Raw genomic sequence first — 144179 nt, forward strand, 5'->3', positions numbered from 1 at the left:
TTTTTAGGGATGAATATCTGACATCAGCAGGTAGATAGAAATACATATAAAAACTGCCTTTCTTCTAAAGGACTAATGTCTGATCATGGTCAAAGAGGAACAGCTACTTCATATCAATTACCCTGTCTCACCCATGCTTTTTCAATCTTTACTAACCTGCACTCTTCTCAACTTGCAAAGCTTCCGTAGTCCCAAACAAAACTCAACTCTGTACAGTTATCAAACAACTAAACAATCGCAAATGTCATACCTTTGTGAAATATAGTCAGCTAAAAAACACAAAATATTCTCCATCTCCCCAATATATTTCCTTACATCTCTCCACTGCAACAATGATATTTTGCAACAAGAACTATACAATGCTCAGAAAAATACCTTACCATCCTAAAGCCTTCTCATAATTTCCATGGGGACTCTATATGCTGACTACTTTGTCAAGATGTTGAATTCTCTGCCCACCACTCTGCAGCAAATCTCTAATCTCAGTCATTTTACACACAAGTTAAAATTACTTCTGCATGACTCTTGGTCCTGCTAATGTCACTTCCAAGTTAGACACCCCCTAACCCCTCTACTTACTCCTTCTCATGTTCCCTGACAAATAGGACCTCTCCATAATAACCACTGTCAGTATAGATTTTACCATCTGGCTCCACTCCCAGCAATTCCTCCTCTTTTGAACTTAATAACCTCTCTGTACCATTTCCATTCTTTTGTTCTCTTCTTTTATCCCTATTAATGTGCTCTATGTTAATCATCGCCCACCATCTACTCATCTTTTCTTACAAGAACTCTTAAATTGTATCCTTCCTTCATCAACTTCCAAACTGTATTTTTGCCAACATATATCAATATGTTGTTTATAATGACGGTGCTTAACATTACCTTACTCACTGTACTATCAAAGTAGTTTATTTTACTTAATATGGAGTTTTGTTTGATATTAGAAGCAAAGTTGTTAATTAGTTTACATTTATTATTTGCAAGTTACCTCATTTCTTTGTTCCTGTAAGATCAGAATTGATGAATTCTGCTGCAAGCTTGTATGTATCTTTTTGTGGAGCTTTTCTCTCCAGGCCACCACTGAAAATTGACTTTTTTACCCAGCTAGACTTTCTCAGTAAACAAATACAAATAAATAAATAGTTGTTAACTTCTGTATTTCTAATTATTAATTTCTTTATCTGTAATACAACTTCCTCAACTATAACAATTATCTTCCCTAGTTCTAATAATTATAACTTCTATAGCTTTAATTACTAACTTCCTTACCTCTATAATTTAACTTCCCTAGCACTGATTATGACCTTCACTAGCTATAATAATTTCTCCCTACCTCTAATTATTAACTTCCCTAAGTATAATTATTAACATCCTTAGCTGTAATTATGCAGTGATGTGCTACTCAAATAGCTCCAATATAAATCAGAACATATTCTAGGCATCTTGAGGAAGACATATCCCCTTCATTTAAACGTCAGGCACTGTCCCTATCTGATTTAAATTCATGATGTCAGTTACAGTTAGGATAAAATACTTTTCGATCTGCACGTGAGAAGCATACTCATAATGCTCACCATATTAGCCTTCCTTTCCTTAAGGTTTCATTATTTCTCACATATATAATTCTGCTCTAAAAAGTCTGTCAGATGTATTGTCTACTTTCAGTGTTATGAGTAAGTGAAGTATGGATTTATTTACACCCAGCAAGCAGCTAATTCTACTTCTTGTGGTGGTCTCTTCATGTTTACTGTTTTCTTCATGAAAGTACTTGCATGTTAAGACAATCATAAGCTTTACCTTCCTATTCCTCTCTTCCCAGTTTTTTTAATTAGGAGTAGCAATCAGCAGTAGTAGTGAAGGGAGGCATTGTAATATACACAATGCTCTGATTATGTGCAAAAAATGAGAGAAAAAAATAACCTTATTGTAGTCAGGTTCATAAGAACCCAGCTATAAAAAGACATATTATTGGTGGGTTCTCATGTATGTGCCAAGTTGTTATAAAAATAGAGCCAACCTCTTGTTACCACAGAGAGAGTAGTCACTTCATGTTGGCACACACAAGTGAAAGTCACAACTCATAAGAGAACACCACTCTTTGGTTTATTTCCCATGTGACTTCCACCTGTAGATATGATGAGGTTCTTTGAGATTTTGCCACATGTTTGCTGTGTACCCATGATTGAAGAATCCCACTTCTTTGTTTCTGACAAAGTTTTTTTCCTGCACTTTTGATATTTTTCAAGTGAAAATATTTTGAACTGACTCCACTGAAACCACCCATAACCTTTCCACAACCCAGATGTGACTTTCCATGTCCCTCCCTATTCCAGTCTTTCTTTTCTTCTCCACTAAAAATACAATTTTTACTTTGTTCTCTGCATCTTTTTATTATTATTTGTATCTGTCATCTTATTGACTCACACAAAAGTATATCCCTGTGTTAGATGGTCTTCACTTGCCAGGCTAAATAATGCATAATATATTTTGTCATGTTTTACAGAAATCCTATCACATATTGAAAATAAAACTTCAAACTGCATGCCAGGTACCTCCTGAAAGTGTTCAAGTAGTAACTTTCCTCTAGCTGATTTAGTACACCTTTAACTATAGTCTCTCTTCTTGCAGAGTATTGAATTCTGCACCATGCCTCTGAAGGGTGCACACATAACTGCAGTACACATTATTGAAATAAATTGATTTCTAGTCAAGCGTCTTTGGTGTAGTGAATTGTGGACAGTGTTCCATTAGAAATCCAGCATTCAAACTTTTCACAAAAAGTGATGAATACTTTTGCTTAAAAATAGTCCATTCGGATTAGCATTCTACCCTGCTTAATAAATGAAAATAAATAAATATAGGTTATGTTACCACTTCTATACCATTATAAGTTGTTTAAGAATGTATGCCAATTTTAATAGTATTATTCCATAAAAGTTCATATTTTCAGGTTCATAGGTGTTTACTAGGGTAATGACAACAAGCACCTTTTTAAACCTAGCCATGCATTCCAAATTTCTGACAAGTTCTGATACCTTTGATAAGTGTAAGCTGGGGTTTGGGAGAAGAAACATTTCCAAGCAGGGGGCTGGGAGATGAACCATTTACAAGTTGCCTGTATCCATTAGAGACTTAGGTGCCAAACCAGGGATGAATGTCCTGTTCCCCATCTAATTGTCCAAGGTGCACGTGAATTAGGTCAGAGAGGAACTCAGCTTCATCTGGATGGGGAGCCTAGCCTGTTCCATAGATGGGGTAGTCTCTGGGGTACATATCTGTCTCTCCAGCATGTCCTGTTATATCACAGGCAAGGTTTAAGTCATTAGAATTGGTAATTCCGGTGCTGTTTGTTTTGTGGATATGCAAAAGGTCCATCAGAGTGGGGTCTGACAATGCCCTGTATGCCAGGCATAGATCTCCCCTCAAAAGACTGCAGGAGGCAGAATACAGGGATATGGCCTTGAGGTGGCCTGCACTGCACATTTTACTTACACCCTGTATTCTTCTAGTGAAGAACCTCCGTGGATGTTCCAGTTGTTGGATATGCCTGGTTAGGTATATACCAAAGGGGCATTGTACTCAATGATAGGTCTGAGGAATGGTGAATACAGTAGAACAATGACTTCCTTGGGCTTAGATGCCCTACCTTTGTTTATAAGTTGCACAATATAGAATGATTTCCTCACTACTGTATACGCGTGATGGTCAAAAGCTAGAGTACTATCTATGTGCATCCCTAAGTCCCTGACTACTTGGTGAGCTCTAAGGGTTGTGTTGTCAATATGATAGTCATCAGGGGTGGATGACTTCCCAAAGGATACTATTATGCATGTCTTGGCATTGAGCTTTAGCCATGGCTCTTACACCAGTTGTTTGTCTGTGTCAGCCCCTCCTGGAGAATATTTGTGTCAGTGTGGAATCCAATTCCTAATTTGCAATCATCTGCAAATTTAGTCAGCCAGAGACCATTGACATTGGCCTTGACTTCAGAGAAGTAAATGCCAAAAATGAGCGGTCCAAGGACTGATCCCTGAGGGAATCCACTTGTGAATGGCCTCTTTATAGAGGTAGACTCCCAATTCTAACTTCCTGGGTCTTGTCTGCGAACCAGTTGGCTATCCAGTGGGTGACATACAAGTTTATACCTAACCTCTTGAGTTTTTCAACAATACCTGAGTTGGGTATTGTATCAGATGCCTTGGTCAGGTCAAGATAGGCAGTGTGAATCACTTTTCCCTCATCCATTGCTTTGGTTACCTTCTTAAAGAAGTCCACTAGGTTCACTATACATGATCTGCCCTTGACAAAAACAAACTGGGTTTGGTCCAGTGTCTGGAGGTTTACTATATCTCTACTGATCTTTCCATGGCTTTACATATAAGACTAGTGAGACTTATGGGTCTGTAGTTTCCAGGGTCTGTAGATGTCCCACCTTTGTGCAGAGGGATGATGGTTGCTGTTTTCCATTCATGAGGCATGAAGCCTGTTTGGAGGCTACAGTTAAATAGTAATTCCAGAGGCCCTGATAGATCATGTTTCATGCTATTTAGAAGGCATCCTGGGATATTGTCTGGGCCCACTGATGCCATGTTCTTGGTCTTAGAGAGAGCATTAAGGACCTGTTCATTAGTGATCCCAGGGAGAGTTATATTTGATGGTATTTCCTGGGGGAAGGTTGAGGGGGAAAGAGGGGATAGTTGGAGCTGAATATGTCAGCCAGTAGGCTTGCTATATCTTCTGGCTCATTATAAGTGGCTCCATTTACAATGAGCTCTGTACAAAATTGTGTATTGCCTTTGAGGTTATGAACATAACTAAAGAATGCCTTGTGGTTTTCCTTCGCCTGGGAGGCCAAATTTACCTCAAATTTGGCTTTGGTAGACTTTATTTGTCCACTGATTTTTTTGTTTAGTTTGATGAGATACTTTTATCCTGTTGGGTGCTGCACCTCCTAATTTTTGCCATGGTTTTCTTCCTTCTGTTATGCAGCCTATTGATTTTGTGATTACACCAGGGTGGTTTGCTTTTTGAGTTAGTTCTGTACTTCTTCCTGGTGGGTACAGCTGCCTCTATGCAGCTAATAACAAGCTTGTACAGGGTTTCTGTGAATGGTTCTGCATAGGCAGCAGTGTTCTCAGGGTTTATGAGGGATTGAAATTTTGGCATGTTATCACTTAATAACAGGAGGTTAGCCTTACAGTAGTTCCTGAATATTCCAGGTTTTGCTGGGGGTCCAGGTTTTATTTTTACTTCAAAGGAGACCATTTTGTGGTCTGACCTTACCAGGGAAGGCATTACAGTAAGGGGTGTGCAGCACTCTCCCATATTAATGAGGACCAGATCCAGTATGGTTGCACCCCTGGTTGGTGGATTGACTATCTGGTCCAGGGAGTTTGTGTTTACAAAATCCAGAAATCTCTGTGCCTTTACGTTTGGTGTCATATAGGATTCCCAGTTAATAGTGGGGTAATTAAAGTCAGCCATGAATATGGTATTGGGTTGGATGGTTAGTATTTCTAATACGTTTAAATACATGGTATAGGTTTCCTGGGTCATAGATGGGGACCTATAGCTTGCAAGGAAGTGGTATTGGATCTATTTCTGACTACTAAGGTGCCAATAGTATGTATATGGGACTAATGAGATTCATACTAGACCTCTTTCAGTAATACAACACTGTAGTCCACTTATTCCTTACTACTGTTTAATAACACTAACCTTCTGCCCCTTTTCTGTCTCAACACAGATATTTCCACCTTCTGCACTAGCTGTCACACACTTTGCACTGCAGTACAACTATTTCTTGAAAGAAGTAGAAGCACATAGAAGAAATGAAAACTTCTTGTGCATTACAAGACATCATGACAAGGTGTTCAAGCATAACGGGTCTATATCAGATTGTCGAATGCTGACAACTTCGAAGCTTCAAACTTCAAACTTGAAAGTTCGAAGTCTAAAAACATTGAATGTCAAAAACCCCCCACTCAAAACCCAAAACAAAAAAAAATGCTCTATGCAGGGGGGCAAACCTCCCTGCACCACCCACACCCCCCCACTACTTAAATATACCAACTCCTAGATCGCACTACAGTGCAGTAAAGGGAAATCTTCCCTTCCCACACTCTATAGCAATCTCCATTATGCGTTTCAACGTTTTTACACTTCGAACTTTCAAGTTCGAAGTTTAGTGCTTTGAAATTGTCAGCATTCTACACTATGATATGGACCTCCAAGATTAACTGCTTATTTTCAAGTGTTTTTGAAAAGGATTCAACTTCACTCTCCAAGGAATTTATTGACATTCATTTCCCAAAAGCTGAATTTCTTGACATCCATTTTTCAAACACATAGCCTGACTATGAGAAGAAACAAAATCATGAACGTCTGTGTTTTAAATATACAAGCTACCTCAAGCAGAACAACAAATGTGCTACAGATTTTCCTCTAGCAATCTGACATAATTCTTTGTTCCCACATTGATGTTCTTATAACAAACACAACTACGCTGTTCTAAATGGAAATTTAACCTTAACAGTATTATATATTTAGTAATAATTACGGTTTATAAAAAAGTTTATAAAAATATTTACAGTTTATCATACACCTCTATTTTTAACTGTCTTTTAGCACCTTCTACAATTCAAACAGTATCACTTGCTAAATGACATTTTTCTTCTAAGCTTTCTTAGTGCATTTTTGCACTAAGTTCCCTGTTACTAATTGCATCTCTTTTTCTTGACTGTTTTCTTTCTATGTCCTTGACAGCTATTGTGTTTACATTTTAACCTTTTATTCCTAATATTTCCTACCATGCAATGCCTCCTGCTATTAATCATCAGTTGCTTTCTTTTCACAGCTTGCCAGCAATTATGCTTGTATTTTAACCTTGTACAATTAACTCCTCATCTTTTCATGTGTCTTCTTACTTTTGAAAGCCTTCTTGTTTCTGTCTCATTTGTTAAACCTGACAGTTCACTAAGTTAAGGTGCTGGCAAAAGCATTCAACTTTATGTCATACTGTTCTTCTCATTAGAGCTCTTTGGTGCTCAAATAAGTGTAGGCCTAGACTTTTTTTAACCCCTATCAATGTGTGAGGTACAACTGAGCTATATTTTCTATATAACTCTCTGTTATTCTTCCGCATTATAATTTACCACAGTGAATTTCTTACTTAATGATAACATGTATGTTCAATTGTTTGCACCTGCAATATGAAAATCTCCCATAAAACTCACGGTTGTTTTAAAACTAAAATAGCCGCACTGTAGTTAATAAAGAATTTTTGTAAATTTTACTACAACCTTGCTATGTTTTACAAAAATCTATTCTTGCTCTTGCCTTAGATCAATCAATTTAAATATCTGTTTAGTCTCTTAAGTGCTGCCAATCTACAATATAAAAAAGGGTGTTGTTGCTTATCATTCTAAAATTTAACCACACAGATATTTTACTAGTATAGCAGATATGTCTTTCTGGCACTGAACATGCAAAGCTAAGCAATGAAAGTTATACCATCCTTTTTTCATCAGTATATAAACTTGATAAAAGATGTGGGCTAATTTTATTATATAAATACAATTCGGTTTTCATCTAATTGATGACACTAAAAGCTACACAGGTTGCCTGTATGTGGCAAAGGGCTTGCATTTTGGACATATGATTAGTTCTGCATCCACTTCTTCAATATTTTATGAGTGGAACATAACAAGTGATTATAACTGCATCACCTACCCCCATATATTTTACCTTCCATCCTCTCATGCCTTTTCTAATAGCCAAATACTTTGAAATATTACTCACCAAATGTACCCTCAAATACCTGGGTATAATACCAAAGATTTATAGGACTAACAACACTTTGCAGTGCATTGGTGCTCCACCTATTTGGCAGAGGTCAGTCTGGCAGATGGAACCACAAAGCCCAAACACTAACCAGAAAACTTAAAAACATGTCTGGAAAGCAGGCAAACATGTGCATATTCCAAATAACAAGTGTATTCACTCAAACAAATGATAAACACTTTTGTTTCAGTTATAGAAACTTCCTCGGATAAAATATAGCCTCACAACATCCTCCATTTAAATAAATAAGATAATTAAAATACATATATCACTTCACTGTAAGATGAGACACCCCCAAATTTCAACAATCAGAAGACCTTAAAATGAACACAGAAAGGTAGAGAACATACTTAACAATACCAAAGTTATTATTCACAAAATTCAATATACCCATAAATAAATTTACATATAAAACAGATAAAATTAACTAATCAATTCAAAGCTTTCAATTTTAATACACTTATAATAGAGATGTTATCATTTAAGCCTGGCCAATGATGTGCATTTAAATGAGTCTTCCAAATAAGCTCCCTCTTTTCTAATTGTAATGGCAATGGTCCCCCTAATATTTACATCCAATGCTTCTAATATTATACATTTAGAAAAATGCCCTTGATTGTCCGCACAGTTTCTTTCATGAGTCTTATGTCCCTCAAGTGTTGCTTGCTCAAAGCTGCAGTGAGTTAGGCCTTCTTTTCTTGCTCTGCTGTTTTACAAAAACTGTTGTGAGACTACAAAAGATAAGTGCTTATTTTCAACTGTTTTCTGCACTTCTGATTAACTAAAACAATATTTGCTTCATATCTGTTTAAACTGTGCAACTGTTTTTAGGCTTAGTGAATTCAATCCTTACCTCTGTTCTGATTTTGCATCCCCACCCACCTAACTGTTGATGTGGTCTTAAAGCTTGGTGGCTTTTGAGTTGCCCGCCTCTACTATAAATTTGATATTGGACTCTCATCCCAGTCCCATTCCATCAGCTCATTCTACTGAGTACAGTGAGATCATATGTGAAGGCCCACCTCTTTAGCTTCTTATCCTTGAATTATCTCTGTCTCCTCACTTTCTACTTAACAAAAAAAAGATTGTGCCTCTTCCTACTTCATTTTGCTGCTTGTGCTTAGGTGTTCAACTGTATTTAGTCTGCTGCATTTGTTACTGCTTGCCGGCTGCCTTATTAAATTAATGACAGTATTCTACTGAACTGCTGCTTTATCTGAGCTGTTTTTTACTGTTGTGATTGTGAGCTAATTTATCACATTTGCACTGTTTTAAAGCAATTTACTGATTAACGGCATTGAATTACTGTTTAACTGTATTTCATTGCTATTTACTGCAATTCATTACTGTTTAACTGCATTTTACTGCATTTCATTACTGTTTAACTGTACTTTTCATACTGAGTTCTGTTTTTGTCAGTAAGTGGTTAATCTTTGCTTTTTTGTGAGTTTTACTGTTTTCTTAATCCTTAAATTGAATAGCATAGTCTGCATACAGGTTTGCTGCATCCAGAGCTTCTGGCAGCCATCTTGTGTTTGCCTTCTGTGTTTCTGGCAGCCATCTTGTGTTGGTAGGGGCCTATTTCCTCTGCTAGTGAGAGTAGCAAGGCTACCTGGACCTTATCTGTCACAGGCTGATTGGTGAAGAAAGCAGGGACTCGCAGAATTGGCTAGATTTCTGTGTTGCTAGAATCTTATATATATATATATATATATATATATATATATATATATATATATATATATATTTGGTATTTAAACCCTGCGTTGAGCTGGTTTGGGCTTGTTTGGATATCACACACTGCTTTTGTTTGGGATATACTTTTCTGAGGTGCAGGCCAAAACCAGTGGGCTATGGCTCACCAAGTTTGCAAATGACTGCAAGCTGATCATTGTCATCAATTCCCCTAGTGATGTGAACATCCTCCAAGAGGGTCTCACTCAAACAATTGACTGGTTACACAAACATGGCCTCAAACTGAATGTCAAAAAATGCATCATCATTCCCTTTGGGGAGAGTGATGTCCCCACAAATTATCACATTAATAACAAGCTCCTAAGCATGCAAACAGTCATGAGGGACTTGGGCACCCTGGTTGATAGCAAACTGACCTTTGACCACCATATTGCCTCCATTTACGGAAAGCTTTCTACATGGTCCACCTCATAAATAAGAGTATCTCATCCAAGGACAAAGAGGTCATAACATCCCTGTATTCTTCCCTTATAAGACCTATTATTGAGTACAATGCCTCCTTCTGCATGTACCTCACAAAGCACATGCAGCAGCTGGAAAGACCACAGAGGTTCTTCATCAGGAAAATCCAGGGCCTCAAATATCTACCCCGATGTAGGTGTGGTATGGTTTTGTGATTATTTGTATGGAAAGGGGTTATCCCAAACAACTATTAATACATTTGAGCAATTTTTGGATATAGTTTTGAAGCATACGTTTACTGTTTAAATGAGCTATATGTCCAAAGAGTGGGAGTAGCTATGCGGTCATCATGCTGTGGATTGTATGCAAATATTGTTATGCTGGAATAGGAGAAAATATTTTTATTTAATTCAGAATTTTTTCTTTTTGCTTTTTATGCACCCATTTTTGGATGATATTTTTATCCTATGGAGAGGTCCTAGAGATCAGATTGACCCATTTTTGGATTATATTAATGGGACGACCTCCTTTCTATACTTCACTCATACTATTAATGATAGGGAGATCTTATATTTGGACATCTTGTTAATGAAAGATCTTCCTAATAAGAAATGTGTTTCTGAGATCTTCCCTAAAGAAACTTATTCTAATTGTTTTTTACATTGTAATAGTGATCACCCCTATTGACAGAAATGAGTTATTGTAAAGGGCCAGTTTATATGGGCGGCTCATATGGTAACTCTAATGGAAGCATTTGAAAAAGAATGTGATAAGCTAAAGGAAACTTAAAGGAAAAAGTGGTTTATTTTGCCCTCTGTTCATATTGTCCTTGTTTCTATATTGGTAAAACAGAGGAGAGGAAATTAAGAAACAGGATGTATGAATACCTGAGGGACTTAAGACTCATAAAAGAGACTAATGCACTTTTTAAGCACTATGTGGACAATCAAGGACATTATTTTAAATTTATAATATTAGAAGCACTGGATTTAAATATTGGGGGGGGGGGGCTTGGCCATTACAATTAGAGAAGCAGGAGCTTATTTGGGAAACTCATTTAAAAGCAAATCATTGGCCAGGCTTAAATGATAATGTCGCTTTTACAAGTGTTTTAAAATTGAAAGGTTTGATTAAATATTTATTTATGAGTGTATTAAATTTTGTGAATAATAACTTTAGTATTGCTAAGTATGTTCTCTACTTTTCAGGGTATGTGTTTATTTCTGATTGATGGAATTTAGGCATGTGTCATCTTAAACTGGAGTGACATATGTATTTTAATTATCTTATTTATTTAAATGGAGGATGTTGTGAGGCTACATTTTATCTGAGGAAGTTTCTGTAAACGAAAAGAAAGCACTTATTATTTGTTTGAGTGAATAAACTTGTTATTTGGAATATACACATGTTGACCTGCTTTCCGGACATCTTTTTAAGTAACCTGTCAGATGAGAACTGACATCTCATTCCTTCTGTTAATCATCTGTGATGTTTTACAAGGCTCTCTCCATTACTATTTGTTATTTACAATATTTGGACATAAAGCAGTGGCTCACTTTTCTATATACAGATTAGTAGAACACACACATAACAGTGTAACATGTACAATATCTGTCAGGATGTTCACTAAAGACACAAATAGCTTTATTGTGGAATCAGCCTCCAAAATATCTTCCCTGTGACTTTTAGAAAGAGGTGTGCCATATGATATGAATTTCCTGCCTATAAGCTTTCTAATATTTAAAGGTATATCCCTAATATAATCCCCAAAGCAGAAGCTTTGCAAGGATTGCAGGTGCATAGGCTCAAACAGCAAAGTCAAAAACAACAAAAACAGCCAGCACTCAACTGAAGCAAATATTTGACTTTAATGTACAAAAACAGACCGGTTTCAGCCCGCAGGCCTTTTTCAATGTAAAACATCATCAGTACATTCCCCTTCATATATACCATCACATATTGAGATAATTATATCTCATTAAACAATTATTACAAATTTTCATTAAGACCAGATGGAAACAATCCCCCAGTTTTACTATCCAAGACTTCTCTTTTTCATTTAAAACATTATGCCAGCCACTTTTAATTGCTCTATGTCCCAACACCCTGCCAATAATAATATATTTAAACATTGCTGTTTTCTAATGCTACTCATATGTTCTGAAATACACAGTTTTAGTGGTCTAGAAGTTTTGCCAATATAAAAGGCTGTACAAGAGCATAAAGCCAGATAAATAGCCCAATCACTATTACAATTACCAAACATTCTGATAGAAAAAAAACCCTACATGTATTTATGCTTGAAAATTCTTTGGTTGAATATATAAATTTAACAAACAGAACAGTGGCCACAAGGATAACAACCCACCACTTATGGACCATCTATAGTAGTTTGTATAGAGTTTATCAAGGGTAAAAATGTTTATAATGACTAAAATAACAGTTTTCCCCTTTCTAAAAGAAAAAGAGCATCTCTGGCCTAACAACTCCCCTAACCTATCATCTGTTAATAGAATGACCCAGTGATGGTAGTGAATCTTATTTTGTTGCTAGAGCAAGGGCCCCTATCTCTGTATTTCAAAAGCTTCCTTCTAGAGTATGATTGTACTTCCCTACTTGTCTGCCTAACCTGCGTTGATGAATAACCACTTTCAACAAAATGACCTATAAGGTCATTATCAAAATGTATATATTCTTCTGTGTTGGAACAAATTCTATGTATTCTCATAAACTGTGGTTTAGGTATATTCACTATTATATGTTTAGGATGGCAACTGGATGCATGCAGTAGAGTATTAGAATGATGGGGTTTTCTATATAATGTACAAGACAAAGTACCATCAAATTGTTTGGACACTTTGACATCTAAAAATGAAATGGCTGTATTATCATAGTTTACTGTAAACCTAATACCCCATTTGTTTTCATTCAAATATTGAACAAATTCCTGTAAATATACCACATCTGACTTCCACACAATCCAGCAGTCATCCAAAAACCTATGCCAGATATCAATCTCTCCAAGAAAAATATTATGATTTATGCCATAAATTATTATCTGTTCCAAATACCCAATAAAGAGGTCAGCATATATGGGTGAAAATGATGTACCCATAGTTGTACCCCTCAGTTGCAGAAAACATTTGGCATTGAAGAAAACTAATTTTTGGATAATGCATGCTCCATTAGGCATAACAAGAAAGTATTGAAACCAGGGCTATATAAAGCCATTTTATTTAGCCAGTACTCTAAAGCACACAAACCAGCCCAGTGAGGAATATTGGTATATAAAGACGTAACTTCTAAACTACATAATAACAAAGTAGATTGTAGTTGGGCATCAGAAATAATATTCAAAACTTCAGTAGTGTCTTTTATCCTTCCTCTCACTCCTCCTAACAATGGCTTCAAATAAATAGTCAGATAAGCAGACAAAGGTTCAGTCAAGGAACCCTGACCGGATACAATTGGTCGACCCGGTGGTTGCTGCATGTCCTTGTGTATTTTGGGGAGAAGGTAAAAATGTTGGAAAGGTGGATTTTTGACCCTCAAATGAAACATTTCAGAAACAGATAATAATTGGGGTATTAGGTTTATAGTAAACTATGATAATACAGCCATTTCTTTTTTAGATGTCAAAGTGTCCAACCAATCTGATGGCACTTTGTCTAGTACATTATACAGAAAGCCCCATCATTCTAATACTCTACTGCACACATCCAGTTGTCATCCTAAACATATAATAGTGAATATACCTAAACCACAGTTTATGAGAATACATAGAATTTGTTCCAGTACTGAAGAATATATACATTTTGATAATGACCTTATAGGTCATTTTGTTAAACGTGGTTATTCATCAATGCAGGTTAGGCAGACAAGTAGGGAAGTAGAATCATATTCTAGAAGGGAGCTTTTGAAATATAAAGATTGGGGCCCTTGCTCTAGCAACAAAATCAGATTCACTACCACTTATGGTAGAAACACTCATAGATTTTTGGATATGATACAACAACATTGGGACATTCTATAAACAGATGACAGGTTAGGTGAGATGTTAGGCCAGAGATGCTCTTTTTCTTTTAGAAAGGGGAAAACTTTAAGTAGTTATTTTAGTCATTATAAACATTTTCACCCTTGATAAACTCTATACAAACTACCATAGACGGTACACAAGTGGTGGGTTGTTATCCTTGTGGCTACTGTTCTTTTTGTAAATGTATATGTTCAACCAAGGAATTTTCAAGCATAAATACATCTAGGGGGGTTTTATCAGAATGTTTGGTAATTGTAATAGTGATTGGGCTATTTATCTGGCTATCTGCTCTTGCACAGCCTTTTATATAGGTCAAACTTCTACACCACTAAAATTCTGTATTTCAGAATATATGAGTAGCATTAGAAATAAATATCTGGCTAATGCCTTGTATAAACATACCATTATACAAAAAACAGCGATGTTTAAATTTATTATTATTGACAGGGTGTTGGGACATAGATCAATAAAAAGTGGCTAGCATAATGTTTTAAATAAAAAAGAGAAATCTTGGATAGTAAAATTGGGGGGATTGTTTCCACCTGGTCTTAATGAACATTTGTAATAATTGTTTAATGAGATATAATTATCTCAATATGTGATGGTATATAAGAAGGGAAATGTACTGATGTGTTTTACATTGAAAAAGACCTGTGGGCCGAAACCGGTCTGTTTTTGTACATTAAAATCAGATATTTGCTCCAGTTGAGTGCTGGCTGTTTTTGTTGTTTTCTTTGATCCCTAATATACTCATGCTTTTTTTCTAGTAATAAAACATACATTTTAATACATATTCTATGGTATATCATGCATTACTGTAAACTGTTTTTTTTAATTATCTTTACTGCTATACTGAGCATGCTGTGGGCTTTTTGTACTAAATTAGATCTTTATACACATTTAGCAATAATTTCAAAAAGGCAAGTTTCAGTCTTTAGTATAATCAAATGTGCAACTCTCCACATATCTGGACATTTTTCTTTAATATTCTCTCATGTCTAGAATGTTTAATAGGACTGCTGTCTCTGGATTCTTCGTCTCTGTTTTAAGGCAGTTCTAGTTTTTCTAACACTGATGAAGACATTGTAGAGATACCTTCTTCATGTGAGACAATACTCCAAGATATCTATGGCACATTTTTGTGCTCCTGTGGTTTCTTATCTTGTATTTGACACTCTGGTCTCACATTCGTATGTCCAGGAGATGTCTTCATTTTCATTTTTGCAACTGCTCATCTTCTGCTTGAACCATGCAGGAGATTGATTAATTTGTCTGATAAGTTAGTATAGCTCAGGCTGCTGATACAGAACTTTTTTTTATTTTATTCTGTATTTTTTTGCCATCCTGCCTGCCAACAAATACCATTTTTATGTATCTTGGGACCATTAGTTCCCAAGATAGCAGCAGGCATCTACTGATGAAGTGAGTGCCAACTAGAGGGAAACCTCGCCCATGCAATTATGAAGGTTGTTTGCATATTAGCTTATCTTATAGTGTATGCTGCAGTAAAGAGAGAGGGAACACTGTTATCACAGTGGCCTAAAGGTTTGTCATTATCTCCTCCATTGCTGGGCTACTCACATGTAACAGTTAGACCCTAATTTTCATCAGACCAGAGAACTACCCAAGTCTGCTGCACCCATGGCTGTGTCATTAGTAAATTGAGGCTCAAGGGTATTTCTAAAGGCTTAGCCATAGCTCTCAGTAGTTAATATGTGCACATGTGTCACCACGGGATCTTGAAATACACCCTGAAAACTATGTGTACTTCCCCATACACACCATAAAGATTTCTATAACCAGTCTGGTGGTGTCAAGTGCATATCCCTGATCTTGTGCTGTGCACAGCACATCCCCCACCCAGCAGAATGCTAGTGTTAACAACAACAAACTGCCTGCCTCCTCACAAGGAAAGGCAAACAATCACCCTCCCACTGTGGCTCCTGCCTCAATTACTTACACCTGAACTGTGTTGCCTGTGACAGAGTCAGGGCTATATCCCTCCATTTCACAGAGCTGACTGCTAATACTGAACCTTGTAGCATATTGGATTCTCACTGTCTTTTCTCTGCAGTTCTGAGGGTTTTATAGAGTGCTTTTCACAGCAATATTTCTACTACTGTTGCATTCTTCCATCTATTTCACCTTCTATTTATTATTTGGCATTAGTAAATGTGCCATTAATTTACATTTTAAGCTACATATTTGTTACTGGGCTGGTGAGACATTGGAATTCTGCACTGGAGAATTACTATCTTCCAAAACTGGAATATGACAATTCCTATAACGACTACTAGTTCTTTTTCCCCCTAAAGTTATTTTTTGCTCGGATAGTTTTGTTCATCTGTTCATTAGACTATGGGTGTCTTTGGCCTATAGTCATATGCATCAATTCCCATCCATTTTAAGATCCTTTAAATTCTATATTCTTGAATTGTTTGCCATCTTTATACATGACTGCATTAGTTAAGACATGTCTTAATAAGATGTATATACAATTGTAAGAGGTAACACCACGATATAAAGTCTTCAGAATAACCAGGTTCCAACAAATATGCACGGTGAAAGTCCAAAACACTTTATTACACAAAGAAATGAGCGCTTTCGCGTAGTGCTAGCTACGCTTCTTCAGATACATTTGCAAAAATAACACCACACTTAAATACATGTATTTTTGGCGGGATGATTATTCAATAAACCTGTTGCTACACCAATCGAGTACAATAATTGTTCTGCATTACAATTAGTTGCAATTAATTCAGGAGTAGCCGAAATTTTAACAAGCCTTTCAAGATAAAAAGTGGAAAAGTTCTTATCTCACAATAAGGCAGCATCACTCACTACAAATATATGTGCATCGAGCGCCAAAATATTAATAGGACAATTTAGTATCCACACATTAAAAACAATACTTACTCAACCATAAAAGATAGAAATCCAGAAAATAGTCATTAAATGAATAATAAACGACCTCCTCAACTAGGCATATAAATACACACCATATAACATAAAATCCCTTTAACATACTGACCAAATAAATATTGTGAAGTCAGATGTAAAACAAAAACAACAAAATGATAGTCACTAGAGTGCAAGGCCAGGCATCAAGTCATAGGACATAAGTCTGGCCGCATCTCAATCCCCGAGACCGACAATCGTATCAATAACAAACATTACAGTAACCAATCATACTGTAACAAGGAACCTTATGAAATGGTAGAGTCAACTGACATAAAGCAATACCAAAATCCCATTAACATTCAGATAAAATAAAAGTCATGAAGCCTAAGTCTAAAACACAACACAACAAGAGCGATTGTCACTAGAGTGCAGAACCTGGCAACCAGTCCATAAACACAATTCTGGCCGCATCTCAATCCCCAGAAACCGACCATCGTAGCAATAACGAACATCACGATAAACAATCATATAATAGTAAAAAACCTTAGGGGACACTAGAGTCAACTGACATAAGGCAATACAAAATATGCCTAAGACTAAAAACAACTAAATAAATAAATCCATATGACAACAACATATTGTTGCCTACAGGTTAGATAATAAATAAAGAATAAATAGATCAAAAACGAGCCATGTACTCGTAATACTATGGCTCTACACTAAATTACGTACATCTAAAAATGTCCAAGCTGTAATGAACCATGGACTATAAATCACAACTATGTTAGCTACATAGAAGCATCTATATAGACTCACACTAAAGATGTGCCAAATCATTACAGTACTAAACATTAAAAATGTGTGTATACAGAATATATATTCACTTATAAAATACATAATATAAAAAGTATGTGTCTTAATAAGACTGACTTCAGCACATTTATGACATTTCTATTCACACTGCTTATTAATTAGACCACATCAGGTTACTTTGAGTAATGATCTATGTATATTGAGGGTATGGTTTCTAAGATCTAGTCCCAGGAATGTAGATCCTGTTTACCTTCCAGGAAGATCATGGAATCTGTTAGTTAAAGCCTCTTCTTCTGGATTGTTGTTATGGTGCATATTACACATCACAGTTATGTACCTCATTCTTCATCTGTATCGACATCCCTGGCCAATACATAATGGCTCTTGTCGTTTTCTTGTGGTACATCGTGCCACAATGTAAATCATGTATTCTCTCACGGAGCTTTCTCTTAACTGATTATATATATATAAATATATTGTCCACTCTGAACATTAAGCCTTTAATATAGCTTTTTCTTTTCCTAATGAGACTGGTTTCCATTATGACTTCTAAGTTTTCGTCTGGCAATCTCCTCATTCTCACTGATTTTATTAACTGCATCTCCAAATTTACTGATAGTACATATCTAAAACCCCTTTATTTTTTCTTTTGTTATTGATAACTGGTGAAACACCCAAATAATCTCTATTTCTTTTTAAAATAACTTTTCATTCTGATCTGGTAAATATGCTGCACTCAGCAAATGTAATAATATAGTTCCTTGCCTAGCTTGTATTTCACTTTCAGGTCATACCTCTGTAGGTTAATCAAGATCCTTTGTAATCTCTTATATGCTTTATACAAAGATTTTCTGAATATGCTTAGAAGCGTTTGTGATTTGTTTCAGGTGTACTTCTTTGCTACAAATATATGTGTGGAATTTCTTACTTCTAAACATCATTGTTAACAATTCTTTCTCCGAGATATCTTGTTTACATATATCTAAATGCTTTCAGTCCATAGAGCATTAGACAATTTTCCTCTGAGATCATGGTTCCCATATCATTCTGATGAGCATCCACTTCAACATAACTGCCTTATTTGTATCAAGGTATTCATTATTATCTGTCTAAGCATTTCATAACACTTTTCATATTCATAATGCCATTCCTTTGCCATGCTTTGTTCTAACAGTTTTCTAAAATGCATAGTTATCTCAGACTTATCAGCTATAACATTTGCAAGATGCTGCAGTATTTCCAAAATGTTCATTAATGCCTATTTGCCTTCTGGCTTCGGCATTTCTAGTATTGTTTTGGCTTTCCCTGAGTCCAGCTTCACTTCCTTTGATACTACAATATGACTCATATACTGCAGACTTATCACTTTTATTTTATACCTGTTTTTATTCATTTAAAATGATGTTGTTTCTGTCTGCTCAGTAGCTGTATTAATCTCTTATATGATTTTCTTGTATTTGATCCAACACTGAACTCACAGTAACAGGTCATCAGTTATGTTGAGTGCCCACTATATCTTTAATTACTTGTATACCTACTCTTGAAAAACATTTATGGTGAAAATGAGATATCAAGTAGTCTCAAGGATATCTATCTTCTAAATAACATTTAAATGTACACAATGTGGCATGTTCTTCATTTATCTTTATGTACCAGAACCACTGGTTTGCATTTAATACAGAAAAAAGCTTAACATTGGGAACAGTAGATAAACTTCATCAACAATAAGCATTGCTTTCTTCCAATCACTTTTATCAGATTATGCAGATCAGTACAAATATGAATCATGTTCTACTTCACAATAGTTAGTACAGTTTAATCATTCTTTTGTTTCTGTCTCTTTTAATGGCACCTCCATTTTCCACTTGCTTTAATTCTCAATCAGCTCTACACATGTATGTTACTGATAATTTCATTAGAGCATATTTGAAACACCTCCACAATGAACTGTTGAATTAAAATCTGGTTAGGAACCAACTCATTGAACATAACTAGATGGAATTCATCCAACTGAAAAAAAAAAACAAATGTAAGTATGTTTTACAAGTGGATGACCCCCTGTAGCCTCATGTGGGAGGCAACCCCCAAACTACACTAACTTAGTCACACCAACATGTGGAAAATGGAAATGTGAAAACAAATTAGTTACTGCTAGCATACTCTTAGACAACACACAGGCAGTGATTTCCCATGAAAAACAGCAACCTAGGAGTTCAGCATCAGTAAGTTAATTTTAACCAGGTGGATCTTCATCTAGTTTGTACTCAGTGAAGTACAGAGAAGTCATTTGATCATGATATTCTCTTGACAAGTTATACACACCTGTAAAATATCAGTACAGTCATACATGCATATTATATTTAAATGTCTCTGCAAATGTGGTATTGTTCCTGTGAATACTGTAATATGTTTCACCATGCCTGACTTCTTATACTAGCCAAACAGCCCAGATATTAGGTGACTTAAACTCTTGATCCAGTGCTAATATGTAAAATATAATGTTATGTTTTCTCATTTTCACATTAATAGTTTCTGACCCAATGGTTTCACTGGGTGCTCTAAATAACTTAGTAGTTTGTGTACTTCCTTACTTTCAATGCTTTTCAGTCCCACTGCTTTATTATCTTCTGCCAAAATATTATATAGTCAGTACATATGTTTAAATTAAATTCAATACTTAATTTATAAAGCTGAGCCTCTGTTTCTTGCAATCAAACTGATAGTCCTGATGCAATGTCTTTTTAATCTGTAGTTTAATGCATTGCATTTTTCCATTTTAATAGTGCTTAAAACAGCTTGCTTTTTATGCTTCACATCAATATCATGCACATTCTTTTTAATATTCTCACTGATTATTCCACACAGCCTTACAAAATTATTCTTTCTACCACAGATTCTGAAAAATTGATTAAATATTAGACAATTCATCCCCGTGTGATTATAACCACTCCCACTACACATGGGTTGAATTTGAACTGTCATACTCCTGTAACCTGTAACCCCTGTGGCTCTCTTTCTCCTCTCTATTATTGTTATTGCATATTTTCTTCTTAGTTTTTCTTTTTAAATTTCCAGTTTTGTTTTACCATTCATCTCAAATTTTCTCATAAATATTTCAACTTCTTCACTTAATTACTTTAACTATGTACTTGCAATTTCACTTATTTCGTACACAGTCATACCTTTAGATAAGGTCTTCTCCACTACTTATAAAAACCTACCCATTGCATGCTCATTTCTTTTACAACATACAATTTCTTATAAATAAATCATGCAACTGAATAAATTCACACTATGTGTTTCACTTTAACTTGAAAGCATAAGCATCTATCATTTCACTGAGCCTTCATTTCCTGTAAGGAATAAGTGATTAAGAAATGCAAGATTTTTGTCTAAGCTCCTATGAATTTACAATCAATTCCTTATTGGTGATATTTACCTTTTTTCCTTTATTTGAACTATATTAAACATTTCCAAGGCTTTTTTTCTGCTGTAACATGTAGAAATGTGGCATGCACTATTTTCAAGCTTCAAGGTCATTCGTCTTACAGTGAGGATCAAATAAATTTCTCTATCCATAACTTTCAAATTTCTGATAAATTGCCTTGCAGTGACATAATTCCTGATGCTTCCAGATGGGCCATATTTTCTTCAAAATAATTAAATACTCTGATGGTTTCTCATGAATCATGTGACTGAAGAGATTAATGTGATAAAAAAAATTAATAGCAGATTACTTAACAAATAATGAATTTGATACTACAGATTATAAAAGAAAACTCAATGCCTTGAAAGCAAACTTAATTCTATTCTAATACTTCTGAAATCATATTGTATTACTAATATCCATCAGTGTGCTTATTAAGGACACACATAACTTCAGAGGTTGACCAACCTCAATGAGATTTTTGCTCCAAATGATTTCCAGAAAGAGCTGAACCTTGATATGCATTTTCATGCATTTCCCAAACATAATACATATTATTTTCCTATTCTTTGTCCATTTACAACTTTCATCCAGGTCAAAACTGATTTGCAAAACATCACTAATGGCCTGCAACTTTACCTCCATAACTAGGGACTTTATTATGCCACCAAAATGGTTCTGTGTATGTAATTTGTGTCAAATGTCAGTTCATCAGATACCACCGTTGAAATCAAAATTATATTCAAGAATAAAGTCATAGATGTGGGTGTAGCAAAATTTTTGTCTATTCTATTCAATATGAACCTGAAATATGATTGAAAGTTTAGCAATGTCATTGTGAAAAACAATAAGAAGCTTTTTTTTTCTATGAAGCTAAGATCTTTATGAATGACTATATACACATTACCAAGCAGCAAGGACCTTCATTCTCACATTTCTGCCCTTCACAGCATATCTTTTTTATCATACCTTACTTATCCAAGTGTTTAATAAAAATATGTATCTGTTGTACTGACAAGGCATATATATTTTTTTATTTTCATCCTGTGCATAATATCAAGCATTTATCTATATTGTTTGCATGTCTATAGTCCTTTTAAAACATGAACCTGCTACATGTATTGTTCTCAGTAATCACTAAAGTAAAAGTTCCTACAGTGCGCATGCAAGCACTGAAATATACACCCCTGACATCCTTAATTTAGAATAAAAACTAAAATGAAACAAAAGAAGCTAGTAAACAAAAACAGCATTTGTCATTCATTTCAATGTAAAAAAGTAATTCCATACTTTGCAGAAAAAGACAGCATTACCAAAATAAATGAAACCCTAGAAGGTGAAATTGAGTTCCCTATCAGAACTGTTAGCCGTAATACTGCAAGTGCCAGCACTTTAAAAATTAAACTTTGATTCAGATACTTTTGCAGTAGAGTATCACCCCCAGCACAACTGACAACTGACATGGAGGGCTGCACCTGTCTGCACCACTTACTATTATAGTAGACCTCAGAGTGGAGGGGTATGCCAAGATACTGCAAACTTAGCAAATAGTGTGTGTGTGTGTGTGTGTGTGTGTGTGTGTGTGTGTGTGTGTGTGTGTGTGTGTGTGTGTGTGTGTGTGTGTGTGTGGGCATGTGGGCACTCATGTGCATGCATTTGCATAGTATAGTGCTGCAGACATCAGAAATATTTTGCAGTACCATTCTAAAAGGACTACTCAACAGGAACTGTAAGTTGTCTAGTAACTAGTCTGTTGGTCTATGCAGCCTATGATATGTAGTGATGCATTACATAATTAATCAGCAAAAATTGATATGTTAAAATATTAAATATAAGTTTGCACATACTCTAAAAAGAAATCCAATGGCTACAACAAACTGTAAATTCTGTTATCAGATAGTGTACCCTTTGGTTTACCGTAGTAGGCTTTAATTTTGGGAGAGTGCAAGTAAGAGTGAAGGAGATTTTTTTTCTACTTGTCTTCTCACTTTAGCTCTTTGCATTTATTAAAATGTCCTACTGAAAGGACAGATGTACCACCATAGTTAAATTGTCCAAGATGCATCCTGTGCCTAGTGATCTCAAGACTAAATGAATTCACGGTTTTCTCATTAACACCACTGTTTGTATGAAGTTACACACCAGCAAACTATAAAAGACTCAATGTACCAGTATACAAAATTGACTTATAGCTCACCAAATGCATATGTTAGCTATAATGCTGTACATGCCTTCATGTGTGCTCCTGACAGATTATATTGTCATGCAGAGATTGCTGTGTGTGTACAGTTTCTGTTCTTGTTATAAACAGACATACTCAGTGTTTAATAGAAGTCTTGCTTTGTATTCTACAGGCTTGAAGTCAAGTAGCTGTTTTCTGCTTTTGTTCGCAGCAATCATATGAAGCCCTTGCTCCGGCTGTAGGTTATCTTCTGTGAGTCCTGCTTATTAGCTTCTATGTGAATTCTAGAATGATTCTTCATATTGACCAGAATGATCCTTTGGAAAGTGGTAAGCAAGACTGTAATTTTAAAATGATCTTACATCCCTTTTCTTGCTGGATTGTTCAATTGTTGCAATTGAGTTGAGTAATAGTTGCAATGCACCTATTGCTGTGTTATTCCTTCTTTTCTCACTGGTTTATTTGTCTTCATAGTGCTCTATAGTGCTAGTAGAATATCAACATTCATGGACAGTCAACATAAGTACAAATTAATCAGTGTTATTCCTGGACCTATTACAATGCAGAGTCTGAGTTCAGTGAAAAGGCTATTTGATTCATCCATGAATCTAAAGAATGTTTAAAGGTGGCAAATGACTCGCTTTTATATATGTAAAAAGGTAATCTATTCCACAGGCAAACCACAGAATGAGAAGGAAGTTTAAATCTCAGTGCATTCTGCACTTGTTGATCGTACATGTATGCTTCCCGCCCCCACATGACAAAGTCAGTGGCAGGATACCTACATTTATAACTACGTGAAATTTCTCATCCTCTAATGCCTTGAAAGCCAGGCACAGTTTTCCACTTAAATGCCTGTGGCAAACTGATTATAAGTCAAAGTGCTGCAGTCTGACCTTATATGGGAGATTTCATACTTTCTTTGTATATTTGTCGAGGTCAGCATGTTATACTTGCTATAAATATGGAACAATGAGTTATACTTGATAACTGGTCTGATGTACACTGCATATAGTTTTATGAGAAAGGTAATATCACAGGAGTTTGGAGTTCTTAAAAACAAGTTCCATTACTCTCATAGACTGTGTCCAAATATGCATATGCCATACATGCATAAAGAGGCAGCAATCACACACATGCATAAGAATATTGTTGCAGTGTTGTGTAACTTCTTGGCATGTGCACATCCATGACAGCCATGCATGCCTAGTCAATAAAGCTGTGATATTTATGGGCTGATACAAATACATACATATTTAGTAAAGTGGTGCTATCTGTGGACAACTACATGTGAATATATATTTAGCAAAGCTGTACAATGCTATGCTGAGGAAAGCACGCAGTTATGCTTATTTCATGAAGCTATGTTCTTTTTCACTGCAACATGTACATATATACATTTAGTAAAGTTGTGGTGTTCATGGCCAGACAAAGATGTACACATATTTTTTTAATGCTGTGACATCCTACATTCACACTGGGATGTATGCTAAATATGTATGTGTATATATTTAGCAGTGTTGTGGCTTTGGCACATTGTCACATGCATACCTGTCAATTGTCCAGAATTGTGCAGAGTGACCCTGATTTTAGCTCATATTTGAGTGCTGACCCTTATAAATGTTGCCTACACAAACTGGGCATTTATGCAAACATTTGTGCAAACAAAATGAGCTTGTGATTCCGAGTTGAAAAATGACATCGCTACATTCCCATTTCCAAATCCTTGTGATGATATGTATGCAGGTACAGGTGGTCATATCACTCATCTTCTTTGCTTAAGAATTCTGTCCGAAGCCAAAAATAATGGGGGGGAGGTCAAAGGGAACACATTTTAAATATCACAAAGTTAATAAAACAGTTTTTGTTTCAACATGCATTTTCGAAACAATAAGTAAGAATGTCCAGTCTTTATAGGCAACATTTATATTGTGGGCTTAAAGTCCATTCAGTGGCACAGGTATGAGAAGGCACTCATCACCTGAAAGATAGACTGTAGTGTAACTTTATGTGTTTTGCAACGAAGCAAAGGAAACCAAGAATGTGAAATCACTGCAGAATTTGTGGTATTCAATTTGCAGATAGACAGGATCAGCCTCTTAAAACCTGAAAGATCTTTTGTCAGACATCCAAAGTAAACAGTGATGACAACTTACTAGGCTCTGAGAATGTAGTTATCAGCTTAATGGGCTAAACAAGCAACTGCAGGTTAGTAATAAAGGCATGCGGTGGTATTTCTGAACTGCTTCCAGATATTTTCTTGGTTGCTAGCTCCGGAAAAAGGGAATATATCAACCTTTGGGTCCTTCATATGTGGCCTCCGTTCAGCAATATTTTTGCAGAATACTTTCTTACCAAGGTAATTTGTCAGGAGCTGGAAAAAAATCAGTTTTAATTTGCTTTTACTGAAGAATTACTTTCATGTAGACTGATACCAGGTGATCTCTTTCAGTCTGCTTTTGTTGCATCAGGCTAACACAGGATGATTTAATAAGTATTGAATGTGCTTTGCTGATTGTTCTAAGTGGTAGCACACATGGAGTCATATCTTTAAATACACTTAATACATTTATGCATTTTTTTATTCAAACTCCATTATATATTAGTGTATGGGCCTCAAATTAATTCTTACTTTGTGAAAAGTGGTTCATTACTAAAAAAATATTTTCGTATACTCATAGGTTCATAGGTGTGTACTAGGCCAACAGCCCTGGAGCCTTTACAAGCCTAGCCCATAGAAGTGCCCTGGCATCATGCCGCTGTTAGTTCCCAGTGCTTCTATTAAGTAGAACCACTGGAGTGATGCCCGGGGTGAACTTTCCCATCCATTCATCAAGATTTCTCTTGAAAAGGGCCAGTGAGATGCACTGTTTGACATGTATGGGAAGTCTATTCCAGAGCATGGGCAGTCTCTGGGTTATGAACCTGTCCCTCCAGCATGTTCTGTTGATTGTGGTAACAAGGTTGAGGTCCATGGATCATGTGGTGCAGTAGGATTGGGATTTCTTTAGGTGTTGGATTTATTTCTTTAGGTGTAACATTTCTAACAGGGCTGGATCAGACATGGCTTTGTAAGTCAAGCAGAGATCACTTCTTAATAGATAATATGAAACAGAGAAAAGCTGGAGTTTTTTGAGTCTGTCCATGTAAGGCATGTGTTTAAGGCCTAGGATCCTCTTTGTGAGGTACTTTTGTGGCCTTTCCAGCTGTTGCAGGTGTTTAATGAGGTACATGCCAAATGGGGCATTATACTCGATGATTGGTCTAATGAGGGAAGAGTAGACAGAGATGATGACCTTTTTCTTTCTGGATGCAAAACCCTTAGTAATGAGATGTGCCACATAGAAGGACTTTCTGACCACAGTGGCAATGTGGTGGTCAAATGAGAGGTTGCTGTCAACCTGTGTCCCCAGATCTCTTATAACACCTTCAGTGTTCCGTGGGCTACCATCAGTGTGGTAATTAGTGGGAACTTGGTTTTTCCCAAAGGGAATGATGACACATTTTTTGGCATTAAGCTTAAGGCCATGGTATTGACACCAGTCATTGGTCTCAGTGAGGCCTTTCTGTAGGATGTCTACATCACTTGGGGAGTTAATAATGGCTCCCAGCTTGCAATCATTGGAGAACTTGGTCAACCAGAGTCCCTCCATGTTGGCCTGGACTTCTGAGAAGTAGTTGCCAAACAGGATAGAACCCAGGACTGATTCCTGTGGGACTTCAGTCGTGACTGGTCAGCAGTCTGACTTGGAATCTGCTACTTTCACACTGTGGGTTCTATCTGTGAGCCAGTTTGCAACCCACCTAGTGATATAGGGGTTGATGCCTAGTTTGGGGAGTCTATCAATAATTCCTGAGTGGGGAATGGTATCAAAGGCCTTGGCCAGATCGAGGGAGGCTGTATAAACTGCCTTGTTGTCATCCACAGCTCTGGTGACTGATTCAAAAAACTCAACCAGGTTGAGCAGGCATGATCTACCCTTCACAAAACCAAATTGCATGAGATCCAGAGTTTGGAGATTCCCTATCTTCTTCTTCTTTCGGCTTTTTCCCAGTTAGGGGTCACCACAGCGGATCATCTAACCACTCATGATTGGCAGTGGAGTTTTACGGTGTCGAGTTGCCAGCCCGGCACCCAACCTTCCACAGGAGGCACACACACGCACACACTCACACCTAGGGCCAATTTAGAGTGTCCAATCCGCCTACTGCATGTCTTTGTGATGTGAGAGGAAACCGGAGCACCCGGAGGAAACCCACGTGACCACAGGGAGGACATGCAGACTCCACACAGAAGGCACCCCAGCCGAGAATTGAACCGGAGAACGTCTTGCTGTGAGGCGGCAACGCTAACCGCTGCACCACCGTAGCTGCCCAGTTTGGGGATTCCCTATATCCTTGTTAATTAAGTCTATGATGATACATTCCATAGCCTTACATGTCAGACTCATCAGGCTAATGGGGCAATAATTCCCAGGGTCTGTAGTTGCTCCCCCTTTATGGACAGGGATGATTGTAGCAGTGCATCATTCTGTAAGGACAAAGCCTGATCTGAGGCTGTAATTGAACAGGGCACACAGGTGTGGTGCCAGTTCACTTTGTAGTTCATGTAGAACACAGCCAGGGATACTGTCAGGTCTCATGGAAGCTGTATTCTTGGCCTTGGACAATGAAACTTTAACCTGTGCTGCAGCAATGATGGGTGCCTGGCATTCTTCTGGTATTGTGATTGGTCCTTTGGGGGGGTAAAGTTGGCACTGAATCTGTCGGCCAGTATGTTGGCAATATCTGTTGGCTCAGTATAGGAGGCACCATTGTGCAGTAACTCAGAGCAAATCTGGGTATTGCCGTGGAGATTCTTGATATAACTGTAGAAGGCTTTGTGGTTGTTTTTAGTGTCTGCAGCAATTCTGCCTTCATAGCTAGCTTTAGAGGTTTTGATTAGGGATCTCAACTTTTTGTTGAGGCTAATAAGGGAGTTTTTCCAGTCTTGGGACTTCACCTTTTTCTGAAACAGTTTCTTCCTTCTGTTGTAGAGTTTGTTAATGGCAGGGGACCACCAGATTGGCTTCCTTTTTTTGGAGAAGATCATCTTGGTTCTGTTGGGTATGGCTAGTTCCATGCATTTATGTACGTGTTCGCATATTGCATTGGTGTATGATTTGGTGGTCATGCACCTATTTTCCATTTGCATGGGTGCCGTGAAGTTAGCCACCTCTGTTTTTAGGAGCCCAAAGTCAGTTTTGGAGAAGTTTTTCATGGTGGTTACCTTTGCTGGTGTTGTGGGTGAGATGTGGATTTCCATGGTAATTAGTTTGTGGTCAGATCTAACCAGGGAGGAATTAACTATTGGTGTTGAGCAACAGTTGCCCATGTTAGTAATAACCAGGTCAAGGATGTTGCTTCCTCTAGTGGGAGTAAGAATGAGCTGGTCCAGAGCATTGGAATTAATGAATTCCAGTAAGCGTTGGGCAAGTGTACTGGTGCATGAGTAGTTTTCCCAGTTTATGGAGAGGTAGTTGAAGTCACCCAGTATGAGAGTGTTGGGTTGGACCCAAATAGTTTCCAGGATGCTTAGGAATGTGGAATGAGAGTCTTGGGAAAAGGTTGGGGACCTATAGCAGGTTAAGACCTGAATTTCCACCTTACCCACTGTTAGTTGTACCTGAAGTATCTCCGATACATTATGCTGGGCTACTAGTCTGGAGGTGTGCATATTCTTTATGAATATGGAGAAGCCACCACCTTTGGAGCTTTGGTCCATTTTCTGGGGCCGAAAGATGTGGAATGAGTTATAGTATAGTCTGGTAGTGCAGGGGTGCTTTCTCCTGCTTTAAACCAGGTCTCCATTACAGCACAAATGTCAATGTTCTCCATTTTGAAGAGTGCTTCAAGCGAGTGCATCTTGGGATTTAGACTTCTAGCATTCAGCAGCATGACCTTCAAATTGCATTTATTTATAGCTGTTACAGCGGTAATTTGGTCTTTGGAACACCACCTAAAAAAGGCACTATAGGGGTGGCAAGAGCCTTTGCCAGTATCTGGAAACCTACAGCTGACAGATGCAGGCCATCTCTGGCAAAGCATCGAGGTCTGTCAGTCATGTCATAGCAAGCAGACAGATACTGGATCCCCTTAGAATGACATCAGAAACTTAGCCAGTTGTTGAAGTCAATCATTTTCTGCTTGTACTGTGATATAATTCTGGGCAACCATAGGATGCTGCTCAGGGCTAGGGTTATACCTGCCTGGGCCACATAATCCAAGAGCTAATCCATGTCTCTTTTCATGTAGTCCAGTACTTGTTGTGGAGTGACTTGAGTGCATATGTTATGTGTCGGATCCTGGCACCCGACAGACAGCTGACTGTTACATTCTCCTTATTCAGCCTAGTAAGTGGGACATCAGTGTACCTCACTATCGAGTCACCTATGATAAGTGTATTGGGCAAGCTGATTTGCCTTAGGGGCTTAAGTAGAGGGGCACACTGTGCAGGTGAGCTATCTGTCTTGTGATTTGTGCTGTGCTGTGGTGGTCGAGTGCATTTCTGATTTGGAGGTCTCTGCTGTTTGGGTAGATTTCTATTGAGAGCCACTGCAAAGGTGGGTGTGTGATTTATGTTTTTATGTGAGAGCTGTGATGGTGGGCGTTCTGGAGAGCATGTGTTCCATGTGGTGTGGTGCAGGTGTTGACCTTCTCCTCTTGACCAGCTATTCCAGTCTTGACTGCAGAGTACATGTCTTCAGTTTGGATATATAAGTGCATCTCTCACAAGTCTGAGTGTCGGAAGGTAAGAGGAGAGGGTTGTCTGTGTGCATGAGGTAGTTGCTACACTGCTTCAGAATGCCCATGTTCACCAGGTTAATAGGAGAAAGCACAGGGAAATGACCTTTACACATGCCAGGAGGGATGGTCATTACTAATAAGTACTGGAGCTGTTTCCTTATAGGACATTTAGTGCTGTTAGCACTTCTGTGTGCTACAATAATTGCTACAAGAAACCAAATGAAGTGCTAGGCGAATAAGCTAGTTAAATGCAAGAGAGAAGAGAACTAGCATGATATAAAGGAAAAACTGAAGAGCAGATTTTCTGGCACTAGTAATAGTTTACACTAACTTAATGGCACTGCATGGCATGCAAACCCGTGCAAACACTGGCTTTTAAAGCAGAAAGTTGAAAGGGAGCTAGAAACCACTCCTCTTGTGGTAGATAGGCTACCTAGTGCTTACCACTCCCACTGATAAGCTGAGAGGCTTCCCTGTAACACAAAAAGGTCTGTGGAACTCAAAAACTGCAATAGAGTCCTGAATACAGCAAATCTGTATCTGGACTACTCTAGTAACAGGAAAGGCAGAAAAACAAGCTAGAACATTAGTATATATATATATATATATATATATATATATATATATATATATATATATAAAACAGTATATACACACACATATATATATATATATATATATATATATATATAAAAACAGTATATACATATATATATATATATATATATAAAATATAACAGTGTGTGTGTGTGTGTGTGTATATATATATGTATATATATATATATATATATATATATATATATATATATATATATATATATATACTAGACCTTAGAAGTTATTTGTGAGTAATTTTCATGTGTGTTTACTGCAGTATTAAAGAGGCAGCTTTATCTTTACAGGGTAAATTAATCAGTTTGGTACTGAAAGAGGTCACCTAGGAAAAAAACACATTACTTAATTTGAGTATTGAGTTGGCAACGTGTTGCATACATTGTAAAGGGTGCTGCTTCTGTGATCTTAATAAATAAACTATTATATAGTATACATGGTGAAATGCATTGTCTGTATGTGTTTTATTGCAGAAACTCAGATTGCATTAAGCAGGTAAAAATGTTCATTCTTTGAATCTGAGGACTTCCTTCTTTACCTTCTTTCTGCTACATTGCCACAAAAGTAAAGCAGAACTTGTTTTTCCTTATTATTTCATATATCTTATTTGAACTCTTCTACATGTGCAGAATTTACACCTCTGTGTTCAAACCATGAATTTTAACACATGACTATAACCATCCAAAAGACTTGAAGAAGATGCTCACTGTCTTTATATTTCTCTGATACAAATTGTGAGAATGCTCTGTTGTCCATTTATAACTCTTCTCTTTTTTCATGTACTACTGTTTAATTTAGCGTTGTCGCCTTACAGCAAGACATTGTCCCATTCGATTCTCAGCTACAGCGTCTTCTGTGTGGAGACATACATGCGTGAATGGGCGTACCTTCATTGAAGGTTGTGCGTCAGGGATGGCAACACGGCACGTAAAAATCTACTCCAATCATTAGCGGACCGGAGTTCCACTGTGGCGACCCTTAACCGGGAAAAGCCGAAAGACACAACAACAACAACAGCAACTCTGTTCCAATATTACAAGCAATGAGTCTCATATAAAGAGGCTGTCAGGAAACTGTAGGCCTAAGCTTAAATTCTCTAGCAAAATGGTTTAATTTACATGTAACCCTCGATTTCTGTACTGCACTGTACATGGCCATTCCAGGCAGACCAGCACAACTGTTGGCTATGGATTGTTTAAGGTCATAGCCGGCCTTAGGCATAGGCCAACTAGGTGGGCAGCTGGGGCATCACTCTAGAAGGGACGCTTTTCCAGTAAACTAGATAGTGTAAAAGATCAGTATGGGGCCCAGGTGGTATGGGGGTATGCTGTGGAGCTATTTTCCTAGGGCACCACTTGACATAAGGCCGATCCTGTTAAAGGTACATCATATAACCAGACATGCCAGGATGCAACAATTATATGCTGGCTTTGTATAATATATTTTGCAGGGACATCGTTAGTGTGCTCAGCACCCCCAAAAATATGAGAGGAATCAGAGCCAGCTGAAATGCTAGTCAAGTGGCAGGTAAAAAATGATTCTAATATTCATTTTAGGTGAAACTAAAGGTGGTTCATCTTCCACAGCTTATAACTTGCATAAAGAATAAAAAAAGTAACTGACAATAGAAGTTTTAATTATTACTATTATTAATCTCCAGGAATAGCTATGCAGATCCTTGCCTAACACTGAAATATGGTAAAATAGCAAACTCCTAGAATACGCAAGACAAACTGGAAGAGTCTAAATCATGCCTTCCTGGGAACCATTTTCATGTACTACTTGCTGAAACATGTTTTTGTGGCAAGATACTATGTGAACCTTGTTCTTTTTAAGTTCATCAAAAAATTCTGAGAAGTGATATAATAACCCAAAAAGAGATTGCAGTAACCGCCTACACAGCTAGCAAAATTCAAATTACAGCTGTTTCATTGAAATGAAATTGCATTTTGACAGGCGACATCTGTTTTATTGAACTGCAATGTTGGTTTGAGCAATTATTTCATTTCTCTGTTGTTTTTTTAATAGCATAATGATTGCCAGTCAACATAAGCAGTAAGAATGCAAAACTACAAGTAAAGCTTATATTGTTATTGACTATACAGAGTACAAAAATGGAAAAAAAACATGATGGCATTGGTCATAATGTATCCTGCAGAATTCTGTTTGACTTTGTCATGATGTCTAACTGAAGGCTCACATTTTGCCAGAGTCAGACATTATTAACCACATTTGCTTATGCTTACAGTTGAACGTTTATCACAGTTGTATTAAATGATTTATATTTACACTTAGGTTATAGCTACTATCATTGAAATTGCAAGTTTAAAAGTTGTTTTGCTATTGTAATTATCTTCACTGCTTTTTCTGAATAGCTGCAATAAACTGTGTATGTATAATCTCAGAGCTGGAGGATGAGATCAGTTCTAGACTCATACCAAGTGAGTTAGGATTGTTGTTCAGCTTTTTTACTCGTGTATGAGAACTATGTACGGTTATAGGCTATGAAAGGTTTTCCATTTATTATGGGGGTGTTACAGAAGACTCGAAGAGATTAAAAATTATAAGGATTTTACCTGTTTGTTATGGCAATAACTGTGCCTAGAATTTTAATGTACAGCAGATTCTATATATTCTATCTGGCAGATGTGTTGGCTGCCTTCCATTAGCCTAGTTCAGTATTCATTTTAAGCCCCTTTCTGTATCCTAGACAACTTCTGGGTTACTTTTGCTGTTTTTGCTACTTGTTCTGTGTTGTTATGGCATGCTCTTAACAAGCTGCATGTGGATTTATAATTTTTTTAGATATGTGAAGATCATATCTTTCATCTTATGTTTGGTCTTAGATTAATTAACACTAATTATGCACTTGACTTTGACGTTTGTTTTAGGATTTTAGTTATATCTGCAGTAATAACTACACTAAGGCTAAAAATTCCTTAAAGGTTACACATTTAAAGTAAAATATCCACAGCTGGGTGACATCTAGGTGGTGCAATGAGTTGCACTGCCACTTTATGGCAAGAGGTTCTCCAGTTCAACTTTAGAATGAGGTGACAGTACTTACGTATTATCGCAACTAGATTTCAGCCTGGTGTAGCTGCTGATATGTTCGCAAAACAACTTTACATTACAGTGAAAAGGGGTCTGTGGACTGCAAATCATGGTTTCTGCAAGAGGAACAGGAATAACAGGCACATTGTTCTTTGTGGTTCATGCTGTAGCGCCATAACATAACGCAAAGGGGAAACAGCAAGGAAGAAGAAAGAATGAAGTGTTTATCAGATAAACCCACATTCTTCCACACTCACATGTAATTATCATACTAAAAAACTGTTTCTGAGGAGTCTTTTCAGAAAACCAATACCTGTCCCGTTTTCATTTTCTCCACAAATGTTTCCAATTGTAATGAAACGGTATGGACTTCTTACTGAACATAGTATTTTATAACAACACAAATGCAAATGAAATGATATGCTTTTCAACATTACGTTATGCGACTTTCGGCCATCACAGATGTAGGCATTATGTTAGGAAATTTGGACTTTACTCACCCCATTTCACTGTAACATGAAGTAGTTTCCCTATAAGTTTAGCAATGACAGTGAGCTCCAAATCTGGTTGTGATAATATGTAAGTACCAAGCAGCCTTCTATGAGGAATCTACATTCCCTGCCTGTGTTTGCCTGTATTTTTCAGTTACTAGTTTCCTACCACATCAGACACATTTTGTGTGTGTGTGTGTGTGTGTGTGTGTGTGTGTGTGTGTGTGTGTGTGTGTGTGTGTGTGTGTGTGTGTGTGTGTGTGTGTGTTAATCCGCCTACATTCCAAGCAGGGTTGTTACAGGAATTACATGTGAATGAACATTACTGGCTGGATGAATGGGAAGCCTCTTCATGTTATATTAGCACCTGACTTAGATTAAACTTTTGATATATTACCTAGAAATCTGATTTCCTCCCACAAGAGTTCATGGGATTCTGTTGCAGTATCCTGCATGCCCTAGTTGATCCTAGCATCACAAGACAAGTATTTACTAAGTTTCATCATTCAGGACATTTTAAATTGGATTTATGTGATCTGGGTGATTCCTGGTTAACTCAAACTTGTAATGGATTGGGTTATCTGCTTGATGCTTTACTCCTTCATTTGTGTATATGGTTTACCTATTTTTATATGATTTATATGATTTAATACTTTAGAAACATTTTAGTTGCTGTCTGCATTAGAGACATTAATAGTATCATGACTATTTCCTTAATCTAATTTTTTTTAACATCATCATATGTTTGTGCATACCAAGTAAAATTTTGACTTAAATCTTATACTAAAACTGGATTTAATGTTTACAATCTGAATTTACAATAGAAAAATACTTTTCTATTGCTTCCCCTTTGTGTCATGCCATATATTTAACATAGTTTTATTTGTTGGCGTTCTTTGGGTTTTCTTAAAACAGAGAGTGGGTGGGGGGCTAGACATAGTCTGTAATTCCTGTAAGGGTAAAACGGAACAATCCAAACCTAGTCCTTTCCTGAGAAACTGTTACATGTTGATTTTAATTATAAAATGGCAGGCATTTAAATGCAACAAAAATAAGTAAATATCTAAAACAAGGGTATAAGAAATTGTTGCTTTTTTCGAGATACCTAGTGTATCTGTTTGTAATAACAGGCCAGTAATCTGGACTTACAGTCTGGTGATCCCATGTACTGTGTTTTATGCTAATGCTATACCCATATGCAACAAAACGCGTGTCAATGCAAAGCAGTGACCGGATTTGGATTTTGTGTTGATAAGTGAGCCTGGTTTAGCCTCAGTTTTGTCTTTGTTTAGCTGTTGTGGTTCCCATTGTACTCTCTGTTATACAGCTTCATAGATATGACATGAGGGTATAGGGGATAGAGTTCATTTTTAATTTATCTTGCAAGTGGTCCAGGTTCTCAGGCATGATGCCAATAACTTCAAATATGTGAATGGTACAAGAATAAGCTCAAAGTTCCTGTGCATTTTTACCATCAGCCAGATAATGTGAAAGAATTCCTACAGGAGTTCATAAATTTACTCATCAACTCACTGTAGCCTGATGCAAACAGGTTAAATTTGGACTTCATCATCTGCATGAATGACTCATCTGTGAATCTTACTGAAGTATTCCTCATAATACTGAAAGGATTCAGGTTTGCTCTGGTAGTTATCCCAACAATGCATTTGTTGGATTTGATATTTCAACAGGGATGAGTAACTTTAAAGATCTGAAGTGGATCACGTCTCTTGGTCAGATCACAACCTGGTCCTTTAAGCTGGGTATTACCCTACATTTTCCTCCTGATTTTGAGCTGGCCACTTATAGGAACTTAAGTAACATGAGCGGTGAAACTCTGTTTCCTACATTTGACCAGTTCCACCTGATTCACTTACTACAACATATAACAAATGTGTGATCACAGTGTTTGATCAGTTTACCCCAGCCAATGAAACAAACTTCAGAGTGAAGTGCATAAGTAAGTATGTCAGACTCATGTTATGATCCTAAGGTCTGTACATTTATAAGGGAAGGACTAATGATAGAACATCAGTACAGATGCTCCTGCCTTCGGGAAGACAAACTGGGACTGGACCTGAACTACCCATATTTCAGTCAGATATCTACCATAAGAAAGTGCATTTCTATCAGAAAAAATAAAAATCTCTTCCGCATAAAAAAGGCCATCTCAGGTCTTCTGAGTGGTGGACAGGCTATATAATTCAGCCTCTGTTATCAGATGGAAGGCTTTTACCATATTTGACAGTTGCTCTTTTCTTTGCAGATAAGATGATGCCATTATGCATCACATTCCCCCTAACTCCTCCATGGAAGCTGTAGTCATCTTGATAAGAAGTCCACTTGATGAGTTATAGTGTGAGTGTTCATTATGTTGATTCTCAGAGTTCAAAGATCTGATTTTGAAACTGCAGTTCGCTGACTGTAGGCTTGACCCTGAACCTACCAAACTTATTCTGTCTTTTTTGGAGGTGCATTGCTCTGTTAGAGTCAGAATTCTTTGGTGCTCCATCAGTTGGGGGATATTTTCAGACATCTTAAATCAGAACTTGGCTTTTCTATTCTTTTGTCTCTAGGAATGTTTGAAAATTATACTATTTTTAGCCTTCCCGGTACTTATGTATTAACACAACCAGGTTGGCATACTTTGGACACGGAATTGCTAGGGCACTTCTACTGCACCGCTCTTAATCAGTTAACCTCTTACTGAAGATTATTGTTATTCCTGACTTTGTATACTAGGTAGTGTCCAAAGGCATGCCTTGAAATGCTAGTGTGTTTGTCACTTCATCTTTTCAGGAAAAAGTAAACAACAAAAACATTACAAAGGTTCAGGGACACTATGCTTTTTGGAACATGACAGTGAATAAACTAAACAGCCTTTGTGCACTTTAACAGTATACGAGGAAAGATTCCAACCTATGCAACCTTTTCACCTTTACACCAAAACAACTGTTATAACTCGAAAACATTTTCCATTATTACTGCAGCTGTCAGTTTAATCCAAAGGAACTGCCTTCCCTGACATTAAAACAGTCGTTTCAGCTGACACGTAATAACAAGTATTTACCCATATTGGATAAAACCAAATTTGTAGTCCCTCAGGAGCTCATGATGAGTCAATTTGTGACAATAAAAAGGTCAGTATTTTTTTCTCTTAGGATTTTGTTATTATAATTCAAATGAGGATAGTGGTGTCACAGTTGTCTAGCATAAGGATTACAATTGTTCCCAAGTGTATGATATAAGCGCATAATCAGAACTGTTCCCGAGTTTATCACTGAGTATGATATAAGCAGTAAGGCTGAAGTGTTATAGATTATACTTTTGTAAATGTCAGAGAAGGCAGTTTTTTTCTATTAAAGTGACAGCTGCAGTAATAACGGCAAAAGTTTTCCAGTTAAAACAGTTGTTTCAGTGTAAAAGTGAAAGAATTCAGTCCTGGTTGCATTAATACGTAAGTACAACTTTCCCTTTACTCATACAACTATAGGAAAAGCTGAGTAAACAACTTCAAATAACTTGTAGAACCTTAAATTCATTCTTCTGTTTTTTCAGTGATAGCACTGCAGTGACACAACACTTATGAAGGTAGTTAATGAACTCTTGATGGGCAGAAACAGTGAGAAGGAGCGAGAAATAGCAACATCTTCAGGCTTCAATAGCAAGTCTGTCAGCTGCATTCCCTTTAAAATAAAAAGTATGAGCTGCCCTAGTGGCATAGAGGGATAAAGCCCTAACTACTGTCCAGTCAACCAGATCAGTTAGTGGCTTGGTTGACTGATGGAGCAACAGGGAGGGAGATATGGGTGTACATGTCACAGGAAGAAGGGCATTCATCAATAATGCTGCCAAAGAGTAAGCATGATCCAAAGACGGGGGTTGCCCTCAGATGTAATTGATGAGCATATGAGGTTGGGAAGGCATATAAAGAAAAAAACAGGATAGATGCACAGAAAATGAGCCAGTGGGATGTCCTCAGGATCCATGATCAGCCCCAGCAAAAACTGGAATAAGTCCAGGGGGGGTAGAAGATGCGCTTGTAGACCTGGCATGGACACGGGCACTGGAGGCTGGTACAGTTGAATGATGTCCCAAGGGGGACCAATAAAAAAACAAAAGCAAGTATGACACTCTAATGGCAGGCACTGTTGACTGATCTTAATCCTCAGTGGTTTACCTGGAAATTGTTCATTGTATAACACAGAATAGCACTGTGTGGCAAATCAGGTACAGTAAAGAAGCATGGGGAGTGGGTAGGACAACAGGTGCTGCATTTTTTTGCATTTTATCAGAATAAAACATATGAGGTGCATTCACACAAAGTGGCTAAAGCTCCTGGGAGAGTGTGTGTGTGTATGTGTGTGCGTGTGTGTGTGTGTGTGTGTGTGTGTGTGTGTGTGTGTGTGTGTGTGTGTGTGTGTGTGTGTGTGTGCCTTTTGTGTGTATAGACATTAAATACTTACATAACTTATATTATGGATGTAAAATACTTCCTCGAATAAGAATTATATATGCAAGTTTAAATAGTTTGATGGAGTAACTATTTTACTTGAAAAAAACATAAAAAATGTATATGATAAAAAAAAATAAATAAAACAAATAAAAACAATTTAACAGATAACCCATTCTCTAAGCGCGATAATCCCCTCCAAAATGTGTATTATTTGGGGAAATAATGCCCTTCCAGGGGTGTAAAGCTCCTCCCCCTGTGGCAATAGGCATTACAACACCCCAAGTGAGTGCTAATTACCCACACCCCATCATGCAATATTGCTTGCATATAAACTTAAAAGTTCAACTTCAAGTTTATTTAACTGCTTATAATTTATCATGTCACAGTAAAAGCAAATGATACAAAATATACATAAATGTGCAGCCTAAAAGTTGGAAAGAGGCTTATTTCACAGTTTCAGATAAAATGTGATAAAGAGTATATTATAAAAAAGTTCAACTGAAGATTAAAATATGAGCTGAAAGAGGTGAGCCAACAATGGCATCTTGAAGTCACTCAGCACTGGAAATTCCTAAATCTACTGAAGTAATGAATCTTGGATGCAGAACTGGATCATAGTCAAATGGGCACCTAGGCAGGGTAATTGCCCAGGCCCCCCCCTCAGGCAGCAGTACCTGCCTGCAGCAGCCCCCCCCCCCGCATCTATTCTAGTGTCCCATTACTTGGTTGTTTCTGCCAAGTTACCATAAATACTGTTCAAACCTGTCAATGCCCATACTATTTTCATATTTAAGTTCTACAATGATTACAGAGACCTGGATTTAATGTAAAACTTTTATTTCATATTTCATAGCAGAAATAAGATGAGAGACTTAGGGACACAGGTGGACAGTGGTCTCACCTTCGATAACCACATCACCACAACAGTTAGGAAATCCTTCTATGTGGCACACCTCATCACTAAGGGCTTTTCAATCAGAAAAAAGGAGGTCATTGTCCCACTGTACACATCCCTCATTAGACCCATTATAGAGTACAATGCCCCATTTGGTATGTACCTCACAAGACATCTGCAACAGCTGGAAAGGCCGCAGAAATACCTCACTAAAAGAATCACAGGCCTAAAGCAGATGCTCTATGCTGACCATCTAAAAAAACTCCAGCTATACTCTGTGGCATATCATCTACTCAGAGGCGATCTCTGTTTAACATACAAGGCCATGTCAAACCTTGAGCTGTTGGACATGCTTCACTTAAAGAAATCCCAATCCCTCAGAGCCACATGCTCCAGGGATCTAAACCTTGTCATCACAATGAACAAAACATGCTGGAGGGGCAGGTTCCTGACCCAGAGACTCCCCATAGTCTGGAATAGACTGCCCATACATGTCTAGCAGAGCGCCTCCTTGGCCCTCTTCAAAAGGAACTTTGACGATTGGATGGGAGATAGAAAATTCATCCCGGGGATCATGTCAGTCGCTCTGCTAGACAGAGGTCCAGGGAAGTAAATATTGTGGGAAGAAATATCCAGGAAATTGTTATGGCTAAACTTGTATAGGCCCTAAGGCCGATAGCCTAGTATCAACCTATGACCCTATAAACACTGGTAGCCATTTGCTAAACAAAACAATACAGTCTCACAATGAAAACAGACTTAGCATTAACAACATTAAACTTCTCTGCCCTTGAAACTTACATTCATTGAAATTGCATTGAAAGCCGTATTTATAGAAAATGCAACTGACCATTGGTGGATTAAATTTACCTTTGGACTGTTTTTAAACCGTGGGCCCCTTGCACACATTTTTAGGACTATGCATACATTTTTGATTCACCTTCCTGACTATATTAAATGATATTCCTTATATAATACAGCACCACTTATTAGAATGTGTTTTAAATTTGTAGTTTTGAACATTTTCCAGTAAGCAACAAAACATGACATATGAACCAGTAATGACAAAACCACCCATTTCAGAACTATCAACCATAAAAGAGCACTCAAACTTCTCTCATTAGAATCCACCAGTATCAGTCAGTATGCACAATCTCTGCAGAAGTAAAAGTCATCTGAATAATTCCACATTAAACAGATCTGTAACTAATGAAGAGGTTGCTGCTGGCAAACAACTTTTTTTAAAACAGATTTTTTTTTTATAGCAAAGCTGGATCCACCCAGCCAACATGAGCCCTAGGCAGCTACTGAGGTCACCTATTGCTGGATCCGGCATTGCTCAGATAAATTAAAAAAAAAAAACAGATGATCCTAGTTGCATAAGCCAAACTGCTAACAATTCCAAAGTAGGATTCCAGGGGGAATATCTAGATGATAGGGCTCATTTTGGTAAGGAGGATACAAATAATATAGAGTAAAATAGACGCACTAAAGCAAACTTGTAGATAATGCATGACAAGACAGGTAACTAATGTTGCATCCACAGAACAAGCATAGTAAGAGAGTAATTCAATGCACTGGTTAGCAGAATTTTGAACTAGATTGTGAGAGTCAACCGGTGTGCTCAGGAACCCCTGGTTTCAGGATATACAGTAGTCCAAAGAAGATGACACCAACTCTCAAATAACCACAACAGCTCTTCTTATGGAAGAAGTTGTTTGTTCTTGGTTGTATTGATTACATAGTGGCAGCAGGACTTAGTAGATACCTGGTCTTTAACTGTGAGCTAGTAATCATGGATTACTCTGAGATCCCGCACTATGAAAGTATTTTGAGCTTGTGTCTCATGTAAACAGTTCAGCAGTTTAAGGCTGCACACAATCCCTGAGTAGTGTACTTATAGCCATGTCAAGTTTCTTTGATGAGTTAAGTCTTAACTAATTATTATTTACACAGTAATGGATACAGTCCAGATTGTCCCACTAGAAGTTCATGATTGGCATGTTCTCCAAGTAAAGGAGAGATCCAATTGCATATCATCAGTACAGCAATTATACCACAATTTTCTCCATTCACTGAGGTTTTCCAATAAAGCATGTTCACAGTGAATAATATAGGACATAAACTGGAGCCATTAGAAACGTTACAGTGCAAAGGAGAGGAGGATGAGGACTTCATCCCATAAAACACTATCAGTGACTGACCAAAGATGAAGGAGGCAAACCAGATGAAAATGAAACCAGTGTGTCTACATTAAGTGTGTAAATACTTAACAAGAATTCCATGGTCAGCCAAGTCAAATACCAACAATATATCAAGAAGGACCACAACTGACTAGTTTCTATGATCCTTCATTTTTAGGAAATAAATCATAACTGTGGTGAGGGTAGTCATTGTACTGTGTCAAGTAAAATACTGGACTGAAACAGATCACATATATCAGAGGCCTTGAGTTATGAATAAAGGGCATCTATGACTAAACAAGTTCACGTTCATCAGAATTAGTTCTGTTGGAAAAAAAACATTTAACCATTCTATCCATAACTGTCCTTCAGACAATGAGAGCATTATAACTTGCTCTTAATCATTCACCCTCTCTTAATTCCTAGGACCTACAAGACAATTTAGTCTCATAACCATTAATGCTTTGCTAATACCGACCACTGGCTGTACCCCCTTTCTCAAAGAGGAACAGAGTACAAAGAATTACTTCAGAGAAAATCACTTTAGCTAGCAGATTTAGGAGACTGTCTCTCTGATGCACTCCCTGTGGGAGAAATAAAGATACCTTGTTGAAGTTGCAAGTAATTAATTCAGTTAAGTAGCTAGTTCCCACAACCATCCATCAATCTACTTAACTGAATAAATACTTGAAACTTCAACAAGGCATCCCTATTTCTCCCAAAGAGAGGGTATCGGGGTGAGAGTCTCCTAAATTTGCTAGCTAAAGTTATTTTATCTGGCCTAGTCCTTTGTACTCTGTTTCCTGTTAGTCCTGTCACCCTGTGGGTCACAGTGGGATATCAGAGCTGACTAAAGCTTTCTGGATTACCTTTCTTTTCCCTTTATCATAAGGACTAGACCAGTCAGTCCAGGGGTACATTTTTGGGTACTCATCCAATCATTTAGGTTCTGTGTGAAAAATAACAATGCATTACAATGGTTAACATGCAAAAGAAGTTTATTCCAGACATGGGGGAGTTACTGAGTCATGAATCAATCTCATCATCATGCTCTAGTTATCTGCTTGCGAAGCTTTTGGTCGCTGCTGCTGGTGTTTGTCAGGCAATTACACTTGTGGACATACAGCAAATTAAGTACAACAGGGTCTCCAAAGGCACAGTAAGTGAGGCACAGATTGCCCTTCAAGAGTCTATAAGATGCTTAATATAAAGTTACAGCTTCTAGCCCCTCTTGGTAAGTCAGGATAATTAAGCTTAAAATATTCTGGGTTAGGAACCATTGGTGCTTCTCTAGTGGTTTGATACATCTAGTGTGGTACATCTTGAATGGAATGGTGTAATCAGTGCTAAATGTAAGGGAATAATGATATTAGATCTGAATGATATACCCTTAGCTATTAGTTGTGCTAATTAGAAGGACTTCTTTACTTCAGTTGATACATGATGATTGAAGGAGAAGGAATTCTCAAACCAGGTTCCAAGGTCCCTGGCTACATGTTTATTTTGTAGTGGGCATCATTAAATTATATATTTTAAGTTAGGAATTGTTTGTCAAATGCATTGACACCACACTTTTTTGCATTTAATTTGAGTTCATTTTTGTGTACATCAGGTATTTACTAGGGTAAGTTATTTCTGAAAAGTTTAGGTGTCATGTGGGGTCTTGACAATAACACAGAGTTTGCAGTCATTTACAAATTAAGTTGACCAATGGTCCTGGTGCCCAGTCTGGAAATCAGAGAAATAAATGCTGAAAAGGATGGGTTCCAAAACAGAGCCTATAGGGACTCCACTAGTTACCTCCATGCTTCAAGCACCCACCCCACAAATTATATGGGTTCTATCTTTTAGCCAGTTTGATATCCATGTTACCACATAAGGATATATTTTTAGAGCATTTAACATTCTTACTACAGTGTCAAACACTGTGGCCAAATGAGGAAACACTGTGTGAATAACATACTCATTGTCTACTTCCTTAGTAACACATTCAAAGTCATTAATGGAATTTAATAGACAGAATCTCACTCTTATGAAGCCAAATTGTTGAAGGTAAAGCCTAACAAGATTTTTGATTTAATAACTGGTGAATTTCATAGGTTCATAGCATGTTCTATAGCTTTGCAGATTAGGCTCATCAGACTGATAGGTAAAAAATTACAGCGGTCTATGGTACTGCCATCCTAATGGATGGGCATCACCAATATGGTGCAGTATAATTTGGGAACAAATCCCATAACTATGCTTAAGCTAAGTAGTTTGTAGAGAAGTTCAGCAAGGTAATGTTGAGCACTATATTTAATTGTGGATTGCATATTTTGCTCATATTTCATGTCCTTTTTATGGCTGGTGTTTCTAGGCTGTATGTTTTATCTCACGTATATTTCATTATTTTCTAAATGCCAATTCTTTCTCCTGAGCTGTCTCTGAAAATGTTCATTGTTGATCAGGGCACTACAGTAAACAAATGTAAATAAATATTAAACATCCAGGTATGTTATCAGGTCCCGTGAACAAAATATGTTTGATCTTTATTAGTTCCTTCAGAAGAGGTCCCTTGGTAACAATAGAGAGTGTAGGGGATCTTGGGATATGTAGAATTCAGATATGTGTTTCAGGTATAGAATTTGCAGTGAATTTCTTAGACAGTATATTGCCAATTTCTATTGGGTTGGAGTGGGTGGTACCATTTAGAATAAGTTATGAGCATTGTTAGGAACCGTTCATTAGTTTCCTAATGGATAGAAGGATTTGTAATTATCCCTACCTTCAGCAGGTAACTTAACTTCATACGTTGCTTTTCTAGTCATAATATTCCTTTTTCAAATCAATTGTAAAATGTTGATACTGATCTTAGAATACAGAATTATGGCCCCACTACACCCACTGCAAACGTTGAGGAGTTTTTTCTCTTATTTGTAAATGTTGTTTATGTTGGCAGATCACTGAGGTGGTTTATTTTTGAATTTATCATTATATTTGCTGTCTATAAATATGGATGCATTCCAGATGCAGGATGGCCACAAGACCTGACGGTCCATTTGAACTTAGATGTATGTGATATGTTGGAATGTCCATTAACTGGACTTTGCCTAAAAGAGGCACTCTGGGGCTACAAATGCTTTAGCCAGTATGTGGAAGTCTTGAAGCAAAAGGTGAAGTCCATTCTTTGTGAAACAATTCAGTCCATCAGTAGTCTTATCCCCTGCTGGCACATACTAGATCCCTCTAAAATGATACCAACTACTCAACCAATTGTTGAAACCGGTTATCTTTTCATTGTGCCTGAGCATTATTCATTGTTAAGGAATAATTGCACTCGTGACTAGGCTTACCTAAATCTATCACATACAGAGAAAATTCTGCCATGCCTCTATGCATACCAAAAAATTCGCTTACAGCTCCCAAACACAGTAAATAACCGTGAACGAATGTAAAAGTTGTTGATTTATTAAGCATTCTTTTTAAAGTCAACTTTTCGTCGAGTACACCTTACTCAAGTTCATCAGATACAAGTCTTAATAAAAAGAAATACAAATTATTACAACTAGGCACTCTTTTTAACTCTAATCTAGAACACATGCTAAACACCTTCATTACTATTATTGGTTGAATGTGTGCAGAATCACTGCGTTGTTTAAAAATTTAAAGATACATTGTAGTGTTTCTATTTGTTACAAACATATTGTCATTTCCATGAAACCACATAACTCATACTAGAAGTGCACCAAACAGTAGTACAACTGTTTACTGCCAACTATATAAAGAATTATACTTATATTTAAAACTTATATGTGTAAGTATACGTATATTAAAACGTTTTACATGTTTTAAATATGACCTCCTATTCACTACAAGCTATAAATAATTTTATCCCACTTACGGGGCATCAAACAATTAACCAACATATCTCAGATTACAAGTGAAGAAAAGCGTAGCTTCCCATCACTCTAAAAACATCCGAATGTTATTACATTATATTACTCATATATTCATTTTGTTTTATTTTTTGTTTATATTTTCACCTATCCTTGAAAACAAAATAATGTAAAAAGTATAAGAATGTTGTATTACAAACATACTACAAAATGTTATTAATACTTAGTGATATACATAATTATATATACTAAACATTTCATAAATATGTTTATGTCTCCCTGAAAGTGACAGTAAACAAGTGGTATACTTAAACTACTCATTCCTAAATCTTATTTACTCTTATTACTTGAAAGGAAAGGAGAAATCACAATGAAGCTAATTACAAAAATATATAACCATGTATATATAAACTCAAACAAAAACACATGATTATACTAGTGAATAAATAACACGGACGTCAGTACGTACAGAATATGTCAGCTACTAGACCTACATACATCCTAGGATTCTACCCATTACTGCTAAACACTTAATGGAATCAACACAAAATATATATATATATATATATATATATATATATATATATATATATATATATATAAAAATATAAATATATTACCTAAACAGGTAAAAATAGTACGTGTAAAAAGCATGAATAATACATAATACTTCTAGTCACTCAGATTAATGCGGATTCCAATAATGGATAACTCTACTCATCAGAAAAAATATATATGATGTTATCTGGCCAAATTCTTCAGAAGTAATATACACATAATTGAACTTAATTCGTTAATACCTGGATAGTGACAGGCATTGAGTCTCAGTTGCCAGATTAGTTCACTTCTTTCCAATCTGAGTGACTCAGGCCCCCCTCGACCGTCACTGTCTAGTTGTTGGATAACCCTAAAGTTGAACTGATGCCCTGGGTTCTCGTTGGTATGTCTAGCCAGTGCATTTTCACGTTTGTTTTTGTTAATACAATACATGTGTTCATAAATTCATTCACATAACTTTCTATTGGTCTTGCAGATATAGAAAGCTGGACATAGAACACACTTAGCTAAATAAATGACTTGTTTACTTTGGCAGTTAAATTTGCCCTTCGTTTTGAATTTCCTATTTCTAATTTCAAAACTACTACTCACATCTATATACTTACAAAAACGGCACATATAACATTTAAACATGCCATCTCTGCTACTTGGTGCCCTGGTTTTAGCCTCCAAAATTGACTTCAGATTACTACCTCGTCTAAATACTACTTTGGAAAACTCTGGGAAGAGGGATCTAAATTGCCCATCTCTCAGTAGGATTTCCCAGTTCTTAGAAATAATAATAACTATTTCACTGGAATCAAGAGTGTATGTACAAATAAAACTACAGGGGCTGAACGGTTGTTTTACTATTCTTTCCATCGGTCTATCAACATGGTTATTGTTCAATATTGGGATGTAAACACCTGTAGTTCTTTTATGCTGTATCTCTCTTATTATTTCCTGGACAAATAGACTAGGATACCCTCTTTGAGTGAAAAAAGTATATAATAAACCGCATTCTTAATCAAAATCTACATCTCTAGATACCATCCTAGCAGCCCTAACAAGTTGGCCCTTCACTACAGATTTCTTCTGGAATGAAGGATGGCAACTGGTATACTGGAGGAAGGCATTTGAATAGGTGTCTTTCCGAAAGATTTTTGCTATATAAGTCCTATTCTGGTAGTCTTTACTTAATTCTACATCTAAATATGCTGTTTTGTCTTTATTCACCAAGTATGTAAATTTCAGGATGTTTGTACTAGTATTGAAAACATCTAGCATATTTCGTAAGTCCTCTCCATTGCCTTTGAACAAGATAAATATATTGTCTAAAAACCATGTGTAGAATTGGATTTGATGTTGAAGTGTGGGGTGGCTAAAGACGTATTCGCTTTCCCAATACACCAATACTAAATTGGCTAAACTAGCCCCGCAAGGGGAGCCCATCACCACCCCCACCTCCTGATGGTACAATTTTGTATTGAACATAACATAGTTATAGGACAACACTATATCAAGAAGTTCTTCTACCAGGTGTATCTCCTCTACAGGTGCTCTGTGTCGCCTCATCATATAGGACACCCATTCTATTCCTTTACCATGGGGGATGGATGAGTAGAGATCTTTCACGTCAATAGTGAGGAACAGAACATCCTCACTAAAGGCAATCTTATTCACAGTCTCCAAAAAAGACCATGAATCTTTAGATATTTGCAGTTCAAGGGTGACGTATTTCTTGAGGATGTTGTCCAGTACTTTTGCACATGAGTATGTAATACTGTCTCTAGTGTCCACCAGTGGACGCATGGGAGGACAGTCAGCACTCTTATGGACTTTCGGGATTCCAAAAAGTATTGGAATCCTCAGAGCTGGCTGTACTAAATAATTGTAAAGTGTCTTGTCAATTTTTGCCTCTATGTAGAGGTCTTCTATAAACGTTCTTACTCTTCTATATGCACCGTTAAGTTAATTCCATGACACTTCTATATAAGTGTGACCTTCTAAAATGTCTGACATCCTATTATAATAATCAGTGTCGTTCATAATAGCCAGGCCACTCCCTTTATCCGGTTTCATAAAACGTACTGGGGCCTGGCATAAAAACCTCAAATTGTCCCTATCCTCTTTACTGATGTTATGGTGGTAAATCCTACCTACTCTTGGGCCATAAGGCCTATCACTAACAGCAAGTAAATCCAGCTCACAAATTTGTTCAAAGAGTGCTATTAAAGGGTGCAATGGTGGATTATATACACTGGACACATAATAGTCACTTTTGTTATTCATCTGTTCACCCATTAATGCCACTAAATTCAGTTTACGAGCAAAGAGTTTCAAGTCAATCAAGGTCTTAGCCACATCTAAATGTGTTGTTGGCACAAAGGTGTGGTCTTTTGCCAATAGATTAATCATGTCAGATGTTATGTTTATGTCAGAATAATTGAATATTTTAAAGTCCTTATTCAAATTGTACAATATCGTATACTTGGGAAACCTCAATATAGTCCCAAGAGAGCTGTTGTCCTCTACCATTTGTTTTTCACCCTGTTCTTCACTGACCTCCCTTTGAGTGGTACAAAGTTCGAGGCCCGATTCCAAAAATTTGTTTTATTTGAAGAACTTTGTATGTTAGCTTGGTTGGAGTTATTAGCCATTAGTCTTTCACTGCAGCGTACTACTCCAACTTCTCCAGGTTGCTGGTTGTCCTTCTGTTGGTTGTTGTCATTTAGGGGCCCAACCAAATAGTTCTGTAAACTTTCCCCATTAGGCCTTGGGAGGCCTACATTAGGCAAAAAATTCCCCTGGGAGGTTGGTGGTTTAGGATAGGCCGTTCCTATCTCATACTCTCTCAAGTCTCTCTTGATTTTTTTTGATTTTAGTGACATTAATTTTCAACAAGTATTGATCTATGTTGTCGAAAATTCTATCATAGTCATAACGGTACCTCGAGAAATCAATATCATTCCTAATTTCAGCATCCAGGTCATTAGTTTCAGCTATCAGCTTATCCGCTACTTGTTGGTAATGGTTACGAAAAACCTGTAGCAGCTCAAAGCCATGTCTATCAAATAGAGCGATCAGATCTTTGTGAAAGCCTGAACCCTCAGTTAACCCTGTTGGATATTGCCAAAGTCTCAATCCTTTTGGTATTATTTTGAGATGAATACACTCCTGAAAGTATGCTATTTCAAGCTGTATCTTTCTAAGTTTAACTAGTTGTTCATCAAAGGTGTTCATTTTAGTAGCCAAATCTATCCTTACCTCGGACGTGGAATCCACTGAGTTGGCTGAAGCTGCTACTACAAAAGAAAACGATCTGTTTAACCAAGCGCTGAGGTCTTGAATGCTAGGCATGGACTGGCCACCACCGGGCTGTTGTGCAAGACCAGGATGAGCTTCTTTAGTTCCACTACCATTCATATTGCCATTGGTCTCGATGCCCGATGTGACCGGTAGCCGACTATCTTCGTTGTAGTCAGAAGATTGTTGTGATGCCCCTATATTCCCATGTGTATTAGAATTGCTGCGCCACACTTGGCCACTTTGCAAAGGAGTCACATTGTCTAATCTCTTGGAAAAACTGTCCACTTTCTGAGTTAAAAGTTCAATGAGTGCCATCAGGTTGCACTCGCTGTCATGCTGACATGGTGTAGAAGTGGGGCTAAACGAAGTTTCAAGCTTCATGTTGCACAATGACAAAAACAAACTGATGAAAACAACTCAGGTTACCAACCAATTATTTATAGCTTGTAGTGAATAGGAGGTCATATTTAAAACATGTAAAACGTTTTAATATACGTATACTTACACATATAAGTTTTAAATATAAGTATAATTCTTTATATAGTTGGCAGTAAACAGTTGTACTACTGTTTGGTGCACTTCTAGTATGAGTTATGTGGTTTTATGGAAATGACAATATGTTTGTAACAAATAGAAACACTACAATGTATCTTTAAATTTTTAAACAACGCAGTGATTCTGCACACATTCAACCAATAATAGTAATGAAGGTGTTTAGCGTGTGTTCTAGTTTAGAGTTAAAAAGAGTGCTAGTTGTAATAATTTGTATTTCTTTTTATTAAGACTTGTATCTGATGAAGGTGAGTGAGGTGTACTCGACGAAAAGTGGACTTTGAAAAGAACGCTTAATAAATCAACAACTTTTACATTCGTTCATGGTTATTTACTGTGTTTGGGAGCTGTAAGCGAGTTTTTTTGGAGTTCAAGCTGTTTTTTGGAGTTGGTAACCTGAGTTGTTTTCATCAGTTTGTTCATGCCTCTATGCATATTTCTCAAGGTTTTATGCCCGAGGTCATTTACTCCCACATGGACCGCATCATGCTGTAGTCATATTTGTTCATAGAAAGGGTCTTTAGGGCCCTTGTGACATCAGAGATCCTGACACCTAAAGAAACATAGAAAATAGCATCATCCTTGCCCAGCCTTATGGGTGGAGAATTTGTACACCTAATGACTGAGTCACCAATCATTAAGGCATTCTTGTCAGCAGACAGGTTAGGAGTAATAGATTGGAAGTATTCAGACTCCTGGTAACTAACTGTTGTACATGGGGGAGATGATGTGGTGGATTTCCTCTGATGATTCCTACTAATTCTAAGAGCCTTATTTAGTCGGGAAAGTGGTTAAGGTGTGTGTGTGTGTGTGGGTGTGTGTGTGTGTGTGTGTGTGTGTGTGTGTGTGTGTGTGTGTGTGTGTGTGTGTGCGTGTGTGATGTTCTCCATGCATGCTGTTATGTGATAGGATGCCTCCAGATTAATTAAATATTTGGACTTCTTTTTCAATATAAGTTCATTTTCAGTCAGCATAAAGACAGTTCCTTCACTGTTTGAGGATGTCAGGTGCTAAGAGGCTGGCTACAGAAAAGGAAACAAGTTAGCTGGTCTTTCATAAGGTCCAATGCTTTGATGAATTAGTTAGAGAAATTCACAGATAAGAAAATGTGACTAAGTATATAACTAGCTCATAGAGATGTGCAGAGGCCAAATGATTTTGTGAAGAAGTGCACCAGAGATATCTACTTGTACTTAGTAAGTGAATGGATAAACAGACAACTAGAAGCCTTTAGAACTAGATACAGTTTCAGATCACTTTAATTAAAGCAGCTACCCAGGCATCAGCATGCTCCACACAAATACTTGGTGTTTATTGCCAGATAAGGTGGTAATGTGCTTTCTCAAGCAGAGGGGAGCAGCTAATTTCAATCAGTAGCTGAGCTGCATCCCAATGTGGTGAATAACCACACGCAGCACACCTAGTGGGAGCCTACTTACCAAAATAGATAGGCTAAGTCAAATCTATGGAAAGAAAGCAGTGAAACAAGGTCAATAGCCTGATAGAATCATCGGCATTTCCATACAGTCCATTGAAGCCGCACTGCTCATACTGCAGCTCTATGCAGGATTGTGAAATTTAAAACAAGTGCAACATTTTGAAAAAAAAAAAGGTTTTGGAACTCAAAAGTTAACAGCAAATGCATTTATAAACTGCCACTATGCAATCAAAACTCCTAAATATGCTAGTCACTCTCTTTCTCTCTCTTTCTCTCCTTCCTTCTTAGATGAATGAGCTAATAATCAGATTGCCAGGTGAAAATGGCATGCATAAGGTGGGTGAAAAATAATCCAGGGAAGATGTCTAGGCCTTGTTATAATCTAAGGCAAGTTCATTTGGTTCATTTGGTTCATAGGTTCATAGTAGGCTATCTGCCCTAGGGCATTTATAAGCCCAGTCAGAGTGTGTTTGGCTTTCGCCACCCATTTTAAATTAATTTTGCTATGCCCTTTTTCGAGGTTAGTATACTGTGCCTCTGTCTAACAGTGACACAGAAGTGATACCTGGGGTAAACCTACGATCTCCCATCCACTCATCAAGATTCCTCTTGAAGAGAGTCAATGAGGGACTCTGCCTAACCTGGACTGGGATTTTATTCCAGAGTGAAGGGAGCCTCTGGGTTATGAATCTGTCCCTCCAGCATGTCCTATTTATTTCAGTGCTGAGGTTCAAGTCTCTCGAGCACGTAGCTCGATAGGATTTGGATTTTCTGAGGTGCAGCATGTCCACTAATTCCGGGTTGGACATGGCTTTATACGTCAGGCACAGATCGCCTCTGAGCAGGCGGTATGCCACTGAGTAGAGCTGGAGTTTCATTAACCGGGCAGTATATGGCATCTGTTTGAGCCCTTTGATCCTCTTGGTGAGGTACTTATAGGGTCTTTCCAGTTGCTGCAGGTGTCTGGTAAGGTACATCCCAAAAGGGGCATTGTACTCAATTATGGGCCTGATGAGGGATGAGTAAAGAGGCACAATGACCTCCCCTGATCTAGATGTGAATCCCTTCATGATTAGGTGGGCTATATAAAATGTTTTTCTAACCACTTTGGCCATGTGGTTGTCAAATGAGAGCTTGCTATCAACTTGGGTCCCCAGGTCCCTAATTACTTCTTCCGTACTTAATGGATTACCACCTATGTGGTAATTTGTGGGCACTTTGTTTTTGCCAAAGAGGATGACTATACACTTTTTGGCATTTACTTAGAGGCCATGGCTCTGGCACCAGTTGTCTGTTTCTATGAGGCCCTTTTGGAGGATGCTTGTGTAGGCTGGAGAGTCAATTATGGCGCCCAGTTTGCAGTCATCTGCGAACTTGGTCAGCCACAGTCCTTCCATGTTGGCCTGTACCTCCAAGAAATATATATCTAAGAAGAGTGGTCCCAGGACTGAGCCTTGTGGGACACCACTTGTAACTGGTTTGGAGTCTTACATGGCTCCAGCAATTCTAACCACGTGGGTTCTGTCCTTGAGCCAGTTTGCAACCCATCTAGTGACATAGGGGTTTATATTTAAGTTGGTGAGCTTATCTATAATGCCCGAGTGGAGTATTGTATCGAAGGCTTTTGCGAGGTCCAGGTAGGCTGTGTGGACCACCTTCCCCTCGTCAATGGCCTTGGTGACTGTTTCAAAGAAATCAACCAGGTTTAAGAGGCAGGATCTGCCCTTAACAAAGCCGAACTGGGTAGGATCCAGTGTCTGTAGGTCCCCAATATCTTTATTTATGAGGTCCGTGATGATCCTTTCCATAGCTTTGCAGACCAAGCTAGTCAGGCTTATGGGGCGATAGTTTCCAGGATCTGTTGAGGCACCAGCTTTGTGGAGAGGGACCACTGTTGCTGTATGCCACTCTTTGGGTACATATCCTGTAGTAAGGCTGAGATTGAACAGTAGTTTTAGGTTTGGGTTTAGCTCTTCTGAGAGTTCATGTAGGACGCAGCCCGGGACACCGTCTGGTCCCATTGATGCTGTGTTTTTTGCTTTGGAGAGGGCGGCTCTCACCTGAGCATCTGAGATGTCAGGGGGGGCAGCACTCTGCTGGGATAGATATTTGCCCTTTTGGTGGGGGGGGGGTTTGCGCTGAGCCTGTCAGCTAGGATGGTGGCAATGTCTGTGGGTCCTGTGTATTTTTTGTCATTTTGGACTAATTCTGAGCATATCTGGGAATTCCCACCCAGGTTCTTAGCATAACTAAAGAAAGCCTTGTGATTATCCTTAGTGTCCTGTGCAATTTTTCACTCGAAGCTGGCCTTAAACAATTTTATGAATGCCCATAGTTTTTTGCTAATACTGATCAGAGATGCCTTCCCTTTTTGGGATTTTGCTCTATCATGTAGTAGCTTCCTCCTTCTATTGTATAGTTTGTTTATGGCTGGGGTCCTACAGACAGGACGTCTGCCTTTGGAGGATTGGGTCTTGGTTTTATTTGGGATTGCATGATCCATGCATTCCTGAAGGTGTTCATAGAATGCGTTTATAAAGGATTCTGCGGTCTGGGCCATATTTTCCACAGGCCCGGGGGCTTTGAAGGATTCCACCTCAGTTTTGAGGAGTGTGAAATTTGCTTTAGAGAAGTTTTTCACTGTGGTTTTCTGGGCATGGGGTGGGGTTGGGATGTGAATATCCAGTGAGATTAGTTTATGGTCTGATCTTACCAGTGAGGGATACACTTCTGGTCTGGAGCATAGAGTCCCCATGTTGGTGATGATCAGGTCCAGTATGTTTTCCCCTCTTGTGGGAGTGGTAACAAGTTGTTCCATAGCATTTGAGTTTATAAATTCTAGGAACCTTTGGGCTAGGGTGTTGGAGCTAGAGTAATGCTCCCAGTCTATGTTTGGGTAGTTGAAGTCACCCAATATAATGGTGTTTGGAGAGACCTTCATATTTTCCAGTGTTCTCAGGAAGGCTGAGTGGGGTTCCTAGGTTTGGGAGGGTGGTCTGTAGCAGGCTATAAACTGGAAGGCAGTTTTACCCACTGTTAGTTGCACATGGATAGTCTCTGATGCTTCGTGCTGTGCCACCAACCTGGAGGTGTGGGTATCTTTGACGAATATTGATACTCCCCCTCCTTTTGTGGTTTGGTCCAAGTTTTGGGGCCAAAAAGCATGGTATGAGGTATAACCTGGTAGTGCTGGGGTGCTTTCGGGAGCCTTGAACCAGGTTTCTGTTACTGCACAGATATCGATGTTCTGCATGCTAAGGAGAGTTTTGAGTGCATGCATCTTGAGGTTTAGAATTCTGGCGTTGAGTAGCATTACTCCTAGTTTCTTATCCCTTGTGATACCTATGGAGGTGGGTTTGTCTTTTGAGCCTTGCCTAAAAAAGGCACTATGGGGGTGGCAAGACCCTTTGCCAATATCCGAAAGCCCAGAGGTGACAGGTGCAAGCCGTCCCTAGCGAAGCATCGTGGCTTGTCGAGCATGTCATCCCAGGCTGACAGGCATCAGATTCCCTTTGAATGACACCAATATTTAAGCCAATTGTTGAACTTGATCATCTTGTCTTCATACTGTGGCATCATTCTTGGTGAGGGTAAGATGCTACTCAAGGTCAGGGTCATACCGGCCTGGGCTACATGCTCAGAGAGCTCCTCTATGTCTCTTTTCATGTAGTCCAAGGAGGTACGTCTCAGGTCATTCACACCAGCATGGACAATGACTGAGTCATATTTGTACTTGCCTTGGAGAGACCTGAGTGCTTGTGTTATGTGGTGGATCCTAGCGCCTGACAAGCAGCTCACCATGACATTCTCATTGTTCAGCCTGGTGAGTGGGACGTCAGTGTGCCTGATGATAGAGTCACCTATTACAAGTGTATCAGGTGTGTTGTTTAGCCTTAAGGGCTGTGACTGTTTGGCACACTGGCTTTGTGAGCTTTGTGTTGCACATGTTTTGTTTTGGGGTAGCGGTTGCTTGGGTGTCCGCTTTGGAGGTCTCTGCTGCTTAGGCAGATTTTTATTTAGAGCCTCAGAGTATGTTTTTGTGTGTTTATGTGTTTGATTTGCTGTTGTGGTAGGTCTATGTGAGACTGGAATTGTAGTGAGTGTGGTTTCCTTCTCCTCCTGACTGGTTACGCCAGTACTGAGTTGAGAGAGCTTAGCCTCCCGTTTGGCTATATGGTTGCATCTCTCATATGTGTTGGAATTTGTTGGGAGGAGGACAGGGTTGTCTGTGTACATGAGGCAGTTGTAACATTGCCTCAAGATTCCCAGATTCACCAGCTGGACCGAAGAGGAGATTGACAACTGACCTTTGAACATGCTAGAATAGTATTGGGAATTCCTTTATAATTGAAAAAAAAGGGCCAAGTGGGAACAAGGTACTCAGGGGAGTTTGTGAGGGTGTAGTGCTTTTAATTTTTTAGTGCTGACTTATATAATTGCTTTAATGAGCAAGTGCCAAGTAACTTAAATGCCATGTGTTACAGGTAACTTAAATGCAAAAATGACAAACAGTAACTTTCTTTCAAGTGAAACAAGGAAATAAGTACAGTAAGCAATGCAGATATCACTAGGGATCCACAGAAGCACTGAAAAGCCGCGTTTTAGGTGGAATTAGCGTTTCAGGGAAATAACAAGCAAACAAACAACAAGCATACAAACAAAGCTAGATTCAGCAGGCCTGGATCTAGTCTATGCTGCAGCAAATAAGGTGTACCAATTTCAGTAAGAAACAGTTCAAATATGCAGGCACTATAAGCCATTAACCAGAAATTCCCTGCTCAGAAGGGCAGAGTCCAGCCTCTCCTCCCACAAGAGTGCAGGCCACGAACATTCTTAATGTAAAATAACTGGCCTGAAGCCCAAGTGCTTAAACCAGAACTAATGCACTTTTAGAATAACAGACACTGAGCCCTCAATCAGCAGTTCCCAACTTAGAAGGATGTAAGCTACCTGTCCTGCCACCACAGTGCAGGCCACAAACCTTCCTAATGTAAAAGAACTGGTCTGAAGCCCAAGTGCTTAATCCAAAAGACTTAGAATGATAGCTACACTTTAATCAAGTTACTACCAAGCAGTAATAAATACAATTGAATACTTTAAAGAATGCCTGAATTAGTGCTCAAGTTATACAAACAAAGCTAGATTCAGCAGGCCTGGATCTAGTCTATGCTAAAGCAAACAAGGTGTACCAATTTCAGTAAGAAGCAGTTCAAATATGCAGGCACTATAAGCCTTTAACCAGAAATTCCCAGCTCAGAAGGGCAGAGTCCAGCCTCTCATCCCACAAGAGTGCAGACCACGAACCCTCTTAATGTAAAATAACTGGCCTGAAACCCAAGTGCTTAAACCAGAATTAATACACTTTTAGAATAACAGACACTGAGCCCTCAATCAGCAGTTCCCAACTTAGAAGGATGTAAGTTACCTGTTCTGCAACTGCACTGCAGACCACAAACCTTCTTAATGTAAAACAACTGGTCTGAAGCCCAAGTGCTTAAACTAAAAGGCTTAGAATGAGTTACACCAAGCAGTAATAAATACAACTGAGTACTTTTAAGATGGCGCAAAAGCAAAATAAAGTAGGAAGAAAAACAAATAAAGTAAAAGCAGATAGAATTTTTTTTTTTTTTTAGTGAGCAAATGAGATGGGCCCAGGAGGAGTATCCAAGTGCAAATTTACAAGAGGGGCGGGCAGTTTCAAAGCCACCAAGATTAACACCAAAACAAAAACAGGGAGGATGGGTGGGGACCTACTGAAAAAAACAGAGTCACAACTTCCAGCTAGATATTGCTCAATGCAACACAAACAAATTAATTTAAATTGTGTATTATTTGAAAAAAGTGCAGATAAACATTTATTTAACTTCACTTATGCATTCAGTTGATTGCATGCAAGTCTTAGCTGGCCAAAGCTCACAGTTTAATCAGAAAATAATTCACTGTACCACTTCTATAAGACAGAAACTGAATAACAATGAAGTAAACTACCCCCACTTATCACTGGCTATGCAGGTTTTTTAACAAGCCTTAACTGAAAAAAACAGAGTCACAACTTCCAGCTAGATATTGCTCAATGCAACACAAACAAATTAATTTAAATTGTGTATTATTTGAAAACAGTGCAGATAAACATTTATTTAACTTCACTTATGCATTCAGTTGATTGCATGCAAGTCTTAGCTGGCCAAAGCTCACAGTTTAATCAGAAAATAATTCACTGTACCACTTGTATAAGACAGAAACTGAATAACAATGAAGTAAACTACCCCCACTTATCACTGGCTATGCAGGTTTTTTAACAAGCCTTAACTGAAAAAAACAGAGTCACAACTTCCAGCTAGATATTGCTCAATGCAACACAAACAAATTAATTTAAATTGTGTATTATTTGGAAAAAGTGCAGATAAACATTTATTTAACTTCACTTATGCATTCAGTTGATTGCATGCAAGTCTTAGCTGGCCAAAGCTCACAGTTTAATCAGAAAATAATTCACTGTACCACTTGTATAAGACAGAAACTGAATAACAATGAAGTAAACTACCCCCACTTATCACTGGCTATGTAGGTTTTTTAACAAGCCTTAACTGAAAAACCAGTCACAACTTCCAGCTAGATATTGCTCAATGCAACACAAACAAATAAATTTAAAGTGTGTATTATTTGAAAAAAAGTGCAGATAAAAATTTACTTAACTTCACTTATGCGTTCAGTTGATTGCATGCAGGTCTTAGCTGGCCAAAGCTCACAGTTTAATCAGAAAATAATTCACTGTACCACTTGTATAAGACAAAAACTGAATAACAATGAAGTAAACTACCCCCACTTATCACTGGCTATGCAGGTTTTTTAACAAGCCTTAACTGAAAAAACAGAGTCACAACTTCCAGCTAGATATTGCTCAATGCAACACAAACAAATTAATTTAAATTGTGTATTATTTGGAAAAAGTGCAGATAAAAATTTACTTAACTTCACTTATGCATTCAGTTGATTGCATGCAGGTCTTAGCTGGCCAAAGCTCACAGTTTAATCAAACAATAATTCACTGTACCACTTGTATAAGACAGAAACTGAATAACAATGAAGTAAACTACCCCCACTTATCACTGGCTATGCAGGTTTTTTAACAAGCCTTAACTGAAAAAACAGAGTCACAACTTCCAGCTAGATATTGCTCAATGCAACACAAACAAATTAATTTAAATTGTGTATTATTTGGAAAAAGTGCAGATAAAAATTTACTTAACTTCACTTATGCGTTCAGTTGATTGCATGCAGGTCTTAGCTGGCCAAAGCTCACAGTTTAATCAGAAAATAATTCACTGTACCACTTGTATAAGACAGAAACTGAATAACAATGAAGTAAACTACCCCCACTTATCACTGGCTATGCAGGTTTTTTAACAAGCCTTAACTGAAAAAACAGCCACAACTTCCAGCTAGATATTGCTCAATGCAACACAAACAAATTAATTTAAATTGTGTATTATTTGAAAAAAGTGCAGATAAACATTTATTTAACTTCACTTATGCATTCAGTTGATTGCATGCAAGTCTTAGCTGGCCAAAGCTCACAGTTTAATCAGAAAATAATTCACTGTACCACTTGTATAAGACAGAAACTGAATAACAATGAAGTAAACTACCCCCACTTATCACTGGCTATGCAGGTTTTTTAACAAGCCTTAACTGAAAAAACAGCCACAACTTCCAGCTAGATATTGCTCAATGCAACACAAACAAATTAATTTAAATTGTGTATTATTTGAAAAAAGTGCAGATAAAAATTTACTTAACTTCACTTATGTGTTCAGTTGATTGCATGCAGGTCTTAGCTGGCCAAAGCTCACAGTTTAATCAGAAAATAATTCACTGTACCACTTGTATAAGACAGAAACTGAATAACAATGAAGTAAACTATCCCCACTTATCACTGGTTATGCAGGTTTTTAACAAGCCTTAACTGAAAAAACAGTCACAACTTCCAGCTAGATATTGCTCAATGCAACACAAACAAATTAATTTAAATTGTGTATTATTTGAAAAAAGTGCAGATAAAAATTTACTTAACTTCACTTATGCATTCAGTTGATTGCATGCAGGTCTTAGCTGGCCAAAGCTCACAGTTTAATCAGAAAATAATTCACTGTACCACTTGTATAAGACAGAAACTGAATAACAATGAAGTAAACTACCCCCACTTATCACTGGCTATGCAGGTTTTTTAACAAGCCTTAACTGAAAAAACAGAGTCACAACTTCCAGCTAGATATTGCTCAATGCAACACAAACAAATTAATTTAAATTGTGTATTATTTGAAAAAGTGCAGATAAAATTTACTTAACTTCACTTATGCATTCAGTTGATTGCATGCAGGTCTTAGCTGGCCAAAGCTCACAGTTTAATCAGAAAATAATTCACTGTACCACTTGTATAAGACAGAAACTGAATAACAATGAAGTAAACTACCCCCACTTATCACTGGCTATGCAGGTTTTTAACAAGCCTTAACTGAAAAAACAGAGTCACAACTTCCAGCTAGATATTGCTCAATGCAACACAAACAAATTAATTTAAATTGTGTATTATTTGAAAAAGTGCAGATAAAAATTTACTTAACTTCACTTATGCGTTCAGTTGATTGCATGCAGGTCTTAGCTGGCCAAAGCTCACAGTTTAATCAGAAAATAATTCACTGTACCACTTGTATAAGACAGAAACTGAATAACAATGAAGTAAACTACCCCCACTTATCACTGGCTATGCAGGTTTTTTAACAAGCCTTAACTGAAAAAACAGAGTCACAACTTCCAGCTAGATATTGCTCAATGCAACACAAACAAATTAATTTAAATTGTGTATTATTTGAAAAAAGTGCAGATAAAAATTTACTTAACTTCACTTATGTGTTCAGTTGATTGCATGCAGGTCTTAGCTGGCCAAAGCTCACAGTTTAATCAGAAAATAATTCACTGTACCACTTGTTTAAGACAGAAACTGAATAACAATAAGTAAACTACCCCCACTTATCACTGGCTATGCAGGTTTTTAACAAGCCTTAACTGAAAAAACAGAGTCACAACTTCCAGCTAGATATTGCTCAATGCAACACAAACAAATTAATTTAAATTGTGTATTATTTGAAAAAAGTGCAGATAAAAATTTATTTAACTTCACTTATGCATTCAGTTGATTGCATGCAGGTCTTAGCTGGCCAAAGCTCACAGTTTAATCAGAAAATAATTCACTGTACCACTTGTATAAGACAGAAACTGAATAACAATGAAGTAAACTACCCCCACTTATCACTGGCTATGCAGGTTTTTTAACAAGCCTTAACTGAAAAAAACAGAGTCACAACTTCCAGCTAGATATTGCTCAATGCAACACAAACAAATTAATTTAAATTGTGTCTTATTTGAAAAAGTGCAGATAAAAATTTACTTAACTTCACTTATGCATTCAGTTGATTGCATGCAGGTCTTAGCTGGCCAAAGCTCACAGTTTAATCAGAAAATAATTCACTGTACCACTTGTATAAGACAGAAACTGAATAACAATGAAGTAAACTACCCCACTTATCACTGGCTATGCAGGTTTTTTAACAAGCCTTAACTGAAAAAACAGAGTCACAACTTCCAGCTAGATATTGCTCAATGCAACACAAACAAATTAATTTAAATTGTGTATTATTTGAAAAATGTGCAGATAAAAATTTACTTAACTTCACTTATGCATTCAGTTGATTGCATGCAGGTCTTAGCTGGCCAAAGCTCACAGTTTAATCAGAAAATAATTCACTGTACCACTTGTATAAGACAGAAACTGAATAACAATGAAGTAAACTACCCCCACTTATCACTGGCTATGCAGGTTTTTTAACAAGCCTTAACTGAAAAAACAGCCACAACTTCCAGCTAGATATTGCTCAATGCAACACAAACAAATTAATTTAAATTGTGTATTATTTGAAAAAAGTGCAGATAAAAATTTACTTAACTTCACTTATGTGTTCAGTTGATTGCATGCAGGTCTTAGCTGGCCAAAGCTCACAGTTTAATCAGAAAATAATTCACTGTACCACTTGTTTAAGACAAAAACTGAATAACAATGAAGTAAACTACCCCACTTATCACTGGCTATGTAGGTTTTTTAACAAGCCTTAACTGAAAAACCAGTCACAACTTCCAGCTAGATATTGCTCAATGCAACACAAACAAATAAATTTAAAGTGTGTATTATTTGAAAAAAAGTGCAGATAAAAATTTACTTAACTTCACTTATGCATTCAGTTGATTGCATGCAGGTCTTAGCTGGCCAAAGCTCACAGTTTAATCAGAAAATAATTCACTGTACCACTTGTATAAGACAGAAACTGAATAACAATGAAGTAAACTACCCCCACTTATCACTGGCTATGCAGGTTTTTTAACAAGCCTTAACTGAAAAAACAGTCACAACTTCCAGCTAGATATTGCTCAATGCAACACAAACAAATTAATTTAAATTGTGTATTATTTGGAAAAAGTGCAGATAAAAATTTACTTAACTTCACTTATGCGTTCAGTTGATTGCATGCAGGTCTTAGCTGGCCAAAGCTCACAGTTTAATCAGAAAATAATTCACTGTACCACTTGTATAAGACAGAAACTGAATAACAATGAAGTAAACTACCCCCACTTATCACTGGCTATGTAGGTTTTTTAACAAGCCTTAACTGAAAAACCAGTCACAACTTCCAGCTAGATATTGCTCAATGCAATACAAACAAATAAATTTAAAGTGTGTATTATTTGAAAAAAAGTGCAGATAAAAATTTACTTAACTTCACTTATGCGTTCAGTTGATTGCATGCAGGTCTTAGCTGGCCAAAGCTCACAGTTTAATCAGAAAATAATTCACTGTACCACTTGTATAAGACAGAAACTGAATAACAATGAAGTAAACTACCCCCACTTATCACTGGCTATGCAGGTTTTTTAACAAGCCTTAACTGAAAAAACAGAGTCACAACTTCCAGCTAGATATTGCTCAATGCAACACAAACAAATTAATTTAAATTGTGTATTATTTGGAAAAAGTGCAGATAAAAATTTACTTAACTTCACTTATGCATTCAGTTGATTGCATGCAGGTCTTAGCTGGCCAAAGCTCACAGTTTAATCAGAAAATAATTCACTGTACCACTTGTATAAGACAGAAACTGAATAACAATGAAGTAAACTACCCCCACTTATCACTGGCTATGCAGGTTTTTTAACAAGCCTTAACTGAAAAAAAAACAGAGTCACAACTTCCAGCTAGATATTGCTCAATGCAGCACAAACAAATTAATTTAAATTGTGTATTATTTGAAAAAAGTGCAGATAAACATTTATTTAACTTCACTTATGCATTCAGTTGATTGCATGCAAGTCTTAGCTGGCCAAAGCTCACAGTTTAATCAGAAAATAATTCACTGTACCACTTGTATAAGACAGAAACTGAATAACAATGAAGTAAACTACCCCCACTTATCACTGGCTATGCAGGTTTTTTAACAAGCCTTAACTGAAAAAACAGCCACAACTTCCAGCTAGATATTGCTCAATGCAACACAAACAAATTAATTTAAATTGTGTATTATTTGAAAAAAGTGCAGATAAAAATTTACTTAACTTCACTTATGTGTTCAGTTGATTGCATGCAGGTCTTAGCTGGCCAAAGCTCACAGTTTAATCAGAAAATAATTCACTGTACCACTTGTTTAAGACAAAAACTGAATAACAATGAAGTAAACTACCCCCACTTATCACTGGCTATGCAGGTTTTTTAACAAGCCTTAACTGAAAAAACAGCCACAACTTCCAGCTAGATATTGCTCAATGCAACACAAACAAATTAATTTAAATTGTGTATTATTTGATAAAAAGTGCAGATAAAAATTTACTTAACTTCACTTATGCATTCAGTTGATTGCATGCAGGTCTTAGCTGGCCAAAGCTCACAGTTTAATCAGAAAATAATTCACTGTACCACTTGTATAAGACAGAAACTGAATAACAATGAAGTAAACTACCCCCACTTATCACTGGCTATGCAGGTTTTTTAACAAGCCTTAACTGAAAAAACAGAGTCACAACTTCCAGCTAGATATTGCTCAATGCAACACAAACAAATTAATTTAAATTGTGTATTATTTGGAAAAAGTGCAGATAAAAATTTACTTAACTTCACTTATGCATTCAGTTGATTGCATGCAGGTCTTAGCTGGCCAAAGCTCACAGTTTAATCAGAAAATAATTCACTGTACCACTTGTATAAGACAGAAACCAAATAACAATGAAGTAAACTACCCCCACTTATCACTAGCTATGCAGGTTTTTTAACAAGCCTTAACTGAAAAAACAGCCACAACTTCCAGCTAGATATTGCTCAATGCAACACAAACAAATTAATTTAAATTGTGTATTATTTGAAAAAAGTGCAGATAAAAATTTACTTAACTTCACTTATGTGTTCAGTTGATTGCATGCAGGTCTTAGCTGGCCAAAGCTCACAGTTTAATCAGAAAATAATTCACTGTACCACTTGTTTAAGACAAAAACTGAATAACAATGAAGTAAACTACCCCCACTTATCACTGGCTATATAGGTTTTTTAACAAGCCTTAACTGAAAAACCAGTCACAACTTCCAGCTAGATATTGCTCAATGCAACACAAACAAATAAATTTAAAGTGTGTATTATTTGAAAAAAAGTGCAGATAAAAATTTACTTAACTTCACTTATGCGTTCAGTTGATTGCATGCAGGTCTTAGCTGGCCAAAGCTCACAGTTTAATCAGAAAATAATTCACTGTACCACTTGTATAAGACAGAAACTGAATAACAATGAAGTAAACTACCCCCACTTATCACTGGCTATGTAGGTTTTTTAACAAGCCTTAACTGAAAAACCAGTCACAACTTCCAGCTAGATATTGCTCAATGCAATACAAACAAATAAATTTAAAGTGTGTATTATTTGAAAAAAAGTGCAGATAAAAATTTACTTAACTTCACTTATGCGTTCAGTTGATTGCATGCAGGTCTTAGCTGGCCAAAGCTCACAGTTTAATCAGAAAATAATTCACTGTACCACTTGTATAAGACAGAAACTGAATAACAATGAAGTAAACTACCCCCACTTATCACTGGCTATGCAGGTTTTTTAACAAGCCTTAACTGAAAAAACAGAGTCACAACTTCCAGCTAGATATTGCTCAATGCAACCCAAACAAATTAATTTAAATTGTGTATTATTTGGAAAAAGTGCAGATAAAAATTTACTTAACTTCACTTATGCGTTCAGTTGATTGCATGCAGGTCTTAGCTGGCCAAAGCTCACAGTTTAATCAGAAAATAATTCACTGTACCACTTGTATAAGACAGAAACTGAATAACAATGAAGTAAACTACCCCCACTTATCACTGGCTATGCAGGTTTTTTAACAAGCCTTAACTGAAAAAAACAGAGTCACAACTTCCAGCTAGATATTGCTCAATGCAACACAAACAAATTAATTTAAATTGTGTATTATTTGAAAAAAGTGCAGATAAACATTTATTTAACTTCACTTATGCATTCAGTTGATTGCATGCAAGTCTTAGCTGGCCAAAGCTCACAGTTTAATCAGAAAATAATTCACTGTACCACTTGTATAAGACAGAAACTGAATAACAATGAAGTAAACTACCCCCACTTATCACTGGCTATGCAGGTTTTTTAACAAGCCTTAACTGAAAAAACAGCCACAACTTCCAGCTAGATATTGCTCAATGCAACACAAACAAATTAATTTAAATTGTGTATTATTTGAAAAAAGTGCAGATAAAAATTTACTTAACTTCACTTATGTGTTCAGTTGATTGCATGCAGGTCTTAGCTGGCCAAAGCTCACAGTTTAATCAGAAAATAATTCACTGTACCACTTGTTTAAGACAAAAACTGAATAACAATGAAGTAAACTACCCCCACTTATCACTGGCTATGCAGGTTTTTTAACAAGCCTTAACTGAAAAAACAGCCACAACTTCCAGCTAGATATTGCTCAATGCAACACAAACAAATTAATTTAAATTGTGTATTATTTGAAAAAAGTGCAGATAAAAATTTACTTAACTTCACTTATGCATTCAGTTGATTGCATGCAGGTCTTAGCTGGACAAAGCTCACAGTTTAATCAGAAAATAATTCACTGTACCACTTGTATAAGACAGAAACTGAATAACAATGAAGTAAACTACCCCCACTTATCACTGGCTATGCAGGTTTTTTAACAAGCCTTAACTGAAAAAACAGAGTCACAACTTCCAGCTAGATATTGCTCAATGCAACACAAACAAATTAATTTAAATTGTGTATTATTTGGAAAAAGTGCAGATAAAAATTTACTTAACTTCACTTATGCATTCAGTTGATTGCATGCAGGTCTTAGCTGGCCAAAGCTCACAGTTTAATCAGAAAATAATTCACTGTACCACTTGTATAAGACAGAAACCGAATAACAATGAAGTAAACTACCCCCACTTATCACTGGCTATGCAGGTTTTTTAACAAGCCTTAACTGAAAAAACAGCCACAACTTCCAGCTAGATATTGCTCAATGCAACACAAACAAATTAATTTAAATTGTGTATTATTTGAAAAAAGTGCAGATAAAAATTTACTTAACTTCACTTATGTGTTCAGTTGATTGCATGCAGGTCTTAGCTGGCCAAAGCTCACAGTTTAATCAGAAAATAATTCACTGTACCACTTGTTTAAGACAAAAACTGAATAACAATGAAGTAAACTACCCCCACTTATCACTGGCTATATAGGTTTTTTAACAAGCCTTAACTGAAAAACCAGTCACAACTTCCAGCTAGATATTGCTCAATGCAACACAAACAAATAAATTTAAAGTGTGTATTATTTGAAAAAAAGTGCAGATAAAAATTTACTTAACTTCACTTATGCGTTCAGTTGATTGCATGCAGGTCTTAGCTGGCCAAAGCTCACAGTTTAATCAGAAAATTATTCACTGTACCACTTGTATAAGACAGAAACTGAATAACAATGAAGTAAACTACCCCCACTTATCACTGGCTATGCAGGTTTTTTAACAAGCCTTAACTGAAAAAACAGAGTCACAACTTCCAGCTAGATATTGCTCAATGCAACACAAAGAAATTAATTTAAATTGTGTATTATTTGGAAAAAGTGCAGATAAAAATTTACTTAACTTCACTTATGCGTTCAGTTGATTGCATGCAGGTCTTAGCTGGCCAAAGCTCACAGTTTAATCAGAAAATAATTCACTGTACCACTTGTATAAGACAGAAACTGAATAACAATGAAGTAAACTACCCCCACTTATCACTGGCTATGCAGGTTTTTAACAAGCCTTAACTGAAAAAACAGAGTCACAACTTCCAGCTAGATATTGCTCAATGCAACACAAACAAATTAATTTAAATTGTGTATTATTTGGAAAAAGTGCAGATAAAAATTTACTTAACTTCACTTATGCGTTCAGTTGATTGCATGCAGGTCTTAGCTGGCCAAAGCTCACAGTTTAATCAGAAAATAATTCACTGTACCACTTGTATAAGACAGAAACTGAATAACAATGAAGTAAACTACCCCCACTTATCACTGGCTATGCAGGTTTTTTAACAAGCCTTAACTGAAAAAACAGTGTCACAACTTCCAGCTAGATATTTCTCAATGCAATACAAACAAATTAATTTAAATCGTGTATTATTTGAAAAAAGTGCAGATAAAAATTTACTTAACTTCACTTATGCGTTCAGTTGATTGCATGCAGGTCTTAGCTGGCCAAAGCTCACAGTTTAATCAGAAAATAATTCACTGTACCACTTGTATAAGACAGAAACTGAATAACAATGAAGTAAACTACTCCCAGTTATCACTGGCTATGCAGGTTTTTTAACAAGCCTTAACTGAAAAAACAGATTCACAACTTCCAGCTCATCAACACTCGATTCCGGTAAGAAGGGGAGAAGAAGGTCCATATCTTTCCCAAGTTCCTGTACTGAGCTGGCTCAAGATCTGGGAGATGCAATAGGATAATCTCAACTGCAAAAATAAGCAAGTAGTGGTCAGAACATAAGACCAGCTATACTTTCAGGTCAAAGGTCATTGCACTTATTTGGAAAACCAAGTTCAAAGAGTGTCTGTTTTAATGTGTCACACAAGTAACAAGCTGAACAACCCCAAATTCCTTCTTCATAGGTTCATAGGTAGGTACTAGGCTATCTGCCCAAGGGCATTTATAAGCCTAGCCAGAATGTGTTGGCTTTCGTCTCCCTTTTAGATTAGTTTCCTGAGCCTCTGTCCAGCAGGGCCATTGAAGTGATCTCAGGATAAATTTATGATTTCCCATCCACTCGTCAAGATTTCTCTTGAAGAGAGTCAGTGAGGAGCTTTGCCTAACATAGATTGGGATTCTATTCCAGAGCGAGGGAAGCCTCTGGGATAGGAATCTATCCCACCAGCATATTCTATTTATTGTTGTGCTGAGGTTTAAATCCCTGGAGCATGTGGCTCTAAGAGATTTGGTTTTCTTGAGGTGGAGTATGTCCATTAATTCTGGGTTAGTCATGGCCTTGTGCATCAGGCAGAGATCACCTCTGAGTAGTCAGTAAGCAACCAAGTAGCGCTGGAGTTTCTTTAGTCGAGCTGCATAGGGCATCTGTTTGAGGCCCACGATCCTCTTGGTGAGGTACTTCTGTGGTCTTTCCAGCTGTTGCAGGTGTCAAGTAAGGTACATCCCAAATGGGGCATTGTACTCTATTATGGGCCTGATGAGCGATGAGTAGAGGGGCAAAATGACCTCTCTTGATCTAGATGTGAACCCTTTCATGATTAGGTAGGCTACACAGAAAGATTTTCTAACCACTTTGGCAATGTGATTATCAAAGGAGAGGCTGCTATCTACTTGGGTCCCCAGATCCCTAATTACTTCTTCCATACTTACTGGATTACCACCTATGTGGTAGTTCATGGGCACTTTGATTTTCACAAAGGGGATGACTGTGCACTTTTTGGCATTTAGCTTGAGGCCATGGTTCTGACACCAGGTATTCATCTCCGTGAGACCCTTCTGGAGGATGTCTATGTCAGCCGGAGAGTCGATTATGGCTCCCAGTTTGCAATCATCTGCGAACTTGGTCAGCCATAGTCCTCCCGTGCTTGCCTGTACCTCAGAGAAGTATATATTGAACAGGAGAGGTCCCAGGACTGAGCCCTGTGGGATGCCACTTGTAACCGTTTAGAGTCGGACATGGAACCCACAACTCTAACCATGTGAGTTCTATCCATGAGCCAGTTGGCAACCCATCTCGTGACATAGGGGTTAATGTTCAAGCTGGTAAGCTTATCTATAATGCCAGAGTGGGGAATGGTGTCGAAGGCCTTTGCGAGGTCCAGGTAGGCTATGTGGACTACCTTTCCTTCATCTATGGCCTTGGTAACCATTTCAAAGAAGTCAACTAGGTTTAGGAGACAAGATCTGCCTTTAACAAAGCCAAATTGGGTAGGGTCCAGTGTCTGGAGGTTCCCAATGTCTCTGTTAATGAGTTCCATGATGATGCGCTCTATAGCTTTGCAGACCAGGCTAGTCAGACTTATAGGGGGATAGTTCCCAGGATCCGTTGTGGCACCACCTTTGTGGAGTGGGATAACTGTTGCTGTACGCCATTCTTTGGGTACATAGCCTGTGGTAAGGCTGTGTTTGAACAGTGAATTTAGCTGAGGGTTTAGTTCATTTTGGAGCTCGTGTAAGACGCAGCCTGGGATACCATCCAGTCCCATTGATGCTGTGTTTTTGGCTTTGGAGAGGGCTGTTTTCACATGTGTGTCTGTGATGTCTGGGGTCTACATTCTTCTGAGATGGACACGGGCCCTTTTGGGGGTGGGGGGGTAAAGTTTGCACTGAACCTGTCAGCCAGGATGTTGGCAATGTCAGTTGGTTCAATGTATTTTTTGCCATTTTGCACTAGCTCAGAGCAGACCTGAGAGTTGCCACCTAGATTCTTGACATAGCTAAAGTAGGCTTTGTGATTATCTTTAGAGTCTTTGGCAATTTTTCTTTCGAAGCTGGCCTTGGATGATTTTATGAGGGATCGTAGTTTCTTGCAAGTACTGATCAGGGAAGCATTCCCTTTTTGGGATTTTGCTCTATCATGTAATAGTTTCCTCCTTCTGTTGTATAGCTTATTTATGGCTGGGGTCCACCAGACTGATTTCCTCCTTTTGGAGGAGTGAGTCTTGGTTTTACTTGGGATGGCTCAATCCATGCATTCTTGTAGGTGCTCATAGAATGCATTTGTAAAGGATTCTGCAGTTTGGGCAGCATTATCCTTTAGAAAGGGGGCTTTAAAACTTTCCACCTCGGACTTGAGAAGTGCAAAGTTTGCTTTTGAAAAGTTTTTTACAGTAGTTCCTTGGCTGGGGGAGGGGTTGGGATGTGGATGTCCAGTGTGATTAGTTTATGGTCTGATCTTACCAGCGAGGGGTTTACCACTGGTGTGGAACATTGATCCCCCATGTTGGTGATGATTAGGTCCAATATGCTGTCACCTCTTGTGGGAGAGGTGACAAGTTGTTCCAGGGCATTTGAGTTTATAAATTTTAGGAAGAGTTGGGCAAAGGAGTTTGTACTTGAGTAGTTTTCCCAGTCAATGTTTGGGTAGTTGAAATCACCCAATATCATGGTGTTTGGTAGGACCTTCATATTTTCCAATGTTCTCAGGAATGCTGAGTGGGGGTCCTGAGACATAATGGATGATCTGTAGCAAGCTACAATCTGAAAAGCAGCTTTGCCCACTGTTAGTTGCACATGGATGGTCTCTGAGGCCTTGTGTTGTGCCACTAACCTGGAGGTGTGGGTATCCTTGATGAAAATGGATACAGCAAGGGATACACCCCCATCTTTTGTATTTTGGTCCGGGTTCTGAGGCCGAAAGGTATGGTATGAGTTATAGCCTGGTAGTGCTGGGGTGCTCTCTGGAGCCTTGAACCAGGTTTCTGTTACTGCACAGATATCGGTTTTCTCCATACTGAGGAGTGCCTCGAGTGCAGGCATTTTGAGGTTTAGACTTCTGGCATTGAGTAGCATTACCCTCAGTTTTTGATTTCTTGTGTTGTTTATGGAGGTGGGTTTGTCTTTTGAGCCTTGCCTAAAAAAGGCACTATGGTGGTGGCAAGGGCCTTGGCCAGTATTCGAAAGCCTAGGGGCGACAGGTGCAAGCCATCTCTGGCAAAGCAACGTGGCTTGTCAAGCATGTCATCCCAGGCTTACAGACACTGGATCCCCTTTGAACGACACCAATAGCTTAGCCAATTGTTAAAATTAATCATTTTATCTTTATACTGTGGCATCATTCTTGGTGAGGGCAAAATGCTACTCAGGGTCAGGGTCATACTGGCCTGGGCTACATGATCAGAGGGCTCCTCTATGTCTCTTTTCATGTAGACCAGGGAGGTACATCTCAGGTCATTCACACCAACATGGACAATGACAGAGCCATATTTGTACTTGTTATGGAGTGACCTGAATGCTTGTGTTATGTGGCAGATCCTGGCACCGACAGGCAGCTTACAATAACCTTCTCCCTGTTCAGTGTAGTGAGCAGGATGTCAGTGTGCCTGACAATAGAGTCTCCAATTACTAGTGTATTGGGTGTATTATTTAGTCTTAAGGGCTGTGATCGCGTGGCACACTGACCTTGTGAAGTATGTGAAACGTGTTTGTTGTTGTGGGGTGGAGTTGCTTGGATGTCTGCTTTGGAGGTCTCTGCTGCTTTGGCAGATTTTTATTTAGAGCCTCCGAGTATGTTTTTGTGTATTTATGTGTGTTGCTTGCTGGTGCAGATATGACTGGTCTATGTGAGACTTGTAGCATGGTGCAGGTATTTTCCTTCGCCTCCTGACTGACTGTGCCAGTCTTGGGTTGGGAGAGCTTGGCCTCCAGTTTGACTGTATAGTTGCATCTCTCACATACATTTGTGTTTGTTGGAAGGAGGAGAGGGTTGTCTGTGTACATGAGGCAATTGTAACATTGCCTCAAGATGCCCAGATTCACCAGCTTGACTGGAGAGTACACCTGAAACTGCCCTTTGGACATGCTTGAACAGATAAATGAACTGCTTTACTGATTGTCCGGTAGGGACGAATAGGGAGCCTTGTACTTCTGTATAGTATAGGGGGTGCAGTACTAGCGTTTATTAGTGCTTACTGAGAGATTAGAGCAAGTGCTGGACCAGGGGCGGCTCGTGGCATCGGGCTGCCGGACTGCAGCCCCCTCAAAATAAAAAATAGAAAGAAAAATAAAGAAAAATAAAAAAAAAAATTATTGTTTGAAAATTCGCGGACTTCGCGCATGCGCAGTAGTCCCGACTACTGCGCGGTCTATGCGCATGCTCAAGGCAGTCCGGCAGTCCCCATAGGGGGACACAAGGAGACGTCTGTGCACTTTTAAAGTGCACAGACTCGCCAGGATTATGGGTCGCGTCCGGACTGCAAGAGCAGCAGCAGGACTCGGGAAGGAGCATTAGGATCTCGTCGGGCTTTCCTTGGGATCTCGCGGGTCTTGCAGTATTGCGCGGGAAGGATTTACATTAGCTGGATATATTTACAATGTTTATTTGTGTGTGTATGGTGCTTTTTACCTTTATTTGTGTATGGTGCTTATGCTTTACTGGAGTGAGTTTGTGTATGGTGCTTATGCTTTACTGGAGTGAGTTTGTGTATGGTGCTTATGCTTTACTGAAGTGAGTTTGTGTATGGTGCTTATGCTTTACTGGAGTGTGTGAGTTTGTGTATGGTGCTTATGCTTTACTAGAGTGTGTGAGTTTGTGTATGGTGCTTATCCTTTACTGGAGTGTGTGTGTGTGTGTGTGTGTGTGTGTGTGTGTGTGTGTGTGTGTGTGTGAAAATGGTAGGGAATACCTCAGGCTTGAACCCTGTACCCTGTATGCAGGTGTTAAAGACTTGAGTTCCCTACCCACCACCATTTGTAAAGAAATTTCAGATTTTTGCCTCATATTCGATCTGATCTGTTCCTCATAATATCTGTGGTTTGTAAATGTCGCAATGCTTGATATTTGATGGTGTAGTAGTAGCATTGTTGCCTCACAGTTGCAGGTTCTTGGGTTTGATTCTTGGCTGGGGTTCCTTCTTTGTGGGGTCTGTATCTTCTCCCTGTGTTTGTGTGGGTTTGCTTTTGTGTCCTCCCATGTTACAAAGACATGTCTGCATTATTTCTTCCTGGGCCTCTGCTGAAAATTGTTTATTTGTTCCAAGTCAGACTGTCCTGATTAAAAAATGTTAAATAAAATTGACAGGCATTTGAATTTTAGACTTAAGGGTTTCTGAATGTTTAATTCCTTGCATATTTGATGGTACAGTGGTAGTATTGTTGCCTCACAGCTATAGGTTTTCTGGTTTGATTCTTGGTTGGGGTGGCTTCTGTGTGGCGTCTGCATCTCCATGTGTTTGTGTGGATTTGCTCTGGTGCCCTGCCATTTTACAAAGACGTGTCTGCAGTTTTAATCCCTGCTGAAAATTGGTTTTGTTCTGTCCGCAGTAAAATTGACAGGCATTTGAATTTCAGACTTCAGGTTTCTGAATGCTTAATTCCTTGCATAACTGATGGTGTGGTGGTAGTATTGTTGCCTCACAGCTATAGGTTTTCTGGTTTGATTCTTGGTTGGGGTGGCTTCTGTGTGGAGTCTGCATCTCCTGCCTGTGTTTGTGTGGATTTGCTCTGGTGCCCTGCCATTTTACAAAGATGTGTCTGCAGTTTTAATCCCTGCGTCTCTGCTGAAAATTGTTTTTGTTCTGTCCGCAGTAAAATTGACAGGCATTTGAATTTCAGACTTCAGGTTTCTGAATGTTTAATTCCTTGCATAATTGATGGTGCGGTGGTAGTATTGTTGCCTCACAGCTATAGGTTTTCTGGTTTGATTCTTTGTGGGGTGGCTTCTGTGTGGAGTGTGCATCTCCTGCCTGTGTTTGTGTGGATTTGCTCTGGTGCCCTGCCATTTTACAAAGATGTGTCTGCAGTTTTAATCCCTGTGTCTCTGCTGAAAATTGTTTTTGTTCTGTCCGCAGTAAAATTGACAGGCATTTGAATTTCAGACTTCAGGTTTCTGAATGTTTAATTCCTTGCATAATTGATGGTGCAGTGGTAGTATTGTTGCCTCACAGCTATAGGTTTTCTGATTTGATTCTTGGTTGGGGTGGCTTCTGTGTGGAGTCTGCATCTCCTCCCTGTGTTTGTGTGGATTTGCTCTGGTGCCCTGCCATTTTACAAAGACGTGTCTGCAGTTTTAATCCCTGCGTCTCTGCTGAAAATTGTTTTTGTTCTGTCCGCAGTAGAATTGACCGGCATTTGAATTTCCAACTTCATGTTCTTCAGAATACATAGTAGCACAACCTTTTTTTTTTTTTTAGCAATTTTTGAAGTTTATAAGATGAATATTTTAAATTTGTCCCTATTTTTGGGACTGTATTCCCCCATTATTGGCTTCGTCCAGGTTTTTGTGCTAAGGTTGACAGCTATGGCAAGAACTGAATTCACTGAATATGTTTGAGGGCTGTATTCCCTCATTACTGGGTTTGTCCAGGTGTTTTGTACTAAGAGGTTGACAGCTATGGTGAGAACTGAATTCACTAAATGATAGCCATTTAAGTTTCAGTCTTCCTCTCTTTTACAAAGCAGCTGATGTGGCGTAGTGGTATGTTACTCTGACTGGTTTTTGCTCAGGGACCTTGGCAGTAAAATATATGGTGGCAACACAACATTTTATTCTAGCAACTTTCCAAGATTATACAAGCAATGTTTAATGTGTCCCTGTTTTTGGGCTTTTGACCCCCCCCCCAATACATTTTGGCTTTTTCCAGTTTTATTGAGCTGCGAAGTTGAGATGCAGTTGAGTTTTGAGTAGATTTTACAAGGAACTGAGAGCTGCACGGGAATAGAAGTTTAGTGCTTTGCCAAGTTAATACTATAGCACAACAGGCTGTGTACTTGCTTTTGATGCAGAAGGTTGTGGGTTCTACTCCCACAAGGGGTAGATGCTGCCGTACTGAGAATGTTCTCCTTGGTGAAGATACTAACTATGAGTTCATTATCAGTTTGCCATCCATTTCCTCTTGCAATATTATTACTAGCTTATCATTTTTAATGTAATATAGGCAATTTATTCCTGAGGGGCAACAGACACTTTATTTTTCAATGAAACCATGAAATATAAAGGTGATTGCTAGCAGCAACCGCTTCATTAGTTACAGATTTCTTTAATGTGGAATTATTTAGATGACTGACTTCAGAGATTGTGCATATTTACTGATAATGGACTGTAGAATTGTGCATATTTACTGATAAAGGTGGACTGTAGAATTGTGTATATTTACTAATAATGGTGGACTGTGGAAGTCTGAGTAGACTTTTTTATGATAAATGTTCTCAACTGGGCAGTTTTGCCATTATGGGTGCATATGGTTTGTTTCATTGCTTACTGGAAAAATGTTCAAAACAAATTTAAAACACCCTGTAACAAGTGTACTGTATTGTACAAGGAATATAATTTTAGTACAATGAGGAAGGTGTATCAAAGAGCACATGTATGTTTCATATGCAAGGAGCCTATGATTCGAAAACAGCCCAAAATTAATCTTTATCTGCCACTGGCAAAATGTATTTTCTTTGAATGTGGGTTTCAATGCTGTTTCAATGAATGTGAGTTTCAAGGGCAGAGAAGTTTTAATGCTAAGTTTTCATTGTGAGACTGCATTGCTTTGTTTAACAGATGACTTAGTGTTTGTGCTGTAAAATACAAAATAAAACTTTCAAATGAAGTCCAACTCCTCATAGAAGTAAAGCAGTATGCACATTAGTGTTTATGGTAAATGGAGTGAAATAGCCAAGTATAATGGTTCATTGGAATGGCTGCATTATTTTGTCAGGGGGGGAAGGGCAGCAAACTCAGACAGGCCCAGCTGAACTATACCTCCCAACTGTCCAGATTTTCAAAGAATGAATAGATTTTTGCTTCTTATTTTTGGTTTGTTGTTCATAAAATTTGTAGTTTTAATTCCTAAATGATTTGCCAGAAGTCAAGTTTCAGACTTCATAACCTTCAGAAAAATGCATGTTAAAGTAAGAGCTGTTCTATCAACTGTCTCAATTTATACAAGAGCAATTTTAGTACTGTTTATATGTGCCCCAATATATTTGGCCTTGTTCAGATTTACTGCATTAACAGGTTGAGAGGTACATGCAAATAAATTGCTTTATAGAATTAGGCATAGCCAACCTCTCAACTGTCCCCAATTTTTGGCTCAAAATGTTGCTCTTCCCCCTTATAATCCCTCCGCAAAATAGCAATTTTGGAAGAAAACATGGGGGTTTACAATTAAGAAATAACTGTAATAATCAAAGTTATAGATTACTTGAAATGCATGTAGATTCTTTTATATTTTGTCAGCTGCTCAAGGTAGCAGTACTAATATTAAAGTGTCCCTTCTTTGACAGGTAGCAGCTGTATTGTGTGTCTATTTTATATTTTTGCATCACGTTTTTGTCCATTTTTCATAAAATTGTGTTTTTTGGCAAATTAGTGACATCACAAAAGACTGAAGTTAGAAAATGACAGACATTTGAGTTTCAGATTTTATACCCTTCAGAAAATTCATACTAATGCAAGACCTATTCTATTATCTTTCTAAGTTTATTAGAGCAATATTTAAAAATTGTCCTTATTGTTGGGCCTTTGTCACACTTCTGTGTATGGCTCTGTCCAGATTTCTTGCTCTTGAGGTTGAGAGGTATGACAAATGTGTCAGGGCCATCACAGTCAGCCAGAGAGATTTCAAATTGTGACATGCTTGTTGCACCCCACTCCCCCATGTAGTGACTCTGGATGTGTCCAAGCAAGGCAAGGAGTGGTTGTATCTACCTTGGATGGGGAGGACACACTGCATAAGTACTACAGTGGCTTTTCATCTGTCCTTGATTTTGCAGAATGGTCTGGTTTCTGTCATATTTTTGTACTGTTGATTTATGCTTATTACTCAAAGTGCCTGTTGCTCTGTGTTTTTAAGTAGCAATGCTTTAATGACCATAAGGTAAGCTTGTCTGAGATCGTAAGATGCAAGTAAGCTTTAATAAGCATACTGTTAAAGAATTGCCAACATTGAAAGCCTTTCTGTTGTTGCCATGCAGAGAATACTTGACTAGATAATGTATAAGCCTTGGGTATTAAAGGACAGGATTCCATTATTTTAAAAGCTCATTACACTTGTTGGAGACTTCCAGTCATCTCTACAGACTTTACCCGTAAACTAAACAGAATGCCAATCATGTGTGGTCCATAACCTGTACAGTAATCCTTTAAGCAATGTATCTTGAGCTTGTTTCTTGTTTGCTTTTCATTTTTTACTTTTATCATGTTTTCCCCATGAAACAAGTTGTCAGGCAGCAGGTCTTTTTTGGATAAGAAACATTTTTACAAGTGGGAGCATCACATAGATTTCTACTTTCAGCATGTTACTTGGTACTTTAATAAAGCTGAATATATTATAATTAGGACTGCAGTGCAAGGAGAAGTGGTTTGAGTTGAGTGCTTCTGGTTTTTCTTATACTTGATTTTGACTGGCATTCCAGTAATGTATTTAAAAAGTAATTTATTTTTTCATGCCTCACAACCTTTTGTTTCCATCTAGATATTAAGTAAGCTGTCATGCAGCCAATGCATTGAAATATTTTTATTCTTCTACACTTATTTTTGTCTTGATTGGACTTTCATAATGATGGTTTGCCACCCAGGGCAGCGTATTTAATTAAAGTTAGTTTTTTGTGGTTTTGTGCATAGCTCCTCCCCTTCTGGTTGACCACACCCCCTCCCCTTGACCCCACCCATTCAGCTATCTCCTGCAGCCCCCCTGTGATTTGAAGTCACCAGCCGCCACTGTGCTGGACTGTAAAAGGAAGCTTTGAGTGCTTAATTAGAGAGTTTGACAAGTTCCAAGAGAAAATTTGAAGAGCAGACTTCGTGGAGCTGGGAACCCTAGCTAACCGGTGCTGCACGGTGCTCCTCAGCGCACAACACCGCACAAAACCACGCAAATGCAGGTTTTAAAGCAGGGAGATGAAAGAGATAGAAATTAGCCCAAAATGGCCAATAAACTACTAGTTTATGGGCTGAGACCACTCCTCCAGGGACAGATAGGCTGCTCAAAGCTCCCCACTCTCACTGGTGCACAGAGAAACTTCCTTCTATCCAAGTAAGGTATGGGCAACAAAGGAACTTGTACCACAGCCCTGAAATCAACAGAACCTGAAAACTGGACTAGACTAGCTTAGAAAAGGCAGGAAACAAGAATTTTTTTTCTTTTTTTGTCAAAAATACAGTAACTTACTCTACAAACACCTTAAATGCTCAGAACATGCTAGCACACTTGAGTATGTAGCCTATAACAGTTAAACAGGTGATTACAACACAAAAATGACTACAAAACTGCAAAAGAGCAAATCAGAGATATAAGTACAGTATGCAGCAAAAAATAGCTTCTTTAGGGCAAAAAAAAATGCTAGGAGATCGCGTTTTAGGTGAAATTAGCAGTCAACAGAAAAAAATGCAGCGAAATAATACTTAATCAATCCAAAGTCACTCTTTTGTCACTCTGCTGCTTGTAGGACTCTGCAGGACACCACGAGGAACTTTGCTGAATTGTATCTTAATGCAGAGGAATTATTTTACAGGACCCATTGAATCCTTATCAGCCCAAGTGGTTGAAATCACTCAGAGCAACTCATCTTGGGCTATTCAAACACTGACATGACAGGTAAGTCAGTAAATACTTAAAGAAACATATGCATAAGCCCCAGTGAGTGGTAGATGAGAATGCACCCAGAGTTTGATTCTGTGGCATAAGATATTCAAAGGAGTCGGTGTCCCTGATAGCAACTTGGGACAAATCCAGAAACAACTGATTAAATATCTCTACCCCTTCAAATTGTATCTCTGCATGTATGCTGGCTAATAGAAAAAGTCTGAGGCATGTCTACCACCAAATAGCGACTACAATTGTCATCTAAAAGGGCTACATTATAGTCACCAGTTAAGTAATCTGAGATAGGACAGCAATAATCCCAAGCCTGTTGTAAATAGACCTAGCATTATAAGTACAGTATGCAGCAAAAAATAGCTTCTTTAGGGCACAAAAACGCTCGGAGATCGTGTTTTATGTGAAATTAGCAGTCAACAGAAAGAAATGCAGAGAAATAATACTTAATCAATCCAAGGTCACTCTTTTGTCACTCTGCTGCTTGTAGGACTCTGCAGGACACCACGAGGAGGTTTGCTGAATTATAGACAAGTGCAAAACTGTGCAAATTTGGATTTTAAAGCAGGGAGATGAAAGAGATATAAATTAGCCCAAAATGGCCAATAAATTACTAGTTTCTGGCTGAGACCATGCCTCCAGGGACAGATAGGCTGCTCAAAGCTCCCCACTCTCACTGGTGAACAGAGAAACTTCCTTCTATCCAAGTAAGATATGGGCAATACAGGAACTTGTACCACAGCCCTGAATTCAGCAGAACCTGAAAACTGGACTAGACTAGCTTAGAAAAGGTGGGAAACAAGAATATTTTTTTGTTTTTTATTTCTTTTTTGGTCAAAAAATACAGTAACTTACTCTAAAAACACTTTAAATGCTCAGAACAGGCTAGCGCACTTGAGTGTGTAGCCTACAACAGTTAAACAGATGATTACAACACAAAAATGACTAAAATGACTTTAAAAGTGCAAATCAGAGATATAAGTACAGTATGCAGCAGAAAATAGCTTCTTTAGGGCACAAAAATGCTAGGAGATCGCGTTTTAGGTGAAATTAGCAGTCAACAGAAAAAAATGCAGAGAAATAACACTTAATCAATTCAAAGTCACTCTTTTGTCACTCTGTTGTTTGTAGGACTCTGCAGGACACTACAAGGAGCTTTGCTGAGTTGTATACAACCACTAAACCATGCAAATGCAGGTTTTAAAGCAGGGAGATGAAAGAGATAGAAATTAGCCCAAAATGGCCAATAAACTAATAGTTTCTGGGTTGAGACCACTCCTCCAGGGACAGATAGCCTGATCAAAGCTCCCCATTCTCACTGGAGAACAGAGAAACGTCCTTCTATCCAAGTAAGGTATGGGCAACACAGGAACTTGTACCACAGCCCTGAATTCAGCAGAACCTGAAAACTGGACTAGACTAGCTTAAAAAAGGTGGAAAACAAGAATATATATATTTTTTCTTTTTTTGTCAAAAAATACAGTAACTTACTCTAAAAACACTTTAAATGCTCACAACAGGCTAGTGCACTTGAGTGTGTAGCCTACAACATTTAAACAGATGATTACAATACAAAAATGACTAAAATGACTTTAAAACAGCAAATTAGAGATATAAGTATAGTATGCAGCAAAAATAGCTTATTTAGGGCACAGAAACACTAGGAGATTGAGTTTTAGGCAAAATTAGCAGTCAACAGAAAAAAATGCAGAGAAATAATACTTAATCAATCCAAGGTCACTCTGTTCTCACTCTGCTGTTTGTATGACTCTGGAAGACACCACAAGGAGCTTTGCTGAGTTGTATACAAGTGCAAAATTGTGCAAATGCGGGTTTTAAAGCAGGGAGATGAAAGAGATAGAAATTAGCCCAAAATGGCCAATAAACTACTAGTTTCTGGGCTTAGATCATTCCGCCAGGGACAGATAGGCTGCTCAAAGCTCTCCACTTTCACTGGTGAACAGAGAATCTTCCTTCTATCCAAGTAAGGTATGGGCAACACAGGAACTTGTACCACAGCCCTGAATTCAGCAGAACCTGAAAACTGGACTAGACTAGCTTGAAAAGGCAGGAAACAAGAATTTTTTTTTCGTTTTTTTTTTCTTTTTCTGTCAAAAAATACAGTAACTTACTCTAAAAACACTTTAAATGCTCAGAACAGGCTAGCGCACTTGAATGTGTAGCCTACAACAGTTAAACAGATGATTACAACACAAAAATGACTAAAACAACTTTAAAAGTGCAAATCAGAGATATAAGTATAGTATGCAGCAAATAATAGCTTCTTTAGGGCACAACAATGCTAGGAGATCGCGTTTTAGGCGAAATTAGCAGTCAACAGGAAAGAATGCAGAGAAATAATACTTAATCAATCCAAAGTCACTCTTTAGTCAGTCTATTGCTTGTAGAACTCTGCAGGACACCACGAGGAGCTTTCCTGAGTTGTATACAAGCGCTAAACCACACAAATGCGGGTTTTAAAGCAGGGAGATGAAAGAGATAGAAATTAGCCCAAAATGGCCAATAAACTACTAGTTTCTGGGCTGAGACCACTCCTCCAGGGACAGATAGGCTGCTCAAAGCTCCCCATTCACACTGGTAAACAGAGAAACTTCCTTCTATCCAAGTAAGGTATGGGCAACACAGGGACTTGTATCACAGCCCTGAATTCAGCGGAACTTGGTGGGAAACAAGAATATTTTTTTTTGTCAAAAAATACAGTAACTTATTCTAAAAACACTTTAAATGCTCAGAACAGGATAGCACACTTGAGTCTGTAGCCTACAACAGTTAAACAGATGATTACAACACAAAAATGACTACAACGACTTTAAAAGAGCAAATCAGAGATACAAGTACAGTATGCAGCAAAAAAATAGCTTCCTTAGGGCACAAAAACGCTAGGAGATTGTGTTTTAGGCAAAATTAGCAGTCAACAGAAAAGAATGCAGAGAAATAATACTTAATCAATCCAAGGTCACTCTTTTGTCACTCTGCTGCTTGTAGGACTCTGCGGGACACCACAAGGAGCTTTGCTAAGTTGAATACAAGTGCAAAACTGTGCAAATGCAGGTTTTAAAGCAGGGAGATGAAAGAGATAGAAATTAGCCCAAAATGGCCAATAAACTACTAGTTTCTGGGCTGAGACCACTCCTCCAGGGACAGAGAGGCTGCTCAAAGCTCCCCATTATCACTGGAGAACAGAGAAACGTCCTTCTATCCAAGTAAGGTATGGGCAACACAGGAACTTGTACCACAGCCCTGAATTCAGCAGAACCTGAAAACTGGACTAGACTAGCTTAGAAAAGGCAGAAAACAAGAATATTTTTTTTTTCTTTTTTTCTCAAAAAATACAGTAACTTACTCTAAAAACACTTGAAATGCTCACAACAGGCTAGCACACTTGAGTGTGTAGCCTACAATAGTTAAATACATGATTACAACACAAAAATGACTAAAACAACTTTAAAAGTGAAAATCAGAGATATAAGTACAGTAAGCAGCAAAAAAATAGCTTCTTTAGGACACAACAATGCTAGGAGATCGCGTGTTTGGCGAAATTAGCAGTCAACAGAAAAATGCAGAGAAATAATACTTAATCAATTGAAAGTCACTCTTTTGTCACTCTGCTGCTTGTAGGACTCTGTAGGATACCACTGGGAGCTTTGTTGAGTTGTATACACGCGCTAAACTGTGCAAATGCAGGTTTTAAAGCAGGGAGATGAAAGAGATAGAAATTAGCCCAAAATGGCCAATAAACTACTAGTTTCTGGCCTGAGACCACTCCTCCAGGGACAGATAGGCTGCTCAAAGCTCCCCACTCTCACTGGTGAACAGAGAAACTTCCTTCTATCCAAGTAAGGTATGGGCAACACAGGAACTTGTACCACAGCCCTGAATTCAGCAGAACCTGAAAACTGGACTAGACTAGCTTAGAAAAGGTGGAAAACAAGAATATTTTTTTTTTTGTGAAATAGTACAGTACCTTACTCTAAAAACACTTGAAATGCTCACAACAGGCTAGCGCACTTGAGTGTGTAGCCTACAACAGTTAAACAGATGATTACAACACAAAAATGAATAAAATGACTTTAAAAGTGCAAATCAGAGATATAAGTACAGTATGCAGCAGAAAATAGCTTCTTTAGGGCACAAAAACACTAGGAGATCGTGTTTTAGACAAAATTAGCAGTCAACAGGAAAAATGCAGAGAAATAATCAATCCAAAGTCACTCTTTTGTCACTCTGCTGCTTGCAGGACACCACAAGGAGCTTTGCTGAGTTGCATATTAATGCAAAACTGTGCAAATGTGGGTTTTAAAGCAGGGAGATGAAAGAGATAGAAATCAGCCCAAAATGGCCAATAAACTACTAGTTTCTGGGCTGAGACCACTCCTCCAGGGACAGATAGGCTGCTCAAAGCTCCCCACTCTTACTGGTGAACAGAGAAACGTCCTTCTATCCAAGTGAGGTATGGGCAACACAGGAACTTGTACCACAGCCCTGAATTCAGCAGAACCTGAAAACTGGACTAGACTAGCTTAGAAAATTCGAGAAACAAGAATACTTTTTTTGTTTTTTTGTTTTTTTTTTGTCAAAAAATACTGTAACTTACTCTAAAAACACTTGAGTGTGTAGCCTACAACATTTAAACAGATGATTACAACACAAAAATGACTAAAACAACTTTAAAAGTGCAAATCAGAGATATAAGTACAGTATGCAGCAAAAATAGCTTCTTTAGGGCACAAAAACGCTAGGAGATGGCGTTTTAGGTGAAATTAGAAGTCAACAGAAAAAATGCAGAGAAATAATACTTACTCAATCCAAAGTCACTCTTTTGTCACTCTACTACTTGTAGGACTCTGCAGGCCACCATGAGGAGCTTTGTTGAGTTGTATACAAGTGCAAAACCGTGCAAATGTGGGTTTTAAAGCAGGGAGATGAAAGAGATAGAAATTAGCCCAAAATGGCCAATAAACTACTAGTCTCTGGGCTGAGACCACTCCTCCAGGGACAGATAGCCTGCTTAAAGCTCCCCATTCTCACTGGAGAACAGAGAAACGTCCTTCTATCCAAGTAAGGTATGGGCAACACAGGAACTTGTACCACAGCCCTGAATTCAGCTGAACCTGAAAACTGGACTAGACTAGCTTAGAAAAGGCGGAAAACAAGAATTTTTTTTTGTTTTTTTTTCTTTTTTTGTCAAAAAATGCAGTAACTTACTCTAAAAACACTTTAAATGCTCAGAACAGGTTAGCACACTTGAGTGTGTAGCCTACAACAGTTAAACCGATGATTACAACAGAAAAATGACTAAAATTACTTTAAAAGTACAAATCAGAGATATAAGTACAGTATGCAACAAAAAATAGCTTCTTTAGGGCACAAAAAGCTAGCAGATCACATTTTAGGCGAAATTAGCAGTCAACAGAAAGAAAATGCAGAGAAATAATACTTAATCAATCCAAAGTCGCTCTTTTGTCACTCTGTTGCTTGTAGGACTCTGCAGGATACCATGAGGAGCTTTGCTGAGTTGTATATAAGTGCAAAACTGCGCAAATGTAGATTTTAATGCAGGGAGATGAAAGATATAGAAATTAGCCCAAAATGGCCAATAAACTACTAGTTTCTGGGCTGAGACCACTCCTCCAGAGACAGATAGACTGCTCAAAGCTCCCCACTCTCACTGGAGAACAGAGAAACTTCCTTCTATCCAAGTAAGGTATGGGCAACACAGGAACTTGTACCACAGCCCTGAATTCAGCAGAACCTGAAAACTGGACTAGACTAGCTTAGAAAAGTCGGGAAACAAGAAATTTTTTAGGTTTTTTTTTTGTCAAAAAATACAGTAACTTACTCTAAAAACACTTTAAATGCTCAGAACAGACTAGCACACTTGAGGGTGTAGCCTACAACAGTTAAACAGATGATTACAACACAAAAACGACTAAAACGACTTTAAAAGTGTAAATCAGAGATATAAGTACAGTATACAGCAAGAAATAGCTTCTTTAGGGCACAAAAATGTTAGCAGATTGCGTTTTAGGTGAAATTAGCAGTCAACAGAAAAAAATGCAGAGAAATAATACTTAATCAATCCAAAGTCACTGTTTTGTCACTCTGCAGGACACCACAAGGAGCTTTGCTGAGTTGTATCTTAATGCAGAGGAATTCTTTTACAGGACCCATTGAATCCTTATCAGCCCAAGTGGTTGAAATCACTCAGAGCAACTCATCTTGGGCTATTCAAACACTGACATGACAGGTAAGTCAGTAAATACTTAAAGAAACATATGCATAAGCCCCAGTGAGTGGTAGATGAGAATACACCCAGGGTTTGATTCTATGGCATAAGATATTCAAAGAAGTCGGTGTCCCTGATAGCAACTTGGGACAGATCCAGAAACAACTGATTAAATATCTCTACCCTTTCAAATTGTATCTCTGCATGTATGCTGGCTAAAAGAAAAAGTCTGAGGCACGTCTGCCACCAAATAGTGACTACAATTGTCATCTAAAAGGGCTACATTATAGTCTCCAGTTTAGTAATCTGAGATAGGACAGCAATAATCCCAAGCCTGTTGTAAATGGACCTAGCATTATGATATATGGATGTCTTTCATTACATCAAACACTGTAACATCACAGCCACTATTTCAGAAATATTTTTATATTTAGCTTGTGTAATAACAACATTGTCTGTGATCTATGCTGGGGCTTCAGTAGTGTTCTGTATTTAATTTTATTATACATTATGTGGCTGTATGTATGTATGTTAAATATGTTTACATTTTATAGTTATCTTGCTGTCTGTGTCAGTCTGAGGTGTAGCAGTAGATGGGTAATTAATGTTAATATTAGAACAGAGGCTATTTTGTTTAACAGCATTTTTTGGCATGATGTTTGGCTTTACTGGGCACTTTTATGGAGTCTTGTATTTGGTAGTGTAGATGTCTATGGTTTATACTCTTTGTATTTTTTTTTTATTCTTTTTTTCTACTTTTAGAGTCTGGGGAGCATTTGGGAGGAATATGTAATACAGGATATATTGTGCTTTCACCAAAAAGTGTTATGGAAAAGGTGGCTCTCTGGGTGGAGGTTATCCATTTCAGGATTTTTCTATAGCTGTATGGCCAAGGAGTCAAGAATTTAAGAAAGAGGGTAAGGAAGAACCTTCCACAATGGGTGCGACACTTGTCTGCCTGCAAAAAAAGGTTTATTTTTGTGTTGATTTTTATTTTAAGGTTTTCAGTTCAATTTTTTTGTAGTTGTTTCATGGTATGGAGATTTGTGGTTGCTGTTTTGTTACTGCTAACATTCATTGTTTCTGCTGCTATACTTGTGGTTTTATTTTTTATCTTTTCTTTATTTTACATACATCCTTTGGAACTTTTCTCCATAGGCCTCCACTGAAAATGGGCTCTGCTAGGTCCAGTGGACTTCCCCGGTCATCAAACCGGAAATAAATAAATAAATACATATATACATACAAGTATTTTAAGCATGGGCATTAATGCTGTTCTACCTTGCCAATATACCAAAACATTTATTCCTATAATAAGTGTCCAGGCTGTTCTTAAAAATATCTAAACTAGTACTTGCATTAATGAAATTTGGTAGTCTGTTCCATGCATCACCTACTGTCAGAGAACCAATTAGTGCACTTCTTATTCCTATAGAACCTTCTGCATAGGTTGTCTGATGATTCTCTAGTACCTTTTGATAACCCCAAACATTCCCAGAGATAGTTGTCTCTAAATGCCCTATATACCTGAATAAGATCTCCTCTTGGATATCTATAAGAGACACTGTACAAGTTCAGATATTTTAGTCTTTCATAATAACTTAAATTTTCACATCTATGGATGCCCTTGGTATATTTCCACTGTACTCTTTCCAGTTTACTCATGCTTGTTTTCTTGTAGGGTTTCCATATTGTTATTCCATACTCAAGTTTGGGTCTAATGTAACTAACAATGACTTCATCATTTTTGATTTCCTAGACTTTATAAATCTTTTTTATACAACCTATAGTTCTATAACTATCATTAACCAGTTGGTTGATATGATTAAAAAAAATTCATAGCTGAATCTACCCATAACAGGTCCTTAAATGAGACTACAATTTCAATCACTGTGTGCTGTATTAAATATTCACCTTTCAGTTTATGTCTCCCAAATCTCATATGCTTAGTTTTTGATGTATTTAGCAGCATATTATTGTCCTGTGCCCAAATGGTCATTTTAGTCAAGTCATTTTGCAGGCATTTTGACATTAATCCACAATGCAGCATACTTGAAGAACCAGATGAGAACAGGTCCTGAATACCTGAGTGAAATGGATGGCCAGGAGCAATGCGTACTCCTGAACAGCAGAAGAACTGAGAACAAGAAGTTTCATCGTACTGCACTGCCAGATGAGCAAAATGAATGCCCTTCCTTAACCCCCATGGCTAGGAACCACTATATGAGAAAATTTATCAATCAGGAGATGATGTTTTCTGTATATACATAAAATTGCTCTGAAAGTCTTAGAGGAACAAAGCTGCAAAGAGCTATCAAGAGGTTCCAAGTTTGATCCCAATTAATTGAGGTTTGTACTATAGTCAGATAAATTGTGAAAATACAAAACTAATAAAAGACTAAAAAAGGGATTTTTTTTGGACTCTGAGCAATACAGTAAGGAAATATGAATTACACTTGGTAAATAATTTAAAATCTTTTAAATCTGATGATGACCAAATGAGGTTCATTATCAATGAAGCATCCATAAAATAATGTATGTAACAAGCCGACATGAGATGAAGGAATACTGATATCCAGATTCAACAGATAATGTACTGAGAATTCAAACTTAATTTTATTGGCCCTTGTGTGAACTAGGCTTCAGGAAGAAGGGCAACTTGATAAAATATTCCAGGGATGTGGGTGGAAGTAGAACCAGAGGCAGATCATAGACTTGGCTGCAAAGGATTCTAGGGTGTATTAGTCTGCAGATGATCAAATGTAAGTAACTTGAGTATTCAGGTCTAGTAAGCTCAGCATAGCATGAGGTGTTACTCACTTAGATGATAGTAAAGTAAAAGTTCAAAAAATGAATGAAAGTGTTCCCCTTCAGCATTTAAAATAAAGCTGGAATTCAGTAACTTAAAATGCTGCATGCATAGAAGCAATTACAACAGCAGAAGCCACAGCACTATTAATGAATAAATCAACCAGCTTGCACTGTTTAGACACTCCCAGGAATTTGATTAGGGAAAGCTTTGAAAATAGTAATACTAAACTGATATTGTGCTGTGGCGAGGTCCCATAATATGAAGCCGAGTACATAAATGTAAGCCAAGCATCCACGTGCATAAGGTTTTGGTATTCCAGTAATCATGTCCATAGTGTATAGCAGACAGAATGGGAACTGTTAGCACCTGGCAACCTACACTTTATGTTGTGTCACAGAACCTGATTCTCACCTCACCACCATATTCTATTTGCACAACACCCCTAACCTTGGCTATTACTCATAGATGCAGGTACCAGATTCGGGCAATGCATTGAAGCCCCTTTTCTACTCTCCCATTGTGTTCATCAGTTATGTGGATTATTGACAAAGAGATAATCCTCACACCCCACCTTTGAGGGCTTTTCGTTTCATCTGTCTTGATAAATACACCTGCAAGCTGGTGGTAGCTCACATCAGGGTGAATGACCTTAGGCACTCCTCCCAAGGAGACATGGAGAAGGATGTGACTGACCATACACGTATGTGGTAGAAGCAGGAATGACATCGGCATTGAGTGGCATCTTTCCATCACATAGAATGATGCAGAAATTCAAGGATAAGGCAACTGACTTTAATAGTTGGCTTAGTAGCTGGTATCTTCTGGATCTAGGGGGATCCAATATGTATCTACTCAAGATAAGATAGCTGACACACTTTCCAGTTTTGCTAAGGATGGTCTGCACCTCTTTTTTTAACCAGGTGTTTTCACATTCTAACTAAAGTTGTTGCAGCCCCTCAGTGTCACCTTTAGGCAGGGTCACCATACTGGACATCTCTACCTAACAGATTCCAAATCGGAACACATTAAGATAGCTGTACATATTACTAGGAGCCTTTAACAAAAAGACTTAAGGCCATTCTGCAACTTGAACTTATACATTTATGTATAACAGCAGAGTCTTGGTTTCAGTACAATGAAAACACTCTCACTTTTCCTGGTTTTATCATATATCATGCATTCAGATCTGTGGCAATTACAAGGAGTGTCATTCTTTGTCAAGGACCACCTCTTACTAAGGCAGATTCCTTGTGAATCTAATTTTGAAATTTTGGAAATCCAAGTTACCATAAATAAAAAGATTACCACTCCATAACTAGTTGTAGCTCACACTCCATGTTTCCATAGCTCAGCTATAACCAACATCCCTATCAACCTTATCACATTTATGATATGCACCTTCAATTACCCTGCAATAATCTGACTCACTTCAAATGGATGGCATGCCCAAAGCTTCCTTGACTATGTGCATGTGAACTACTTTCAACAGATGATATATATTCTTATTAAGCACACAATATCCTGGATTTTCTCCTAATATTACCCCCTCTTGTACAGTTCCAAAGGTATCATCCTCTATTGGCCTAGAAATGCAGCCATATTAAAGCAGCTGTATATAAGGAATGTTTCATTACAAATGAATAACCCTCAGTCAAGAATATTGATGAGTAAAAAGTGCTAACAAAATGTGCAGTACATTAAATACAAACAGGTTTGGGAGCCAAAGTTAAACAGGCATGTAAAACTTGTAGGAAATTTACAGGCTTTTGGTATTATTAGGACAGATACTTCAAACACAGAAGTACTGCGGTGGTGGTGCTGCGGTAGCGTTGTCGCCTCACAGTAAGAAGTTGTTCTGTTTGATTCTCAGCTAGAGTGTCTTCTGTGTGGAGACATGCGTGAATGGGCATACCTTTGTTGAAGGTTGTGCGTCAGGGCCGGCAACTCGGCACGTAAAAATCTACTGCCAATCATTAGTGGACCGGAGTTCCGCTGTGGCAACCCCAAACTGGGAAAAGCCGAAAGACACAACAACTTCAGACACAGAAGTAAGTTTTTTAGTTAGTTTGGACTGATATGCAGAAAGTCATTGCAGTGCAGTCCACAGAAGTTTGGTACAGATGCTTGAGAGTGATTGCAGAAATCAGGTCAAATATCCATCATTACAGAATAGTAATTATATTATTCAGGAGGAAAGTAAAAATTCTGAGTAAAATGAGTGCAGAAGCTACTGACATTGTAATTCAGTCTATTTCAGTTTATCAACAGTTATTGGAGACAGTAAGATTTGATTCAGATATTGTTGACATCTACCATCACTATACATAATAAAACATCCTTAACCAAACTACAGTGTATGCAGACTTGTATTCTGAAAGGTTCAAGTTTTGGCACATAAAGGAGATATTGGCATCTGTTCAGCACAGTTCTAGGTAATTAACAGATAAAGACATTCATTCCAGCCTCATTCCAGTTTCTTCCAGTTGTTTCCAGTATTCAGCAGTCTTTTCAGTCTTTAGAATAGAATTATAATGTCCAAAGCTTCTCCACTCATTTTATCAGAATTATTCATTTTCTCCTGAATAATATAATATAATTAATATTCTGGAATGCTGGATATTTGACCTGACTTCTGCCCTCACTCTCGAGTGTCTTTACCAAACCTCTGAGAACTTCACTGTAATGGCTTCCTGCTTGTCAGTCCGAGTGAGCTAACTGTTTCTGAAGCATCTCCTAATAATACCAAAGCTCTGTAAATGTCCTACAAGCTTTATGCTCTCATTTAACCCTGGCTCCCAAACCTGTTTGTACTTAATGTAGTGCACATTCTGTTAGCACATTGTATTCTTATCAGTATTCTTTAGAACATAAACAAGGGCTTCAAACTAAATCACAAAAAATACAGTATTCTCCACTTTGAAAAAGAAGTACTTCTTCATTATCATGAAAAGATGACACAATCCTTAAGAATGACACTGTCATTAGAAACCTACCCCCCCCCCATAGATGACTCCAGCTCATTAATCATAATGTCTCCACTGTAGCTAAAAATCCTTGCATGTGGCCCAAGTAATGATCAGACACATGTTATCCAGAAACAAAGAAGTCTTACTCCCACTGTACTCATCCCTTATCTGCCCTATTCTTGAATATTAGGCCTTCTTTGGTATGTACTTTTCAAAAACATATTACAAAGTTAAGAGACCTCACAGTTTCCTAACCAAAAATGTCATGGGTACAGCTAGGGACAATTTAGATTTGCCAATCCACCTATTGCATGCCTTTTGGAGGAAACTAGAAAAAGCCCACATGAACACAGGAAGGGCAAATTGCACAGAATGCACCCCATGTGAGAACCCAGCCCTAAAAATGTCTTGTTGAGAGCTGATAGTACTATTCACCGCACCTCTGTGCCAACCCTAAAACGTGTTGGTTAGGGCATTTGTCATCAACTCTGTAGAAATGACTATCACACAAGCTTCCAAACAAATAATTAAAAAATAAAACAAGTTACAAAACTGTATTCAACAAATGAAATGTAGCTTGAAATACAACAGTTTTGATGCACTTTTCTAAGTCGAAAATCTTGATCCCACATATCTTGAATTAGCGTAGTGTAACTATGCTGTTTAGAGCCAGGATGTTCATTTTTCAAAATTTTTAGAAACTGTTTGAAAGTGCAGCGAAGAGGCCAGTGGCATGACATTAAACAGGGGATAAAGAATTTTAAAAGCTTATAACACTCCAAGTTGAAGGTGACAGAGGACTTCTTACTTACATACTTACTTACTTATTTATTTATGTGTATTTACTTATTTTATGGCAACAGAGGATTTTTGCTTTAAATCAAAGTGATAATACTTACGGTTTCAGCTCCCAAAAAACACCCCAAATAACAAAAATGCTAAAACATAAAAAAGATTTTCTTTTTAAAATCATAGTTGAGTCTTCTCAACAATGCAAAGACCTTTTCCCTGCAAAATTTATGGTTGAGTAAGTTAAAGTCAAAATACAAGAGACATGGCCTTCCAATTTATATAAGTGTAGTTGCAGAACTTGAGAAAATAGAAGCGGAAGTGAAAAATTATGTAAGTGCTCTTAAAAATCTCTTGCTCTTAATCACAAATATTATATACAGTGCACTAAGATGGACTAATTTTTTTTTCAGTTTGCATTCCCCTGTTGGAGACTCCTGATAAATGATGGATGATTCACAATGTGTCAGGGGAAATCCTGGAATTGTTAGAAAATGAATCCTGCTGTAATAATTTAAAGAAAAAAGTGATGTCTAAGGGAATGGAGAGACAGGAAATTCATGAGGCTTTGAAATAATTTTTCTCATTTGGTCATGAGGGCTAAGAAATATAAGCCTTTTTGCATGAAAAAGCACATTGAGTGATGGTTGCAAAATCCCTGGAGCAAAAAAAAAAATAAAAAATCTTGTTTGCCTTAGTCATCTTCAACAGTTACTTAATGAAATATAACATTTTAAGGCTGGCACAGTCAAAACATTCAATTAAAATATATGGAATTCCTTCACTGGTCTTTAATCAGGATTTTTAACATAGATGTTAGAAGAAAGGTTCTGCTTCCACTTTGGAAAAAACATTGCATGAAGGTATTTTAGAAATTGTCTCATATCCTGCAAAGATGCAGGTAAAGAGAAAGACTGGAACTTAAGTGTATGACTGTCTTCAAGATCTGTGCAGGCTGACTTAACCAGGAATTAAATCTTAGATGTTTCCAGACGGATAAAATTCACCACATCAAAGGAGAAAGTGATTCAGGATAACTGCTTTGTGAAATCCTTTTCAGCACAAATCCGGAAGAAGTTGTCAACTCTGGACAGCTTTTTCTTTTTTGCTACAGCAGTATTTGTTAAAAGCCTATGCCCTCTGAATCTTTGTAATGTTTGATCAAATTATTAAAGTCTGTAGTAAAATTTCCTGGAAAAGTGAATGTGGAAGTAGTGACCTTGTAAATGCCTGTGTGCAGCAGATGCCCTGAACACTATTATATATATACTGTTTAGGACAATTGCTGGTAATTTGTCTTTTTATCTAAGCTTAATGCCCGAGTGAGAAGAACATTATTATTGCAAGTCATTTGAAAAGGAGCAGCAGTAAGACGGACATTTGCTGCTAAAAGGGATATGAGGTCAAACTAATGCATTTAGTTGTCGGAAATAGCTTTAACAGGGAGTTCTGATGTAAGTCAGAATGAGTAGGAGCTTGTAGCATGTCTAATATTAAAACAGCTAATTTGACCATAAGTCGAAAGAACGTAAGTATATTTGTGACACATAAAACTGACCGTATTTTGCAGTATATCTGGAGTATAAACACATGGGATCATTGTTTTTTTCCCAGTTGGGAATTTAGTGTCAGATATTTACTGAATGCTTGCAATACACTGAGGCACAGTTTTCAGAATCGCTACTGATTGGAACTTACCAGAATATGCTAGAAATAAAATAGTTCCCTGAGTCTGAGGTGTTTCAACCATACCGAAGGATATATTTAGTTAGTGGGCTGTCTTCAGAGAAGACTCTTGTTTGGCAGGGTCTTTCTTGTAGTTTGTACTGAAGGACAACCAGCTTAATGTTTGCACACAGACAGATAAATTTAAGAAGAATCTAGAGACGAAGAAAGAGGCCAAGTGGGCATTCCTAGACTTGGAGAAAACATGACAAGGAACAAAGAAAGCTGATTTGGGCAGTCCTGCAATGGTTTGAAGTCCCAGAAAAATTGATAGAATTGGTGCAGGCTATGTACAAGTACCAAATGACTCAAATATGAACAGTGATCAGGCTCACACAGGGGTTCCCTGTGGGAGTAGGTGTGCATCAGGGTTCAGTTCTGAGCTCATTGCTGTTCATACTGCTGATGGACTGCATTAGCAAACAGGTGAAAGGGGACAGATCAACAAAGTTATTGTATGCAGACAATGTGGTCTTATAGGTGGACTTTGAGCAACATCTTCAGTAAAGGATAGGGAATGGAATGCAAAACTGAAGGCACATGGGATGAAACTGTGTACAGATAAAATGGTTGTAATGGCAGTAAATGGAGAAATCAGAAGAAGCGGATAAGTGAGACAGAAGGGAAAATAGTGGAACAGATTTACAGCTTGAAGTATCTGGGAAGGGTGTTTAAGGAGTCTGAATGAGAAAGTCAAAACTAAAATTAGAGGAGCTGCAGCCAACTGGCACTGAGTATCAGGGGCAGTATATAACAGACCAATTCCAAAGAAGCTGAAAAGTAAGGTATACAAAATAGTAGTGTGACTAATACTACTGTATGGCACAGAAATCTGCACAGGAAAGATAGAGCAGTTGAGGCAGCTAGAGGTGATGGAGATGAAGTGCCTGAGATGGGTACTAGGATGTATACTGTGGGACAGACAAAAAAAATGAAGACAGAGCAGAATCTGAAGCAGCTCCATTTGTAGAGAAGGTCAAAAAGAAAAGATTACGGTGGTTTACGCAAATATGTAGAAAAGAAGAAAAGATTTGGGACTGAGAGGAAGAAGACAAGAGGAAATGAGTGTGTCCAGCAAAGAGATGGATGGATTGTATGACCTGTGACAGTCAGGCATGACTATCAAAGAAGGTAGGAAAGTAGCATTTAATGAAAAAAGATGGTAATAGTTGACATGACTCCCCAATCCCATGTAGAAAATGGGAAACGGGGGACGATGATGATGGTGATGGTGATGATGGTTTAGTTGGGGGGCTGCAGGGGTCTTCCTTCACATGCAGACACATTAAAGAGGTGTGGCTCACTTCAGACAAACACATCTAGATTCATAACAAGCTCTGTGTTGGTAGCTATTGAGCTGATGTATCGTCATCAGTGGGATGTCAGAGTTAATTCATCTAGTTTCAGTTAACTGCACTTGTCCTGGTCCCCTTCAATAAACACACCACACCAAATGACATTTGATGACCTTTATTAAAATTCCATAAGCATAACTTAATGAACAATATTTTATTAATCACAGCATGAACATCCATATAACAATTTGCTAGGGTAGCATAACCTTGCTCACCCTAACCAAATAAGCAGCATCCTCACCTCCACTCACTTACTTTAACTTTCAAGCAGCATCCCATCATTCACCCAATACCAGAGGGACAAGCTTGCCCCTCTTCTCCTTCTAAACACCAAACCTATAAAATAACCACACAATCCTCAATGTTCCTAAAACAGAGAGAGAGGGAGGGTAGCAAGTTCATGCCAAAAATCTGTCCCCTTCCCCAGTTTCACTATACAAAAAACAGTTAAGCCGCTCCTTACACTTACCTCATTTCCTCCCAACCATCCTACTTTCCCAATTTCACCCTTCCATCCCTTCCACTAACTAAATTTCTTATACTACTATCTTAACCCCATTATTATTCCTACTTGCTCACACCTGAAGATGTCCCTGGACAAATTGGTTTGTCCCAAATCCCATTTGTCATGGTCACCTTCAAAAAATACATCATGCCAAATTACATTTGAAGACCTTTATTAAAATTCTATAAACATAACTTAACTTAATGAGCAATATTTTATTAATCACAGTGTGAACATCCATATAACCATTTAGTAGGGCAGCGTAACCTTGTTACCCTAACCAAATAAGCAGCATGCCCACCTCCACTCGCTTACTTTTACATATCAAGCAGTGTCCGGATGCTCACTTTCATTCCCCAACTCATTGAATTAAACATCCAACCCCCTTGTACTAGGGCAGCATAACCATGCTCACCCTAACCAAATAAGCAACATCCTCACCTCCACTCGCTTACTTTAACTTAGCAAGTAGCGTCCCATCACTCACTTTCATTCCCCAACTCAAAGAATTAAACATTCAGCACCAGAGGGGGATCAGAAGAGGGGCAAGCCTGCCCCTCTTCGCCAACCAGCCTGACACAGGCTGTTCCTCCTCATTCACTCCAAAACCTTCACCAACCCTCCAAAACAAGCCTCAGTGTACATTAAAGAGGTATAAACCATAAATGGGATCCCTGTCATCCACATCCCAATCACCTATCATTTAAATACCGAAAGCACCCAGTTGCCTAACTAGCCTAAAATTAACAAGCTGAGGATTCCTCTCCAAAGCCAAAATAACTGTGGTACTACCTCTGACTGCACAATACACATGCTTAATATAACCTGTTTAAAATAAACAGATCCTTACTTATCCTAACTACTAACTGTAGCTTCAGAATATTCCCAAATCGTTATATGCCAAATATACCACCAGGACTCTAAGAAGCCCAAAGCCACCCAAAACAATGCAAGCCAGTCACTGTACCCAAATATCTAATATAAGACAAGAAAGCATTTAGATGACTGACAATCCGCCCTCTTAATGACTTCAATTGATCTGCCTTTATTTGTTAAATCTGATACTCTTCCAATGTGCAAACAATGAGTGAAAACCAGTCTCCCTGAAAACCAACCTACTGAGAAGCTCTTCTCATTATATATCCATACTGATTACACATCATCACCTTGCCCACTACCGATCAAAACGAAGTCCTGAGGACTCCCAACATGAGACTATAGTAACCTCTTAGCCCAGCCCACTGAACACAACCAACCATTCCTGTCCTTTCCCAGTGCTGTCTGCCTACCCCTGCCCATCTAATCTATTTCAAATCTACACAGCCAAATGTGCAGTGCTAAACCTCTCAAAATAACACAGGCCACCGAGCATCCCATCAGCATAGCATTGCAAAAGTAAAACTTAAACCCAACTACCATACCTCCCAAACCAGTAATAAATGAAAATGGATTCAATATCTACCTTCAGCAACCATTGTCTGTAAACTCCATAATGACCTGCACTGCATCATCCAAAGATGCATAACTGATTTTTGCGTCATCTCCTGAAATAAAATCTTTCACAGAATTTCCCTTAAGATAAGAAATGGTGAATCAAATTAAATGCCCCACCGCCTTCTTAAATACCAGCCCCAGCGGAGAAACATTAAAGTTGTGAAAGAGGAATATCAGACTGACCCAATAACCTACTTGCCCTCCATTCCTACTCCTGCAAGCCTTCTAAAATCTCCCTCTTCCCCTGTAAGGAATGCAGATACCTACAAACCGACCCCCACCACCTTTGATTCAATAGAAAATCCCTCAGAAAACCCATCTGTTAATTTGTCCACAACTGCTGAAAATTACAAGAGCAGCTGATGCAATACCTGTGCAGTAATAGGAAAATGCATCCTCCAGTCTTACCTTTAATCCACGAAAGAACACCCCCTTCTCCACCCCTGACAATTCCCCCTACTATAACTATCCTAAAATCCAGGAAATTACAAAGGTAACACACCTGATTCGGGCTGCTGCAAACTCATATTAACCAATGCGTCTTCCTGTCTCCCACCTGCACAGCTGAATGCATACCTGCACACTTTGAACAGATGTGTGAAAACCTACATGCAACCCATGAGCAACACCCCACATCAAAGACCCACCATGCTCCCATCCTGAACCCCCTTGACTTAGCCTTGGAGCTGTTAGTATGGGGGGATTATCTACCATAGCAGTTAGCCAAATGTGAGGAAGTTACACATCCCAATGCAGTGATCAATTCACCGCCTTCTGCTTTCAAAACCTCTGATTGCACCACATTCTCCACCCACAAACAATGAGAAAATAAGCCAAGAGTGTCAAGGCCAAAACAGTATCCTTCTCCAACCAAACCACCATGTGATAAATGAAGCCTAACACCCAGTTGACCCATGACCTTGGCCACAGTCTACCTATCCTCCTCTGCCCTAAGGCTGCTAAAAGCTGCCAAAAGTCTTTACTGTTTGCAGTGTCTGATTCCATCAGACGTTGAATCCCATCGACATCAATTCAGTCAAGATATCAACATACTCTGCCTTCCAGATCTTTCCTGCAACTAAAAGCAGTATGTGAGGGGGGGTCAAAAGATCCTGCCCCCTTGCCACAGGCCTGCTTAGTGAACCAGTCACCCAGCCAGATCCCACAGTCCAACCCAACCTCATTCTGTTGTGACTGCACACCACCTGTGGATGGCCCAAACTCTCCATAATCAAACCTAAACACCTACTTCATCCTGCTCCTGATGTACCTCATCCTCATCTTCATCTTCACCTGTCCTCATACTACTCTCAAACCACACTAACTCTAACATGCCTAAATGATCAACTAACAATTTATCATTACCTGTGACCTCATTGCACAACACTCCAATGGCCGGCTTCTGCCAATTGCACATTGTCCTGTCCCTCCAGACCTAGTCTCCATGATAGCCATGTCCACCAACTTCCATAGTCACTTTGCCTGTATCGAACTGCTGCCCGTTGCCTTGTTCTTGGTGGGTGACTTCTCTTTGCACTCTGGGATCCCATAGATTCTACAAGCATGACCCCAGCCATCTGAAGAAAAAAAATATGTGAATTATTGTGCAGCTATAATACAGCAGCTCCAAACACGACTGACTAGCTCGGGTCTATATCACATAGTCGAAGTTCCATAACTCCAAATATCTAATGGTCGAACCATTATGTTCGAAGTTACAGAACTTCGACTATGGAAAAAAAAAAAAAACAACAGACAACAAAATAAATTGTTGTAAGCAGGGGGGCAAGCCCCCCTGAACCCCCCTCACCCCCCGCTACTTAAATATACCAATTCTGAGATTGCACCACATTGAACAGAATGGAAACATCCACTTATGGAGATTTCTATTCAAACGCTCCAACTTTTACAAATTCAAACTTATGGTCTTGACCATATGTGCTTCAAACCTGTAAAAGTTCGACTACATGATAGGAACCCAACTAGCTCAGTCTTTTACTCAGTGAAACCACAGTGACAATCCTCCCTTCCCTTTGTTTTTTTGTTTTTTTCTTTTAAAAGAGTCAAATCCCTGCCTTCATACCTCTCAACCTCTTAATGAAATAAATCTGGACAAAGTCTGACAAAATAGGGGGAACAATGGCCCAAAATAGGAACAGACTTTAAATATAGTTCCCAGCAATAGGATCTGAATACTGCTTCCAGTGACAAAGTCCATGGTAACATACATTTTCTGAAGGATTTGAAGTCTGAAACTCAACATGTATGTCATGATTTGATGACTTCAATCCCTGGATCCTCCAAGTGATCTGCTAGAAAGCCACAACTCCCATGAGGAGCAGACAAACATGAGGCAAAATCTGGGCACTCTGCAAAAACCTGGACAGTGAGAGGTATGCCCACCCTGTGGTCATGAGTCAATGTCACAACCATTATCCTAATCCTCACTCCATGCCAGCAAAGAAAAGTAGTGCTTGCATCCATATCCACATTGCCTCCCGCATTACAGCATGCAACCACAGCATCTGTAAGTGTCCTACATGTGAAAATTACCACTTTAACTCTGTGCTTTCAAATCCAAAACATTCATAGTCTTGTGCCCTGGGCCTGTCACAAATGGCAGTCCCCCATCCTAAGCCACCTTAGTAGCCCTGAACAGCAACAACAGACCAAACACTGGAAGCAAATCACACACTAACATCTGTAGCAATCCCTCAAGGAAGTATTGACCCTCCAGAGTCCCCCTTCCAGTCTGTGCACCCCCTGCCCCAGCTGAGGACCTGAAAAGCAAATGAAAAAACACAGCCATGATGGTTCAACCCCAGGGATGGAAAGCCCAGTGGACAGCACACCTAGTTGATTCATGCACATTCACTGAAGGAATCAGTCTGCAACTCAAATACCCGCACTCTCCTGTGCACTCCCAGCACTTCAACCACAACCCACTGACCATCCCAGTGACTCACCAGAAACCAAAAACTGCATTTTTTTCTTAAGAAACAGACCATGATATGAGTCCATACCTCTCAACCTCTTAGTGTAAGAAATCTGAGAGAGGCTAAAATAATGGGGGGGGGGACAAAGGCCTAAAAATAGGGACAGATTTTAAATATTGTCCCTATAAATTAAGTTGCTAGATTAACAGAACTTGTGTTTGCATGCATTTCCTGAAAAATATTGAGTTTGAAACTCAAATGTATGTCATTATTTAATGACTTCAGTCCATAGTGATTTACCAGCCAACCACAAATTTTCAGATGAACAGACCAAAAAATATGAGGCAACATCTGGACATTCTGTGAAAGTCTATACTATTGATACTATCTATGTGCTGAAAGAAACAAGGCTTCCCCTGGACCATTAACCACTCTACTCGCATGCACGATTAACAGCCATTAAAAAAATGGCTATGATTTTACCCGCAAACACACTCCTGCACCTGGGAACCCCTTCAAAAGGAAGTCGCCAGCCAAAAAAAAAAAAAGCTACAATGCTCTGTACCACTAAACCAACTGTACTGCCATCCGGGAACTCCACTAAAACAATTAAGCTTGAAGTGTATTAGCCACAAACACCTTGTCTGCTGTCCCACCAATGATTCTAAAGCAACCTACACCAAGAGAACCAAACAAACTCAGCACCAGGTCCCACTCAAGTATACCAGCTGTGACTACTCACCACATTCCCTTATGAAATTAAACATCCCTGAAAACCTTCATCAGAAATCAGTCCTTTTATTATTTTACCTCTAAAGGGGAAATTCAATAAAGCCTACATGGATTGATATTCTATGTAAGCATATTATCATGGAGCTTACAAGGAGGTAAGCAGCCATGCGATTCAGTAAATGGAGCTGAGGGCCATGCACAAGCATGCCAACACGGAAGCATCCATGACATAAAAATCACCTCATAAGCAGGTGAATTGCATGCAAATGAGGGTGCTGCAGTGATCCAGCAAGCAGACAGGTAGTCCTGCAGACCCTGTGTTGGTGTCCAAAGTGTACATGGAAAATTTCCATGTACAAAAAATTAGAAAGTGAACAGGGGCTGTAAAAGCCCAGTTAGAAGGTCAGAAATAGCATAGCAGGCATAGATATTTTCAAAACTATATCCTATGTGTCAAAACAGTAATGGAAAATACTTTAATATAAATATTTTTTAATACCCATATTACATTTGCTCAGAGAGCAGCAGTGTGCAAACATGCCGTTATGCAAAAAAATATTGAAAAGTGTAAAAACGGAAAATAATAATTCAGGACAATTCTGAGTGCCCCATAATATGCATTAGGCCACATCTCTGAAAAACCCACTGCAGTATGCAAGGGAAATGCCAAACAGCGGGGTCATAGGTCAGACACACTACTGTCAATGTCAGAGTCCCCTACCCTCAACACATCAGTGTTCCCATACAACTACAGTAACAGTATGTTTGCAAGGATATATCAGCAGACCATACAATTCCAGGGCTGTCAGAAAGAACCTGGCCACATGTTCTATTTTCCAGAAAATGCAGGGGCCACAGCTGGGTCCACAGTGTATGTCTGTATATTATTGATAGTGTGAGGAATTAAACATCATTTTCTGGTGGCTGGTGTGGCTCATTAGGCTAAGTACATTAACATGGTTGATGATGCTGATGGTTCGAAGCTGGCTGCACCTACAACCTTTGCATGTAAGGTACTCATATGGTAGGAGTCCCACAGACTCTCAATATGCCACAATCTGTTATGGCAAGAAAGCTGGACAAATCCAGAGACAATGGGAGACAGAGGGCCAAATGTACAAACATTATACATGCTCTGGGTTACCTAGAAGGTGGCTCATATAACAGCAGGTTGCAACAGGTCAGATGAGCAGCAGGATGTAAAGGCCATCACTTAACTGTGTCAGTACTTACAACAATTCAGTGGGCTCCATTTAGTAGTATATTACCGGAAAAATACAAGTGTATGAGGAACAGAGCAGGCATATGGGGTGGAATACTGGGCATCCTGCAAAAACATGTAGAGTGACAGGTATGTCAACTGTCACCCTGTGTGTAGTGTTACATCATGTACCCCAGTCACATCATACCTACAACCACTTAGAGCAGGAAAAATGGACAAATCCATGAGCAGTAGTGGGACAAAGGCCCAAATATAAGGAGAAGGATTCACTACTGGCTAGACAAATGTAGAAAGTTCAGAGACTAGCAGGTTGAGCATTAGCATGGGTTCCCTGATGTGTATGGAGTCAGTAACTCAAATGTCTGTCAGGATTTCCTAACATCAATCTATAATACTTTGCAAATAATGTACCATAATATCACAATGCTATGTCCAATGTAACATACACATGATGCAAAACTCTATACATTCTATTACAATCTGTACAGTTGATAGTTATGAGACATATATTACATTCAGCACACAGTCGGGGAATGCCTTGGACAAAATATCATGGAAGTGCTGGAGTGTTGATGCAGGTGTAGCAGTCAATTGGCTGCAGCACACAAAATCCCGGATTAGAGTACAGGTAGGTCTGGCCTGGATTCACCTTGTAAGTACTGATAGTCACACCGGGCATGCTCCTACACTTAGCTAACTTGTGTCCATGTCTGATGCCTCATCTGCCTAAGGAACTAATATGTGAAAATATGTCTGTGCATACAGACAGCTATGTATATGTATCTGTTTCTCCCAGTGTAGTGTTTTATATATATATATATATATATATATATAGAGAGAGAGAGAGAGAGAGAGCACTACATACATGTGTAGTGATTTAGACCATCCACATATATGTACTGTATATAACACAGTCTCATAACACATACAGTTACATCCCTGATATATATATATATATATATATATATATATATATATATATATATATATATATATATATATATATATAAATGTGTATATGTGTGTGGGGCTGTATGAATGTCCACACTTACATGCAGAATGCTGGGGTTACCTTCACCTACACAGACAACAGCTGTCTGATGGTAACAGACCAAAGCCACATCACAACCGAATCTGCCCAACCGCAGAACCCTGTGCCTGAGGAATGTCACCCTGTAGACAGATAATGGTGAGCAGGTGGTGTAATGTGCAATGTCTTCAATGCAGGACCTGGACAGGCCATATGGTTACTGGGCAATTGTCCACTTAGCAAACTACAACCATCCAGACATGGCAGAACTGGTACCTGTACACACATAGCAGGGGTATTAACAAGTAGGCAGGACACTAGATACACTAACAACATAAAGCAGGTTTACTCTGCAGGTCACACATGCTGCGTAATACAAGGGCACTTTGCATGGTCCACAAGTACTGTGGCTGCAGCCACATGTACAACAGATGTAACCGATAGTGCATGCAATAAGTACTGCAAGCTATAATCTGCAATAGTAGGTATGTAGGGGGTTCTAATCTCACTTCAGCCACCTTGTGTTTGTGTGTGTAGATATTTCTTTTACATCAGTACAGACATGCCTATCTCTGTGCAACGTTTATACATTTTAAGGCCCTGTAACTACCTGTCAACCTCCCCATTGGTCTCCTTTACACAGTCTGCTGATGTCATCTACAGCACTGGCTGACAATTGAATAACAGACAACTTCTGTGGTGCATGGAGTATGAACAAAATGCTGCAGTACATACTACTAAATAGGTAGGGGTTCTAATCTCACAACAGGCAAGTGTGTGTGTGTGTGTGTGTGTGTGTGTGTGTGTGTGTGTGTGTGTGTGTGTGTATGTGTGTGTGTGTGTGTGTGAGTGAGTGAGTGTGTGTGTGTGTGTGTGTGTGTGTGTGTGTGTGTGTGTGTGTGTGTGTGTGTCCTTGCAGAACTGTATGCATGCCTGTATCACCTGTCTCTGTGTAATGGTTATATATTTTAAGGCTCTGTGACTACCTGTCAACCTCCCCATTGGCCTCCTTTACAAAGCCTGCCAATGTCATCCACCTTAACAGCACAGGCTGACAATCTAACAACAGATAAGCTCTGTGGCACTTGTGATAAGTACTTAGTGCTATAGTGTATCCTACTAGATAGGTAGGGGTTCTAATCTCACAACAGGAAACTGTGTCCATGTGTGCAAATATATTCCTATGCAGCAGTACACATATGGCCATATGGGTGTGCGGTGATCATGCATTTCACTGCCCTGTGACTAGCTGCTGGCCCTAAATAGTCCACATTTACCTAGGCATAAATGCTATCTGCCACCACCTACATTTGTATGTACAGAACACCCAGGTGACACATAGCAAGGGTAGCAAGCCTTGTCACAGGGTATGCATGCATGATTACCCTGAATGCCCCCATTGTCCCTGACACACTGTTCTACACATATGCAACCAGGTAACCATGCATGGATACAGCTGCACCTTGCTGATGTCATATATCTGCTCTGCTGCTATGCCATTCTGTGCCACTGTATTTCTGCCAAGTCTACATAGCTCATCCACTCAGACCCCTGGAGCAGAAACATACACAGTTATGTGAAACACCTGTCAATCTACAACACTTCCAGTAGTCTAACATCATGCAACAAACATACACAAACTTTGATGTGTATGCATGACACATGCCAGCATACAGCATATGTCATGCCCACAACAGCTCACATGGCACAACACTACTGCACTACAAAACCTACATGTAAAGTAATATAGTCACCCTGTGCATCAGACACATATTTTCATGTCCCTGCATTGATTGTATGGATGGCAGGGATGTGACACATGTATCATCACATGCACAGGGTGTGGTGTGGAGGCGGCAGAAGCCTAGGCTGTGCCAAACAGTTGACAGCATGTGTGTGAGCCAGGAAGGGGTGCTGGTTAGGTAGGCCATGGAGAGGTGCTGTGTGTGTCTGTTGGTGACCTGCATATGACAGTGATGTTTGAGTGTGTGCATGTACACAGTCAAGTCCAGTGCTAGCCCTACACATATGTATGTTGGACAGTTGTGGAACATACATGGCAAAGTGAAGAGTTCACTGTCGCCAACCATGAACATGGGAACTGGCTCTGCCAGGAGTGGCAATGACACCACCACACACAGGGTCAGATGCAGTGCTACTAGCTGACAGTGAGTGATGTCTGCCAGGTCCATGTCCCCCACTGGATCACGTGCCCATGGCCTGCCATGTTGTGGTATGGACAGCATACTCCCTTCTTTGGTGCTGAAGTTGCTGCCACTATGGTAGCGTGAGTGTGCACAGTGACGTGGACTCTCAGCAGATGGTGTTGCTGACTTACGTCCATGTGTCTGATGCCCTACTCCAACCAGATGTTCCAGCACAGACAACGTGCAGTGAAACACTGACACTGTCTCAGCCCACCGTCAGTCCACTACAACAGTGAAACGATCCATGGCATCAATGCAGTGGAGGCAGACACAGATATCAGACTGTGCTGCATCCATAAACCTGACCATCTGGCTGGTTTGCATTTGGAATGTACCTGTGCCTCCATGACAGACCGAAACATGCGGCAGATGACCCGTGATGTGACACCTGTGACAGGTGGTGGATGGGCAGCAGTCCTCCTCTGAGCACCCCTGTTAATCTGCCTGTGTGAGACTTCGCCAGCTCTCTGGCTATGGCCAGTGTCTACACTCACTGGTGCCATAGTTGCCACACTGTTCTGTTCGATGTTGCCACACTCTGACTGTCCTATATATGTGGCCTCAGGCAACTGGGTATGTGTGGGCATACTGATTGTGTGCGGGGAAAATGGGGGAGGAAGTGGGATGCCAACTCATGGGACAGATTCAGCCCCAACAACCCCAACTGTACATCACTATGGCCACCATCATCATCAGAGTCCTATGAGACACTTACATCAGGTTGTGAGGGGGACAGACTCCAACACCCATGTTCTCTTGTGAGGAGGAAAACAAGATAAGTACATTACTACCTGCACTGTTATGTATGGTAATCCACACAGACACATACATGTGAGGAGCCACAACTGCATTATACATCACACATCTTATTTCTGAGCCCATGCACAACACACAAACACACAACACACACATACAAGACAGGGTCTTTATAACATGCACTGCAGCCACATCCAGTTAATGTTGCCAGTACAATACACCTATGAGATAATCAATATTTCAGTGTATCTGATAGACCTACCAATAAAACACAGTGCACCCTTTGTGACCATACTATGCCAGTCATAGTATCACTGCCTCATGTATGTACCATCTCCATATTGTGTGTCAACAGGTGTCTGTGAGTTATTGCCTCCTGTATAGCAGGCTGCATAGTCCTTCACAAAATTAAGTACAAATGTGTTAATGTTCCTGCAAATACACAACTGTGATTACCCATTAAATGCACTGCAGTTACCTGATCCACAATTGAACATACAACCTAGTCTACTCTGGCTAAGCATAACAGTTGTACCTAGGTCAGACTGGCAGCCCTTAACATTCTTAGGGTATATATATCATCCAAAAAACAAGAGTATCACACTTATCAGGTACAGGACCTTGGACTCTGGCCACACTTGATGAACCTATGAAAATGTGAGGGAGAGGTATTGTCAGCAATACCAAATTTGGCATTGTTACAGGGTAATGTATACATATACCCACATGTGCAGTAGCTAATGTGATACTGCCTACATTGCTGACATTCTGCGTATGTGGGCACAATTGTGCATTAAAACCAACCACCACCACCCCCCCCAATGCAGATAGATCTGACACCTGTGTGCTAGTATGCAGAGGCTGCCACAATGACTGTCTTTATTGCTATTAACTAATCTGCATGGTTAAACTAAAACTGTCAGCCTTACAGGGCCTGATAAACAAGGTTTTTACTGTCACACAGTTTGTAAAGCATTTTAGCTAGTTTCACTGTGTGAAAGGTATTAACAGGAAATGTTCTCTACTTGTTAAGCACCTATTTGTTTGTTCTGATTTCCTGCCAAGGAGTGTATCATATAACTAATTTGTTTGCAGTTAAAAGCATTCTGTAGAGTCTACTTGCTCCTTTATCTGTTTAAAACTTTCATTTTGTGGCTCACTGCTGTTCTTCTGCTGTGATAAACATTTCTGCAGTGTTTACTGTCTAAAAAAGTGTATGCTAGTAGCTGTAGTATTGTTCATCACCCTCCCTCCCTGTTGGTGTCTTGCGGTAATACTTGGATTTGCAGTTGCCCGCCCTTGCTGTAAATTTGATCTGGGACACTCCTCCCAGTCTAGTGTCATTAGCTCATTCTACCTAATACAGAGAGAACATTTTAGAAGGCCACCCCACTTAGTTTCCTAACCTTGAATTATCTTCTGCTTCTCCTCTCTCCCATGTCCTTTACCAAAAAAAAAAAAAAAAAAAAACTAAAACTTTGCTAGAATCTCTCTGTGTTGTGCTTAACTGCAACAAAAAATGTATGCTTCTTTCCTGCCTTTTCTGTAACTAGTCTAGTCCATATACATATTTGCTGTATCCAAAACTGTTTGTAAGCTCCTGAGTCCCCCAAGCCTTTCTGTGTTGGAGGGAAGCCTTCTAGCTTATCAGTGGGAGTAGTAAACACTAGGTAACCTATCTACCACATAAGAAATGGTTTCTGGCCCAGAAATTGTAGTTATTGGCCATTTGGGCAATTTTTCCATATCTTTCAACTTTCTGATTTAAACACACGCATTTGCACTTGTTTCTTTCCTGTAAATTGTCTAGTTCAGATACAGATTCTTAATTTTAACATTTGAATTTGCTTATTCATGCTCAGCACCTGTTCAGAACTTGTTGTAAGCACTAAATAAGCTACAAATTACTACAGCACTCAACCTTCCTCATTACCTAGAGGAAAGCAGTTTTTTTGTACTTACTTTCCTCATTTGCTTAGAGAAAAACAGCTCTTGTACTCACTTTCCTCACTTGTCTGGAGGAAAATATTTTTTTTTATTCAGGCATGTCCAAGGGTCAGCTCCCAGTGTTCTCTCCTGTCTATCTGATGAATCTGGGTATCTTGGGACAATGCAGCAATTATGTACACAGACAGCCTTCTCCTCCTACTACCCAACACTACAACCTGTGAGAGATGCACTTATCTAGCCAAACTGAAGGTAAACCTCTCTCCAACCAAGACTGAACTTGAAAGTCAAGAGGAGAAGGTAAACACTTGCATCACACCACACTCATCAGATAGTCCCACTAAAACTACACCACCAAAATCCACACATAGAAACACAAAAACATTCACAGAGGCCCTCGATAATAATCTGCTCAAGCAACAGAGACCTCCAAAGCAGAAACGCAAGCAACCTCCACCACCCCAACACAACCCAAATGACACATAGCCCACAGACTCAGTGTGCCACTCAACCACAGCCCATAAAGCAAAACAATGTGCCCAACACACTAGTCATAGGTGACTCTATAGTCAGGCACACTGATGTCCCACTCACCAGGCTAAACAGGAGAAGGTTACTATCAGCTGCCTGTCGAGTGCCAAGTTCCACCACATAACCCACGCACTCAGGTCACTCCACAACAAGTACAAATATGACCCTGTCATTGACCATGTTGGTGTGAATGACCTGAGATGCACCTCCCTGCACTATATGAAAAGAAACATGGAAGAGCTCTCCAATCTTGTAGTGCAGACAGGTATGACCCTAGCCCTGAATAGCATCCTGCCATTGCCCAGAATGATACCGGAATGCAAGGACAAAATGATTGACTTCAACAATTGGCTAAGCTTGTGGTGTCATTCAAAGGGGATCCATTATCTGTCTGCCTGGGACTACATGGTCCACAGACCACAATGCTTTGCCAGAGATGGACTGCACCTGTCACCCCTGGGATTCCGGATACTGGCTAAGGCTCTTGCCGCCCCTATAGTGCCTTTTTAGGCAAGGTTCACATTTCAAATTCACCACTGTAACAGGAACAGGCAAGCAAAAACTGAGGGTAATGTTACTCAATTCTAGAAGTCTAAATCTCAAAATGCACTCCCTCGAGGCATTCCTTAAAATGGAGAACATCGATATTTGTGCAGTGACTGAGACCTGGATCAAGGCTCCAGAGAGCACCCTGCATTACCAGACTATAACTCATACCACACTTTTTTGGCCAACTAACTTGGACTGGAACACCAAAAGCGGAGGTGTGTTATCCAAGTGCAACTAACTCTGTGCAAAACTGCAATCCAAATTGTAGCTTGCTACAGATCCCCCACCATGCCCCAGGATTCCCAATCCTTCCAGTGCCCTTGATCAACTTATCCACACCCCCAGCAGGGGCAACAATATCCTAGACCTAGTCATTACCAACATGAGTGACTGGTGTTCCACACCTGAAGTCAACTCCTCGTTGGTCATATCCAACCATAAGCTAATCACCATAGATATTCATATACTGCCCCCAGCCCCCATTAAGGAAACCACGGTAAAAAATTTCTCCAAAGCCAACTTCATGCTTCTTAAGACAGAGGTGGCGAACTTCATGACATCCATGCAGATGGACAATACAGTTACGACTGCTGAATCCTACACAAATGCACTCTATAAGCACTTACACGAGTGCATGGATTGTGCTATCTCAAACAGAACCAAAACGCTATCCTCCAAAAAAAGGAAGTAAATCTGGTGGTCCCCTGCCATAAACAAACTCTACAAAAGAAGGAAGAAACTGTTGCAAAAGAGAGTAAAATCCCATGAGTAGAGCAGCTCCCTGGTCAGCCTCAGTAAGAAGCTGAGATCCCTTATAAGATCCTCCAAAGCTAGCTACAAAAACAAAATCACCACTGATTCTAGGGACAACTACAAAGCATTCTATAGCTATGTCAAGAATCTCAATGGCAACACCCAGATCTGCATTGAGTTACAGCATAATGGCATGAAAATTACAGAACCAACTGATATTGCCAACATCCTGGCAGATAGGTTCAGTGCTAACTTTACCCCCCTCTCACCCCCTAAATGGCCCATATCTGTACAGGAAGAATGCAGAGTCTCTGTAATCGCAACTATGCAGGTAAAAGCTGCACTCTCTAAAGCCAAAAACACAGCATCCATGGGACAGTACAACATCCCAGGCTGCATTTTACATGAACTTCAGAACAAACTAGCTCCCCACCTAAGCACCATGTTCAATCATAGCCTCACATCAGGCTTTGTGCCCACTGAATAGTGCATAGTTATCCCAATCCACAAATGGGGAGCCACCACTGATCCCAGGAACTATCACCCTATTAGCCTGATGAGCCTGGTCTGTAAGGCCTTGGAACATATCATCATGGAACTCATAAACAAAGCCATTGGTAACCTCCAAACTCTGGACCCCACTCAGTTCAGGTTTGTGAAAGGAAGATCATGTCTCCTGAACCTGACTGACTTCTTTGGGGCAGTCACCAAAGCCGTAGATGAGGTAAGGTGGTTCACACAGCCTATCTTGACCTTGCCAATGCTTTTGACACCATTCCCCATTCTGAAATTATAGCTAAACTCACTAAACTACGTATTAATGCCTATGTCACAAGATGAGTTGCCAACTGGTTCACTGACAGAACCCACACTGTGGAAGTAGCAGACTCCAAATCCGACTTCAAGCCAGTAACAAGTGGAATACCACAGGCTTCAGTCCTGGGACCTCTCCTGTTTTGTATCTACTTCTCTGAAGTACAGGCTAACAAAGAACTCAACACTCATTAGACCCATTATAGAGTCCAACACCCTTTTGGTATGTACGTCACAAGACATCTACAACTGGAAAGGCTGCAGAAATACCTCACTAAGAGGATTACTGGCCTCAAACAGATGCCCTATGCAGACCATCTGAAAAAAACTCCAGCTTTACTCCTTCACATATCGCCTACTCAGAGGCGATCTCTGCCTAACATACAAAGCTATGCCAATTCCAGAGCTGTTGGGCATGCTCCACTTAAAGAAATCCCAATCCCTCCAGGCTACATGCTCTAGGGACCTAAACCTTGTCACCACAATAAACAGGACATGCTGGAGGAATAGATTCCTGTCCCAGAGACTTCCATTACACTGGAACAAGCTACCCACCTATGTCAAGCAAAGTTCCTCATTAGTACTCTTCAAGAAAAATCTTGATGAGTGGATGGGAAATAGGAAATACACCCCCAAGATCACTTCTGTGGCTCTGCTCGACAGGGGCTCAGGAAAATAACTTTCTTGGGTTGCATAAGCCAGAAACCTTGTTGGCTAGGTTTACATAGGCCCTTGGGCTGATAGCCTAGTACTTACCTATGAACCTATGAATCTATGACTGATACAGTATTACAGTGATGAGCACAGTAAGCTAATCTGGATGCTCCCCTGATGTGAATGCTGTGGCACCTACCTTCAGGATGCATGGGTTGATGGATGCGTATGAGCAGGTGGTTGTTCCCAGGTTTGACAGGAATTCCCCTGTGACCAACAGTGTTTGTTCTGCTACAGGCCCTCCACTGGTGGCAGCACAGTCCCTGGCCACAGTGGCTGCCCTTTGCTGTGCAGCATTGACCATATCTGTGACCCAGTGTCGGATCTGCTTTTAGGTCTTGTCCTGCTGACCTATATAGTTGACTACCATGATGAGGTCAGCTCACAGTGCTGCATGTTGTTCACAATGCTGATGACCCCTGAACAGCAAAATGTTATGATGCACTCTGAAGCCATCCAGGATAACATAAGTGGCTGAAAATGGTGGCTGCCTCCTTTGATACATCCTTCCTGAAAGACAACAAGAGGGGAACACATCACAGGACCAGATACATGAACATCCACTATCAACAGATCCTGCACAACTAAAATGGCCTGCAGTATCCATTGCTACCTCCCACGTCATACCCCATAGTCTATCAACACACTGCATGTGTGTCTATCACCAACATAGTAGCAATACTGGTTATGTCCCTGTGTGCTGTGACAGAGTCTGCTCTATGTCTCCAAACCCATCAATACCATCTATTGTGGTGTTCCCCTATGTGCAAAGTCCCACTATGTCATACAGCCATTGTCAGACAAATAGGTGTGTGTTTTTACAACTATATAGGGATAGCCCAGCAACACCAGTGTGCCACAATGACAGACAGCAATGCAGACCTGCTATTGTATATCTTGTAGGCATCATGCCTCTCCAGTACACAAATGTTTGTGTAATGTGTACATGTGCCTGATATACATGGTCCTTTTGGCACACACCTGGATGTCTGGTAAATGGTTGGCCAATAATTGATGGATGTCAGAATATAGAGAATCTGTCTGTCATACATCAGACCCATCAGAATACACTTATACTACAGTAATATCTGTTAGTCTAGTCATAGTATTACTTTGTATGGCCAATATGTACACTTTGTCACTAAGGTTGGGCCTGTGCGCCCCCCCCCCCACTAATAATGATTATGAGCTGAATTCCTGCTCTAGGGGGTTGCCATGTATAGTAGCCATAGCTCTGAAGTGATGAGGTATGATTATCAACAAAACAGTGACCTAGTCAGAGTACATCAGGGATAGTCAGGGACACCTTTAGAACATCTGAACAACTCCTGTGTGACATTCACAGAGAGGAGCTGAATAACAGTACATCATGTGATATTACAGCTATGTTCACCCTTATTTACTGTCAATATGTCTAACTCATAATCCATTAGCTTTCATACAGGGACAGACCATTGTAGGAGGAAGTAAGAGGGCCACAGCTGTGATTTGATTCAAAGCTTGCACAGTTGAGAGGCCTGCCTGTAGCTGTTGGACAGCAGAGTATCACCAAAATGTCATCCCCATTATAGATGTATTACAGTCCTACTGTTGTAGTCCCTACTGCCCATACCTCTTTCCTCCCATCTGCATCCCATTATGTGGGACATGTATTACATACCTGGTAGAGTGACACAATCCTTTTATGAAAAAATCCTCAAGAAAAGTCTTACTAAATTGTAGTCTGTCTTGGTAAGGCAACATACAAACCTATTTCCCATAGGCAGTTGATTGCCTTTTGTAGGTAATTCTCATTAACGGGTAATTGCCTTTGAACCAATCTGTGGCTCAGACTTGCTAATCGCATCCAAAACAGCTGGGTTGCACTTTCATTATCCAATGACATGGCTCCACAGCGCAATATTTACAGCCTTCATGCAGGCTTTGGCCCCTTTGCTGGTCTTTGAGATCAACATTAGTGAGGTGTGGATACTACAGCATCACAAAGGGTAGGTACAAATACTGTCCACTGTTGAGATTTATGAGGTATGACAATAGTTTGCATGCTATGTTTGGCCATTGTCCCATGACATTGTGATTATCTGGCAGTTTAGTGTTAAACATTGTGGGTTGAGGTAAGTAAAGGGGGAGAGACAAGTGATTGTCAGATGTCATACCCATCAGAATATGCATGCTGATGCAGTGGCTGTTATTCTATCAGCTCACTATATTTGTAGGAGCAAACTGTGAAACATGTCCCTGTCATTGGACCTTTGCCCCCCCCCCCATGTATGGTTTTATCTGGATCTCTTGTTCTGGTTTCTGGGGGTGTGAGGTATGGTAGGTCAGTAGCAGGTAGCTTAACATACAGCTGCATATGTTGCAGGCTGCAGCTGCTGCTGCAGCCTACAATACAAAAGGGGGAGTGTGAACATTGGAGAAGAGCAAGCTGTATGTGTAACTGAGGCAGCAGTGTCAGCTCTGTCATTACAGCAGATCCCAGGTGAGGGTACCCTTTACAGTCCACTCGAGAGATGTGCTTAAAGTACATCTGTCATATAATAGTGCCAACCACAGAGTAGTAGGTGACATATAGTTAGGCTACACAAATATGTGCAGTGTCCCTACCTACAGGCCTTTAACTTGCAAACATGGGTAACAGTTAATTCAGTAGCAGCAACTTGTGTGGGTTAAAACTGCATGATTCAGTCATTATTTGCTGTATTCACAAGAATGTAATCAAAATGCAACACACTAGATTCAAACCCAGGACTCCAGGTGGCAAAATGTACTGCATGCAAGGCATTTAACAGACTGAGCTTGTGAGTCAGTGCTGCAACAGGTGTATTTGCAAGATATATGTGCATGCATACAGTCTGTGACACACGTTCGCATCCATCATTATCAGCATTGCTTTCAAGGGCAGTTGTTGTGCAGCAGGATCCCAGTTGTACACATATGTACTTTTCCATTGCTGCCTTAGCAGATGTGTTTAAAGATGTTGCTGATGAAAGGGAGCAGTTACCTGCTATCATACCTGTCAACCTGTTAGAGCAAGAACACTGGACAAAGTCATACATACAAGTGAGACAAAGGCCCAAAACTAGGGACAATCTTTACATATTGCTCTTACAAACATAGAATGTTGATAGAATAACAGGATTTGCATTAGCATGCATTTTCTGAAGGGTATGAAGTGTGACACTCAAATGTCTGTCATGATTTCCTAACCTCAGTCATTAATGACTTGCCACTACTTTGCCAGAAACATACATTTTTATGAAAACCGGGCCAAACATAGGGGGCAAAACAGTGGACATTCTGCAACAGTCTGTACAGTTGATGGGTATACCTGCTATCCCAGGCCTCACGTACATCCATTATTTATTTGGCTGTGTACTGGTGTAGTGTTTGCATCACAGTCCCAAGTACACTGCCATTTTTCCCATTATATGTACTTGCAGTCTGCCGGTGGCAATCAGTATATGTTGCTGGAAGCACCTACTTTAACTCAGAGCTGAGTGGCCTAGTGGGCTAATGCACTGTGCTGTAGTTGACAGGGGCCCCAGTTCAAGATGTGGCAGAGGTGATTATTTTGCAGATGTGCCTAACACTGTGAGAAACACATAAGATCATTAAGGCACTCTTAAGCTGGTTGGCACAACACACTGCTTAGCTCCACACAAACCCACTCTAAAAATAAAAAAAAAGAAAAGAAAAAGGGCGTGATAGGAAAGTGGTGAAATGGGGGCAAGTAGGGGAAAAACATGCTGAAAGGCAGGTAGGGATATGCAGGATGAGTGTAGGAAAGGACCATAGCTCTCTGTTTCTTGTACAGCCACAACTGTACATTTTTAGAGATTTTGTACATGTATTTGGACCCTCAAACCCCAGAGAGAGGAGTGAGGACAAGAAAAATGTGTTGTCAAGCCAATCGGACCTAATTCATTGTTTCCAGTGGACATGTCAGCAAAACGGAGAGCTATCTATGGGGCGATATTTTTTTGGGGGGCAGGTGCCTTTTCTTTTCTTTTTTTTTTTTTTTAAAGGAGAGAGTGGAGTCTTGGGGAAAGAAAGTAGGTACATGTGGGGAGGTACATTGAAGTTGCATTTGCAGACAGACAAGACAGACAAGACAGCATACAGAGGTGGTGTATGACACATGAGCGGGAGTAAACACATTGAATGGGGAGGATGTTGTGGAATCAGAGCTGCCTGTGCCTCCAGGCAGCCGCAGCATGACTGGGAACCCACCCATGGGCAGTCAACACTGCTCCTTCACTGCCCCAAAGATGTGCTGGAGGCTGGGTGCCAGGGTGCTCAGGCCCCACCAAGTTGTCCATTCTGTCCTTAATCCGGCACAGGCAATGTTCATAACTCCTATGAACAGTCTGGAACACTATGACCGGTAGTTTATCCTGGGTGACAAACCCCCCTCCACCCCTGCTCCAGGAGGCGAGGGGCCCATCCCGTGAGGTGGTTCCAGCTGAAGGTGGTGCAGGCCCAGCAGAGGGGGCACCATCAGCTTGGGTCCCAGATGAGCTGGTAGCCAGTGCCATGGCCAGCTGAGGTAGGGTAGGTGGATCAACAGGAACTGGCCTACCCAGACGTGCTGTGGGTATGGAGGTAGAGCAATAAACATAGGTGAGTTACGAACAAAACCATTGTTAGGAATAACAGCATACCAGAACATTGTAAATAACCACATTACTTTAAATGTATATTATGTGAAACACAACAATAAATAACAGAACAGTCAGTATATTAACATCATGCCAATAACAGTTATGGCATAAGACCAACAGAATAGGTAATTCAACAAGATATGTTAACATGCAACCATAGTAATACATAACATTAATAAAACACATTCCCAAAATAAAGTTTATAGAACAGCCTATGTTAATATTAAACCATAACCAATATATAACAATAATAAATATATGAAGATAAGGGGTGGGAAGAGAGAGAAATACAGTCCATTAATACCATCATGGGCTATATAGCTGACAACAGTATTGCTATCGACTCTACAGGTCTGTCCTTTCTTTATGTGTAAATGTGCCCTACCCAATCCCTCCGAGCTACATGCTCTAGGAACCTAAACCTTGTCACCACAATAAACAGGACATGCTGGAGGGATAGATTCCTGTCCCAAAGACTTCCCATTCTCTGGAACAGGCTACCCATCTATGTCAAGCAAAGTTCTTCATTAGCAATCTTCAAGAAAAATCTTGATGAGTGGATGGGAAATAGGAAATACACCCCGGGGATCACTTCTGTGTCTCTGCTCGATAGTGGCACAGGAAAATAACTTTCTTGGGTGGCGTAAGCCAGGGAACCTTGTTGGCTAGGCTTACATAAGCCCTTGGGCCGATAGGTTAGTACCTACCTATGAACCTATGAAACTATAAAGCTTTAGTTTTTTTTTTTTTTTTGTATTAGTATTCTGGTTGTGTTGGATAGCCATGGTAAAACTTTTTTTTTTTTTTGTATTAGTATTCTGGTTGTGTTGGATAGCCATGGTAAAACATTAGTTTTTTTTTTTTTTGTATTAGTATTCTAGTTGTGTTGGATAGCCATGGTAAAACGTTAGTTTTTTTTTTTGTATTAGTATTCTGGTTGTGTTCGATAGCCATGTTAAAATTTTAGTTTTCACTCTTTTCCTCCTTGTGGGAGGAAGCCTGTTTAGGGTGTCTAAAACTATAGTGTGAAATATCTGGACCGTATCATCCAATGGTAAGGTACGGAGAGACGCCAAGCTCAGAGATTTAAGGATGTTGTTAAATTTGTCAGGGTTAAATCCAGTAAGATTACAACATTCCCTTTAAGAAATTTGTTCAATAAGGTGGGTTGGATATCTCATGACAATGGTGGGGTGGTGATCATGGAGTGAGTCTGCAAGAATGCTAGGTGAACAGTACAGATTTGAATGTGAGACAAGTATCCAGTCAAGAGCACATCTAGTATTATTAGCTTTATTAAAACAAGTGGGATGATATTAGTTGGGAGAAGTAGAAGATGTTTATATTAACAGAGGGGTATTCTGATGGGATCTGTACAGATGCTCAACTGTATCTTTCACCGAATTCCAATTTGGTGAGCATAATTGCGCGAAAGTTCTGTTCACTGAAGCAGCACTTTTGTGTAAGTATGCTTACTGTTCCAGATGTACTATGGTGCGGTAAGGGAAAATTCCCTTTTCCCCACTGTAGTCCGACCTCGGAGTGAGAATATTAAAATAGAGGGTGGGGACACAGCCCCCCACATCTGGGGGTGCTGCGGGGCTTGGCCCCCTGCATTCAAGTAGATTTTGTGTTTTATTTTTAACATACTTTAACAAAAGCGCTTTTTCGATGAAAGCACTTTCGTTAAAGTGTGTTCAGTGGTAATGGATTTGGACTTTTGAAAAGTCCTAGATCCATTCTGATATAATGTTTTGCAAATCAATGTTGATATCACTAAGTATAGTGGTTTCATGGGGTACTTTATTGAAGTCCAGTAGAAGATTTCTTCTAGAATGGGGATGTTGTTGCTGGGTGGAATGTAGAGAGCACTAATATATATTTTTTATGGTTATTTAGCATTCATAGGGTATTGAGTTCAGTGTTATTGAACTTTGGTGGGGTTGTAGGAGAGGTTGATAGAGTTAAAGTATTTGGGTAAAGAATGGCAGTACCCCTTTCTTGTTTTGTATTCTATCAGACTACCTAATATTGTAGCTGGAGGGTAGAATTTCTGAGTTGTTTATTTGGGGTTTGAGCCAGGTTTTAGGAATAGCAATGATATCTGGGGAATAATAGTTAATCCAAGCATGAGATTCAGTTACTTTATTAAGTGTACTGTAGATGTTTAAGGAGACACCTCTTAGATGTTCTGAGGGTAAGGAAGTTGAGGTAGAGGAGGAGTTGATGGAGGGGTCAGATCCAGGGTTAGGATGTATGTCACCCCATATGATGATATTTTTTAAGTAAGTGTGGAATTGAGACAATTTTAGTTTGGAAATAGGTATTGTGTATTTTATCCTGTAGAGATATGAAAATGTGGTAAGCATTTTCTGCCTGATGTAGTGGTAGGAGCTTATATTAGGAAGGTTTGGGGATATGTTCATGTTAAAGGGTGTGATATTGTCATGAAGAATAAGTGGTTGTGGTGGGTATGATTGTAGGTGAAATAGAAATGTGATAACATGAGGTGAGATAAGGGAAACAGTGTGACAGTAATGATGCAGATGAGAAACATGTTAATAGAGTGGTGCTTAGTGGATGTGAAACTGTTTCAGATGTGGAAAGTAGAATGACTATAATAAAAGAGGAACTTAGAATAGAGGTGGAGTGAATTTCTCCAGGGCAGAGATTTTTGGGGCCACTGGAGTTATGTTTAACCCCCCCCCCAATTTAGACTCATGCGATGACAGACATAACATGAAGATAAAGTTGTGTGTGTGTGTGTGTGTGTGTGTGTGTGTGTGTGTGTGTGTGTGTGTGTGTGTGTGTGTGTGTGTGTGTGTGTGTGTGCAAAAATTTGCGCTTGTGTGTGTTAGTGTATTTAGGTGGATGTGTGCATGTGCATGCATATGTCTTTGTATCAAAAAATCATCAACTAAGTGTATGTTGTAGGTAAGCTTCATGGCATACTCTTCTGAAGAGTTTACTAGGAAAAGCATGTTAGTCAGATGAACGTATATTCCAAGATAACACCAGAAGGTTTACGTGGCCTATTTTTTTTTTGCCATTTAGTTCACAATGTACATACATTTGATGCATTTTTTTTACATTTACAAATTTTGATTTGTATGCAAGTCATTTCATAAGCATGGTCTTACAAACACTTCCATGTAAACTATTTATGTTATTTTAAGTGTATAGCAGAAGACAAACATTTTTATTGCATGACTGCATGACATCCACACATTTGCAGTTCTGGGCAGGATTCAGAGGACTCCTCTCCACCCTCACTAATTAACCAATACGGGTTGGTCAATTAGCATAATGAAGAGAAATGTGATTCAGAGACATGGTATAGCTGTAACAAGAAGTACCTCACTAGTGGCTTGTTAGCATGTCTCTGAACTTAACACACTGCATTTTCAGAACTGACCGCTCTAGTTTTCTCCCTCAGCAGATCATATATCATGGTAGCATAGGCACTCTCCATATGCAAGTACACATGAATTCAGACACCTACGCACATGCAGACACACACACAAGCACATGCACACACCACCACAAACCTACAAACAAGCCCCACACACTCACCACACTCGCTCACTATCACACACACACACACACACACACACACACACACACACACACACACATACACAGACACACACACACACACACACACACACACACACATATATATATATATATATATATATATATATATATATATATATATATATATATATATATATATATTAGATAGATAAATATAGATATATACAGTCTCAGTATCCCCTACCTAACTCCTATAGTGCGGCCACCCAAATACAGACATACCTGCATGCACACACATACACAAACACACACACACACACACACACACACACACACACACACACACACACACACACACACATTCATTTAGTCTTATGCATGCTCCTCCAGACACTCACATACACAAATGCATACTGACACATACACACACACACACACACACACACACACACACACACACACACACACACACACACACACACACACACACAACCCCACAGCTCTGCTGTACTTACCTGTACCACAAGTGGTCCCATAAGAGTCATTGAGTGACCCCTGTCCAAAAAGGTGGCCACTTTTCCTTTGAGAGTAAACTTTTACTTGTCAGAGTGATTAGTTGTGCAGAGAAGGTTTTGTGAGCATTTCTAGGACACAGCACATGACTAATTACTTCAGCCACTCCACTGGACTACTGCATTAGCATGCAGCTTTGCCCATCACATTGCTTCTTGTGCTGTGGTCCCTGCAAAGGGTTAAACAATGGAGGTAGAACAATCTATGACTCAGGAAGGCTTACTACAATGAGGAAATCTTCAGAGATAAGGATTCCACAGCACTGTAAACCTTTATTAATCCCAATTCTCTTCTCATATATAGTATATTACATAAAGCTGCATGCCTATGTGTCTGTTCATGAAAAGCTTATATTTTGAAACAATATAGATGTACTGGCATTCATAGGTAAAGTTAAATTCAGGTCAGAATGACAATCAAAAATTTTTCAAACTGCAACATTGCAGCACAAATAGTTTAGAATAAAAAGATAGTTATTAGTTGCCTTTAGACTAGTATCGAAACATATATATATATATATATATATATATATATATATATATATATATATATATATATATATATATATATATATAGTGACTTTAGGCAAAAATATGTATTTTTATATAAGAATTATTTAGTTTTATAAATTATTATATAAAGATGACATGAAATGATTATTTTTCATTAAAATTTAAGATACAGATGTTATAGATGTTATGTTCTGTAGCCACGTAGTGTGGGAGCACAATCAAAGGGTGATTTACAGATGATTATATCAGTGACCTGTAAAGAAAAGTGCATGAGAATTTGTAGCTTTTTGACGATGCAAGCATTTGTATACAGCGATCAAAAACAGGCAAAAGCTATCAAAAGTTTTGGGGTAGTCCTTCTGAAAATATTCAGTTATGAAGGGATTATCAATAGCTAAGACTATGAAGATGAGGGTGCAGTAGAAATACTGGGCCCATAAGAACAACCCCCTTATTCTTTTCCTGTTGTGAGTAGAGGGCATTTGGATCAGTAAACTGAATACTGCCCTCCAGTCCCTTACTTCCTGTAATGATGCCATTACACTGTGACATTTGAAACATGAAGTAAAGTCCTGTTTATAGCTGCTTAGCACATCACATATATTAATCAAAAATCTGAAAATGCTATAAATGCAGCACAGAGTTTCTATGGCCCATTGCCCGCAAAAAACAAATTTAATTTAATTATTTCTTCCAAGAGCTTTGAAACATTTTTTCTCAGATTGCATGCCCTGGTGAACCCTTCCTCAGAGACTTGAGAATTTTATTCCCACTAAAAACTTTTCAATGCATGATTTCTCTAGTTTACTCTCAGTCATGAAATGTAGTTTTATCGCAAGAGCAAAATTGAAATGATAACTACATCCCCCCAGCCATGTGTATTCTATGTATTACACAGAATTTTGCCAATGAATATCATAGTTCTACAGTGGCATTATTTTAAAAAAGAAATGCCATAAGAAAAAAGGCAATTATGTTGTATTCTGGAATGTTATCTTCTATCTGTTGACAGCCTTTGTGGATAACTTAAGAGATGCACTGACCATGCTTTCAGTACTGTGTGGAAACTGTTAAAACTTTTCATTTTTGATTGCATACTATGTTCTCCCTGTTGGCATATCCATCCATCCATCCATCCATCCATCCATCCATAACCTAGGTACATATATATATTTTTTTTTTCTTTTATCATGATGAGAAATTGAATAATAAAGATATTGCTAGTTTGCCAATAACACATTTTGTATGTCACTTGAATATGTTTTTGCATGCTATCCTCTGTGTCTTTTCAGCTTCTGCACCATTGCTTGATCTTTTAGCAGCTGTGAACTGCTGTTGTAGCAAGGAATGTGCAAGATGGCACGGGTGTGGCTGTTAACATTTTTTTGTTATTTTTATTTAATCTAGCAGGGGGAGAGGGATAGATATATTTAGCAACAACCCATGGCTGGGTGTAGGTAATGCAGGATTTGCCAACAACTGATGTGGTTTAATCACGAGGGTGAAATCCTGTATTACCTATACCCAGTCATGGACTATTTCTATTATGCCATGGCATTTTTAAAAAGAAATCAATTAACTTTTATAAATAATATCATTGTATTATGGCACTTTAAGCTTCTGCTTCTTGTGTCAGCTATTCTACATACATATGGCATGTGCATTCCCACCCTTGCACTGTACATCAAAACATCAATGAAGTACTTGACATTTGATGTCTCTTTATGTGTTATTTTTTTCTCTGTATCACTGATTTACTAGACTATTTTAACAATGCTATGACTTTCTTTTGTTTGTGGAGTATAAAAGGTAGGTTATATTCTTAAGTGAGATTGTTTTAGTTTCTCCACTTAGTACTGTGGTGACAATAGTGGCTGCAATATCAGATGATATTGTAGCTCAATGATGTGTATTTCAGCATGGCTACAAACATTGTGTGTAATACTGGCTTTCCAATGAATATGCTGATTGTTACATCTAACCAGCATCTTCAGTATGAAAAATAAGGTGAGTGCAGTAATATACCAAATCTAGGACTGCCATTTGCTTGGCTGATCTATATTATTAACCAAAATCAAATAATAATTTTGTAAAGGTTACGTGCTTTCATCCAGTATTCAGAACTTTCTCAGAACAACATTTTCAATTGGAAAAACACTTAAATAACTTAAAAGCATGACACGGCTTAGGCTTCTAAGGTAAATATTTAAAACAATTAAAATGGCAGATCATAATGCTCATTAAAACCTGTTCAGATCACATAACTCATTAAAACAATGAAAAATAATATAAATACAGTAATAAACACATAGGTGTAAATATACAATAAAAAATGAATACAGTGGAATAAAAATGTATAATCTACTTGTCCACAACTTTAGAACACTGTCTATAAAAATGTTATCATTAAGACTTGGAAAAGCCTCAGCATTCAATTTTAATTGCTAATACAGTTCCTGAAATTCAGTAAAGGTCTTCCAAGGCCCCCCACGTGTCTTACAGTCCAACTGTTGTAATACAAAAAAAATAAATAAAAATGCTCTGTGTACAAGTGTTAGTGTGTTTATACAAGGCATTAGTTTCAACTGTATGGGAGATGTCATACATATGTTCAGATGTGTGTTTTCAAAAAGAATGTTCAGTTTTCCCTCTATGAAAAGCTTCACATTTTGACCAATATGCAATGTATATGAAAGCCTTGGAGGAACAATTGGAATGCCTGATAGATTTAATTTCCATATTCCAAATATTTTCTCCACATTCTTTTTAAGAAAGGAATAAAAATATTAAGCAGCTACTTGTGATATCTAATGATAGCTCCATGCATAAAAGTAAGACTGGAACATTTAAATGTGATATGTGTTCTCAATGTGTATATCTTATGAATGTGGAGAAAATATTTTTGAAAGCACACAACTTAGAAAATAAGACTGAGGCAGCTCCTAAATGCTTTATACCATGCACGGGTCTCATCAAAATGGAATGATCTCAATTACTCTTGTCAGAGATAATATACAATAATTGACCATGGAATGGGTTAGTCCAATCTATAACTAAATGGAATAGCTTATTTCAATCACAAAAAGGGAAACTGTCTATGTTAAAATGGTCCACAAGAGCAGCTGGCCTAGTACTTACCCATGAACCTGTACTTATTAGGGTGGTAGAGCACCTGATAAGAAAACTCAAATATTATAGTGCCAGGTGTGACTATTCATACCAATTTATTATCACTGGATGACCCCTTCACCTTTTTCAACCCCTTTTCAGCTATACATGCCTGTAAGGATTAAACATGAGGCAATACACAGATCCAGAGAGTGAGGGTAAGTTCAACAAAAGAGGACAAGGAAGTCAAGACAGTCAAGGAGGGAACCTAATGTGGAGCATATCACAGCAGAATAGGCAATAAACGCTGCATAGTGATTAATATATCAGCCAATATACTGATTGATTCTAAATTTTATTACATAAAGGACCTAAATTCATACCAGCTAGAGGCAAAAACCTAATAGATTGCTTAAATGAACTCAGACGTTTTGTACGTAATTTAAATCTAGCATTACTGTTTTCTGAATAAGGCAGTGAAGAGATTTCCAGCATAAAGAAAACTATTAATTTTCAACAATCCTGCCATTTCTGCTTTTTTACAGTTGTGATGGGTCCCTTACTCCAGGCTAGCAATCAAGGAGACTCAATTCTCACCACTGACTCCAGTGAGGGATGGTCACTAAGAACAAAGATGTATTCACACAGTATTTTCAGATGCAGCCCCCTGTACCAAGCATAATTTCCCCTCAAGGGCACACAGGGAGCACAAATCAGACCTGAGGCTGTACTCTTCTTCTCTCACCAAACCCACACAAAACTACACACTGCCCACTTTGGAGCTCTGTGTCCCTGTTTCCAGTAGCTGACACACACACACATGGATATTTGAGTTTCACACACACACACACACACACACACACACACACACACACACACACACACACACACACCTGGGAAAAGCTGGCACAGATTTTCTAGCTGTGCCCCTTTCTGCCAAGACATTGAGGTAATCACCCTGCTACCAGTCAGCCACACTAAGGCTCATACAAACAGTACCCAATTATACTGTGTAAAATGAAATACTAACACAAATGGTAGAGCATGACCAAAACAGCAAGTCTTTCAGGAGCGGGCACAGTGTCACTAAAACAAGCATAAGTACTCTCAGGATGTTAAAAGTATTCTTTAAAGGACCAGACACAATGAAAGGTATTAAAATATTTAATGATAAATAATAAAACAGAAAGCAATAAACAACAGAGTTTCAACCACAGGGATATAAAAAATAATACAGTTGGCTAGTTTCTCACAGATGCAGAAAACAAAACTAAACTATTTTTACTAAATGTCCCTGACTAACTAAATAATTACTCTTCCCTGACTACTTACTAAATCAAGGCAAGCTGATACTTGCTGAGTGTCTTACCACAACAAATGTCAGATGATGCCTCTCTCTGTCTGTGTGGATATGTGAGATATATAGCCTGTCAGAAATCTTTCCTGTCAGATTCTAAAGTGCTATTGCAAGGCTTCCAAAGAAACCAGATGCTGGCTAGAGGAAGATATCACCTCTGGTCACCTGACAATACACACATAGAGTTTTGCTAAGATCTGTGGCAGTGTCTGAAAGCTGTAACACAATTTCAAACTTTCCACCCTTCCAAGGTTTTCCGATAAACATACACATTTGATCAGATACAACAATACAACCTAATATACACACATACATTCTTTCTGTCCAGCAGGACCTACTGTTGATGCACTTTTAAAGCAAGTAACTTTACAAATATATATTTAACTCAAACATCTATACAAATCAGTGTAATAGTCAAATAACATAAAATTCTTTAGAAAACTCCAGCTAGCTATGCTGGCATAAGTACACATGTAGTGCCCTACCCTCCCTGGCCCAGAAGGTCCTACCTCGTAACATCACACTCCCCCTTTGAAACCTCAAGCTAATTTTTCAAGTGACTCTCAAAAAATGTTGCTTGAGAGAACACATTAACCTATTCCCTGTAATGAGTGCCTATTTGTATTGGCATTGCTGACACCACTACACTGCTAAATTATCATGTCATATGCCTGCAACCCTAGGCTCCATCTTAATAACTTGGCATTTTGTTGGCTGGCTCAATGTAGCCATGTTAAGGGTCAGTAACCACAGTGAATTTCCTTCCATACAGATGGGGCTGAAGTTTCTGCAGTGTTCATACTATGGCTAGACATTCTTTTTATACAGCTGCATAACTTTCCTCCCTTGGTTGGAGTTTATGGCTGAGATATACAAATGGATGCGCTTCTCCCTCTGAGAAAACCTGGCTGAGTACAGCCCCCAACCCATGGTTCAAAGCATCCACCTCCACAACAAAGTCTTTGCTGTAATCTAGACTAACTAACACAGGGGGACTTTCCAAAGCCCCTTTAAGCTTCTGGACTCACAGGCTGGGGTCCACACTACCTTATCTATCCTGTTTTTCCTCAAGATCTGTGAGGGGAGCAGCTATTGTACTATAATTGGGAACAAACTTTCTATACTACCTCTCTGTACCCAAGAATGCCCTCGCCTGTTTTTGGTAACAGAGGCAGACTCCTCCAGCCATCCACTACAAATACTCAGCACCAGGTCCTCCCTATCGTTGTAAGGCTTCATCACTTTAACAAGGTAGAATTTGTGCACTTGCCTCCTCCCTAGCAGGTTTACCATGTAATTAACATCACTAACCTTCCTTACCACTTTGAATGTTCCCAGCTTATTTTGTCTGACAGGAATGAGCACCATAACTAGTTGTCTCATAGCATACTCTCGGGCTTAAGCATTCCTGTCATACCAGACCTTTTTCTGCTGTTGGGCTCCTGCCTGGTTCTCCTGGGCCAAGCCCATGAGCTCCCTAAGCCTTTTCTTGAGGCTTACAAAACATGCCACAACAGACTCCTTGTGGGATTCACACTCACCATCCCACTCATCACAAAACAAATCTAAAGGCCCCCTCACCCTATGCTCATATAACAAAACAAAGGGTGAAAAAACCTGTGGATTCCTGGAGTACCTTTCTGCATGCAAACAGCAGATGGGGTGCATATTTGTCCCAATCTCTCATAAACTGGTCTGCAAATGCATGCAGCATGGTCTTTAGTGTACAGTTTAAACTCTTCACAAGACCATTAGTCTGGGGGTGGTAGGGGGTGGCTTGTAGGTGCTTCACCCCACAGCACTTCCACAGACAAGCCAGCATGTCTGACATTAAATTGGCACCTCTGTCAGTCAGTATTTCTTTTGGGAAATCTACCCCTGTTGAAAATCTTTAACAAAGCATTTGTCACCTTCTCTGCCTCAGTGGAGGACAGAACCACAACCTCAGGGTATCTAGTAGCATAATTGGGTACCACCAGGATATACATGGGGTACTCAGAGGCCCCACAATATCCATAACTACTCTCTGAAATGTATTTATTTATTTGTTTATTTTATTTTTATTTAACATTTGTTATCCAGGATAGTCCGACTGGACAGCAAGTGTTTATTTTCAGCAGAGTCCTGGGGAGAAAAGCTCCATAAACATTAGATAATAAAAACATAATAAAAACATACAATTTACATGAGCATACAATTATAATATAAATACAACAGAGATGAAACATGATAAAGCTTAAAAAATTATTACAATTGAATGGTAGATGTGTTGCAATAGTTCAAATTCCAATTTGCGGCATTGCCAATACCTGGGATGAATGAACAGATAATATTTTGTATGATATATACAATGAGTATGACTAGAGACAGTCTGTCAAGGTATTTCCTTAGCATAGTCGGAAGCCACGGTGGTGCAGCGGTAGCATTGTTGCCTCACAGCAAGAGGTTCTCCCATTCAATTCCCGGCTGGAGCGCCTTCTGTGTGGAGTCTGCATGACCTCCCTGCAGTCGAGTAGCATTCGAAAGACATGCGTGAATGAGCGTGCCTTCATTGAAGGTTGGGTGTCGGGCTGGCACCTCGACACCGTAAAAATCATTAGCAGACTGGAGTTCTGCTGTGGCGACCCCTAACCGGGAAAACCCGAAAGAAGAATGCATATAGAAGCCTTGGCAGAGCATAACACTTGTGTTGTACAGATATATCCCTATAGTTAGATGTGGCTTTATGGAGGTCCATTGTAGTTGCATAAATGGTTGGTGTAGAGATAAGATTTGAGGAGGATCTTAAAAGAGGATGTACATTTTTTGAAGTCTGAGGTCAGGAGGAAGGTTGTTCCATGTTTTAGCAATGTCATGGGCAAAGAGAGATTCACCAGAGTTGTTTTTTACATGACATGGTTTCAATTAAGGCTTTGTTGCTGGACCGTAGTTGTCTGTTAGAGTTGTAGAAGTTAAGAAGGACAATCAGAGCAGGGTTTATTTCTGGATAGTACAGTATTTGATGGGCTAGGTTGAGTTGATAGTACCTTAGCAGCCTGGAGAATTCTATAGCCAATATAAGGTGTGTAGGGAGTGGCAATGGGGCACCGGCAGCAAATCTAGCAATTTTGTTGTAGCAGGTGGCAAGTTTATTCAAGTCAGTTTTATTCAGGTTTGTTAGTGTGGGGGAAGTGTATAATAGTGTAGATAGGAGGTGGGTTCTGGCTACTGCAATATGAGATTCAGAGGTTAGATACCTTTTACATCTGAAAAGGGAGCCTAACTTTTTGTGGACTTTTGAAATGGTTATTGATATCTGTTTGTTAAATTTGAGCTGATGGTCAATGTTAAGTCCTAGGAGTTTAGCTTCTGAGACAGGGGTGATTTGTGTCTTGTTGGCAGAGAATATGGAGAAGGAGAGGTCATTGGTCTTGTTTGATAGGACAGCATAAGTTGCGTTTTCTTGGCGTTTAGTATCAGTTGTGAGCTATTGAGCCAGTTCTCAATTTCAGTGAAGGCTACTTGGGCTTTTTGTTGGAGAAGTCGGATATTGGATGCGGAGCATATGAGGATTGTGTTATTGGCATATTGGACTATATCAGCTTTTGTGGTTGCTAAGTGGAGGTGGTTAGTGAAGATATTAAAAAGAAGGGGGCCGAGGATTGAAACTTGTGGTACACCTAGAGTGACTGAAAGTGGGGGAGATAGGGAGTTGAGCCATTTGACAGACTGGTGGTGGTTGTCCAAGTAGCTTTTGAACAAGAGCAAAGTGGGGTTGTTAATGTTGGGATCAGAGAGGCAGGTTAGAAGCTTATTGTGTGAAACTGTGCCAAATGCTTTAGATAGGTTCATAGGTTCATACTAAGCTATCTCCCCTAGGGCATTTATAAGCCTAGCCAGAGTGTGTTTGGCTTTCGCCACCCATTTTAAATTAATTTTGCTATGCCTTTTTTTGAGGTTAGTATACTGTGCCTCTGTCTAACAGTGACACAGAAGTGATAGCCGGGGTAAACCTATGATCTCCCATCCACTCATCAAGATTCCTCTCGAAGAGAGTCAATGTGGGACTCTGCCTAACCTGGACTGGGATTTTATTCCAGAGTGAAGGAAGCCTCTGGGTTATGAATCTGCCCCTCCAGCATGTCCTATTTATTTCAGTGCTGAGATTCAAGTCTCTTGAGCACGTAGCTCGATGGGATTTGGATTTTCTGAGGTGCAGCATGTCCATTAATTCCAGGTTGGACATGGCTTTATACGTCAGGCACAGATCGCCTCTGAGCAGGCGGTATGCCACTGAGTAGAGCTGGAGTTTCTTTAACCGGGCAGCATATGGCATCTGTTTGAGCCCTTTGATCCTCTTGGTGAGGTACTTTTGGGGTCTTTCCAGTTGCTGCAGGTGTCTGGTAAGGTACATCCCAAAAGGGGCATTGTACTCAATTATGGGCCTGATGAGGGATGAGTAAAGAGGCACGATGACCTCCCCTGATCTAGATGTGAATCCCTTCATGATTAGATGGGCTATATAAAATGTTTTTCTAACCACTTTGGCCACGTGGTTGTCAAATGAGAGATTGCTATCAACTTGGGTCCCCAGGTCCCTAATGACTTCTTCTGTATTTAATGGCTTACCACCTATGTGGTAATTTGTGGGCACTTTGTTTTTGCCACAGGGGATGACTATACACTTTTTGGTGTTTATCTTGAGGCCATGGCTCTGGCACCAGTTGTCTGTTTCTATGAGGCCCTTTTGGAGGATGCTTGTGTCGGCTGGAGAGTTGATTATGGCGCCCAGTTTGCAGTCATCTGCGAACTTGGTCAGCCACAGTCCTTCCGTGTTGGCCTGTACCGCCGAGAAATATATACCGAACAAGAGAGGTCCCAGGACTGAGCCTTGTGGGATGCCACTTGTAACTGGTTTGGAGTCTGACATGGCTCCAGCAATTCTAACCATGTGGGTTCTGTCCTTCAGCCAGTTTGCAACCCATCTAAAGACATAGGGGTTTATATTTAAGCTGGTGAGCTTATCTATAATGCCCGAGTGAGGTATTGTATCGAAGGCTTTTGCGAGGTCCAGGTAGGCTGTGTGGACCACCTTCCCCTCGTCAATGGCCTTGGTGACTGTTTCAAAGAAATCGACCAGGTTTAAGAGGCAGGATCTGCCCTTAACAAAGCCAAACTGGGTAGGATCCAGTGTCTGTAGGTCCCCAATATCTTTATTTATGAGGTCCATGATGATCCTTTCCATAGCTTTGCAGACCAAGCTAGTCAGGCTTATGGGGCGATAGTTACCAGGATCCGTTGAGGCACCGCCTTTGTGGAGAGGGACCACTGTTGCTGTACGCCACTCTTTGGGTACATATCCTGTAGTAAGGCTAAGACTGAACAGTAGTTTTATGTTTGGGTTTAGCTCTTCTTGGAGTTCATGTAGGATGCAGCCCGGGACACCATCTGGTCCCATTGATGCTGTGTTTCTTGCTTTGGAGAGGGCAGCTCTTACCTGAGCATCTGAGATGTCAGGGGGGCAGCACTCTGTTGGGATAGATATTTGCCCTTTTGGTGGGGAGGGAGGGGAGAAGTTTGCACTGAACCTGTCAGCTAGGATGTTGGCAATGTCTGTGGGCTCGGTGGATTTTTTGTCATTTTGGACTAATTCTGAGCATATCTGGGAATTCCCACCCAGGTTCCTAACATAACTAAAGAAAGCCTTGTGATTATCCTTAGTGTCCTGTGCAATTTTTCTCTCGAAGCTGGCCTTAGACGATTTTAAGAGTGCCCGTAGTTTTTTGCTAATACGGATCAGAGATGCCTTCCCTTTTTGGGATCTTGCTCTATCATGTAGTAGCTTCCTCCTTCTATTGTATAGTTTGTTTATGGCTGGGGTCCACCAGACAGGATGTCTGCCTTTGGAGGATTGGGTCTTGGTTTTATTTGGGATTGCATGATCCATGCATTCCAGAAGGTGTTCATAGAATGCGTTTATAAAGGATTCTGCGGTCTGGGCCATATTTTCCACAGGCCCGGGGGCTTTGAAGGATTTCGCCTCGGTTTTGAGGTGTGTGAAATTTGCTTTAGAGAAGTTTTTCACTGTGGTTTTCTGGGCAGGGGGTGGGGTCGGGATGTGAATATCCAGTGAGATTAGTTTATGGTCTGATCTTACCAGTGAGGGATACACTTCTGGTCTGGAGCATAGTGTCCCCATGTTGGTGATGATCAGGTCCAGTATGTTTTCCCCTCTTGTGGGAGTGGTAACAAGTTGTTCCATAGCATTTGAGTTTATAAATTCTAGGAACCTTTGGGCTAGGGTGTTGGAGCTAGAGTAATGCTCCCAGTCTATGTTTGGGTAGTTGAAGTCGCCCAATATAATGGTGTTTGGAGAGACCTTCATATTTTCTAGTATTCTCAGGAAGGCCGAGTGGGGTTCCTGTCTTTGGGAGGGTGGTCTGTAGCATGCTATAAACTGGAAGGCAGTTTTACCCACAGTTAGTTACACATGGCTAGTCTCTGATGCTTCGTGCTGTGCCACCAACCTGGAGGTGTGGGTATCTTTGACGAATATTGATACTCCCCCTCCTTTTGTGGTTCGGTCCAAGTTTTGGGGCCAAAAAGCATGGTATGAGGTATAACCTGGTAGTGCTGGGGTGCTCTCGGGAGCCTTGAACCAGGTTTCTGTTACTGCACAGATATCGATGTTCTCCATGATAAGGAGAGTTTCAAGTGCGTGCATCTTGAGGTTTAGACTTCTGGCGTTGAGTAGCATTGCTCTTAGTTTCCTATCCCTTGTGATACCTATGGAGGTGGGTTTGTCTTTTGAGCCTTGCCTAAAAAAGGCACTATGGGGGTAGCAAGAGCCTTTGCCAATATCCAAAAGCCCAGGGGTGACAGGTGCAAGCCGTCCCTAGTGAAGCATCGTGGCTTGTCGAGCATGTCATCCCAGGCTGACAGGCATTGGATCCCCTTTGAATGACACCAACACTTAAGCCAATTGTTGAAATTGATCATCTTGTCTTCATATTGTGGCATCATTCTTGGTGAGGGTAAGATGCTACTCAAGGTCAGGGTCATACCGGCCTGGGCTACATGCTCAGAGAGCTCCTCTATGTCTCTTTTCATGTAGTCCAGGGAGGTACGTCTCAGGTCATTCACACCAGCATGGACAATGACTGAGTCATATTTGTACTTGCCTTGGAGTGACCTGAGTGCTTGTGTTATGTGGCGGATCCTAGCGCCCGACAGGCAGCTCACCGTGACTTTCTCCTTGTTCAGCCTGGTGAGCGGGACGTCAGTGTGCCTGACGATAGAGTCACCTATTACAAGTGTATCAGGTGTGTTGTTTAGCCTTAAAGGCTGTGACTGTTCAGCATACTGGCTTTATGAGCTATGTGTTGCATGTGTTTTGTTTTGGGGTAGCGGTTGCTTGGGTGTCTGCTTTGGAGGTCTCTGCTGCTTAGGCAGATTTTTATTTAGAGCCTCCGAGTATGTTTTTGTGTGCTTATGTGTTTGGTTTGTTGCCGTGGTAGGTCTATGTGAGACTGGAATTGTAGTGAGTGTGGTTTCCTTCTCCTCCTGACTGGTTACGCCAGTACTGAGTTGAGAGAGCTTAGCCTCTAGTTTGACTATATGGTTGCATCTCTCACATGTGTTGGAATTTGTTGGGAGGAGGAGAGGGTTGTCTGTGTACATGAGGCAGTTGTAACATTGCCTCAAGATTCCCAGATTCACCAGCTGGACCGGAGAGGAGATTGACAACTGACCTTTGGACATGCTAGAATAGTATTGGGAATTCCTTTATAATTGAAAAAAAGGGCCAATGGGGAACAAGGTACTCAAGGGGAGTTTGTGAGGGTGCAGTTCTTTTAATTTTTTAGAGCTGACTTATATAATTGCTTTAGTGAGCAAGTGCCAGGTAACTTAAATGCAATGTGTTACAGGTAACTTAAATGCAAAAACGACAAACAGTAACTTTCTTTCAAGTGAAACAAGGAAATAAGTACAGTAAGCAATGCAGATATCACTAGGGATCCACAGAAGTGCTAAAAGGCCACGTTTTAGGTGGAATTAGCGTTTCAGGGAAATAAACAAGCAACAAGCATACAAACAAAGCTAGATTCAGCAGGCCTGGATCTAGTCTATGCTACAGCAAACAAGGTGTACCAATTTCAGTAAAAAACAGTTAGAATATGCAGGCACTATAAGCCTTTAACCAGAAATTCCCTGCTCAGAAGGGCAGAGTCCAGCCTCTCCTTCCACAAGAGTGCAGACCACAATCCTTCTTAACGTAAAATAACTGGCCTGAAGCCCAAGTGCTTAAACCAGAACTATTACACTTTTAGAATAACAGACACTGAGCTCTCAATCAGCAGTTCCCAACTTAGAAGGATGTAAGCTACCTGTCCTGCCACCACAGTGCAGGCCACAAACCTTCCTAATGTAAAACAGCTGGTCTGAAGCCCAAGTGCTTAATCCAAAAGACTTAGAAATTATAGCTACACTTTAATCAAGTTACTACCAGCAGTAATAAATACAACTGAATACTTTAAAGAATGTCTGGATTAGTGCTCAAGTTATACAAACAAAGCTAGATTCAGCAGGCCTGGATCTAGTCTATGCTACAGCAAACAAGGTGTACCAATTTCAGTAAGAAGCAGTTCAAATATGCAGGCACTATAGGCCTTTAACCAGAAATTCCCAGCTCAGAAGGACAGAGTCCAGCCTCTCCTCCCACAAGAGTGCAGAATACAAACCCTCTTAATGTAAAATAACTGGCCTCAAGCCCAAGTGCTTAAACCAGAATTAATACACTTTTAGAATAACAGACACTGAGCCCTCAATCAGCAGTTCCCAACTTAGAAGGATGTAAGCTACCTGTTCTGCCACTACAGTGCAGACCACAAACCTTCTTAATGTAAAACTGGTCTGAAGCCCAGGTGCTTAAACTAAAAGGCTTAGAATGAGTTACACCAAGCAGTAATAAATACAATTGAGTACTTTTAAGATGACGCAAAAGCAAAATAAAGTAGGAAAAAACACAAATACAGTAAAAGCAGATACATTTTTTTTTTGTGGAAAGAGAGAAAGGAAAGGGAGAAAGGAATAGCAGAAACTAAGCTTATTGGCCTTCTCAAATGTTCTTCCTGTGCTGGGTAGAATGAGGTAATGACACTAGACTGGGAGGAGGGTCCCAGATCAAATTTACACTAGTGGCGGGCAACTGCAAAGCCACCAACTATAAAAACACTATACCAACAGGGAGGGAGGGTGGAAAACAAACTGCAGAAATGTTACTCACAGCTGAAAAGCAGCAGTGAGCCTTTAAATGAAAGTTTTAAACAGCTAAAGGAGCCACTAGAAAAAAGAGTTTAACTGCAACAAGTTATCATAAACAAACAACCCAACAGATGCTTAATAAGAGTGGACAATTTCCAGTTAATACCTCACACACAGTGAAACTAGCTAGAAAAATACACAGTACACAAAGTGCTATAAACAACAAAGAAATAAAGAACAAAATAAACAAAAAACAGGATACTTAATGTTATATATTATAGCTCGAGTTTGCTGAGTGTCCTTCCTTCGATTAGCTCACTGTAAAATGGCAGAACACTCACAACTGAGCTTCTTAGGTAACAGAAAGTTGAAACCTGAGACAGCTTTTAAGAAAGAAATCTCAAAAGAACCAATGAGGTGCTTAGTCTAAGCTGTAGTCCAGGAGACCTCAGTCAGCCAGTGACCTCAAACAATTCTCTCTCACTGAAATGCCTGATGGCTTTGGCTAAAACAAGATGTCCCTGAATTATGTGCTCAGACACACAGCCTCCACAAACACTAGGCCCAAATACAAGCCTGAATATGGAAATGCTACAAATATCCCCACCACTTAGAACAAACTGCAGAAATGTTACTCACAGCTGAAAAGCAGCAGTGAGCCTTTAAAAGAAAGTTTTAAACAGCTAAAGGAGCCACTAAAAAAAAAGAGTTTAACTGCAACAAGTTATCATAAACAAACAACCCAACAGATGCTTAATAAGAGTGGACAATTTCCAGTTAATACCTCACACACAGTGAAACTAGCTAGAAAAAATACACAGTACACAAAGTGCTATAAACAACAAAGAAATAAAGAAGAAAATAAACAAAAACAGGATACTTAATGTTATATATTATAGCTCCGAGTTTGCTGAGTGTCCTTCCTTCGATTAGTCTAGGAAGGTGGCTGAAACTAGTTTGCCTTGGTTCCTGTAGGAGTTTATAGGGTTGGTGAATCTAAGTAGGGCAGTGGAGGTGCTATGGGATGGGCAGAAGCCATGTTGGGTTGTAGAAAGAAGGTTGTTGGAGAGGAGGTGGGAGAGGATTTGGTGATGAATGCACCTTTCTAGGATCTTTGAGAGGGGTGAAAGGATTGCAATTGGATGATAGTTAGAAAGCTCTGTAGAGGGGCCACCTTTGTGGAGGGGAATGATGAATGAGGTTTTCCACAAGGTTGGAACAATGCATTTGGTAATGGATAATTCATTTGTAATGAAATGGGGTAGGCTATAGCTGTGGAGGCAAGTTGGAGGTATTCAGCGGGAAGGTTGTCGGCGGCGAGGCTGGTTGGCTTGAGTTTAGCTAAGAATTTTTGTATAGTGGATGTAGATACTGGCTTGAGCGAGAAGGGAATGGTGTTTTTTGGGCCTTAGGGGGTTGTGGGATGTTGGTGGGAGTAAAATCATTTATGACTTTGAGCATAGAGGATGTGAAATAGTTTTTAAAGCTGCAGCCTATGTCTAAATATGTGCCAGTTATATTGGGGGGTGGTGTTCTGGATTTGCTGGGCTGGAGGATATATATTCACTGTTGCCCAGAATTTTTGAGGGTTAGTGTTATGTTTCTGCTATAGGGAGATGTAGTAATTTTGCTTGTCCAGCTTAACCTGCTTTTTTGCCTTATTATGAAGTTCAAGAAAGGCTTGCCTAGTTATGGGTGTTCTGTGATGGCGCCAGGTTTTCCAAGCTTTGTCCCTATTTTGGAGTAAGGCTCTTATGGTTTTTGGAGCCAGGAGATGGGGTTGCTACTTACCCTAATTGTTTTAATAGGGGCTAGGTGGTTGAGAATGTGGAACTGAAGTATTCATCTGCTTTGTCTAGTGGAAGGGTTTTGATGGGAGACCAGTTACAGTATTTTAAGTCTGTCAAGAAGTGATCTTTGGGGAAGTTTTTGTGGGATCAGGTTTGTCAGCGGGAGGGGGAATTGTATTTAAGTTTGTGTCTAAGGATAAAAGTGGGGTTGTGGTCACTAAGAGCATTGGCCAGTGTGCCACATTGGTGGGCAGTATTGGGTTGGTTAGTGTGGATCCAGTCTAGTGTGGATTCCCTTTTTGTGGCCTTGTCGATATGTGTAGGAGAGTGTATGTGTTGGGTGAAGTTATATAGATTGATATGGTAGGTGGGAGTAGAAGAGTGGATAGAGCTCCAGTCGAAGTTAACATTGCCTAATATGATGGTTTCCTGGGGAAGGGAGTGGGAGGCCCCGTGAAGTATAGATTCTAGGGTAGTTAGGTTATTGCCTGAGGGTATATAGATACCAAGTAAATTAAGATGTTTCTGTTGGTTTAAGGAGAGTTTTGCAAATCAAGTTTCTGGGTTTTTGAAGTCTGAGTATCTTTTTGTAGGAGTTGAAGTTTTAGGTTAGTTTTGTGAAGAAAGGCTTTTATATACCCGGTCATCCCTCAGAATATTATAACCGGGTGGCATTATGGAATTGTCCTTGATATCTGGTTTAAGCCACATCTTTGTGATGACTATGATGTTAGGGTTATATAAGGAGATGGTGGAATGAAGCTTCTCTATTTTATTCATAGTACTGAGAATATTCAAGGTTAGTATAAGTAAATCATTGGAGTTGTGTTGAATGGAAGGTAGGAATTACTATTATTATTAGTGGGGGTTGCCGGGCCTGGGTTGGGGTGAGTATCTCCTCCTAGTAATAGCTGGGTAGTTATGGAAGTAATAGTTCTGAAGTACTGCATTATTAGGGAGTAGAAGTGGAAATTTGGCTCTTCCATCACAGGCAAAGGTATCAAAGGAGCTTTGACCTTGTCTCCTGCCTTGCCTACCTTTTCACACTGCTCACAGGACCTGCAGTACTCTGTTACATCCCTTTCAATCCCAGGCCAATAAACATTCTGCATAATATGTCTCTTGGTATACTTTATGCCCATATGACCTGCAAAAGGAATATCATGGGCTATAGCTAGAAGTGCTAGATGATAGGCTCTGAGCACTACCAATTTCTGTATTACCTCACCCTCTAGCCCTCTCTGAGGGGTCCTCTCTCTGTACAATAACTCTTGGTTCCAGTATACAGTGTCCCCTTTTCCTTGTGAATCATGTGCTTCCTTAGCTACTTCCCTCAAGCCATGTAATGTAGGGTCCAAAATCTGAGCCTCTCTGAATTCTACTTTTGTGACCCTTCCCACCTCTCTTTCCACCAGAATCCTAGTCTCTGCTGACAGCGGTGCCTCACTGTCAGCATGGGTACTAGCAATCACCTCTGCCTGGCAGTCACTCTGTAGGAACATCAGTACCTACCAGCATTTGTGGCTCACATTCAGGCTCACTGCTACAGGGTAGCTCCCTCCCTGAAATAGCCACCTCAGTAGTCCCACATGCCTGTCTCCAAGCCTGACTGCATGAAACTGCATGTACACAATGTACTGTATTATAAAAATCATACCCTATCAAGATATCTTCAGGGATATCATCAAATATACCTACCTGCTTGCTTCCTTTTCCAACCTCCCAGGCAAAGTGAACCCTGGCCAAAGGTATTTAGAATGAGGTCCCTCCTAAAGCTCTAACTGGTGTGGACTGTACAAGCATGTACTGCTCCTTTTTAACCACTGTAGACTTCACAATGGTTATGTCAGAGGCTGTATCTGTTTTAGTAGTGGCCTGCCTTCCATCCACTAAGATAGAATACAAACTTTGGTGTTGAATTGGTACTCCTGTTGTCTCCAGACAACTTACCATGAGCATTTTGTTATTCCCACTTGCTGACTCCTTCACCTTTTGTTTCCCATCTTGCCTCAGTGGACATTTGTATGCTATATGGCCCCTCTGGTTACATTTAAAACATCTAACCCTTGGTCCTGGCCATGTACCTGAACTAGTGGCTTTCCTTGTTAGTGGTGTACTCTGTTTGGGTGGTTTAGTCTGCCCACCATGAATTCCCCTGTAACCATCTGCAGCACTGGGTATCCCCTTCTTGTGCAGTGTTATCCAGCTTGCTAAGTAGAGATCCCATTTTCTCCCCAGCTCATCTGCAGAGTTACACTCCTGGTCTGCCAATCAGATTCTCATGTCCTCAGGCAATGTGCCAAGTGCTTGTTCCCTTACCAGAAGGTCTGCCGTCCCTTCAAAAGTGGTGACCTGACACCCACTCACCCACCTATGAAAATAAGTCCTGAACTCAGCAATATAATCACATACACTTTCATCTGCTTGCATCTATGCTCACAAAACATTTTCTGTAAACTTCAGGTATTAACTTAAAACATTCTAGTAAACATTGTTTTACTTTATCATAGTTTAAACAATCAGTATCAGACAATTTAGAAACAGCAGTTACATCTTTTCCATGGAGTAAGGGAGTCAGGAACTGTACACAGAGCCCTTAGTCAACCTTATACTTTTTACATACCCTTTCAAATAAATGAATAAAAATATCAAAATCATCACTCTCTGTAAACTGTGGAAGACATTTACTGACCTTCATTGCTTTTGGGATTCGGTTATGCCCTTCCCCATTACCTACATGACCCTGCCAAAGAGTCAGCATCTCCCTCTCATGTTGGCACTGTTTCTTCTTTTCTTCAGCCTCCAAATGCCACAGTCTCTCCTTCTCTTTGACCTCCAAGTACAACTGTATCTCTTTGACTTCCAAATGTTGCAGTCTCTCTACTGATTCTACTTCCACATAGTTGGCCTCCAGTCCAAGTCTCTTTAACTCTAGACAGATTTTAAGTCCTCTGAGGAAGAGGTGAACTGTCCTGTTTCTGAAGACTGCATGTCCCCATCACTAGACTGGTTGTCTTCCGAGTTGCTGGTCCATGCTGCAGCTGTGACCAAGGCTGAAATCATTTCCTCTTTAGTCTGGTTGGCACATGCCAGTTCTTTGGTTTCACACACCTTGGCCAACTGGTTCTTTGTCAGCTTGCTATAATCCTCTGCTGACATCCTTGCCTGCTTCATCTGACTAAATTAAACTAACAAAAATAAATAAAACTGTTGTGAAAATGAAACTCAGTATGTTTACCTTGTGGCTGCTAAGAGTACACACACTTCAGTAACAACTGCCAACTGACTATTGAAGTTCAATTAATATCCCACCCACCTGCCTCCAATATGTGATGGGTCCCATACTCTGGACCAGCAATCAAGGGAACTCAATCCTCACCACTGAATCTGGTGAGGGGCGGTCACTTAGACCAAAGATGAATTCACACAGTATTTTCAGATGTAGCCCCCTGCACCAAGCCCAATTTACTGTAAGATCACACAGGGAGCACAATCCAGACTTGGGGCTGAACTCTCCTTTTCTCGCCAGACTCACACAAAACTCCACATGGTCCACTTTGAAGTTCTGTGTCCCTGTTCCCAGTAGCTGACACACACATTTGGATATTTGAGTTTCACACACACACACACACACACACACCTGGGAAAAGCTGGCACAGATTTACTAGCTGTGCCACTTTCTACCCAGACTTCAACTTAAACACCTTGCCACCAGTCAGCCACCCTAAGGCTCTTACAAAGGGTACCCAATTATACTGAGTAAAATTAATACTAACACAAATTGTAGAGCATGACCAAAGCAGCAAGAATTTCAGGACCAGCCACAGTGTTACTAAAACAAGCATAAGTACTCAAGATGTTAAAAGTATTCTCTAAAGGACCAGCCAGAATGGAAGGTATTAAAATATTTAATGGTAAATAATAAAACAGAAAACAGGGGAATACTGAATACAATAGACAACAGAGCTTCAACCACAGGGATATATAAAATAATACAGTTGGCTAGTTTCTCACAGATGCAGAAAGCAATACTAAATTATTCTCATTAAATATCCCTGACTAACTAAAGAATGACTGTTCCCTGACTATTTACTAAAGCAAGCCAAGCTGATGACTGCTGAGTGTCTTACTACAACAAAAGCCAGATGATGTCTCTCTCTGTCTGTGTAGATGTATGAGATATATATCCTGTCAGAAATCTTTCCTGACAGATTCTAAAGTGCTGCTGCGAGGCTTCCAAAGAAACTGGATGCTGGCTAGAGGATGACATCTCCTCTGATCACCTGACTCTGGTACAATACACACACACAGAGCTTTACTAAAATCTGTGGCAGCATTTGAAAGTTATAACACAATTTCAAACTTTCCACTCACATTTGATCAGTGCATACATTATTTCTGTCCAGCAGGACATATTGTTGATGCATTTTTAACACAAGTAACTTTACAAATATATTTTTCACTCAAACTTCTCTATAAATCAGTGTGAGAGTCAAATAACATAAAATTCTTTACAAAACTCCAGCTAGTTATGCTGACATATGTACACATGTACTGCCCTACTCTCCCTGGCACATATGGCACTACCTCATAACATCACAACAGTATATCTAAAAAAATATATAAATTATATCAAGATGAGTCCAGTATGAAACTGTATAATATATCTCCTAACAAGAATGTAGAAATTTTAAAATGTAACCCACATATTATTATAAATAGGCAAATTAACATAGACCTCTATTTTGACTGTTTTCTGATAATAATATGTTTAAATTAATTACAAGAATGCAATTAGAAAATCATTTTATCTGCAACTGTTTAATGATTTGATTCTAGAATTAGGTGAACATTTGGATGTGATATGCCCAAATATTCCTTTGTTTTACCCAAACTACATAAACCCCTTCATCATTCCCTTATGTGTCCATTTCTTTCAAGTATAGGTTAAATTGTGTAATAATTTTCATCATATTTGAATGTATATGTTAAAAACATTTTGATGTAATAAAAAGGTTTTTAGTAAGGATTCAACTTATTTCAAAAATATGGAATCAAATGAAAACTAAGGTTGGACACTATTGTTGTGAATTAAATAAAGATTCCCATTTTACAATTAATCCTAATTAAACAAAGATGGAGTTTTTGGGGGAATTTGCCAACAAAGTGATGTTTCTCCTTGGAAAACTGAGACTATATATACCTTACTTGATTTGGTACTGCCAAATAATGTTTTTATATTTTAACAAATAACTTTGTCATCATCTAATGGAGACAGTGAGTGGCACTCCAGTAGTAAACACCTATGCTAATGTAACACTTGCAATTTAGAAAGAAAGTATATTTATAATGAAAACAATTACTTTAAAAACAAAATTTTTATCCACAGATGATTTCTAGACAATATTTTTATTGTTTGGGCTGGGAAACAATCTGAAGTCTCTTTTGTAGATTTTTTTTTATATCTTACTAATTGATTTTCATGGTTTAAATATAATTCAGCTGATTCTATCAATATTATTATCAAATAACAAATTAAAATAATATTGTGTCTACTCTGATACACAGGAAAAGATGTCAGAGTGAATAATTACTTGCATCGCAAAAGTATGTATCCAAGGTATGGATTCAGGCATTGAGTGTATGGGTAAATGATATGTACAAGCAGAATTACTACATCTGATAATTATTAGATGATGAGCTTAATGATTTAGCATCAGGCTTGTCAAATATAGGATATACAGTAAACATACCGACATAACAAAGAGAAGTAGTCTTAAGTACAATAGATACTGTGGCTTCTTTAATATTTTCAGAGTAAAGCTAAATTATAATATTTATGCAGGACAAAGGTGTCAAGATAATAAAAGGTTAAATTATGCAATTACATATAACAGAAGACTGTCATAGATTTCAGACATTGTTACATTGAACTGGCTAATTATGCCATCCATACAGATTTTTAACAGTACTTAGACATCTTTTACTTATGCACTGTTTCTGGTTTGTGGTCTATTCATTTCTGTGATTTTAGATTCCTCTTTCTAGCTTTTTGGCTCTTGTTTATATTGGCAGCATCCAGAGTTAGCCATTTTGAGCAGGAACATTTTGGATATATATATATATATATATATATATATATATATATGTGTGTATATATATATATATATATATATATATATATATATATATATATATATATATATATATATATATATTGGAGAACTGATATACATTTACAACTATACAAGGATAATTCCACCATATAACCTGGACACTACAGACCTATTAGTCTCACAAGTATCATTTAGAAGGTCAGGGACTGCATTATATTGAACCAGAAAAGATGAAGAGAAAATATTGGGAAATACCCTACAGCTGATCAGTAAAAGCAATTCAAGCTCCAGCTTTTGTACAAGACATGGCAACAAGAGGCTGGTAAAAATGGATGAAGCTTTAAACAGTTATTCAGATGAATTGATAAAACTCCAAAAATCAAGGTCAAAATGAAAAGACTTGCTGAGCAGGGGTGGCTCGTGGTATCGGACTGCCGGACTGCAGCCCTCCCACCTTAAAAAAAGAAAAGAAAAATCTGTAAAACTAAAAAACAAACAGAAAAAAAAAATCTAGACTGCAGTCCGGATAGAGAAACACAGGTTCCCAGCAGTCATTGCTGCAAATGCACCCAGGAATCAGTGCAGGGATGACCGCACAGAAGAGGAGGTCCGGACTGCTTCGGCTGCAGGCAGATCCAATCAGAACTGAGAGAGGTAAACTGCTCTCACGGGACTTTCATTGCGCGGGCTCATTCAGGAGGTAGGTGTAGCAGGTTTTGGTTGCTGGCTGGATTGCTCCGTGTCATGGTGGATTTTGCTGCTTCAGGTTGCTGGATTGTTCGGGTGGTATCAGGTACGTGTGTTGTTGCAGGTCGGTCATTTTGGTGTGTGTCACTGGATTGTTCGTGTGGTATCAGGTAAGTGTGGTGTTGTAGGTTGGTTGTTTTGGTGTGTGTAATGCCCCAGTTACTATATACTGGTAGCTAGAAAGAGCAAATGGTGGTGGATAGAGACTCAGGCTTGAACCCTGTACCTTGGATGCAGGTGGCAAGGACCTGAATTCCCTATCCACCACCATTTCTAAAAAAAACTTGCAGAGTTTTGCCTCATATTTGTTCTGTTCCTCATAAAATCTGTGGTTTATGTATCTACATTTTTCCTGGTAAAGTCTGTAGTGTAGTGGTGCACTGGTAGCATTGTTGCCTAACAACTACAGGTTCTCTGGTTTGATTCTTGGCTGGGGTGCCTTCTGTGTGGTGTCTGCATGTTCTCTTTACTTGTAAAGATGTGATTGGCATTTCTCTCTACTCTGCTGAAAATTGTCTTTTGTTCCAAGTCAGACTAGTTTCCTGGTTAAAAGTTTAAAAAATAGGCATTTGAATTTCAGACTTCATATTCTTCAGAAAGTACATGGTAACACAAAATTGTTATAGCAGTTGTCTAAGTTTATAACATGGATATTTGAAATGTGTCCCTATTTTTGGGACTGTATTTTCCCGTTACTGGCTTTGTCCAGGTATTTGTGCTAAGGTTGAGAGTTGTCTATGGTGAGAACTGTATTCATTGAATGTTTGGGGGCTGTATTCCCTCCCCATTACTGGCTTTGTCCACATGTTTTTTGCTAAGAGGTTGAGAGCTATAGTGAGAACTGAATTCACTGAATGTTTGGGGGCTGTATCCCCCCCCCCCCATTATTGGCTTTGTTCAGGTGTTTTGTGCCAAGAGGTTGACAGCTATGCTGAGAACTGAATTCACTAAATGGTAGCCATTTAAGTTTATCTTCCTCTCTTTTACAAAACAGCTGATTTGGCATAATGGTATGTTTCTCTGACTGTTTTGCACAGGGTCCCCTGGGTTAAAGACGTGGCAGTGAAATGTATGGTGGTAACGCAGCATTTTATTCTAGAAACTTTCCAACATTATACAAGCAATGTTTAAAATGTGTCCCTGGTTGCCCCCCCCCCAAATAAATTTTGGCTTTTTCCAGATTTCTTGTGCTGCAAAGTTCAGAGATACAACTGCGTGTTGAGTAGATTTTACAAGGAGCTCAGAGCTGCAGTGGAACAAAACTTTAGTGCTGCTTATTCTGAGTCTGCTTGCATTAATAGCACAACAGGTAGTGTATTTGCTTTTGATGCAGAAGGCTGTGAGTTCTACTCCCACAGTAGATAGATGCATTGCTGATACTGTACTGTGTTGTAAAGTGGGTGGATGCTGCAGTCTTTTTGGCAAAGATACCTAGAGTAGTAACTATGAACCTGTTATCTGTTTGCCATAGAGTCCCTATTGCGATATTACTGGCTTATTTTTATTTTTTTAATGCATGCAACATAGGCAATTTATTCCTCAAGGGCAACAGGCACTTTATTTGTAGATTAATAAACAGTGACATATAAAGTTGTTTGCTAGCAGCAACCTCTTCATTGTTACAGATTTCTTTGATGTGGAATTATTTAGATGACTTTTACTACTTCAGATATTGTGCATATTTACTGATACTGGTGGACTGTAGAAGGTTGAGTAGACTTTTATGATGGAAATGTTCTGAATTGGGTAGTTTTGTCATTGGTGCATGCATTTTGTTTCATTGTTTACTGGAAAAATGTTTAAAACAATAAATTTAAAATGCCGTCTAACAACTGTACTGTATTGTACAAGGAATATAATTTAGTAGAATCAGGAAGGTGTATCAAAGAGCACATGTATGTTTCTTGTGCAAGGGGCCTATGATTTGAAAACAGCCCAAAGTTAATCTTTATCTGCCACTGGCAAAATGTATTTTCTTTGAATGTGGGTTTCAATGCTGTTTCATTGAATGTG

Source organism: Protopterus annectens, chromosome 3.part1 (genome assembly GCF_019279795.1).
Source record: "Protopterus annectens isolate FY-2018-M chromosome 3.part1, PAN1.0, whole genome shotgun sequence".
Taxonomy (NCBI): domain Eukaryota; kingdom Metazoa; phylum Chordata; order Ceratodontiformes; family Protopteridae; genus Protopterus; species Protopterus annectens.